Source organism: Schistocerca gregaria, chromosome X (assembly GCF_023897955.1).
Source record: "Schistocerca gregaria isolate iqSchGreg1 chromosome X, iqSchGreg1.2, whole genome shotgun sequence".
Classification (NCBI taxonomy): Eukaryota; Metazoa; Arthropoda; class Insecta; order Orthoptera; family Acrididae; genus Schistocerca; species Schistocerca gregaria.
Genome location: NC_064931.1, coordinates 286,913,278 through 287,057,456, shown reverse-complemented (window position 1 = coordinate 287,057,456; position 144,179 = coordinate 286,913,278).

Below are 144,179 nucleotides of genomic sequence, written 5' to 3'. Positions count from 1 at the left end.
GGAGACAACCTCATGAATACATGGACTCTGAATGTCAGCAGGGGACTGCTCAAGCTGGTGGAAGCTCTGTAATGGTGTGGGGCGGGTGCAGTTGAAGTGATGTGGGTCCCTGATACGTCTAGATACAACTCTGACAGTTGACACGTACGTAAGCATCCTGTCTGATCAACCGCATCCATTCGTGTCCATTGTGGATTCCGACGGACTTGGGCAATTACAGCAGGGCAATGCGTCATCCCACACGTCCAGAGTTGCTACAGAGTGCCTGCAGGAACGCTTTTCTGTGTTTAAACACTTCCACTGGCAACTACTCCCCAGACATGAACATTAATGAGCATATGTGGGATGCCTTGCAACGTACCGTTCAGCAGAGATATCCACCCGCTCGTACTCTTATGGATTTATGGACAGCCCTGCATGATTCATGGGGTTAACGTATAACAACAATAACAGTAATAAACAGAAACATTTGGAAACGTTGAAGTCACATTTGAGACATTTTGAAAGGGAAGTACAAGACTGTGAATCATATAGTAACCTTCGTTGAAATTTGAGTGAATCCCTACGAACTACACTATAAGCGGTAGAGCATGGTGCAGAGACATGGATCTTCGCCTGGAGCAAAAACTTTCAAAAGCCAAGACTGTGTAAGAAAATTGATGATTACACTGCTTTGGACTATGAAAGATCCATTGCGGATTCAGTGCACTACTATAGATCAACCACTAAATAGTGGTCGCTAATGTTTGTTACTGCAAAATCTGAAACTTTAAATCAAAACGAGGATAAAATTAAATCTTTATAAAGTTTGATTTTGCTTCAAGAGAATGCCCGCCGTCAGACAGCTGGGGAAACAATACACTGCATTCCAAATTTTGGTTAAAGACTGCTGGTGCATTAATTGCACTTTGCTGACTTAGTTCGAAGTCATTTTCACCACTTTGGTCCGAACACCGGAGTAAATCCAAGTTTTTGTCGTATGACGCTGTTTTAAAGGCGTTGCAAAAGTCATAAAGCTTCTTCCAGAATGGAATTATAAAGCTTTTCAAGGGATAGAACAAGTGCATAGACGCTGAGGTTGATAGTGTGGAGATATGATGTTACTCACACGACTATTTTCCCAACAAAAAGTTCTATCTTAAGAGCTAATTTCGTGTTTTGACTTGCCGCAGTGCTACTTCAAGACTTCTTCGCTCTTTCCACTGCAACAGCTTAAATGAAGTTACTCATATCACTGGATGTGAGGAATGGAGGGAAACGGAGATGAATTTTTATACTGATGGTCATTTCCGATAATTATTTATTGGCCCATAATGGCGAATAGTAATTATTTGTTTATTCATTAAATCCTTTAATCATTCATTCATTCATTCATTCCTTCTAGTATAATTTTTTGCTAACCGCAGAACAACGTTACAGGTCAAATTTACATTTACCAGTGTGTCAGTCATTATGCCAATCAATTTTGGCGTGCTCTTCTACTGAGAATTTTAATTTAAGTTAACTATAGTTTTTTATCTTGCTACTTTTCGTTTATTTCTAGTTCTACAACCTAACACACCTGTTTCGATGCAAATGGCTCTCGAGACGGTTCACATTCCTATCATATAAAACATTGATCCAACCTGTGGTACGACATGGCTCTGAGACGGCGTGTATTCTGAAGCAGGACTTCCATAAACTTGTTGTATTTGAGAGAAAAGTGCCGTGGAAGATTTTTGGTCCGGTGTGAATGGAGGATCAGCACAATCATGAGCAGGATGAACTGTACCAAGAAACCAGTATATCAGGATTCATCAGGAGCAAGCAACCTGAGTGGGCTGGGAATGTGCTTCGACGAAGTCAACAGCTGGCAACTGAAGCTCCTGGATTTCATTCTCACAGGGAGGACACCCCGTGAACGCCAAGGAAGAGATGGAGTGCTGGCCTCCATAAAGACCTGCAACAGTCTGCGTTAAGTATAGTCGGCTGGCGGATGGCAGCGATGGATGGAAGACAATGGAGAAGGAACTTTGGAGCAGCGTGAAGTCCGTTGGTCCTGATCGCGTAAACCTAAAAGTAATTATTACAGCTACCACTTTAAAATTTAGATGGCTGTCTAAGCACATCTCTTCACATTCTCAGCCAAATGTCTCTTCCCTGTCACAGAAAAACATAAATACGTTTTCATTACGTTCAATCGGTTTTAAATAAATTTAGTATTATCTTTATTACTTCTGACAGAGCACCTATGAGTATCACTACATCTGTTACAAAAACAGTGTTAATTACGGCTGGTACTACCTTTAAAAATACATTGACGGAAAAAAATCGCAACAGAAAAAATTAATTAATGTTGAAATTTTGGGAATACATTTATCTAATAACATATTTTGGTAATTAATATTACGAGATCACAGATTAATGTAAACGCAAGGTAAGCCACTGCAAATGTGAAATGTTAATTTATTAATAACCGGTGTAACCACTAGAATGTTGAATACGAGCATGCAAACGCGCATGCATTGTGTTGTAAAGGTGCCGGATGGCAATTTTTGGGACAGAATTCCATGCCTGTTGCAATTGGTCAGTCAATACAGAGAGGGTTAACACTAGTTGTGGATGACGCTAGACTTAACGTCCGATGATGTCGTGTATGAGTTCGACTGCAGACAGATCTGGTGACTGAGCAGGCCAAGGGACATGTCGACACTATGTACAGCACGTTGCGTTACAGCAGCGATACGTGGACGAGCGTTATCCTGTGGGAAAACACCCCCTGAAATGCTGTCCATGCATAAAAGCACAATAGGTCGAATCACCAGACTGACGTACAAATTTGCAGTCAGGGTGGTTGGTTGGTATAACTACAAGAGTGCTCCTGCTGTCATACGAAATCGCACGCTGACCATAGCTCCAAGTATACGTTCAGTGTGTTTAGCACGCAGACCCTTAACTGGCCTCCTCCTAACGAGCACACGGCCATCACTGGCACAGAGGCTGAAACAGCTTTCATCAGAAAACACAACAGGCCTCCATCTTTCAATTCAATGAGCCCTCTCTTGCACCAATGAAATCACAGATGGCTATGGTTTGGGGTCAGTGAAATGCACTCTACAGGGTGCCCTGGTTCGGAGCTGTCCTTGAAGGAAACGATTTGTAAAAGTCCGTTGTGTCAGTGTCGTACTAAGTGCTGGTCAGATTGCTGCAGCAGGTGCAGTTACGATGTGCCAGGACCATACGCCGAACACGATGGTCTACGTAGTGCCACGTGGCCTTCCGGAGCCCGGTCATCTTGCGAGCGCACATTCTCGTGACCACCGCAGAGAGCAGCCATGTACGGCGGCTACATTCCTCCCAAGTGTTTCTGAATATCGAGGAAGGAACACCTATTTTCTCCTAACCCTATTAAACTACCTCTTTCAAATTCAGTGAGGTGTTAATAATGGCGTTTTTGCTTACCCTCAACTCACCACATCCTGTCTCAAAGGTAACTAATGCTCACGACCTTTATAACGTGTATTTAAAAGCAAGCCTGATTGCCATCCGCTTAATGGCGTTAATAGCCTCACTCTCATGCGATTGGCGAAAAATTTGATAAAATCTGAATCGGATGAGATGTAGAAACACGCGTAACAATTTTCGTTTGCCGCACAACTCCATCTTGGTGTTGGGATTGTTGTTCCAGTTAGCATATTAATAGGCTCTAGTACTACTAACACAACCTTGATTTATACTAAAGCAATGACAATAATTACTACTACTACTAGTAGTAGTAGTAGTACTTGTGGTATTATTACTGAGAGAGAAACTCTCTTCACTCTCATAATTCCCAATGGGTGGCAGTTTTTTAATTAATTATTTTTTTATTAATTTGTTCAACATCGTAGTTATTAACTCTGGCGTCTGTAGTCAGGACGTCTGTACGTATGGTGCTAAGAATTCCGCAACAGCGTAGCAGTGCATCTCACTATATTATCATCACAAGCCGTTAGTTTTGCGACCAAACAATGGCTCTAGAGTCTACATCTCCAATTAATATGGTCTGATTTTACAGCCTGACATCATTTGGGGGAAAACAAAACCTCCATTATCCAATGTCAATAATCTTACTTGTGAATCAGCTACCATTCCTTGCTACATAATTTGTGTGTCCTTGGTTTTGTCCAAGTTTTGTTTCCTGCTTTATGGAAGTATCTCATTTCGCAGCCCCATTTAAGTGCCACGTTGTTGGTATATTTATGTTCACAACTGTCCGGTATCTCTCTGTTGTTGAGTAATTTCCATCTCATTGTATTACAGGAGAAAGCACCTGCTGTAACGACCCTTTCAGCAGTTTATTCTTCCATCTTCTCATCAGTACTGATGACAGAGCACAAGTACATAAATGTTTTTTTTCGGCATTTACTTCCTTCTTCAACTATTTCACCCAGACATTAATATTGTAATGTAAGTGTTGTGCACTAGATGCCACTATAACTAGGTCGGCTGCAAATTTCAAGCTGGTAAACTGACCAGATTTTATCTAATACTCGTAATTTCCGATGGTCAAGTTTTTAAGGTTGTTGCTACACTACTTCATTATACAGTCAAAATATTTTACAATTAGCAGAGGACTGAGGCTACAGCCTTTCTGGACTCCTTGCCTTGTACTGGATTAAGCAGATATATGAATACTTGTTCCCATTTAGTTCCTGCATTGCTGCATTGTGCGTGACGACTCTTGATGGAGTGTGAATGAATAACACGCGACACTGGGGTAATATTCTTAAAATATTATTATTTTAAAACAGGTCTTCGGTTGTTACGTCATCGTCAGTAACAGTGATAAATATGTTTGGTCTTGGAAATTTTGTCAGATCAGTTTTTTTCAAAACAGTGCAGCTACCGAGTATTTCAGCTGTTTCCGAAAAGGCCAACTGCTAATGTTAATTTAGGACTAAAAATAGAGGAATTATTTCAGTAAAGTTGCGGTTTAAAAATATTAATAAATAATGAACTACTTGACAAATTCCGCCAGTTGTTATGAGATCTGAAATAAGTTGAACATTACAGTAAAATATGGTGATATGTTCGAAGTGGGTGACTGAACAAGATAACTTTGTCCAAGGCCCAACAACATAACAAGTGAGATTAAACAGGTAAATCAAACAACTGTAATTATACTAATATAGCTTAAATAAAGGAAAAAAGTGAACATGTGAGTTGGAATGGTAATTTACAATCAGGTCTGGTGCGGCGTATCAGCAGTATCTGAAGTTAGAAATGATGAAAAACGAAACAGTATCTGACCATTCAGAACGAAGCTTCGGCGAGTGGACATGTGTTTATTAATTTCAATTATATGAATATAGTTCAGCTGCCTTCATTTGTGGATGTTGAGTAAAGTTTCATGTCGCACCGTGTAACTGTCGTCTTCTTTGATCAGGTGGACTGCAAGACCTGTGAGTCTTCTTTTCTAAGTCTCCAACTTCAATGGTGTTCATTCAAGCGGGTGGATATAGGCCTGTCAGACTGCCCTATATAGAATGTGCCACAATAACAAGTGATTTTCTATATTCCACACTTTTTACAAAGCTGAAGTGTTGTCTTTACCATTGTATAAGAAGTGTCTAATAGTTTTATGCACATATAATTATTTTTTGAAGTTCCTGGATTACGCTTTCTTGCCACAGTCAGAGACCTCTGCTGACATTCATTACATGAATGTGATCACTGATATACATGGTTAGATCAAATTAATTGATAGAATTGGGCCCAAACATCATGGTGAATTGGATGCCGTTGTGCTTGTAATCTAGTTACTTGAGGAATGTTTGAAGCTGTCTCATGATACCTGTCCGTGAGGATAACACAACATCAGCATACCTAACTAGTATCTAACTTAGGAAGAGAGCGGCTTACTTTCCAATAAACATTTTTAAAATTGTCCTTGAAGATTTCTGCCGAGACTGGACTCAAGGGGTATCCCATAGCTAGACCATCTAACTATTTTTATATCTTGTTACTGAAACGAAAATAACTCATGGACTTATATAAACCTTGACTAACTCCACTTTCCTCTAAGGAACTCCAGAGCTGAGTTCTTGGGACCCTGTCCAGAAATGTAGCAGAGAAAATCTTGTCTTTTCTGTAATAAAACATAATATCTCCTTGAACATTACAATCATTACCCAAGGAACCACCACACTTACACAATAGATATACAGATTCAGAACTTTCAAGTTTACGACACACACGACTTCTTAAAACTAGTGGCTGATCAGTAGACAGATAACTTCCTCCATATGCTTTATTAGACTGATGTACAATATTAAAATTCTGCCAAGCAATTACATCACGAGTTGGAAAGGAATCCAAAGAACTCTTCTTAGCATCACTAGATCGAACAAAGGCAATAGTAATACAACCATTACCCGTTCCTTGCACTGAGATAGCCAAACTAAATCTTGCAACAAAACCCATCCACCTGTGGGCACCAGAAAGTATAGAAGCCTCGTCGGTAGCTTTTGGAGAAAGATTGACACTCTTACAAGCTTTAAAAACAGACGGCCTAAAGCGCCTTCTATCATAACGACGACGAGGCATCGTGCGGCTGCTCGTGCGGCTGCAGGCTGACTGACGTCATCTTCCAGGAGGATTTTGACTAGCCATCCACTTTTGAAGATCCGATGTTGGGTGCCTCTGTTTTGGTGACGGCCGCACCTGCACTACTTCCAATACGTCTCCTTTTTCCTTCCTCGAACTAACTTCTAAGATCCTGGAACTGATCCTCCTAGGCACCGAGAGAAACTACTATACTCATGACTATCCCCCTTCTTAAAATATGGGATAATTGCAGCAACTTTCCAATCTCGGGCGATTTTCTTTGTCTTCGACACATCTACAATAATTTTAAACAGCAGGTGTTCTGTTTTATTTTCTAAGATTTTTTATCATTTGTGTTGAGATGACACAATTTGCTGAAACTTGCTCATTTTATAGCGTTTCAGCTTTTTCGACATCCTATAGACTAATGCTTGATTACCTTTATGGCTCTTTTCAAAATGTTCACCGAATTTTTTCCACGCTTTGGACTCTGTCCCTTTTATCCGGTTTCTCCCTTTTAGTGTTTTTTACTTTTATCTCCCATAATCACCAGTATCTTTCTTACATTTACCTTCGTTCTCCCTCACATCTTTCTGGACAACATGGCACTGCCGGTCCATTCTCTTCTAATTCAGTCCGACATTTTCCTGTCCCACATACTCTTTTCTTATTTGCAGAAGTATCATTTTAAATGTGTTCCACCTTTCTTCCAAACCCATTTCACCGATATTCTCTAGCAGTGTTTGTGCAAACTCTTCTTGCATATTCTATTCCTCCCTGAGTTTGTATGTTTTAATCTTCTCTTGCTTTCTCTTACTTGTCTGTTAGCCATCTGGAAATCTACACGTACCAGTGCTATCCACTGTGAGTTCTCCATATCTCCAGTTTTTACGCTACCACTGCCATTATCTTTCGACTTCTTTGAAGCAGACAAATCTTCCCACCTTGCACCGAAATTTACTCATTCATGTTCTTAAGGTACTGATTCCAAATGTCAATGTTTTAAGTTTCTTAGGAAATACAGAAAGGTTTATTCGTTTTTTTTGCCCGTATCTAGAAAACAATGAACATTTCGAGTAATATAAGTCTCTGTTGTACTAGGTAACATTAAATTCTCCACAATTTTGTTGACTATTATTTTTTTATTCTTTCCACCGTAATGTAACAAACACTATGGAATTGCTGTTGCTCAGTAGCTTCTAATTTTTTTCTCTTCTTTTGTTTCTGATCCAGGAAAGGATACTTCGTTTCTTCTTAATGGACTATTTCATTAACTTGTTTACTGGATTTCCTATGGACTACATAAAACTTAAAAACACGTTGCAGAAAGATAATGAGAAAATGAAAGAAGCTGCAAGGATAAAGCATGAAATGGGACGTGTATATACACCACATAACATATTGAAACACAAGGCTCTATTGATTAGGTACATGTGATGGCTAACATTACAGGAGTCAAACGTTTAAGATCGCCGTTTGGTGCCATACGACCTGAAAACCATATTCTTTTATTATTAACGCTTCTATAAAGTGAGGCATATCTGTGAAGGTCACGTGACTATCGATGAACAATTGGTAGGATTTGTATCTTCAGACAGCGTATTCCGAATAAACCAAGAAGATAAGTGGTAATAATAAGCACACTTTGCGACAGTGAGGCATATACTCTAGCGCAAAATTATACATTCAGAACAAGTTTAGAACAAAAAAAAATCAAATATGTGGGTTATGCTTGATCTCACCAACTAACTAATAGGTCAGACTGTAACTTGACAACTTCTTTACTTCCTAAGAGTTGCAAACAAGGAAAGTGAATCTATAAGGAACTGTATAGGGAAATTAGTCAGACATTGCACATGGAAACAAGAAGGAAGGTCACAGTTCATCCATTACTTCACGAATGACACTGCTCTAGTCCAGTGCATAAAAAATTCCTGCTGGTGAGTACATGCATCTCGATTCCCAAAGCAGAAACAGAACTTGTGGTGGTGCGGTTTGGCTTTCATCACTGTTTCCATTGCGAGAGAGAGAGAACTTCCTCGATCCTCCTTGGATCTATTTTAATGCCAGAGAGAGGGGGATCATTAGATTAATCATACTGGTTAATGTGGAAAATGATACAGTGACAAATACAGTCTTTACATCCGTGCTCTTGACTTCTTACTTCCGCAAAATCGACATTACGTATAGATAAAATAGATAAAGGAGGATACAGCATCTCAATAAACAAATAATCACCATTTATGCTTTGAATGTAATTGTCCTACTTTTGCCTGTCTTACAAAATGTTGAAAGAACACACATTACCCATTACCTCCAACTTTACCACTACAGATTATTTTATAATCAAGATGAATATTTAACAGTTATACACATTAAAGTAGAACATCAATGGTGACCAGTGATTACGTATGGAAGAATAAGTATGTACAATGAACAAGTGAATGAAGCATCGACTAGCCACAAGAGTAGGGGAATTACTTTTGCCTAATGCTTACTCAGACATAGTTATGAGGGAGAGGGAACTGTTAACAGACGATCAGATTACGTCAAATAGATACTAACGTGCTGGCCAATACTGTGCAGCAAAGCTGTGTGTTTGCTTACGTCTCTCCTGGTGAAGGGGGGATCGAGCCACTAGCGGCCACCCCCACGTCACTCCACTCGGTCACGTACTCGCTCCGTGCCTGTTGTTCGCATTCCGATTATGTGAACAATCGAGCATGACTGGTCTTCACTGACGTCTCACCTCGCTTGGCCTCGCCTCGTCACACTGCACAAATCCAGAGCCTCTCTCTCTCGCTCTCTCTTCCTCTCCCCCTCCCTTCCTCTCTGTTGCTGTTTCTTTCGTGGTTTCTTTATTCCTTTCTTTCTTTATCTCTCACTCGTTTGTAACACAAAAGTTACGTTTCCAAGGACGCTTACGTGACACTTCATACACATAGAAATTAATGTGATATTTCAGTGCAATCACACAACTAATATAAGACTCATTTCTACACAGAATTTTATTCTGCCTGTTATTCATTTGAAATTACACACACATTAAATAAATACTTTTCCTGTCTAAGAGACGAATATCTGTATAAAGAAAATATATGAAGGACTTTATATATTTCAAGGTTCTTCATATTTTTCACTTGTTTAGAATACAAGAAAATTTATAGTTACTGTTCAACAGCAGTAAATCACTGACGCGTTCCGGATATAACAGGTTGTGGCGATTTGTTAATAACGTGCCATCCTTACTAAGCACCGTTCACTAGGTGAACCTGTTTCTGGCATACATGAAATTGTCTTGCAAATGCCGCCAGGCATGATAGATCCTTTTCATGGATGCTCCACCAATTTAAGATACCATCATCATTGACGGACTCTATTAAATTGCAGAGATCTACCTCGTCCGCTTTGGAGGATCTGTTACTCTTCCAGTCACCGAAACGATCTCTCCTTCTGGATAACGATGGCACTACACTTGAACGCTCTATTTTAGTAGCCAAAAGAGACAGATGTAACAGAGGACTGATATGGAAATCATGAAGGCGTACCCAGAAAATATGAAATATTATACGAATTCTAATCCTTCCATTTGGCTGTAAGGTACTATGCACTAACTAGTCAAAAACGTTTATGTTAGTGATTGCGTGTTGTACGTGCATAGCTTGCACAAATATATCGCAGACTGCTAAGCTTTTCCGGCTTTTCATTTATGTTAAGCATTTTCATATCACGGAGAGAGGTCCAAAGGAACGTAGCAGTTTTATGTTCGAAGCAGTGACAAATTCCTCACGTAGAAATGGCTCAATTTTTAATCCCTAGTACCCCTTATTACCAATACATATGTTAATAAACATCAGTTATGTTAGTTATTACACATCTATCATTTCCTCTTATCCGAATGAAACAATACTTGTAACTGCAGTAGTTAAACTCTCCTCGCTGTCATTGTCTTTTATGTATTTATTTGTTTATTTATATAACCAGCTCTTACATCGGATCAGGTTTTCACACATACACTAATTTTTTACATGATAGTTACCTAAGAATTAGTGTTAACTATAATATGGAATGTAGCAATAACGTACCATTAGTACTCTTAAAAATGATGTGAACGTTTGCAGAGAAAATGAGACTAAATAACACTGACTAAGAATAAATAAAGTTAGTACTAGCAGTACTATCACTACTGCTTCTGCTGCTGCTGCTGTGATACTAGTCACAATAATAGCGATACTGACATACAAAATGTACCTACAGGTCTACAAAGACTATTTATCACACGGAGAATTCTGAGAGGAAAAAACTTGGGCAGACTGCACCGGCTAAGAGCATTGGGAATGAGGACGATCTGAGAAGTAGTTGCATGTAACGAGGCAATGAGTGCTTACGGGGACAAAGATAGACATTATTGTTGGTGAATTACACATGTCATTAAATGTCTTTTGAAATTGGAGGTGTTCTTCAGTTCCTAATATAATGAGGATAGCCATTCCCGTATCTGGTTTCTGTTACTGAAAATGACTTCGAGACAACGGCTGAGTGATGTGTGGGAACGAGTATTCCTGCTGTGTTTCTCAGACAAGAGAGCTAAGGTTGAAGAGAGATATCAGAGACAGTGTACATTCACATGGCAGCAGAGGAGACGACTGTATGGAAATATCTGCGCTTCTCTGCGCGTACACAGGATATCCGTGTAGATGAGCTGAAACATTAAAAAGTCGAACGTCACAGATATGTCGAACAAGGGCCCTCATTAGCAGTTCCAGGCGCAGTGAGCTTACCTCAGAAAGACCTTGCAAGGTTACATGGCTGATCAAGAGTATAAACGTTATAGGCATGTCTTTTCAGGTCGAAAGGGAAGAGCTTTTTATATTTCTGTATCGCATGGAAACATGCTGATGCCTTATTGCACATTGACTCTGTGCACTCAGCCCAGTTGAGCTCTTTATCTATTATTACTCCTAGACTCATTGCTGAGGGAGTTGATATTTGTACCATTTAACTTTAAATATGGTAGGGATTCGATCTATTTCGAGCTAGTGAGCCTGATTTGACTTACCGGGAACAATTGGCTTTGGGCTGGATTGAGTTTTAACCCATTTCGACAGTGTACACAGGTCAGTATTGAAATCCTCAATAGCTGTCTTTAAGTTTCTTGATCTTGTTCTTAAATGTAACTGGAGGTAATCGGCATAGATGTATTTTCCGTAGGACGAAACTAATGATACATCATTGCCGTACAACGAACAGAATCTAGGACCTAATACCGAGTCCTGGGCTACTTTTGGTACTACCTGTCTCCATTGTGACTTTATGGTGACAGACACGACGCATTGCTAGCGAGCGAAAGCATAGCACTGCAGTTGGCGAGAAATTAAGGCTGCTAAGTTCAGCAAGTAAGAGGTCAGGTCGACACTATCAAATGGCTTGCTTAAGTCTAAGAAGCACATTACAGTCGCCTCTTGTCTACCCATGGGTAGCTTACGGTCATCTGTTATTTTTATTAAAGCATATTTATTCTGTGATTTTTACGGAAACCTGATTGGTGTTTGCCTAGAAAGTTGTTTGTAGTTAAGTGTTTGGTTAGGTGGTCGTGGACTATATATTTTGAGACTGAACAGTAGCAGAAGGACGCGTACAGGTGGGTAATCAGAGGATGCTGTGGCAACGTCCTTTAGAGGTGGTGGCTTAACTAGACGCTGTTCCCAGACCTCGTCGAAATCTCGTGGTTAAGGAGTGAATGAAGATACCTGTTACGGTGGGCAGTAGTGTGTCAGTAATAAAGTTAACCATTAGGATTGTGATGCCCTCATCTCCCATAGATACTGATCTAATACGTATAATGGTTTTTTCCAATACTGCCATTACCATACTTAAGACAGAATTTTTCGTAGCTACCGTCGTCTATCCCCATGAACGTATTAACGAATGTCTGTTTCGTTTGTGGTTTAACTGTGGTTGTCAGTAATATGAAGTACTAGTTCAGTTCCTCCACTGAGACAATGGGATCAGATGCAGGTTTTGCTCTGCCTGTACCAAGACCACGCAGGCTTTCCTATAGGACGGCTGGTCTGTGGTTGTTGTCGGTTGATGAATAGGCTTGCCTGACCTTGACTGACTCTGTTCCGCTTCTGCTTCTATGCTCTATGATTTACGGGTGTAGGGCGTAGGTTGCATGCCCGACATACGGCGTTTCCGCAGTTCATGAGCTGTTTTATTTCATCAGTCTGCTTTCCTTTTCACTTTTCTGGTCTTTCGGGGAGCATATTTGTCATGTATTTAAGTAAGTTTGTTAGCAAATTCAGGGAGATTTTCTTTTACGTCCGGAAAAGGATGGGAAGTCGTCTTCCAAACCATTTCTTGCGCCTCAGCTATAAGCTCAGATACATTAATGCGTATAAAGTGTCTGTGCGTAGTGACTTGTACAACACTGCAGAATTGTTGAAACCTGTGAGAACAAAGGCGAACTAAGTGGATTATAGGCTATTTTTTTGACTTCTAATTTATCTGAGTCCACTTTAAAAAGTTTCAGGAAATCCACAGTTCTTCTTGAAAGCTTATCATCATATCCCTATATACTGAGGTGACAAAAGTCATGGGACAGCGATGTGCACATGTACAAATGGCTATAGTATCACGTACAAAAGGTAAAAAAGGACAGCGCATTGACGGAGCCTATCATATGTACTTAAGTGATTCATGTGAAAAGGTTTCCGATGCGATTATGGGTGCATGACGGGAATTAACAGACTTTGAACACGGAATGGTAGTCAGAGTTAGACGCATGGGACGTTCCATTTCGGTAATCGTTAGGGAATACAGTATTCCGATATCCAAAGTCTCAAAAGTGTGCCGAGAATACCATATTTTAGTACCACTGACAACGGGCAATGCAGTGGCCGACGGCCTTCACTTAGCCACCGAGAGCACCAACGCTTCACTGAGTAAAATACAATCAACACTGAGTGAAATAACCGCAGAAATCAATGTGGGACGTGGACCAACGTAACCTTTCGGACAGTGCGACGAATTTTGGCGTTAATGGGCTACGCCTTTGGTAACAAAACGACATCCCCTGCAGCGGCACTCCTGGGATCGTGACCAATTCGGTTGGACCCCAGACGAGTGGAAAACCATGGCATTGTCAGATGAGTCCCGATTTCGGTTGGTAAGAGCTGATGGTAGGGCACAGAAAGCGCGAAGCCATTGACCCAGGTTGCCAACAAGGCAGTGTGCAAGTTGTTGGTGTTTACATAACTATGTGAGCTGACCTCTGGTCCAACTGAATCGACCATTGAGTGTAAATAGCTGTGTTCGGCTATTTGGAGACCATTTGCAGCCATTGATGGACTTATTGTTCCCAAACAACGATGGTATTTTTATGGACTACTGTGCGTCATGTCACTGGGCAACAATTGATAGCTGTTTGCTTGAAGAATATTCTGGACAGTTCGAGCTAATGGTTTGGCCCCCTAGGTCGCCCGACATGAATCCCATCCTACATTTATGGGACGTAACTGGGAGGTCAGTTCGTGCGCAACAGTCTGCACCGACAACACTTTCGCAATTAGGGACAGCTATAGAGACAGCACGGCTAAATATTTCTGCAGAGGACTTCCAGCGAACTGTTGCGTCCATGTTACGCCGAGTTGCTGTACCACGCCGGGCAAAGGGGATTGGACACGATATTGTGAGGTATACCACGACGTTTTTCACCTCAGTGTGATCTATAAATGGAACTACTTTTCCTCAGTAATGCAGCAACTTCGTGATAGTGAGTGTGTAAGGGTTCTAACATACTGTAGAAGCTGTTCCAACGTGTGTTGTCCTCTTCTTTGAGAATGATTTCAGAATGAGCATACGTCATTTTTCTGCATGTGCTATACAATGCATTTTACGGTATTTATGGTTGTTGCGATTTTTGGAGCATGATTTAAGAAGAAGCTATCTTAATTGAAAGTGTGGCTTAATGCTGTGTTTATACGATGAGTAGCTTTTTTTGATTGTCCAAACGGTTCATTATACTGGCACACTGGTCAGAGACAGGAACAACATTATTTAACATGACTTGCAAAATGTTTCAATCAGCCTTCCTCTCTCCTATTTCTTTCATAACATTTATTCCCACATTCGTAACTTCTCGGAATTTAGTTGAAAATGAAACGTTATGCGCAAGAGGCGAGTCTGTGTTTATGTAATGTGCTGTAAGCGTTAAATAATGCACGAGATTGTGTGATCAGTCCACATATCTACTGCCACTGCGCATGTTTCATTAACAGCTCCAGTTATAACAGAAGGCTCTGTGGTGTTTTGAATTGCATCAGCCTGTTCTTTGATGTATCTAGTTATAGTAGAAGGATGAGACAAGACATCAAAGACGTTGACTTCTCTGAAATGTGGACCTATATAATATATTAACTCTTGATACAGTTACTTGAAACCTTCACCAGAGACAGAATTTTAATGTCTCATATCTTTAGCACCACTGCGACACACTTTCTTATTGTACTATTTGTTATTGTTTCCGGTCGTCCTGGAGGATCCGTGTCAGTGTGGGATTTTTTACAACTGTGGTTCTTTCATTGAATCAGCCATGCTTAATATTTACGTAGCAGACTTGTTGTTTTCGTCTACAATCCGCATAAATTTATTCTATACGTACTTCACATTTTAGCCCATCACGTTGTTTCAATGTGTTCACATTGGTTTCAGTCTCAGTTATTCCTGCACTGGCTTCCTCACGCTGCATGGTTACAGACACACCACGAATGAGAAGTATCTGCTGTATGTAGTCGAATAGGTATAAACACGGTTTTAGGGTCAAACATGATCTAGAAGCGCATTCTGTCTTCCGTGCTCGGTCAAGTTAACTATGCGGGCTGCCTATCCATGTAGGCTGTACTCGCTCCCTCTCGCATTTTATGCTCGCCTGCAGAGCTCCAGTCACCGAAACGTGGTGTGCACTTCCCGGACCTGCATGCAGCAGAGTATGAGCGTGGTCTTTCGGAAACCGTTCCGATTTAATGCTTGCGATCGAATCTAGATACTTCTGGCGTTTCGCAACATCACTGGCTAGTGTATTACACAGCGTTAATATGAAATCACGTCCACAGGATGTACGTAATCGGCACCGCTAGAGGCTTGCCGGAAATGTAAACTAAACGAAAGTCAGTCAAATCTCATTCACCCTTCTTTTATCTCGGTCTTGAAGCAGTCACATAAGTCGTCCTCCACTCAATCTTCTTTTAATGGTTGAATTTTCCAACCTATGCCATATTTATCAGACTGAGTGTTATTGTTATGAAGAGTGTATCTTCGAGGTAAATTCCGGGTAAACAACAGAGCTACAACAATGCAGTTGATGTTTTATGTTGTGTCAGCTGCTGTGGAAGTCAGCACCGACACAAATAAGGAACGAGATAAGTTGCTATGGCCTTTGGCAGGAATCCAAAATTATCTGTACATAACACTTTCAGATTAATAGAACCTTTATTTCTAAAACAAACATAACTTAAATTCTCTGTATGAGTGGATTGATGTGCATCCTGTGCCTCCTACATGCAGTTACTTTTACACACTAGTGCAACTCGCAGAATACAAGCTAACTATCATCTTCCTATTACTCAGCACTTATGCTCTCCATCTCTGGACTATACCACGGGATATAACATACCTTCTGCAGTACATTTCACTGAATCTTGATCAAATGCATACTATACCATATCATATCATAGAATGATACTTCATGGACATCAAACAATTGTACATCAGTGACAAAGCGTAAAATAAATATTACATAGAACAAAGCACATACACCCCTGGAAATTGAAATAAAAACACCGTGAATTCATTGTCCCAGGAAGGTGAAACTTTATTGACACATTCCCGGGGTCAGATACATCACATGATCACACTGACAGAACCACAGGCACATAGACACAGGCAACAGAGCATGCACAGTGTCGGCACTAGTACAGTGTATATCGACCTTTCGCAGCAATGCAGGCTGCTATTCTCCCATGGAGACGATCGTAGAGATGCTGGATGTAGTCCTGTGGAACGGCTTGCCATGCCATTTCCACCTGGCGCCTCAGTTGGACCAGCGTTCGTGCTGGACGTGCAGACCGCGTGAGACGACGCTTCATCCAGTCCCAAACATGCTCAATGGGGGACAGATCCGGAGATCTTGCTGGCCAGGGTAGTTGACTTACACCTTCTAGAGCATGTTGGGTGGCACGGGATACATGCGGACGTGCATTGTCCTGTTGAAACAGCAAGTTCCCTTGCCGGTCTAGGAATGGTAGAACGATGGGTTCGATGACGGTTTCGATGTACCGTGCACTATTCAGTGTCCCCTCGACGATCACCAGAGATGTGCGGCCAGTGTAGGAGATCGCTCCCCACACCATGATGCCGGGTGTTGGCCCTGTGTGCCTCGGTCGTATGCAGTCCTGATTGTGGCGCTCACGTGCACGGCGCCAAACACGCATACGACCATCATTGGCACCAAGGCAGAAGCGACTCTCATCGCTGAAGACGAAACGTCTCCATTCGTCCCTCCATTCACGCCTGTCGCGACACCACTGGAGGCGGGCTGCACGATGTTGGAGCGTGAGCGGAAGACGGCCTAACGGTGTGCGGGACCGTAGCCCAGCTTCATGGAGACGGTTGCGAATGGTCCTCGCCGATACCCCAGGAGCAACAGTGTCCCTAATTTGCTGGGAAGTGGCACTGCGTAGGATCCTACGGTCTTGGCGTGCATCCGTGCGTCGCTGCGGTCCGGTCCCAGGTCGACGGGCACGTGCACCTTCCGCCGACCACTGGCTACAACATCGATGTACTGTGGAGACCTCACGCCTCACGTGTTGAGCAATTCGGCGGTACGTCCACCCGGCCTCCCGCATGCCCACTATACGTCCTCGCTCAAAGTCCGTCAACTGCACATACGGTTCACGTCCACGCTGTCGCGGCATGCTACCAGTGTTGAAGACTGCTATGGAGCTCCGTATGCCACGGCAAACTGGCTGACACTGACGGCGGCGGTGCACAAATGCTGCGCAGCTAGCGCCATTCGACGGCCAACACCGCGGTTCCTGGTGTGTCCGCTGTGCCGTGCGTGTGATCATTGCTTGTACAGCCCTCTCCCAGTGTCCGGAGCAAGTATGGTGGGTCTGACACACCGGTGTCAATGTGTTCTTTTTTCCATTTCCAGGAGTGTATTTCACTGATTATACAAACTCACGTTCATACATTTGTAAGTAGGCTGTTTAGGATTTATATTGGTAACGCCAAGTAGCGCTCTGTATGAAACGCACTGGCTGTGCTGTGTGCAGTCTGTGTCTAGTTTGTATTGTTGAAAAATTCTCTATTGTAGTGGGCAGTTAGATGTGAACAGCTCGTAGCGTTGTGCAGTTGGAGGTGAGCCGCCAGCAGTGGTGGATGTGGGGAGAGAGATGACGGCGTTTTGAGAGCGGATGATCTGGACGTGTGTCCATCAGAGACAGTAAATTTGTAAGAGTGGATGTCATGAATTGATATATATATCTTATGACTTTTGAACACTATTAAGGTAAATACATTGTTTCTTCTTTATAAAAATCTTTCATTTGCTAACTATGCCTATCAGTAGTTAGTGATTTCAGTAGTTAGAATATTTTATTTAGCTGGCAGTATTGGCGCTCACTGTATTGCAGTAGTTTGAGTAACGAAGATTTTTGTGAGGTAAGTGATTCATGAAAGGTATAGGTTATTGTTAGTCAGGGCCATTCTTTTGTAGGGATTCTTGAAAGTCAGATTGTGTTGCACTAAAAAATATTGTGTGTCAGTTTAAGCACAGTCATTCATAAATTTTCTAAGGTGACGTTTCATACGTTATCAGAATGAAGACTGAAGTTTTCAAGTACACATAATAGGCGTTATAATCAGCCACCAGCTGGCATTGTGGCAGTAGTTACAAATAAAAATACGTCATTTCACAGAAAGTATAAAGTTAAACCAACGACCCAAGAATGTGACACTGCACACATACAATAAATAAACTAAATCAAAGTACATTGCACTTATTTTGTTATAGTAATTTTAAACTAATTTATGTAAATGCTTAAGACACCTTAAGAAACATAACAGGAAACACTGTACCATCAAGATGCAGTTTAATACACAAGTATGGTATTTCGATGTAGTTAAGCGAACGTGAAGGAACTACAAAGGGAAAGTCAAGTGTTCCACTCATAACTATCACAAACACGTCATTACAGGCATAGCAACCACTCAATGAAATCATTTAACTGACTTTATACAAATGACAATATTAACGCTATCAACATGTAGCTCTACGTTTAGATACTAGCACGGTGCTCGAGGTCTTGGTATGAAAGACACGGATGGCAAGATCGCAGCAATCAATAGCGTAAGCCTGAAACTTGCTATATAATACAATAAAAGAAACTTGCAATCTAATATAACCAATTATTCTACTCATAAAAGCTATGAGCAAGTCATTAGAGTCATGACAACTACCTAAATAATACCATGTAGATAGTTACGCACAATTCACATTGTATTAAAATATCAACGTGTAGCTCAAGGTTTAGGTACTAGCACAGTGCTCGAGGTCTAAGTGTGAAATAGAACCTGACAGGGACAGATGGAACGAATAGCATAGCCCCAAAAATTGTCATGTCCAAATGTTTAATATTTCTATACATTCTGAAAGTAAATAAATACCACAAATAAAATGTGGACATAAATTTCACAACCTCATAGTGTGTCGCACAATGTCTAAGTATATGTGACGAAAGTGCATAAAACAATGTTCGATACCAAACTGGTACGATGATGTCGTCAGACCAAGAGGGAAAACAATGTCTTTCTAGTGTGGCCTTTCAAGGAAAACAATGTCTTTCTAGGGTGGCCTTTCAAAAATTCCAATGTGTAAGCGAAAGGGAGTCAATCGAAGAAATAGGGGACCTCAAATTTCGTGAAATTATAGAATCGCATCATCTTGACAGGGGAAATTTCGTAAAAGCAAATCACAAAAGGTTATAAATAACAGTCAAAAATTCTCATTATACTCTAATTGGTCATTCAATAAATTATTCGGAGATATTTTCGTATAACTGTAATTTTTTAGGTTTTCTAAGGTAATCGTTTCCGGGAACATTTTGTAAGATTCCAGAATGAGATTTTCACTCTGCAGCGGAGTGTGCGCTGATATGAAACTTCCTGGCAGATTAAAACTGTGTGCCGGACCGAGACTCGAACTCGGAACCTTTGACTTTCGCGGGCCAGTGCTCTACCAACTGCCAGAAAATTTCATATCAGCGCACACTCCGCTGCGGAGTGAAAATCTCATTCTGAAAACATCCCCCAGGCTGTGGCTAAGCCATGTCTCCGCAATATCCTTTCTTTCAGGAGTGCTAGTTCTGCAAGGTTCGCAGGAGAGCTTCTGTGAAGTTTGGAAGGTAGGAGTAAAGCTGTGAGGACAGGGTGTGAGTCTTGCTTGGGTAGCTCAGCTTGTAGAGCATTTCCCCGCGAAAGGCAAAGGTCCCGAGTTCGAGTCTCAGTCCGGTACACAGTTTCAATCTGCCAGGAAGTTTCATTGTGTAACATTGTCATGTTACGACGAATATCAGTCACACTATGCTCCCTGTCTCTAAGATGTTCTCGGAAACTGGTTTTATTGTGAGTGCTATTGTCTTTCTAAATCTTGTAAAAATGACCTAACTGTCTGTCCCACATGGAAACCACTACACTTGCCACAAGTTAATTTCTTAACACTCGTTCGATTATATTTGTCACCGCTCATCTTAGTTTTGTGCCTTAACATAGACTTCAGCAAACTGGAGGTTTCAAATGCAGGAACTACATTTCAATTCCGGATATTTGGAAATTTCTGGTAAGGTCTTGTGGGACCAAACTGCTGAGGTCATCGGTCCCTAATCTTAAACACTACTTAATCTACCTTAAACTAACTTAACGTTAAGGACAACACAAACAAAGCCATGCCCAAGGGAGGACTCGAACCTCCGACGGGGAGAGTCGCGTGGACCGTGACTAGACGCCTCTGAGCGCGCTGCTACCCCTCGCGGCCGTGACTTAAGGAAGTGCCATTCATTTGTGTCTAATGATGTCGTGGGAATGTATTTTGATTTAGGTTTTAGCTTTTTGCGTTGATCCGAGGTAACACTGTCCTTGCTTTCTTCCCTTGATTCCTTTTTTTCTTAGTTTTCCATAAATATTCTCGACTGAGCCCTGCAAATAGCCATTAGCAACAGTGATATGTTTTAATGTTGATAATTCCTGTTCTACACCAATGGCACCCAATGGTAACCTTAACATTCTTATAACATTGTATTAAAATAAGACGTCTTATAACACAATGGATGACACGAAGAAGCGTTAATAATCATATCAGTATTCGTAAGTTTCCGAAATGTGCTTATGCCATGCATACCATTCCGTTTCTTAATTATGATGTCCAAATAATTTATATCGTTATCTTTTTCCACTTCCAATGTAAATCGTATTTTCTTATGCATTCTGTTTAAAGTTGCTATATGTCTTCACTAAACTTTATCAGGCCGCTAATGTCATCTAAGTAACCTTAAAGTATAGGGTCCTTTCTTTGAGATCACTATTCAGATGAGGAATGTTATTTTCTCTAAGTTGTTGATAAAGATGTCTGCCATGGTTCCAGCCAGACTGTTACCTATGGCTCATCCCTCATATTGGTGGTAAATTTCACATTACATTGGAAATAATTGTAAGACAGTGACAATTCAAGCAGTTCAATCAGATCAACAACTTCTCCACGACTTATGATGAGTTAACAAATTATTATTTAGTATTTCAAGACAATCCCCAGTTGGTATGTTCGTATAGGTGTTCGTTTTATCAAAGAATGCTAACACCGATTCACTGGGTGCCCTTCAAAAAATGGACAGGTTTCTGACTATTTTATACATTTGTGGGATTCTCAAAAACAAACACATCTTTTAATTTCTTATTTAACAACTTATTTAAGTGGTAATTTGAATGTGATCTACCATCATTAATAGACCTTGTAGTTTAACTAGACTTATGTGTCTTAACCTGTGAGTGTAACTTTCGTATACTCGTATTCATCATCTGGACATACGATGTTTCTGTTTTTCAGTTAACGTGAAACTACATTTATCGATTTTACTTCTGAGGGCAAGATTAAATTCCTTAGTGGGACCCTTACCGATCTGTATAACATTATTCTCCTTGAAAAATTGTAGAGCTGTATTAACTTGAACTTGACCGTAAATAATGACCACAGTAGTATTTTATCGGCTTTTGTAGCAATAGCTTACTACTATGTAATGGCGGATTCAATTCACTTTACCGAACAACAGTGTATGGTTTTTTTATGCTGCCTGCTTATTAAGACATGTATACTTTTATTATTTTTGGTTGTATAACACAAACATGCCATATGACTGGCTTCACTGCTTCTGTATTAAACGATATATCGAAGGTACAGTGTTTTCTGTTATTTTTTGAAGGTGGTTTGTAACACATATATGTAAATCAATTAATAATTATTGTAACAAAATAAGTGTAACGTACTCTGTTATGAATTGTTTATTGTATGTCTTTAGTGTAACATTCTTGGATCGTGAATTAGCTTTTACACTTCTCATGACTTATTTTTGTCTGTAACTACTACCACAATGCCACCTGGTGGCTGGCTGTAGCGTCTACGATGTTCCCTTGAGAATCTTAGTCTGCATTCTGCTAATGTACGAACATGAGCTTGTACAATCAGTGCATTTATGTACTCTGTTTTATGTAACAGTTGTTTTCTGCTTTATTTACTAATATGCTTGCGTTCGCATGTTCATGAAGCTATGATCTAATATGTGACACGGTATAGTACGCATTTGATCCAGAATAAGTAAAATGTACTGCAGAAAGCATGCTATATTTCATGGTATATTCCATGTTTACGTAAAATTATATTACGCCCCTTTAAATCTGGTTGTAGTGTGCTTCACTATATATATCTGTCATATAAAGATCTGATGATGGCAACGTAGTTTGCCAAAACCGGTCTTAACAATAAATGATGCACAATAGCATACTTGGCTGTTTGAAGTTGTACTTTTGTGTCTACAACAGTCGATGTCTTTTCTTCTTTTCTTCATACTATATGGTCGGAGAAGCTCGGAGTCCCCTTCCTAATCATTTTATGCTCGCCTGCAAAGTCGTGAACGATGCTGAAGAGTCACTTCAGGCTATTCCTTGCCATTTTAAAACCTACTACACTCACGAAAGAGATTAAGATATGGCATGAATATAGTCTTATGACCACAATTTAAAGTTTAGGAGTTCAGTGTCAACTTCTATGGTATGTGGGGTCTTCGTATACAATGGCTGATCAAATGTTATTACTCAAGGTTTGTTTCAAAAGTTTCCAGTGTTTACCACAACATACAACAAAGCTCTGAAGGAGCTGTACGTGGTAGTTACAAATGGTTCCGTACAAAAGATATTTCATAAGAGGTACCTGGAGCGACTTCCTACAAAACTCCGTTCCACCCACGAATACACCCCCCCCCCCCCCCAGGTGTTTCAGTTTACTATGGTGCCACAGTAAGTCAGACACGGAAGGAATAAGAGTTTCCTTAGCTGGATAAATGTTACGAAAATCCAGAGTCTGTAGCTAATCCTACATCACTATTCCGTAAAAAATATTAGATAAAGAGCTCCGATAATTTTCGTGAATTGTGGTGGTAGTACATCTTCCACATGAAGTATATTTCGGTTTTAGACAATTACACTTTTAGACGCGATACAAACGACGGCTCTCATCGTGTGGGGAGTGCTGTGCGCGTTAGGCAATCAACCATTATAATTCGCATTGCTGTAGACGAAATCAGACTAGTGTCGCCTGTGAACTTTCATAGTTAGAATCACAAAGGCTTCATTGTATGTGGTACAAAACTCCAGTATGTGAAATAACTTCCGGGAAACACACTTTTTAAACATATAACGACAAACGTGCCTGCACTGGCGGAATAAAAGAAATTGTCTTACAACACTCACAATAATACACAGTCCTACAGTAGCTTTCAAATTTTGATCTATTTCGCAATATCCCAACATTTTTCTTCGGCATCACAGTGTCAGCGAAACTAAAAAAAGTGTCAAGAACAAGCTCCGTGCCTTCCAGAAGACAGTCTAGTGGTGAGTATTTACGATTTATTAGTGAAAGCCTGGAACCGTGTGATTGTGACAATGATTGTAACTGATATCCGAACTGTGTGATGAATGTAATTTTTTTCTGAAGAAGATTTCTTTTGAAACCAAGACTGAGATACTATTTTATCTTATGTTCATTTGAAGCCTACAGCTTGCAATTTGTGTGGATACATGGTTATCGTCACTTTGCTTTAGTGCTTCCTAATGGGCTGCGATTTCACAACGAAGGTCACCTCCTATTTAATCCTGTATTTTGTCCAAGAGAAATCTGACAACCATTATTACTTTCGAGGCGACGGAAAAGTAACTCTATGTATGCCTCAGTTTTATTTCTAAAAGGACAACTTCTTTTCTCCCGTCACTCTGTGAAATGATGTCCATCTGATGTCATTAAGTCGCAAATAGCTTGAATACGTTGCATTGTGGCTAGAGCAATCTCATCGACCCGTTGCCTATCCAATTTCAGTACGTTTACCCGCACGTTTGTTTTCCGAAGAGTGTACACGATATTGCATTTAACATTCGGTTAGCTTTGATTATTTAATAGCTGCTGTGTTTTGGCCGTTTCATCCAGGAAACTTCTAGTTCTGATTGCAAACGCAGGTACGGGTGAACTTTACTGCTGGGCTTGACTTCCTTCATGTCGAATCACGTTTGCATGACATGGGATGTGACAAACTTTCCACTGACGAATTGTTTCCTAAATTTTTTGACGAACTGTTACCAACAAAGCTTCCTTTTGAAACTTGCTTTGCAAATTACTTGTGACCGTTTTTTGATTCGCTTCTGTCGCCGCAGCTCCACTCCCCAACGCACGGTGACACGACAGCACACTATCACAAATAAAATTCGTCACATCCAACACTTTTTTTTCAAAATTGTCTTTTAAAACAAACAATGGACGGAGCGTACTGAGAGGAAACAAGGGACGTCAGTGGATGATATTGGCGGGAAAGATCTAAAGAGGGGCTTAGAATACACAGGATGAGAAACCAATAAAAGGTGAATGGAAAGCAGAAAATTAAGCAAAATAGACAGCAGATAATGATTTCTGACTAAGTATTTCGATGCGTGCTCCCACGGGACAAAGGAAATCATGAGGATAAAAACTGTAGAGAGTATAGTACGGCTTAATTTTTTGGTGGCGCAAGTTACTCGAAAATTACGTCATTTTCTAGCTATTATGAGCAAAAATCCAGAAGAAAACTTGTCGTCCATCTTGTTTTAATTATTTTTTTTACATTTCTGAGGCAGTTCGAGGAGGAAAAGCTCAAATTCCTAATCAACGCCTCAAAAACCATTAAGGAGATAACTCTCACAGCTTCATCAAAACATTCAACCGAGACACCTTTCTGGTAGTCTATGTCTGGATTAACGGTGAAGGCGACTTAGATAAGGTACATAAATGATGATGGGCCCCGCTCGCTGACTTGCAAGACAAAGAGACTAGGGAGATCGTGATCGAATACATACGCTCATTGGTCTGGTACAGTATTTCTTAACTGTGTTCCGTGAAACCCTCGGCTTCCACCAAACTTACGTGCCTTTCTCCACAACGTTGAATAAAATACCTTACGAAGATTAATGCATCTAGGGAATAAAAAAAACAATAGAATAACGACTAGCCCTTGCTTCCATTTACTAATTTGATTAATCGGTTGCAGTGCTACATTGTCAGCGAATAAGGCTGTTTATCGACTAGTCACAAAACGACATTTTGACACTTTTACCATTTGCAGCTACATGTATGTGCCGTACAGAAAAAGTAAATACTGCAACAGGTGTAATGCCAAAAATTTCGTTCATAATTCCTAATATTAAATATAACGTTTCATTAAAATTTAAAGATAAAATCCCTGGTTGATTATGTTATTTTAAATTTATTTTACTTCAAGAACGTTTCGGTTAATTTTGAAGTTACTTTTTAGAGTTAACAAAGACTATTTGATATAGTAGTCATTTTTGTGGGAAACTGCACTGCCTAGCGGTAAATAGAAACAATCCGGGGGTTCCTGATAAAAGTGGATTACACTTATCTAAGAAATTAAGAAATGTTGGTATTCTCCGACAGGCAGCTCTAATTTGGTTTCTAGGCGGTTTGTTCACTCTGCTAGGCATATGCCGCGCTGGTACATTAACTTTTCCTCAGAAACATAATGTTCATTGAGGTAATACATGAAAAAATACCGAAAAAGTATGTATAATTCCCAAACAATAAGAAGTATTCTTCAGGTTAGATAAATAGCCATTTTGCGGATAGGAATCGAAATGCAGCCACAGAATTAAAATTAATTAATTGCCAAATCATGAAAAAGTAACTGGCCACAAGTAGCGGATGCTGGCCAGGACCTACAAACTTTATACAAAAGAAAGAAAATTACTCTGCAGGAGTATCTCATAACTTACAAATTCCACTCTTGCGCGAATAAGGAATAAAACTGTAGCAAGTTAAATCTTATCATCTGTAAAAGATTTGTAAAAGTTCTGGCCTTAAAAGTAGCAAATTGTAGAAAAATGTTTGTATGCAATTGATGTATTTAGGATCTGGGAAGGCTTCAAAAACAATAAGATATCTGCACTCAATAATCTGAGAGGGACTTCTGACGTAACAGCAATGAAACAGATACTGCAGTGGACAACTGCTAGGCTGTTAAGAAACTGACAGGCTCCCCATGGAGCGAATCTCGTGCCTCCTTCGTTGCGTAACGTGATAGGCTATATAACGCTTGTCACAACGATTGTTTCCACTTACGACACGATGGTCCCACGTCAGTTTGCCATCTGTAACACAGTCTCAGGGTACGTATAGATTTGGAGACCATGATACTGAACTGAAAACATTAAAATGCTTGTCATTTCTTTATTCTCGCCGTTCTGGAATAATTACACATACTTAGTAAATGTCAACATTTTTGTTCCAGGGCCGAAAACGGCTTCTGCTATGAGACATAATCTATTTGTCGAGTTTGACACATACAATCTCCTTACAGCTGTAAGCGACAAAAGAGCACGAGAGGTGTGAAGAATCTTCCGTAGATGAAGCCACATATCTTAGCTCCATATTAAGACCATGAGATGATATAAACGGGGTGATCAAATTTGGAGACATACTTTCAGCTGTGTTATATATATATATATATATATATATATATATATATATATATATATGCGAACGTTGCCAGATTCACTGGCTTTGTACCAGTTGTCATTTTTGACGTATGAGACATAAGCAGGAGTTAGCATAAATTAAATGTCACTGCCCAAGAACAAACAGGCAAGTTGTAAGCGTGATATCTAGACAAGCTCATAACTCGGTAGAGCTCCATATCAGAATTGTAGATGGTTGTCACTAAACGCCTGCTCCGCAAGTGCCTTACACGCAATCGTTTTAGCCCGTTCCATACGACGGAGCTCTGACAGTAGAATCGCCGTGGCCTGTATTTTCGTCCGCTGAAGTCGGCCATCGTAATTTAGACTCCATTGACTAAGAACGTAGACACCCATCATGGCCACCTTTTTATACAACGAAGTCTGTCATACTCTTGATAGGTTCCGTAACTAACATCTTTCGGTCGTGATTAATGAAACAGATTTTGTGCGTTTCCTCTTAAACAATTCCGCTATATTAGGAAGTTAAATAAAAAGAAAATAAATGTCGCGTGACTGGGGCCTCCTGTCGAGTAGACCGTTCGCCGGGTGAAAGTCTTTCGATTTGACGCCACCTCGGCGACTTGTGCGTCGATGGGGATGAAATGATGACATCACAACAAATTTTCGACCCAGCCGGGAATCGAACCCAGGCTCTGAGGATTGACTGTCGCGCTGACCACTTTTCTTTCTTTCTTTTTTTAATCTCATTTTGTTCCATATAGTTCGTTGAATTTGTTCGTGGCGGACGTCCGATGACACCCGTTCAGGTTCTTTGTTGATCCGTTCACTCAGTTTTTTTTATTGCAGAGGGTAGCTAACCCTCTGACCGAGCACGCTGAGCTACCGTACCGGCGACCACTCAGCTGCCGGGGGCGGACTGGGAAGTTAAGTGAAGTAGTGTTACAAGTTGTCGTCGCTCGTTGCATAATGTTTAAAGCAAGTTACGTATTTCATTATCACTTGCACGTTAACACAACACAGTGTTAAATCATATTAATCTCCTACTTCGTCTTCAGGCTACGAGTGGACTACCAGGACCATCCGACCGCCGTGTCATCCTCATGGAGGATGCGGTTAGGAGGGACGTGGGGTCAGCTCACCGCCCTCCCGATCGTTATGATTTTATTCTTGAGCGAAGCCGCTACTATTCGGTCGAGTAGCTCCTCAATTGGCATCACGAGGCTGATTGCACCCCGAAAAATGGCAACAGTGCATGGCGGCCTGGATGGTCACCCATCCAAGTGCCGTCCACGCCCGACAGCGCTTAACTTCGGTTTTTTCACAGGAACCGGTGTATCCACTGCGGCAAGGCCCTTGCATTAATCTCCTACGATTCTCAATTTAACAACCGACGCCGTGTGTAATTGTCAATATATTTAGGGCGAACATTGGCAAAGTCCCTTACTTTATACCAGTAGTCATTTTTGACGTATGACACACAAACAGGAGTTGTACCACAAAGCGAGGATTACAATGGAACAGGTGATCCACAAGAGCTTCTACGTATCTTGTGGCAGCTACCGGTGATTGTATAAGAGACAGTAAACGATACAGGAATGACTTAGCAGTAATTGCAGCTGGTGGTACGACGGAAGGAGGATGTTTAACAATACACTGTGCAGTCACAGTAATGGGACCACCTGTCAGAAGCCTCTATAACCAAGCTCTGCAGCGCTGACCGCAGCGAGACGTGCAGGAAGACAGTCAGTGAGGTTGTGGAGCGTAACGACAGGAATGTGGAGCCATGCCGACGCCAGTGTCGTGGCCAGCTAATCTAGGTTTCCCAGTTGAGGATCCAAGGGGCGAACAGCCCGAATGAGGTGGTCTCGCAGATTCTCAGTAGAATGTAAATCCAGGGAGAGTGCGTGTGGGGTTTTGTGCGTTAGGGGCAACAACGACGACGTTACCAGCAACCGTGTTTGGTTGAAACGGACAGGGTGTGAGAAAAAATCAATCTGATATGAAATCCCACTCAATCTCACCAAGTTTCACGCATAATCACCCTCACGATCATACCAGCTCGTATAATGGAAAATAGAGTCAAAATCCTTAAGATGTTTCAAAAGTGTTTTAAAATATCTAAGTAAGACAAGAGGAAAACTAAAATAGATCCACAGGAATATGTGGCTCGCTGATCACTTAAAGAAAAACATGGATGATCCAGCCACCGTGATAACACATTAAAAACGTCACGCCAAAATTTTAAGGAACACGTCGGACAAAAATCCGTAGAGGTTGGTGGCCAGGGGAGTGTGGTGAACTGACACTGGTGCTCTTCGAAACGCCCATGTACCCTACGAGCTCTGTGACACCCTACATTGTCCAGCTGGTAGATGCCATTGCGACGAGGAAAAATGATAGATGCATGCTTACGTTGATTCACTGTGGCTCCCAGAATGACGAGATCACTCAGGGAATACCACGAAAACATTCTCGTGAACGTTATGTTCCCTCATCTGACCTAGACCCTTCCGACCATTATTACAGCGTGTTTGCTTTCAGATGTTTCGCGCCGATGGAACATAAAAAGTGACTGGTCGGAAAAGGCTACCTCTTCCACCTCATTGTACTTCCAGTTGCGGTACTGGCATGGATATTCCAGCCTTCGTAGCCCATGAACAGCAATCACCAAGGATACATGAACCAGGAGTCTGCTGCAGATGCCCACACGCAGCAACGTTCGCTGACCGCTCGTTGTGAAGACACTGTTGATAGCCCATTGATTCATCTAGACCGTCAGTTACTCAACAGTTGCACGTCTATTCACCCACACACATCTTCGCAGCCGCCGCTCACCCTTGTCATCAACAGCCCGTAGTGCATCACAGTTTTCCTGGCGCCGGTCTTGAATTCCGCCATTTAGCCATAACGGTGTTCTTGAACCACGGCGCCAGACGAACGGTTTGCAAATATAGCCATTTCGGGTTCTACATCTACATCTACATCCATACTCCGCAAGCCACCTGACGGTGTGTGGCGGAGGGTAACCTGAGTACCTCTATCGGTTCTCCCTTCTGTTCCAGTGTCGTATTGTTCGTGGAAAGAAGGATTGTCGGTATGCTTCTGTGTGGGCTCCAATCTCTCTGATTTTATCCTCATGGTCTCTTCTCGAGATATACGTAGGAGGGAGCAATATACTGCTTGACTCTTCGGTGAAGGTATGTTCTCGAAACTTTAACAAAAGCCCATACTTAGCTACTGAGCGTCTCTCCTGCAGAGTCTTCCACTGGAGTTTATCTATCATCTCCGTAAAGCTTTCGCGATTACTAAATGGTCCTGTAACGAAGCGCGCTGCTCTCCGTTGGATCTTCTCTCTCTCTTCTATGAACCCTATCTGGTACGGATCCCACACTGCTGAGCAGTATTCAAGCAGTGGGCGAACAAGCGTACTGTAACCTGCTTCCTTTGTTTTCGGATTGCATTTCCTTAGGATTCTTCCAATGAATCTCAGTCTGGCATCTGCTTTACTGACGATCAACTTTATATGATCATTCCATTTTGAATCACTCCTAATGAGTACTCCCAGATAATTTATGGAATTAACTGCTTCCAGTTGCTGACCTGCTATTTTGTAGCTAAATGACAAGGGACCTATCTTTCTATGTATTCGCATCACATTACACTTGTCTACATTGAGATTCAATTGCCATTCCGTGCACCATGCGTCAATTCGCTGCAGATCCTCCTGCATTTCAGTACAATTTTCCATTGTTAAAACCTCTCGATATACCACAGCATCATCAGCAAAAAGCCTCAGTGAACTTCCGATGTCATCCACCAGGTCATTTATGTATATTGTGAATAGCAACGGTCCTATGACACTCCCCTGCGGCACACCTGAAATCACTCTTACTTCGGAAGACTTCTCTCCATTGAGAATGACATGCTGCATTCTGTTATCTAGGAACTCTTCAATCCAATCACACAAATGGTCTGATAGTCCATATGCTCTTACTTTGTTCATTAAACGACTGTGGGGAACTGTACGTTGGCATCGAACATAGGCGGTGGCCACATAAATGTGACTGGACCGTGTGGTTCATTATAACATTAATAACAATTATTATTATCTACCGAATGTAATTCAAGCAAACGAAAATAGTAATACTGACAGTGTTCTTTAGCTTTTAGCCACAATATAGTCTCGCAGATCCCTATCACTGCAGAGTTTTATTGGAATACTGCGGGACGCCGTGGATATACTGGTCTATTTCTGCATGTATGACACAATCAGTGTGTTAGCTGCTCGCTGAGCGGTACTGGACAATCGGAACAGCATAACATTAGAATATTAACATTTCACACCACCGCCTACATCTAACACTACCTATAAAGAAGAAAAACAATTTAGCAAACGTCACTGTCAAGATCAGGAAAGGAAAAACAATTAACACACCGTCTCACCGACATGAAAATTAACAACAAGATCCTTAGATGACACATCTCCTTACGTTTCATATCAGCTTGCGTCAAACATAGTTCTACCACAATACCTCAACTATTAAAGAAGAGAGCACTGTGAATCACTGGCGCTATAACAACATATGTGTGCTGGAGTGTGTCTAGGATACTGGAATTTTTCTAGTTTATACCGAGGGCACCCAAGAGCAGATTTAGACTCAGATCACTATTTAGTACTGGGGAGGGTAGATGGAAATCTTAGAGAGCCTTCGGGAAGAATCAGTATGAAATGAAGACAGATACTGCAGTACTGAGGAATGATGACATGGGCTTGAAGCTTTATAAGGCTGTAGATACTATGTTAAGCAATGCAGTTAAAGATTAACGGACACCTCTAAAAATGGCTATCACCAAGATTGGGCAGACAAATGTAGGTAAATGGAAGGTAACTGCGAAGAAACCTTGGGTAACAGAAGAAATACTTCAATGAATCGACGAAAGAAGCAACTACAAGAACATTCAGGAAAACACAGGAACACATCAAAAAAGTCATTTAGGAATAAAATAAATGATAAATGAGAAGTACGTCTGAGCTAATAGGAAATGGCTTCTGGAAAGAAGAAGAAATCGATAAAGAGATTTTCGTCAGAAGGTTTTGATTCTGCATAGAGAGAAGTCAAGGCAATCCTCTGTGAAATTCAAACTAAGGGCGTCAATGTTAAGAGCGTACGTCGAATTCCACTAGTATACAAAATGGAGAGAGTAGATAGGAGGAAAGAGTATAATGGAGGCTTTTACGAGAGGGAGGAACTGTCTGATGTGCAGTAAAAGTCAGTGGGAATCGGTATAGAGGACTTAGAGGATCCAATATTATAGTCAGGGTTTAACAGATATTTGGAAGACCTGTGATCAAATAAGGTAGAATTCATACACAGCATTTCTTCGCAATTTTTAAAATCAGTGGGGGAAAATAATCAAATGACTACTCAAGTTGGGTTTTAGTGTTCTATTGATCTGGAAAAATATCATGAAATTTTCGGAAAAAATATAAGAAATATAATTCGCACAATCCAGAAGATTGTAAGGTCATAACTGTGAGAGAACTATCACTTAACAAAGTAGACTAATTTAAAGAACTAAATTCTCACACCCTAACGCGTCTGAACCCCAGCGCAGCAGAACAACTTACCCACGCGGTCTTCCTCTTCCCAGCACCAACCCAACCGAGTGTTTCTCGCGGCAGCTTCTCCCCCCCCCCCCCCCCCTGTGCGCACAGTCCAACTTGACACATGACCCCATGTAAAATTTTGCAGCTGAGGTAGCCTGACCTCTCTGACCAACGATTTCCCTGTCCACCCACATAGCAAAACAGCTAACGACTAATGTCATTTGCAAATCGAAGGCATTTCGAAAGCTGCTACCGGGTTGCTGTACCTACTGTTACCTATTTATGGCAGAAAGGAGCGAGATAAACCTGGTATATATGTACAGGGGTCAAACATGTAAACAAAGGTTTAATAAGTCTTGTGAAGCGAGTCAGCCGATTTTCGAGCCCTGCTTTTCAAGTTTAATAGCCCATACATCCAAGCTGTTGGCAAGAATAATAAACAGAAAAAAGGAAAATAAAAACGATGTTGTGTTAGATATGATTAGTTTAGCTTTAGGAAAGATAAAGGCACCAGGAAGGTAATAGAAGCAAAATATAAGACAACCCAAGCGCACTCGTAGGATTTGAAGACCTAGAAAAAGTATTCGACAGTCTAATATGGCGCAAGATGTTCGAAATTCTCGGTGAAATGGATGTAAGCTGTTGGGAAAGACGATGAATAATGTGTAACGTGTACAGGAAACAAGAACGAACAATATGAACAGAATACCAAGAATGAAATGCTCAGATTAGAAAAGGTGTGAGACAGAGATGCAGCCTTTCGCACTTGCTATTCAATCTATAGACTGAATAAGCAATGACGAAAATAAAAGAATGGTTCAGGAGTTAGATTATAATTTAGGGTGAAAGGATATCTCCGATAAGATTCCCCGATGTAATTGCTATCCTGAGTCAAAGTGACGAAGAAATACAGCGTCACTTGAATGGAATGAACAGCCTAATGAGCACACATTGTGCATTGAGAGTAAACCGGAAAAAGACGAAAGTTATCTGCAATTCAACATTATATTTGGAAACCACAGTGATGACAAAGCGAAGGAATTCTGTTATCTTGGAACACCATAACACACGACAGACAAAGGAAAGAGGACATAAAAAGCAGACCTGAACAGACAAAGATGACATTACTAGTTAAAAGAACTCCAATGGTATAAAACATAGGCTTCAATTTTGAGAAAAATATACTGTAAGTTTGTGGTACAGGATTGTATGAAAGTAAATTATGAAATTGGGAAAGCCGAAATAGAAGAGAATCGAAGCATTTGAGATGTAGTGCAATGAAAAGTTGTTGAAAATTAGGTGGAGTGATAAGATTAAAAATGAGGAGCTTTTCCACAAAATCGACGAGGAGAGTGACATGAGAAAAACTTTCACATATTAAGGAGACAGGATAATAAGGCATGTGTTAAGATTATAGAATATGGGTTCCGACTTTTTGCAAACACACTGTGTTTTTCTTTTTACCCGCACATGTTTCAGCACCTCTGTGCCATCATCAGTGGGTTTTTGTTTATCGAAAACTATAAAAAAAGAAAATGTTCTGTGTTATAACTGATTTAACAAAGTGAGGCCTAAAGAAAGTTTTTGTTCTTTTTTTCTTCTTACCGTGATTTCTCATTATATGGTTTTGGAAGGCCAACTGTATGGTGAGCTGCACTGATAGCTTGTCATCTGCAAACCAGACGATGTAAATGTAATTTTTATCAGCGAGTTAACACATCCCTTGATTTTTAAAAATCGTAATTATGGCGTATCAAAATGTTTCCTGTATGTATTTGTTACTGCTCACGCTTTTTGTGACTTATCCTATTTCTTTCGGGTTCCGAGGACTCTGCACACATATACTACATCTACATCCATACTCCGCAAGCCACCTGGCTGCGTGTGGCGGATTTCTCATTATATGGTACTTTGTGTAATTTCTTTCTTTATAAACGCCTTTTTACTTCTCAAAACTCAGTGAGCGTTATGTTGTTGTGTTTCCTGCCTTCTGCTATTGCCTTCTGTATGTGGAAGTTCTCTTCCATTGTCAGTTTGTGGTATATGCTGTGGCTCGATTACAGTATTTTTAAATGTGTTGCTATTGTAGTTGGGTGGTTGTTAGGCGCATTAATCATTGTGGCACATTGTTTTGTGTATAGGTGCTTTCCGTTAAAGCAGATTTTACCTTAGATAAACCAAGAGACGCACTATCATAGCCTATGAGAGGAGCACTTTCGACTTGTTCATTGTTGGATGTGGCAGTGTTAATGGTAGAGAGTTGCCGGATGGCCTTATCTTCTTTATCCATTTTCCTCCAATTACGAAATTGGTGTACCCAGATGTCTGCGTTTAGTGGTATCCCATGTGAAAGTGTGCGAACGTTATCCAAATGTCTGCGAGTCGTGTAACTGAGGCAGGACATGGGCACTAGCACGTTATTACCTAGTCAAATGTGTAGAACAAGAGAGCACTCGAAAGTTGTTGTTGTTGTGGTCTTCATTCCAGAAACTAGAATGATGCAGCTCTCCATGCCACTCAAGCCTGAAAGAGGCTCTTCATCTTCGAATAACTACTGGAACCTAGATCCGTCTGAATCTACTTACTACACTCCTGGAAATTGAAATACGAACACCGTGAATTCATTGTCCCAGGAAGGGGAAACTTTATTGACACATGCCTGGGGTCAGATACATCGCATGATCACACTGTCAGAACCACAGGCACATAGACACAGGCAACAGAGCATGCACAATGTCGGCACTAGTACAGTGTGTATCCACCTTTCGCAGTAATGCAGGCTGCTATTCTCCCATGGACACGATCGTAGAGATGCTGGATGTAGTCCTGTGGAACGGCTTGCCATGCCATTTCCACCTGGCGCCTCAGTTGGACCAGCGTTCGTGCTGGACGTGCAGACCGCGTGAGACGACACTTCATCTAGTCCCAAACATGCTCAGTGGGGGACAGATCCGGACATCTTGCTGGCCAGAGTAGTTGCCTTACACCTTCTAGTGCACGTTGGGTGGCACGGGATGCATGCGGACGTGCATTGTCCTGTTGGAACAGCAAGTTCCCTTGCCGGTCTAGGAATGGTAGAACGATGGGTTCGATGACGGTTTGGATGTACCGTGCACTATTCAGTGTCTCCTCGACGATCACCAGGGGTGTACGGCCAGTGTAGGAGATCGCTCCCCACACCATGATGCCGGGTGTTGGCCCTGTGTGCCTCGGTCTTATGCAGTCCTGATTGTGGCGCTCACCTGCACGGCGCCAAACACGCATACGACCATCATTGGCACCAAGGCAGAAGCGACTCTCATCGCTGAAGACGACACGTCTCCATTCGTCCCTCCATTCACGCCTGTCGCGACACTACTGGAGGCGGGCTGCACGATGTTGGGGCGTGAGCGGAAGACGGCCTAACGGTGTGCGGGACCGTAGCCCAGCTTAATGGAGACGGTTGCGAATGATCCTCGCCGATACCCCAGGAGCAACAGTGTCCCTAATTTGCTGGGAAGTGGCGGTGCGGCCCCTACGGCACTGCGTAGGATCCTACGGTCTTGGCGTGCATCCGTGCGTCGCTGCGGTCCGGTCCCAGGTCGACGGGCACGTGCACCTTCCGCCGACCACTGGCGACAACATCGATGTACTGTGGAGACCTCACGCCCCACGTGTTGAGCAATTCGGCGGTACGTCCACCCGGCCTCCTGCATGCCCACTATACGCCCTCGCTCAAAGTCCGTCAACTGCACATACGGTTCACGTCCACGCTCTCGCGGCATGCTACCAGTGTTGAAGACTGCGATGGAGCTCCGTATGCCACGGCAAACTGGCTGACACTGACGGCGGCGGTGCACAAATGCTGCGCAGCTAGCGCCATTCGACGGCCAACACCGCGGTTCCTGGTGTGTCCGCTGTGCCGTGCGTGTGATCATTGCTTGTACATCCCTCTCGCAGTGTCCGGAGCAAGTATGGTGGATCTGACACACCGGTGTCAATGTGTTCTTTTTTCCATTTCCAGGAGTGTATATTCACCTCTTGATCTCCAACGAGTTTTACCCCCCATACTTCCCTGCAATACTAAACTGACAATCCCTTGATGTCTCAGAATGCGTCCCACCAACTGATCCCTTCTTTTGGTCAAGTTATGCGGCTAATTCCTTGTCTACACGAATTCTCTTCAGAACCTCCTCATTAGTTACGTGATATACCCATCTAATCTTCAGCATTCTTATGTAGTACCACAATTCGAACTCTTCGTTTTGTCTAAACGGTTTATCGTCGATGTTTCGCTTCCATAGATGGCTACACTTCAGACAAATACCTTCAAAAAAGACTTATTAAGAATTAAATCTATATTCGACGTTAACTAATTTCTCACTATCAGAAATTCCTTTATTGCCATTGCCAGTCTGCATGTTGTATCCTCTCTACTTCGGCCATTATCACTTACGTTGCTACCCAAATAGCAAAGTTCAACTAATACTTTAAGTGTCTCGTTTCCTATTCTAATTCCAGTAGCATCGCCTGATTCATTTCGACTTCATTTCGTCTTGCTTGTGTTAATGTTCATCTTATATCCTCCTTTCAAGGTAATATCCATCACGGTCAGCTGCTCTCCCAAGTGGTTTGATGGCTCTGACAGAATTACCATGTCATCGGCAAACCTCAAAGTTTTATTACTTTTCCCTTAACTATAATTCCCACTCAATATTTATCTTTGGTTTCCTTTATTGCTTGCTCAATGCACATATTGAATATCATCGGGGATAGGCTACAACCCTCCCCACACCCTTCTCAACCACTGCTTCCCTTTCTTGATAGTCGACTCTTATTAATGGCGTCTGGTTTCTGTACAAGTTGTAAAAAGCTTTTCACTCCATGCATTTTACCCCTTTAACCTACAGAATTCCAAAGAGAGTATTTCAGTCAACACTGTCGAAAGCTTTCTCTAAGTCTACAAATGCTATAAACGTAGGTTTGCCTTTCCTTAAGCTATCTTCTAAGATAAGTCGAGTGCCTAAATTTCTCCAGAATCAAAACAGTTCTTTCCCGAGTTAGGCTTCTAGAAATTTTTAAATTCTTGTGTAAAGAATTCGTGTTAGTATATTGCAATCATGACTCATTAAACTGATATTTCGGTAATTTTCACACCGTTCAGTAACTAATTTCTTTGAAATTAGGACTATTAAATTCTTCTTGAAGTCCGAAGGTGTTTCGTCTGTCTCAAACATGTGGCACACCTGATGTGAAGAGTTTTGTCTTGGCTGGCTCTCCCAAGGCTATCAGCAATTCTGACAGTTTACAGTGCATTCAAAAGGCATTTTTCATCTTATATCTTCCAGGGCTCTGTCACATTCCTCTCACCATATCATCTCTCGGGGTGCACTCAGCCTCGTGATGTGAATTGAGGAGCTACTCGACCGAATAGCAGCGGCTCCGGTCAAAGAAAACCATCATAACGACTGGGAGAGCGGTGTGCTGACCACACGCCCCTTCTATCCGCATCCACAGCTGAGGATGACACGGCGGTCGGATGGTCCCGATGGGCCACTTGTGGCCTGAAGACGGAGTGCACATATCATCTCTCCCAGCTCATCTTCATCTACGTCCACTTTCCTTTCTGTAATATTGCCTTCCCTTGTACTCGTATAAGATCCTCTATACACTCTCTCCACTTTCCAGCATTCTCTTTTTTGCTTAAAACTGCTTTTCCATCTCAGCTCTTGATATTCATACAGCTGCTTCTCTTTTCCCCAAACGCCTCTTTAATTTTCCTGTAGGCAGTATCTATTTTTCCGTTAATGAAATATGCTTCTAAATCCTTACGTTTGTCCTCCAGCCTTTCCTGCTTAGTCATTTTGCACTTCCTGTCAATCTGATTAGCTTAAACGTTTGTATTCCCCTTCTCCTGGGTCATTTACTGCATTTTTATGTTTTCTTCTTTCATGAATTAAATTCCATATCTCTTGTGTTAGCCAAGAATTTATACTAGACCTTGTCTTTTTACTTATTTGATCCTCTGCTGCCTTCACAATTTCATCTCTTAAAGATGCCCATTCATTTTCTGTTGTATTCCTTTCCCCGGTTCTACTCAATTGTTGCCTAATGCTGCCTCTGAAACTCTTACCAACCCCTCGTTCCTTCAATTTATCCAGATTCCATCTCCTTAATTTCCTACCTTTTTCCAGTTTCTTTAGTTTTAATCTGCAGTTCATAACAATAAATTGCCGAGTGAGTCCACATCTGCCTATGGAAATGCATTAGAATTTAAAACCTATTTCCCAAAGCTCTGCCTTACCCTTACACTACAAGTCTGAAACATTTCGCAGACTCCAAATCTCTTCCACGTATAGGACCTTCTTTTATGATTCTTAAACGAATTGTTGGTGATCATTAAATTGTGCTGTGTGCAAAACTCTACCAGGTAGCTTCCTCTTTCATTCCTTCCCCCCAGTCGATATTCACTTAAAATTTTTCCTTCTTTTCCTTTTCCATACTATCAAATTCCAGTCTCCCATCACTATCTAGTTTTCGTCTTTCTTAACTATCTGAATGATTTCTTTTTATCTCGACATGCATTACTTGTAAAACTGCGCTGGGTGTGGACTTCGTGTTTCTCTCGGATACAATAATACGTTCACTATACTGTTCATAGCAGCTTCCTGCATTCTATTTTCTTATTCATTATGAAACCTACTTCTGTATTATCCCTACTTTATTCTGTATTTATAACCCTGTAATCACCTGAAGTCCTGTTCCTCCATGTCGAAAACAACTAGCTAATATAGGACAATTTCTTTAAAATTTACTTAAGCTACTATTTTGGTGTCAAAATTAATCTTAAATATGTATTAGTGGTTTATCGATACAATTGTTTGATGTTTCTTTTCTTCATACAACTTTTAAATAAAAGTTTTCTATTTTCCCATCATACCGGTGACAGCCAACACCATTGCCTGTGTCTGGACAGGTTGTCACAACAATTTACCTTGACAAAACGTTTTTTTCTGAAAATGTTACTACCGTCACAAATTTATGGGAGAATGTACCCAAGGATACATACTGCGAGGTAATACAAAGGGAGACAGTAAATATTGCCTCTTCAAAAATTAGAAATCGTGAAGTCTGAAATCTGCCTAGGTACCCCCAACATCTCGACTCCTTTGACACGGGAACAGGGGAAAATTTAAATAGCATCAGCTGTTCTATCGAACAGTTACTAAATACATGAAATGTTCTGCGGCCATCTCATTGTTGATGAAAGTGAAAGTCGATTCCTTTTTGCCCCAATTGCAAGGCAGGACGAACGGGTAAATCCTCTAAGTACGTCGTCAGATTTCCTCCTGGTATTGTAAAAGACTTCATTAGGGTGTCACAAGTACACTGAACAGTCTGCAGTGAGACCAAACATTCGTAAAATCAAGGAGAAACGAAGTCTAATAGTAATACCGCATGGATTTGCCGGGATGGTTGCGTTTTGGCACATGACAGCATTACTTTTCACTCGACTACTGAACTACTTCTCATTGTGTTTCTAAATAGCTTCCTGTTAGAAAAATTTGTTTTCTCGTATGTACACACATCACAAAAACTTTTGTATCACCTCGGTTCCGATAGTTCCGGAACCTGTACAGGAAATTGGAATAGAGATCAACATAAACATCATTTCCACCGTTTTTATTGTTCATGAAAACCACACATTGCATGTTGTACCACCATACAGCGAGACCTTCAGAGGTGTTGATTCTGATTGCTGTACACACCGGTACCTCTAATACCCAGTAACACGTCCTCTTGCATTGATGCATACCTGTATTCATCGTGGCTTACTATCCACAAGTTCATCAAGGCACTGTCAGACCAGATTGGCCCACTCCTCAACGGCGATTCGGCGTATATAATTCAAAGTGGTTGGTGGGTCACGTCGTTCATAAACATGCCCATCTCAGGCATGTTCGATAGAGTTCATGTCTGGAGAACATCCTGGCCACTCTAGTCGTTATCCTGAAGGATGTCATTGACAAGATGTGCACGATGGGGGGCGGAATTGACATCCACGAAGACGAATGCCTCCCTAATATGTTGCCGATATGGTTGCGCTATAGGTCGGAGGATGGCATTAACGTATCGTACAGCCGTTACAGCGCCTTGCATGACCACCAGCGGCTTACGTCGGCCACACATAATGCCACTCCAAAACTTCAGGAAACCTCCATCTTGCTGCACTCGCTGGACGGTGTGTCTAAGGCGTTCGGCCTGACCGGGTTGCCTCCAAACACGTCTCCGACGATTGTCTGGTTGAAGGCATATGCGACACTCATCGGTAAAGAGAAAGTGATTTAAATCCTGAGCAGTCCATTGGGCATGTTGTTGCGCCCATCTGTACCACGCTGCATGGTGTCGTGCTTGCAAAAAACGACCTCGCCATGGACGTCGAGAGTGAAGTTGCGCATCATGCAGCCTATTGCGCAGAGTTTGAGTCGTAACTGCACGAAAGGCATAATTCAACATGGTGGCGTTCCTGTCAGGGATCCTCCAAGCCATAATCCGTAGGTAGCGGCCATCCACTGCAGTAGTAGACCTTGGGCGGTCTGAGCGAGGCATATCATCTACAGTTCCTGTCTCTCTGTATCCCCTCCATGTCCGAACAACATCGCTTTGGTTCACTCCAAGACGCCTGGACACTTTCCTTGCTAAGAGCGCTTCCTGGAACAAAGTAGCAATGCGGACGCGATCGAACAGCAGTATTGACCATCTAGGCATGGTTGAACTACAGACATCACGAGTCGTGTACCTACTTCTTGGTGGAATGTTTGGAAGTGATCGGCTGCCGGACCCCCTCTATCTAATAGGCGCTGCTCATTCAGGCTTGTTTACATCTTTGGGCGGGTATAGTGACATCTCTGAACAGTCCAAGGGACTGTGTCTGTAATACAATATCCTCAGTCAGCGTCCATCGTCAGGAATTCTGGGAACCTGGGTGATGCAGAACTTCTTTTGATTTGTGTATGACAGTGACGATGACTTTTAAACGCATAGTCTGATTGCTTACATTACCGTAATACTTATACTGCTGGCCAGAACTGAAGCAAAAAACCGCTATTAGCTCTTCCTGTATATAATTCACGATATATTCATACAAACTGCCAACAGATGTGCTTACTATGTTCTGCATGGAAGACGAAATTCTGGTCAACGGACAGCCACGATAATGATGGCGTCAGGGCGCCTCTCAAAAGGGGTAGCGTTTGCCGGACGGTCCTCATCCACAGTCGCCGTGTACACATTGACAGACGGTGCAGTGTGGCACCGAGAAGACGCCTGCCAGACTCTCTGCGGTTGAGGGCCACAGGAAGAATGGTAGTAGGACAGCCGCAAAGTGATGTGGCCCGATGGCTTAATGTGAGTGTTCCTGTTGTTTCTCGGATGTGGCGACAATTTAGAGGGACTGGAACTGTATCCCGAAGACCAGGGCAGTGCCATCCACGCGTGACATCAGAAACAGAGGACTGCTATTTGGCTGTAAGGGTGCGACGGTTCCGCCGTAGTACTGCACGGCGACTGGTATCTGACGTCGCAGCTACCACTGGACGTGTTGTATCGAGGCAAACTGTGTACAAAAGGCTTCGGAAGAGTGTTCTTTATTGTCAGAGAGCTGTTATATGTGTACCTCTGATGTGCCTTCACTAGAGATGGGCAAAACTGTTCTTTTCAGAGATCGGATAAGAACTGGTCACTCACTGGAATGAACTTGATCTTCTTCAGGACTCACCACTCGTTCTTAAAAATAAGAAAATGGAAGGAATATTGTCTTTTTAATTCAGGTCACTAAACCTGTAATTTTATCTAATTTCATCCTATTCTGAAAGAACATATAAAGAGGGGTAATAATTTTGTATTATGTCCCTAGTAATTTTGAGATATAAAAGTTTTAAATATCGTCTGCTGTAATAATTATAAATATTACAACAAGATCCTAAGTAATTTTTATCAAGTGGAAACATTTTAAGAATGAAGACTTACTCTTGTTATATTTTGATACTTTTATTGGAAAAAATACAATACAAGAATTACAATGTAACAATGTATCTGCAGTCATCATTTACAGTCATTGTTACTCTATATGCACCCAGAAAGGAAAAATTAATCAACATTGTCATTTGTAGATAAATATATGACCAATTTTAGCCGATGTGAGACTGTTTCTCTTGTCACTGTATATTTGTCCTGCTTTTGAAAGTATCCATTCACAGGGCTCTGCTGTGGCTGTGATACATAAAACTTTTAGAGCCAATGTTATACAGCGTTGGTCACAGCAATTTTCTTGTTTCTCATCAGTTTTGGGGGTCGCTGTTTCTAGGCAAATATCCCTCCGCCAAATATTTGTCCAAGTTGACAACTGCCGCACTTTCCAAGTCGTGACTTGCTTGAAGCTGACTAACAGATTCATTAAACTCCTTCCAGGTTGAAGAAGCCTCGTGCATTACGGTGATAACTGATTGAGAAATGAGCTATGTTTTTTCTTGTTGAGGAACCAACGCTTTAATTTCTGAAATAGCCTTCATACAGCTATCCTGAAATGTTTCATCTGCTGAAAATCCTTTCCTTCTGAGTCCCGTAACGTTGCCTGACCATTCAATTCGCTCATGGAGATAGCCCTAAACCGCTCTGACAACTGTTTCTCGAGGACATTCTTTATTTTTATCTTTAAAAGTTTCAGTTGCCGTTCCATAAAAATTGGTAAGATTTCCATTTTTGAAAGTGAGAGTGTTAATCTGAGGACACCTCTTCGGTTGCCTTAACGAAAACTTTCAAAATCTGTGAAGCCTGTTGCATTATCTGCCAGTCTGTATCTTTTAAGCTTAAGGTAATCGAATTCCACCTAAAATAGAGAGACAAGAAATTATTACATTTTTATTTAAAGTAAATCTTTGTAACATTTTGTAAGTAGAACTCCATTTCGTTGAGACATCTTGTTTCAGTTTCAGTGGTTTTCTTTTAATTAATTTTCTTGCATTTCCGCATGTCTATTTAAACCAAACTCTTTGACCTTGTCAACGGTTTTGTGTATGGACTTCTGAACTGCTTGTTTCAGAGTGAGGTTTAAAGAAAGTGCAAATCATGGGTATGTGGAAATGTGAGAAGCATGGCTGTTAATTTCATATTTGACTCATTATCTGTTATTGTGTAGGTGATTTTGAAAGCGATGTCGTAATTGACAGTGACAGACTTTACCCAATTTGAGATATTTTCTGCAGTGTGTCTATCTTAGAATTGTGAGCACTCTAAAAGGTATAACTTTAGTTCTTTCTTCTCACCTGTGAAACGTGCAGTGGAAACGTAGAAACTAATGATATTTACAATTGTCCACTCATTAGACGTAAGGCGGAATGCCTTTGCGGTGGCCAAATCATTTTTAATTTTATCCAATAAATCATGACACAAACCACGACAACTTTTTTCGACTTGGTAAAATAAGATTAAATCAGAACTTGGTCCAGAACCTGACGACTCTGATGGCCTGGATACAGCTGGAGACTCAGTTTGACTTTCTGAGAGAACACGTTCATCCTAGGTGGTAACAGATATCATTGACGATGGTTCAAGAGAAATGATTTCTCGAATTTCTGCATCGATTGATGGCGATCTTGACTGGCTTCCTGTCCACATCGTTCCAGAGGTAGTGTATTATGTTTCGACTTTTGATGCCCCATGAGGTTTGATGATGAGCCAGAAGCCATGGAAATTATCTGCTGACAGTAGCGGTATTTCCGCTTTTCTCCCATTTTGATGAAGTGGAACCGTACATCGCTCGTAATTCTTGTAGTTGAGGGTAATGTGGTTGACATATTGCTGTGCAGCACTGAAACATACATTAGAAAAATTAAAATAATTGCTATTAACATAGACAATTTAAACTGTAAAAGCTTAAAGTGAAAACAAACATACATGCAGCACAGTTTATAATGAGAAGGCTTATGATCTGCGAAACCTAGATCCACAATAGTTAAGTTTGTACTAATTTGATATAGCACACGTGGGCTACCAAGTCAGTAAACTACCGCAAATGATCGTTCCTGTCATATCCCTGAATATTGATCATTCCTTCTGTGACAACCTGTATACATGGGCTATCATATATGTTAAAATACACTCCTGGAAATGGAAAAAAGAACACATTGACACCGGTGTGTCAGACCCACCATACTTGCTCCGGACACTTCGAGAGGGCTGTACAAGCAATGATCACACGCACGGCACAGCGGACACACCAGGAACCGCGGTGTTGGCCGTCGAATGGCGCTAGCTGCGCAGCATTTGTGCACCGCCGCCGTCAGTGTCAGCCAGTTTGCCGTGGCATACGGAACTCCATCGCAGTCTTTAACACTGGTAGCATGCCGCGACAGCGTGGACGTGAACCGTATGTGCAGTTGACGGACTTTGAGCGAGGGCGTATAGTGGGCATGCGGGAGGCCGGGTGGACGTACCGCCGAATTGCTCAACACGTGGGGCGTGAGGTCTCCACAGTACATCGATGTTGTCGCCAGTGGTCGGCGGAAGGTGCACGTGCCCGTCGACCTGGGACCGGACCGCAGGGACGCACGGATGCACGCCAAGACCGTAGGATCCTACGCATACGTAGTGCCGTAGGGTACCGCACCGCCACTTCCCAGCAAATTAGGGACACTGTTGCTCCTGGGGTATCGGCGAGGACCATTCGCAACCGTCTCCATGAAGCTGGGATACGGTCCCGCACACCGTTAGGCCGTCTTCCGCTCACGCCCCAACATCGTGCAGCCCGCCTCCAGTGGTGTCGCGACAGGCGTGAATGGATGGACGAATGGAGACGTGTCGTCTTCAGCGATGAGAGTCGCTTCTGCCTTGGTGCCAATGATGGTAGTATGCGTGTTTGGCTCCGTGCAGGTGAGCGCCACAATCAGGACTGCATACGACCGAGGCACACAGGGCCAACACCCGGCATCATGGCGTGGGGAGCGATCTCCTACACTGGCCGTACACCTCTGGTGATCGTCGAGGGGACACTGAATAGTGCACGGTACATTCAAACCGTCATCGAACCCATCGTTCTACCATTCCTAGACCGGCAAGGGAACTTGTTGTTCCAACAGGACAATGCACGTCCGCATGTATCCCGTGCCACCCAACGTGCTCTAGAAGGTGTAAGTCAACTACCCTGGCCAGCAAGATCTGTCCCCCATTGAGCATGTTTGGGACTGGATGAAGCGTCGTCTCACGCGGTCTGCACGTCCAGCACGAACGCTGGTCCAACTGAGGCGCCAGGTGGAAATGGCATGGCAAGCCGTTCCACAGGACTACATCCAGCATCTCTACGATCGTCTCCATGGGAGAATAGCAGCCTGCATTGCTGCGAAAGGTGGATATACACTGTACTAGTGCCGACATTGTGCATGCTCTGTTGCCTGTGTCTATGTGCCTGTGGTTCTGTCAGTGTGATCATGTGATGTATCTTACCCCAGGAATGTGTCAATAAGGTTTCCCCTTCCTGGGACAATGAATTCACGGTGTCTTATTTCAATTTCCAGGAGTGTATATTGTATAATTACCACTATTTATGTATTGGACTTTTTGGTTTCAACGTAACATTTTACGTACATAAAGAACTTTGTGTCTCTGACTTCCTACTGCAAATGACGGTTACTGTGCTATGACAAATTCTGGTATATTTGATGTCATGTTATTTGTGTATTTTTCTTTCTCCAAAATGTTAAAATGTGTGTGATACCCTATGGGACTTAACTGCTAAGGTCATCAGTCCCTAAGCTTACACACTACTTAACCTAAATTATCCTAAGGACAAACACACACACCCATGCCCGAGGGAGGACTCGAACCTCCGCCGGCACCAGCCGCACAGTCCATGACTACAGCGCCCTAAACCGCTCGGCTAATCCCGCGCGGCTTTTTCTTCTTTACTAGTACTATAATCTGACACCATATAATTTTACCTGTTGATTTTTATTCCTACATGTTTTTAAGTTGTTTGAAAATAACACGCCAGTGTACGTTGGCAAGACGTGCGTTTCCCCCTTTCTTTTTATGTTATGCGTTTGTTAATGTACAATTTTAAATTTGAAATATTCAGTTAATGATTTGCAAGTGCACTTTGGTATTTTCTGGTAATCTCTAGCCAAATAAAGTATTGTTAAGTCTTCACGCGACACACGTCACATAGAGGGCGTTCCAAGACCCTGTCACACCGAGGTCTGCTGTATAGGTGAATGTAAACAGCGGCTTCAGTTATTGTGATCATTTCATAGCTTTGGTTACTGATAATAAGTTGACACCAGTGCCTATGAGTTTAATTTGTACACCACAAGTATGTTCTTTCCTACAGCTGGTTTATACTCAGGTGTATTTGTGGTCTTTTGTTTGAAATTTTTAACTTCCAGCACTGAAGATGATCACTATGTGATCTAAAATCGATTTTGCTATCAATAAACCATCAATATTACAGCCAACGCTGACCTTCCTTCTACACTCATGTGCTATGACAATGGACGCTTTAAATACTGTGAACAGAGTCGACTATATTCCAGTACAAGACGAAGATAGTGAGGTGACAAGCCGTGAGAAAAACTCATAGAAGCCGTCGATGAACGACAGCGAGAGCGAGCAGCAAAGGTTCAAATGGCTCTGAGCACTATGCGACTTAACTTCTGAGGTCATCAGTCGCTTAGACCATTAAAACTAATTAAAACTAACTAACCTAAGGACATCACACAAATCCATGCCCGAAGCAGGATTCGAACGTGCGACCGACCGTAGCTGTCGCTCGGCTCCAGACTGTAGCGCCGAGTGCCGCACGGCCACTCTGGCCGGCTGAGCAACAAAGGAGCAGATCTGATAAAATGCAGTGCGTAGATACTGAGAAACAGAACGGATGTCGTTCTGATGATTGTGCCAGGCATCTCATGGAAGCAGCAGCAGCACGTCCAGTCACTTTAAGTGAAAGCGCTCAAAATGTGTAACAAGTAAATGTGTAGACTGAACTGGAAATTGATTCTTTGCCAATTTATGTCGAAAGCAAGGATAAGAATCTGGGTCGTTTAAATCCAGTGTCCTTGTGTAAACAACTACATCGCTAATACAAAGCAATAAATAATAACAAACATAATTACGTCAGGCCACAATTGTGTAAATGTTGAAACTGAAGATGCTGCAAACACCTTCAGGTCAGTGACATGGAGGTTCATGGGACAAGGTATCATGCACGGGGACAAGGTATCATCCAAGATGTGTAAATTACTTTCTCCGAAGAAGACATTTTGGAAGTTATCCTCTGCAACGGACCTGTAGTAAAAGAAGTCCCGAAAAAGACCGGACTACGTTTTTCTTCTTGGAAGCTGATGCTAAGTGAAGCCCTCGGGGACTGGGCTTTGTCTTATCCTTACTTTCGTATCGTCGTAATCGACATTACTGTTGAGATGCCTTAATGGGCACGGCACAAAAGACAATAAATTGAAAAGAAAAAAATACCATCCGAACTATATTTCTTGCGCCAGCAAACGCGCCTGCCCGAGCGTCGGCTGCGTCATGTGCAGAACAGCTAGCAACCGTGCCGCCGGGGCCTGTCGCATGCAGAAGCAGACGCGCACGTTTTACACAGCAGGGGGCGGGCCACGAGAGACAAGCGAAACGTGCCTACATGGCAGAGCGATTCCCAATGATGACAGCCAATTCATCCATAAATCACAATTCGTATCTGCCTCAGCACCATCACGTTTCCCACCACAGTAACACCAATGAGTATGTAGTGAATAGCACATTGCGTATTACCATAATTGTTCTGCGGGTATGTTAAGCACAGCACAAATCAAAGATTGGATGCAAAGTAATAACTTCAAAGCTCTTGAATCAGAAAAAGAAATGTCGGGTACGGACTTTCTGCCATACATTTCCAGAGTGACGGACAGAATCGCCAGTATATTGCGCAAACATGGCGTAAAGACGATTTTCAGACCAACAAGGAAGATCAAAGAGTGTCTTAGATCGGCAAAGGAGAAAAGGGACCCACTTGCAATGTCGGGAATATACCGTATACTATGCACATGCGGAAAAGTGTATGTTGGAATAACTGGACGATCAATCAACACCAGGATCAAAGAACATAAGTGACATTGCAGGTTGGGGCAGGTGGAGAAATCGGTCGTAGCAGAGCACGCACCGAGGAAGGCCGACCACGAAATAAAATTCGCCGACACGGAAGTTCTGGCTGTAGGGAAGCACTATCACACGCGCTTGTTCAGAGAAGCTGTAGAAATACAAAACCACGCGAACAGCTTCAACATGCAGGAGAAAAACTTTAAGGTAAACGGATCCTGGCTTCCCGTACTGCAGCGAACGACCGTCGCAGGTAGTAAGAGGAGAACAGCAGTTGACGGACTTTGAGCGAGGGCGTATAGTGGGCATGCGGGAGGCCGGGTGGACGTACCGCCGAGTTGCTCAACACGTGGGGCGTGAGGTCTCCACAGTACATCGATGTTGTCGCCAGTGGTCGGCGGAAAGTGCACGTGCCCGTCGACCTGGGACCGCATCGCAGCGACGCACGGATGCACGCCAAGACCGTAGGATCCTACGCAGTGCTGTAGGGGACCGCACCGCCACTTCCCAGCAAATTACGGGCACTGTTGCTCCTGGGGTATCGGCGAGGACCATTCGCAAATGTCTCCATGAAGCTGGGCTACGGTCCCGCACACCGTTAGGCCGTCTTCCGCTCACACTCCAACATCGTGCAGCCCGTCTGCAGTGGTGTCGCGACAGGCGTGAATGGAGGGACGAATGGAGACGTGTCGTCTTCAGCGATGAGAGTCGCTTCTGCCTTGGTGCCAATGATGGTCGTATGCGTGTTTGGCGCCGTGGAGGTGAGCGCCACAATCAGGACTGCATACGACCGAGGCACACAGGGCCAACACCCGGCATCATGGTGTGGGGAGCGATCTCCTACACTGGCCGTATACTCTGGTGATCGTCGAGGGGACACTGAATAGTGCACGGTACATTCAAACCGTCATCGAACCCATCGTTCTACCATTCCTAGACCGGCAAGGGAACTTGCTGTTCCAACAGGACAATGCACGTCAGCATGTATCCCGTGCCACCCAACGTGCTCTAGAAGGTGTAAGTCAACTACCCTGGCCAGCAAGATCTCCGGATCTGTCCCCCATTGAGCATGTTTGGGACTGGATGAAGCGTCGTCTCACGCGGTCTGCACGTCCAGCACGAACGCTGGTCCAACTGAGGCGCCAGGTGGAAATGGCATGGCAAGCCGTTCCACAGGAATACATCCAGCATCTCTACGAACGTCTCCATGGGAGAATAGCAGCCTGCATTGCTGCGAAAGGTGGATATACACTGTACTAGTGCCGACATTGTGCATGCTCTATCGCCTGTGTCTATGTGCCTGTGGTTCTGTCAGTGTGATCATGTGATGTATCTGACCCCAGGAATGTGTCAAAAAAGTTTCACCTTCCTGGGACAATGAATTCACGGTGTTCTTATTTCAATTTCCAGGAGTGTAATAATGTGTTACACATACCATTAGTTTTAGAAAAAAACTGAACTCGGATGGAGTTGCACACTGTAGCAATGTGCCAAGTGGACAGAGAACAAAGTGACTTCTCAAATCGCTTTGTGATCTGATCCATGCCATGTCATCCATAACAATGGTGATGAGCAGCGAGCTACCCTGCAGTCCAATCCGTAGGAGTGGTGGGGCGAAGTGAACTATAGAGAAACTTTGAGATCCGATCCCTGAGAATGGTGGGGAGCAGTGAGCTAGTGAGCTACCTTGTGATCCAGTCGAAGAGAGTGGCGGGGAGTAGTGAGCTAGTGGATCGCTTATGGTCCAGTTGGTGAGAATGGTGGGAGTGCCGAGCTATAGGGAGAGAGTGTTGTCTGTGTTGCCTTGCGATACGCTCCTACTGAAGACTGCAGCTTATATGATCGCTGACAACACATTCCGTGTGTGATGCTAATCCCAAAGATAAGCTGTATTAACTCACTCAGTAATACTGGTATGTAAACACTTATTGAGCTTCCGAAATTTAAAGTTTTCTTTTCAAATGAATTGTAGAAACATGATGATGGAAATGTTTTCTACGTTAATGTACCGTTCTAAAGCGGTAATTTCTCGTTTTCCCGATAGCTGCTACGTTAACGAGGCGGAATGCTGTCTGAAGGGATTTGCTTTCGATCCTCAGCCAGGTCAAAGATTGTAGCATCATAAGTGGGATTACTATAGAGTTATCTGAATGGGTACAGCCTGACAACCAATAAATTGAAAAAAAGGAGCTTTCTTTATTTTCTTTTGTTTTCATGGATGAGATAAGCATCACTTACTAACAAGGTATGCAAATCCACATGTGCATATGCCCTGTAACACATTTATTGTAGCTTAGGAAACGTTTTCTTAAGGATAAGGCGTGTGGCGCCATTGCAGCAGCCTACCGCAGAATATTCATTCCGCTCATTAAAGCCACCAGAGACAAATTCAACTCAGGAATGGACTGCCCATCTCTAGTCTTCACAGAAGGAAACATCTAGAGTGGCGTCGTCAACATGTCACCTGCATAGTCGAACAATGGGCCAATGTTCAGATGAGTCACGATATGGTCTGGAGAGTGTGATTCGCATCTGGGGTGAACGTGGAACAGGATTTTGGGTTCTAAACATTGTGGGAACAGACCGATATCGAGGAGGATCCCTAATGGTGTGGGCAGGGATTATGTTGACCAGTCGACCACCTCATCATGAAATTGTATGGATGAATCAGCAAGGTTTAACTGCTGTCAGATATCGTGATGAGATTTAGGACCTCATGTGCAGTTATTGCAAGGAGCTGTGGGCACATACTTTGCACTAACGGACAATTATGCTCGACCTCATAGAGCACAGTTGGTTGATGTTTCCTTGTAAACAGAAGATATTACATGCATGGCGTGGCCGGCTCAATCTCTCGATTTGAATCACATAGAGCATGACTGGGATGCAGGAGGGAGATGCGTTGCATCAAGTCATCATCCACCAACCATTCTCCAAGACCTGCGAGCAGCTCTGCGGAACGAACGGGCGTTATTGTCTCAACATGAGACTGATGACATAATTTACAGCATACTCTGTCGTTGTCAGTCTGTAGTGCTGTCACAGGTGGTCACACCCCATACTGAGCATATAAACCAGTTGCTAGAATATGTGAGCAAATCCGACAAGATGGAAGAAATGAAGAACATGATTGTCTACCTTTATGCATGTTGCAGTTGTTTACATTTTGTATTCTTTACATTATTTCTACTTTACTCTCGCCTGTTTCCACTGTTTTGCGGCCAAGTAAATGTAGGCTTGCAAAATTTGCGTTTGTTGATTTAATTCTTGACACCAGTGTATTTTCCCGAAGTAAGTATGTAGCTAATTTTTTCAGCAGTAGCTGTAGAGTTTCCTTAAAAGTCACAGGTTTTCTCTTTGTTGTATGCGGGTTTAGATTCTGGTCATGTTGTATGATCTGTTGCTCCTAACTGTTCTATGACGGCCTGTCCGATAACGGTAGGATCCCAGTGTGTTAAAGCTTCACTACGAACTTCTCGTTGGTCTGCTCATACTTTTTTCGCCTTATATCCTTCCTCCTCCTTATTATTTCTATGAAATAATGCAACACTACATAATCTGTTAGCCATTCCCCGCTATTTGTTTCACTGTCGGTAATTACAGATATTTATGGTAGAGATTTCTGCTGTCATTACGGCACTAACAAGTTAAACCCCATTCTGATCTCTCGATTTTCCTACATCGTTCTCCATTTCGGATGAATGCAGTCCACTTCAGTGTGACCTAATTCTAGCCATCTGCACCGAGTGAGGTGGCGCAGTGGTTAGCACACTGGACTCGCATTCAGAAAGACGACGGTTCAATCCCACGTACGGCCAACGTGATTTAGGTTTTCCGTGATTTCTCTCAATCACTTCAGGCAGATGCCAGGATGGTTCCTCTGAAAGGGCAAGGCCGACTTTCTTCCAAATCCTTCCCTAATCCGATGAAACCGATGACCTCGCTGTTTGGTTTCCTCCCGCAAATCAACCCAACCCTCTAACCATCTCTAAGGATATCTCCTAATGAAAGTGAATTCATATTGCGCCAGTTGTTCTATGTACCCAACAATACACCACCTCAAATCTGCGCAATGAATGACAAAATACCCACAAAGAAAGTTACAATTTCAAAAAATTGGACGAATTAGCCAAGAGAAAGAGCTCCACAGATGAGCAAGTAAATAACGAGTTGGTGCACCTTTGGCCCTTATGAAAGCAGTTATTCGGTCGGCTTGGCGTTGAATAATAGATTTGTTACATGTCCTCCAGAGCGATATCGTGCCAAGTTGTATGCAGTTGGAGCGTGAGATCGTTGAACTCCCGAGCTGGTTGGAGGGCCCTGCCCATAGTGCTCCAAACATTCTCAGTAGGGGAGAGATCCGGAGATCCTGCTGGTCAAAGTCAGCTTTGGCAAAGTATGAAGACAGTCGCTACTCTCGCCGTGTGCGGGCGGGCATTATATAGCTGAAATGTAAGCCTTTGATGCCTTGCCATGAAGGGAATAAACACGAGGTGTAGAATATCATCGACGTGCCGCTGCGCAGTGCTGTAAGGGTGCCGCGGACGACCACCAAAGGGGTCATGCTATGAAAAGTAAAGGCACCCCAGACCATCGCTCCTGGTTGTGGAGCCGTAAGGCGGGCACATTCATATTAGTATACCAGCGATATCTGGAGCGTCTCCAGACAAGTATTCAACCTGGAATCTTGTTGACGGGGGTTTAACTGTCTTCGGTATTGAGTCCTACTTGGAACTAAGTCCCGATGACCTGCGAAAAAAAAAAATGGTTCAAATGGCTCTGAGCACTATGGGACTTAACATCTGAGGTCATCAGTCCCCTAAGCCTTAGAACTACTTAAACCTAACTAAGCTAGGAAATCACACACATCCATGCCCGAGGCAGGATTCGAACCTGCGACCGTAGCGGTAGCGCGGTTCCAGACGGAAGAGCCTAGAACTTCTCGGTCACTCCGGCCGGCTGACCAGCGAAGCCGTGCATGGAGACATATAAGACAGCAGTGGGATACCGCCATGACTGTGGTCTGCGGTACGGCCCGACAACCAGGAGTGATGGTCTGCTGTGACAGTTCCTTTCATAGCAGGATCCCTTTGATTGTCAGTCGCGGCACCCTTACAGGACGTCGACGATATTCTACAGCACCTTCTGTTGCCCTTCATGGCAAGCCATTCTAATATTTCAGCTAGATACTGCCCAGCTGCCAAGGTGAATTTCTACAGTTTGCTTTCGTACTTGTCAAACACCACCGCGGCCAGCAAAGCAGCCGGATCTGTCCCCAATTTAGAACGTTTGGAGCAGTATGAGCAGGGCACTCTGAACAGTTGGGAATTTTGACGATGTAACTCGTTAGTTGGACAGAATCTGGCACGATATGACTCAGGAGGACATCCAGCAATTGTATCAATCAACGCCAATATGAATAACTGCTTGCATAGTGGCCAAAGGTGGACCAACGCGTTGTTAACTTGTTTGATTTGTGAAGCTCTTTATCTTGAACAGATAATCCGTTTTTTTAAACTGTAATCAATTATTTCCTGTACATTTACATCACATCTACTGATTTCTATTATATTCGGATAAATCCTTCTCGGCGAGTCGTCTTGTTCTTTTGTCTCAGAATAAATATTAACGACGGATGATTCATTTATTATCATTGTATTACCGTTAATTGATATTAAAATCGAATTTGAGTCATTGTCCTTCCCCACGGTCTGACTGATGAACTAAAACACCTCATGAATCTCAGAGACGCAGCACATCGATCATGCAAGATACACCCTATTCCTGAAAATCATACAGTATGCAAGCAGAAACGAAACATAGTCAGTCAAGAGGTGAGAAACGCTAAGCTCAGGCATGCCCGTACATTAGCTGACAATTGATGTAGACCAGCTATCATGTGGAAAGATCTCCTTAGTCTTGGTTTAGGCAAAATAAAAGTTGCAAAATCTCCCGTGGTCCCAGCTGAAGAACTATACCGATTCTTCACATTACCTACAACCATAACTGAACCGCAAAAAAAAACAACCATAGAATCATTGATTACTTCATGGGGACGAACGACAGTTGTTGTTGTGGTCTTCAGTCCTGAGACTGGTTTGATGCAGCTCTCCATGCTACCCTATCCTGTGCACGTTTCTTCATCTCCCAGTACCTATTGCAACCTAAATCCTTCTGAATCTGCTTAGTGTATTCATCTCTTGGTCTCCCTCTACGATTTTTACCCTCCACCCTGCCCTCCAATGCTAAATTTATGATCCCTTGATGCCTCAAAACATGTCCTACCAACCGGTCCCTTCTACTCGTCAAGTTGTGCCACAAACTCCTCTTCTCCCCAATTCTATTCAATACCTCCTCATTAGTTATGTGATCTACCCATCTAATCTTCAGCAGTCTTCTGTAGCACCACATTTCGAAAGCTTCTATTCTCTTCCTGTCCAAACTATTTATCGTCCATGTTTCACTTCCATATATGGCTACACTCCATACAAATACTTTCAGAAACGACTTCCTAACACTTAAATCTATACTCGATGTTAACAAATTTCTCTTCTTCAAAAACGCTTTCCTTGCCATTGCCAGTCTACATTTTATATCTTCTCTACTTCGACCATCATCAGTTATTTTGCTCCCCAAATAGCAAAACTCCTTTACTACTTTAAGTGTCTCATTTCCTAATCTAATTCCCTCAGCATCACCCGACTTAATTCGACTACATTCCATTTTCCTAGTTTTGCTTTTGTTGATGTTCATCTTATATCCTCCTTTCAAGACACTGTCCATTCCGTTCAACTGCTCTTTCAAGTCCTTTGCTGTCTCTGACAGAATTACAATGTCATCGGCGAACCTCAAAGTTTTTATTTCTTCTCCATAGATTTTAATACCTACTCCGAACTTTTCTTTTGTTTCCTTTACTGCTTGCTCAATATACAGATTGAATAACATCGGGGAGAGGCTACAACCCTGTCTCACTCCCTTCCCAACCACTGATTCCCTTTCATGCCACTCGTCTCATATAACTGATATCTGGTTTTTGTACAAATTGTAAATAGCCCTTCGCTCCCTCTATTTTACCCCTGCCACCTTCATAATTTGAAAGAGAGTATTCCAGTCAACATTGTCAAAAGCTTTCTCTAAATCTACAAATGCTAGAAACGTAGGTTTGCCTTTCCTTAATCTTTCTTCTAAGATAAGCCGTAAGGTCAGTATTGCCTCACGTGTTCCAACATTTCTACGGAATCCAAACTGATCTTCCCTGAGGTCGGTTTCCACCAGTTTTTCCATTCGTCTGTAAAGAATTCGCATTAGTATTTTGAAGCTGTGACTTATTAAACTGATAGTTCGGTAAATTTCACATCTGACAACACCTGCTTTCTTTGGGATTGGAATTATTATATTCTTCTTGAAGTCTGAGGGTACTTCGCCTGTCTCATACATCTTGCTCACCAGATGGTAGAGTTTTGTCAGGACTGGCTCTCCCAAGGCCGTTAGTAGTTCTAATGGAATGTTGTCTACTCCCGGGGCCTTGTTTCGGCTCAGGTCTTTCAGTGCTCTGTCAAACTCTTCACGCAGTATCTTATCTCCCATTTCATCTTCATCTACATTCTCTTCCATTTCCATGGTATTGTCCTCAAGTACATCGCCCTTGTATAGACCCTCTATATACTCCTTCCACCTTTCTGCTTTCCCTTCTTTGGTTAAGACTGGGTTTCCATCTGAGCTCTTGATGTTCATACAAGTGGTTCTCTTTTCTCCAAAGGTCTCTTTAATTTTCCTGTACGCAGTATCTATCTTACCCCTAGGGAAGATAAGCTTCTACATCCTTACATTTGTCCTCTAGCCATGCCTGCTTAGCGATTTTGCACTTCCTGTCAATATCGTTTTTGAGACGTTTGTATTCCTTTTTGCCTGCTTCATTTACTGCATTTTTATATTTCCTCCTTTCATCAATTAAATTCAATATTTCTTCTGTTACCCAAGGATTTCTACTAGTCCTTATCTTTTTACCTACTTGATCCTCTGCTGCCTTCACTACTTCATGTCCTCAGGAATAATTACGGCTGTAGTTTCCCCTTGCTTTCAGCCGTTCGCAGTACCAGCACAGCAAGGCCGTTTTGGTTATTGTTACAATGCCAGATCAGTCAATCATCCAGACTGTTGCCCCTGCAACTACTGAAAAGGCTGCTGCCCCTCTTCAGGAACCACACGATTGTCTGGCCTCCCAACAGATACCCCTCCGTTGTGATTGCACCTACGGTACAGCCATCTGTATCGCTGAGGCACGCAAGCCTCCCCACCAGCGGTAAGGTCCATGGTTCATGGGGGGAGGAGTAGCAAAGAAAAATTCTATCTACAGCTCGTCACTTGCAATACTATCAAGAAAGCCACAATGCGGAGTAGATCAGCATCTACTGGACATGATGGCATCACTATCCAGATGGTAAAACTTATTATTGATCAACCACTGCCCTCTATAACAGACATTTTCAACGATTCATTAATCACAAATGCTTTCCCTGAGGCCTGGAAACTGGGACAAATTAAGCCACTGCCTAAAAAGGACATCGCCACAGCAGCCTCTGACTACCACCCCATCTGCCTTCTTGCTGCACTAGCAAAGGCCTTCAAATATATAGATCATGACCAGCTCACCAACTACCTAACTACTAACAACCAACCTACTAGACGAATACCAATCAGGTTTCCGTAAACATCGGAGCATAACATCGCCAGTGATAAAGGTGACAGATGACCTGAAACTTGCCATGGACAAACAAGAAGCGACTATCATTTGCTTCTTAGATTTCAGCAAAGCATTTGATACTGTCGACTTCGACATCTTACTAGCCAAGCTTAGCGGTCTAAAGTTCTCACCAAGTGCAGTGCAATGGTTCCGCTCATACATGACGTCTCGTCAGCAACACGTCCTGTCCGGGAATATAAAGTCACAATGGCGGCAGGTAATGTCAGGTGTTCCTCAAGGCTCAGTATTAGGTCCTATGCTCTTCTCTCTGTATGTCAATGATGTGTCATCGGTTCTGACCTATTGTAAATATCATACGTATGCTGACGACCTTCAGTTGTATCTAAGTGCGAAACCAAGTAATCTTAAGAAAGCTATTGAAAATATCAGTACTGACCTGGATGCACTATCAAAATGGGCACAGGACATAATACTGAAACTAAACCCATCTAAAACCCAAGCGGTACTTGTTTGTCACTGTAAGCTCATTAGCCCAAAACATCGGGAATCCGTACCATCTCTTATCCTAAATGGGACAAATATTAACTTTTTTCCCTCAGCAAAGAGTTTGGGAGTAATAATAGATGAAAACCTAAATTGGACAGAGCACGTAACTGCAGTGTGCAAAAAAGCATCAGCATCCCTTCATGTCCTACAAAAATATAAAATACTCTTCCCTTTCTATCTGAAAAAGAAATTAGTACAAACGCTTATACTCCCAATCATTGACTACAGCGATATTATCCTGCAAGGCCCCTCTCAGGAAAATTCGCGACGTCTGGAACTGGTCATGAATGCCTGCTTCCGATATATCTGTGACGTTCGACTTTTTGATCACAATTCACCAGCATATGCTAAATTGTCCTGGCTGCGTGCAGACAAACGCAGAGATTTCCATACTCTCTGTCTCATCTACTGCCTCATAAATGTATACTGTCCCTCATATCTCTCGTCGTCCTTAACGCTTATGTCGCAACGACATGACAGAAACACACATTCCCATCATAATAAATTCCTGTCTGTTTCACTGCATCGCTCAGTCACCTTCTCCAAGTCCTTTACATTAGCGGCAACCCGACTCTGGAATAACCTCCCTCGTTATGTTAGAGAAATTAAAAACATGTCCGGCTTCAAAAAACAGTTAATGACGTATCTACTTAAGCAACAGTAATGCCTTCCTCTGTACATGAATGCACTTCACCTCATTACTTCCCTCTTTCCCCCTCCTTAAATCTCCCTTCCCCAAAACTAGCTATACTAGTAAACCTCTACTTTACACACCAAGATGTTAATGTACATCTGCACAAATCTTCATTACTATTGCCAATTTTTCTCATGTTTATCATTGTTATTTGAATTTGTTTTTTTACTGTTATTATTATTGCTTTTATCATAATTTGTATGTATAGCAGCTGTCGTAAAAATACTGCCAGCATTTACTTTATTAGGTCTTAGTCATTACTCTTTATTCATATTGTCACTAGAATAATCTAATTTTCTTATTTAAACTATCGTCATGATGTAACTCTGATGTGTGATATTCTGCATGTGTGGAACACTGGTCCGATGTAAGAGAGGGCCTGATGGCCCTAATCTGATCAGGTTAAATACATAAATAGAAAAGTTAAGTGTAATCGGAAAAATAGGTAGCTGGAAAGAGAAAGGGATTTATAACTGAAAAGTTCCATTTTCTGCAAATTGCTGTTTCCGTCGTCGGTAGTGATCCCGAAAGAAATGCAACATTCGCCATACGCCACACAAGGTCAATAAAGACTAGTAACCGCACAGCAGGACTGGTATCTAGGTTCAACGGCGTAACAAAATCAGACGGGCGCTAACATCTTGGCCGTTTAGTACTCTAATATAAAAATCATCATGAGCAACGATAAAAACCGAAGATGAGTACAAAACTATTGTCATAACAGCAGATACCTCCTGCAGCATCTGCAGTTTTGTGACATACTGTGCATTGTAGCACCATTAGATTTGGTCTGCATGCTAAACGTTAGTGATCATTGCAACGCATAGATGTCGTCTGTTATTGTGAAATTGGCACCATCTAAAGCTTGGTCCATGAATTAATGGAGGAATGTGCTCCTCACGTTCAGCATGAGATTGCAGGATAGTTCTCACCGCACTTCATATAGAGGGAAAGTGGCTGCCGGTATAGCTTCAGGAACAGTGTGGCTGAAGGCCAGTGTGATGAGTGCTGGATCCTGGTGAGATGAGGCATGAGTGGTAGATGGACGTGTGGGGTTTCTGAGTGGCGAGAGTAATGAAGTTAACAAAGCGAGTAGTATTGTTAGCCACATGTGACGGATCTTCCTGATCCTGGCCAACCACACGACATCACTTAGTGGGATACCTTTTGCAAGTGGTGGTCATGGGCAGTCTTCTGTCGGATCATAGCGATGTTTGTCCATTGCGTGGGAAATTTATGCACCCTACCACTGGAAAGTTTAGGGTAAACGAGAAACCGGTGGCAGTCTGCTAAGGTTATGTTAGTTACTGGTTGTTTGATTTTAAAAAGAAAAAGATGATAATTGTGCTTATTAATCAGAGCGATCGCGGAATGGAAAATTCGTTGGATCTACTCATGACAGATTATTTCCGTGCTGTTAAGTAGACTGTACCCTCTTCTTGTCCTGCAAACGTTCGCTTCTGCATCACAGAGACTTCCTCCAAGAAAGCTTCTAGTAAGAGAGTCTCCTCCCGTCTGACGTGTGTACACTCCACGATATTCCTCCGTCAGAACTGCCTCTCGAAAAGTTGGCCTCGGGCTTTTATGCGTACAAGTTTTGGGAGTAGCCTCGGCCGTAAAATTGTATAGTGTCCTTCAGAGACAAGGCGTCATTCAGCAGCATTCCAAAACCCAGCGCCTTCAGTGAGTCAGTAGGTCAAGTGAACCTCATTTCTGTTGCAGTCAGACTTAAGCTGACAGGACGTACAACAGCGCTATTTCCACAAAGAGGGGACACAATCAGCCCTATGTAAAATATATCAGCCAACTAAAGTCATGATTTACTATGCTTTGGTCAAACCTGCAGAGTCCTTTTCGTTACTGTTGTACATGGTGGAAAATGTAATTTGTTAAGTACAATAATATGACATCTGATCCCACGACAACTGACATACATGTGTCACTAGGCTGGCTCTTATTTAACTCTTGTTACAAATTTTAAATTTTTCCTCGGATTCCCCCCCCACCCAGTTTGGTTCAGTTACATGTAAATAAGAATTTTGTGAAATATGTGTTTAGTACGACACTAGGAATGATTGCCTGGGGTTTCAGAATGACAAATCAATAAAAATAAAACCAATAAATTTTCAATTTTTAATTTTTTCTTTACCTCAGTCACCTTAACTGAATGCGTTCTCGTGTCACAGGTCGCATTCGTTCAACGATCTGACCAGGTGACCAGATACGCAAAGGGCAGATTGGGCAGAGCCGTTCCTTCTATGCCTCAACAGGGATGGTGGCAGTCATAGCAAGCACAATGTCTTCGTCTTCAGTTCGTTCACGGAAGGAAATTTATTTACTGGAATATTAGCCCCATGAAATAAATGGAAGTAAACTGCTATCTGTCAAACAAATTTTAAACGTTTTCTTTTCGATTTTACGGGTATGGTACATCAAAGCGCCACAAATAATGCACGAGAAATAGTGATTTATTGGGAAGAAGCACGAATTCCGGCACTAGAGTTGAGAAAATGCATACCAGGACAAAAATACTTGTATTAACGATGAAAGAAAAGAAATATTTTTTATTCGAAAACTCGATTTTTTTAACATAGCTCTCGCTAATGCTTTAAATATCATTACTACTGAAGAAGGTAAACAGTTTTTAATCAGCTATCGGCCAGGGCTTATTTATGTAATTGAATATCAGATACCTGAGAAATAGAGGAGAAGAAGGGTCAACCGGATAGAGGCGAGAGGGAAGAGAATATCACACTGAACAGTTCTGGTCAATGGTGGACGAGCAACTGGCTCGTCACAATAAGCCAGTCACTACTCTTGATGAACTGTGGTATCGTGTTGAAGCTGCCTGGGCAGCTGTACCTGTACGCGCCATCCAAGCTCTGTTTGACTCCATGCCCAGGAGTATCAAGGCCGTTATTACGGCCAGAGGTGGTTGTTCTGGGTACTGATTTCTCAGGGTCTATGCACCCAAGTTGCGTGAAAATGTAATCACATGTCAGTTCTAGCATAATATATGTGTCCAATGAATAACCGTTTATCGTCTGCATTTCTTCTTGGTGTAGCAGTTTTAATGGCCAGTAGTGTAGTTGGTCGAGAGTTATGAATGTATTACGTGCAGTACCTCACATGTTTACTGAACATGTTCTTGGTATATTTCCATCTAGTATGTGTTCTTGTCCATTTTGTTGAAAGCTGATGTTGGAAGTATCTAGTAACATGATGTGCAAGGCTAGCTAAGTCTCCATCTTGCTCGTAACTTACTCTGGCGCATAACAGGGAATCACCATCTTCCCTGTTTTTTGTGCGATGAACTTTAATATACTTGCAGTTAAACGATCGACTGCGTGAAACACAATTCTCCTGCATCTCGCAGCTGCTTAAGCATTGCTCATACTTTCTTGGGAACGTTTGTATTTTGATACAGATCGTTGAAAAGATTTTAGTAGTGTGTAGATTAATCCAGTCTCTTATATTCTGTGGGAGTTAAGCTGCGACGTTTTACAAAGAACTCTTTGAAGTACACTAATACCTGTTATAATATTCTTATAGGACTTATGCGGCAACTTTAAAATACAGCTGATGTTTTCGAGACATAAATTACGTAGTCCTCTTACGCTGATAAAAAGATCTTATCTAATTGTTGTAGTTTTCAAACAAGGTGTGGATCTAAGTATGTTTAAGTCATTCTCTGCCGAGTCATTTCTCTCAGGGACTCTAGTCTAGCGAGGTATACGGAACAGTTTTGGAATGTAGGAGAGAGGTATCTGGGGAATGTCGATTTGCTGTGTGCAATGAGTCGTGTTCAAATAGCCCAAATTCTGGATCATTGCTCGTAGCAGCCGTAAGACCGCATTCAGTACATCTTTTGTTGAAAATAAATATCAAAGACTTGGCAATGCTGCTGTTATGGAGAGAAGGAAATCTTAGTTCACATATAATAGGCTGACTCTTCATTGCACAAAACACAGGGCATGAAGGTTTTTACTTTTTATTGGTATTTGAGTATTCTGCATACAGTCATCTATGCAAGTAAATCTTAATGTCATACAAATGGCACAGATACGAAAGGAAATTGATAAAAAGAAACACTAATGATGAAGACATAAAAGAATGACATAAGGAACTTGAAATAACGTACTAAAGTTACACCAAGTTATTTAGTTTACGTCAGTTTCTTCATATCTCTCTTTTCGCTTCGTTTAGAAAAGAGTAAAGTTCTTTCTATTATGCAATGTCTGTGGTTGCCAACAACGTTGGCACAGATGTTAGCAACTGGTATTATTTTATCACTACCTTTTTAGCAAATCTAATGTGGGGTCCCACCGTTTGATGCATCAAAAAAATGTTTGAACTCTGTCTTCCACTTCGACAACCATAGAATAGACGTACTACTATGCGTACTCGGTATAGGTGCCATGCATACCGAACATCGTTGAACTGCAGCCGTACATTACCATGACCCCGTAAGTGAATGATACCAAGGTCGGCTTGGTAGCACTGGAACCATTTTTCGAACAGTATTTCACTCTAGTTATTTGGGGAGCTTGTCATTCTTTGTCTCACTCGGTCCACATCCTCTTACCGTAAATCGGTAGGAGATTCTCCGGTGGAATGTGTGGACAGTATTTTCTGTACCTGAGGTCACCACTTCCTTAGTAATTGTGTCAGCGATCTCGTTGGCCAGGACATTGTTGTGCTCTTTAATCCAGTGAACGGAGACTCTGCGACCAATCCTTTGCAGTTGCTTCACGTATGCTATTGTCTCGTGGGCTGTCGGATGGTTTGCGTTGTATCCGGGAAGTATGGAACAACAGAGACCGGAGACGTGAGTGGAAAAACAAGTTTAATCTCTCAATTAAAGTTCACACATAATCTGAATACAAACACTTGCAGGCGGAACTGAACACTGGGTCTCTATCACAATGATAGAACACTGTCACTTCAAGTCTGCGTGTGTCCGCAGTTACAAGCGGTGAGATCAAACACTTCACGAGACTGCAGCCTGTCAGTGGCGGGGCGTGCGCCTTTAACTCGTCCGGTTGCGTAGGAGTAAACAGGTCACCGGTGAGCCGGCGGTGGCGTGGCATGGCGTGATTGGTCCATAGTCAGTAGATTGCTAATTTCCGTATGTACGCCGGCTGGCGTTGCTGGGTTTACCGCGGAAGCGGCTTAGGGGTGGTTGCGCCTGCGCTGTTCAGTGGCGGTGGCGCCGCGTCTGATTCCTAGCCGCGAAATGCTGTGCGCCACGGTGCGGTCATTGATGATACTGCAGTTTGTACGCCCTCACTGAAAATGTTTAAGCAGAGTGAACGCAGACTGGAGCCCGAAAGGATGACAATATTTTCCTCCGGCGACGAATAGCAGTACTTAACGACTTTCAACATCGCCGTAAGCTCTGTTGTCATTGTCATTTCCTTTGGCAGCTTGTGCTTAAATCCTACTTGCACATAAGTACCCCAAGAGGCACATACTGTTTCCTCCTGGTTCCATGATCTTTCTGTGTAGAGTATCTTCACGCTGTGAATATTTGATTCGGAGATCGAGCACGATATGATTTGAAATACGTAGTTGAAGAAACAGGCAGATCAAATTGCACGTCAGGTTCAACAACAGAACACACATAACTTCACTGAAAAATGAGCACTCGCAGAGCGGAGATGACTAATAGATTGTCCGGGGCTGCTTCTATTTATTCCCTTTCTTGTGGAGGTAGATCCTTATACAACAAAGAATTATACGTGTAACGCATTGCGGGAGGTTTCTGGATGCAAGATAACAAGGTGTCCTCTAAATATTGAGCCCTCTTCACCTGAGTTTTGATGCTTGAATATTTGCACTGCAGGTTTAAGGGTGATTCGTTACTTTCCACAAGCAGGGCATTTGTCAGGATTGACTTAATGACATCAAGGCATATTCTAAGCGCCTTGTATTGGAACGTGTTAAGTTTTTGTAAAGACGTCTCCGCCGCCGATCCGTAGCATATGCTTCCATAGTCCGCCGGCCGGAGTGGCCGAGAGCTTCTAGGCGCTACAGTCTGGAACCACGCGACTGTGACGGTTGCAGGTTTGAATCCTGCCTCGGGCATGGATGTGTGTGATGTCCTTCGGTTAGTTAGGTTTAAGTAGTTCTAAGTTCTAGGGGACTGATGACCTCAATAGTTAAGTCCCATAGTGCTCAGAGCCATTTGAACCATCACTTCCATAATCCAGATGCGACTGCAGTAGGACACGATACACTTTCATGCATGTGTAGTAGTATGCACTCCATTGACGCCTGACACTGCTCTTAATGGGCTAATGTTTTACTCACACTTTGCTACTGCTTGATATTTATGTTCTGTCCATTACAGTTTACAGTGAATGTACACCACTGGATTCCAGGAAGAACATATGTTCCTACAGTCGTAGACGGAATCTTTTGCATCCGACGTCTGGTGTATATGCATGCAACAGATTTATTCTGTGAAAAAGCCAGTCTGTTTTCCTCTAGCCAGTAGCCGTGGGCTGTCATCGCTTCGTCCATTTTACGCCGTCCTTCTAATTTGTCGCTTGTTGTTTATGTCCACAAATTTTCAGCGTATTGCAGTTGCAGATATAAAAAAAATAACTTTAATACGAAGTTCTCTGTCTTTAGTGCACAAATGAGTTTGCCAACGAAGTTACGAGGGACATTATGTCGCTAAAGCTTCTTAGAGAGTAACCAAAGGCCAACTGCATTATACGCATCATGAATACCTTTGTAAACAGCTATTAGAAACTTGTTGGTGTCACAAAACTGGATACCTGTAATAAGTTGTACTAGTGTTTCATGGGTTTCGCTGCCTCTGCAGAAGTCTATCTTACCAGTGTTTAACAGGTAACAGTGTTCATAACACCATTCTGCTTCAAGTTTTATTTTCCTTTCTAACACTTTCAATGAACATGATTGTAGTGCGATAGGTCTATATGACGGCAATTCATCGGGAGGTTTTCCATGCTTCAAAAGTAGAACAATTCGCGCTGTCTTCAGTTCAGGAACCTAAGTACAGCTGGACCAGGAATAGCTTAAAATATTGCTCAGGTAAGTTTTTCCTCGTCCCGTCAACTTGTAGAGCATGGGGTAAACGATGTTTTCAGGACCAGTTGCTGTACTTTAGCGAACAGACAGTGTTCGATTTAGTTCGCTTACTGTTACGAGTTCGTTCAGGAAATGGTGTACACCTGTAGTGGTTAAATTAATAGCAAGCTCCACAGAGACACCTGTTAAACGTTGTAGAATCAATTCCATCTGACTAACAAGGAATGTTCCGCTCGGAACTCTTCTGAAAAGTTTAATCTTTTCCCCACACAGACGAAATGGGTGTTCTTGCATTTAAGCTGCTGCAAAGCTCCTTTCAATAATTTCTTTTCTTTACTTTATGAATCTTTTCACTTTCCTTGCCCTTTGTTGAAATCAACGTAATCTTTTTATGTCGCTAAACGTCTGCATAATTTAACTGCGATCATACGTTCTTTCACCGAGTTTTGATATTCTTCGTCTCACCAATCTGACGGTTTCTTTTCTGTAGAAAGAAACAGTTTATTGCGTGTAATTGACATCTTCTTTGTTTCCTGAATACTTTTTCTAAGATTTATGTAATCCGCTACTGGGTTTCCTTGATTTGCGAATCTGTTTTTTAGAGGGGCAAGTACCGTTTAATATTTTCAGTAGCTTGCGATAGTTTTTATGTATAAATCATCTATTATAACTTTTTGGGGCGAATCGGAGAATGATTGGTAAATGGTCCCCACCTAGTGTATCTCCTCCAGCTCTCATGTAAAGGGTGTAGCCATGACTGGAAAGGCAAAATACAAATCGGCTTAACTGTTCCTTTGGTGTGAATGACTGATTCTTGTCGGTCTCCTATGGCTGAGTATTATTAAGTAACTTTAATCGTGATCTCTGCGATTAATGGCCCAAATCTATCTTCTTGACGTGGGTCTCAGGCTGAATGCCGTCCATTGATGCCGTCCGTTATCAATTTTGGTTTACTACTGGAACTCACAAGATTACGCAGATAGTTTTCAGTTATATCATTAGGTGGCACCCAGTATACAGAAATTAAATCATAGGTTCCAGTATCTGAGGGAATGGAGACACCTATTACTGAAATTCTGCATGGGTAAGGTCTAAATTTAACATTTTGAATGGGATACGATTTTTAATTTAAAAATGGGTCAAACGGCTCTGAGCACTATGGGACTCAACTGCTGTGGTCATCAGTCCCCTAGAACTTAGAACTACTTAAACCTAACTAACCTGAGGACATCACACACATCCATACCCGAGGCAGGATTCGAACCTGCGACCGTAGCAGTCGCACGGTACGGACTGCGCGCCTAGAACCGCGTGACCAGCGCGGCCGGCTTTTAATTAAAAGCGCTGTTCCTCTATACCCGTCTACTCTATCACCACGCACACAGGTAAAACCAGAAAGGGATATGTCACCCAGTGAAGGTAGCCACGTCTCACTGAATTAAAAAACTGCTGTATACAACACACAGGAATTATAGCCATTGGGTGCGAATGGGCATTGACTGAAATCAATGAAGAAAGCTGAACATTTGTACTAGACCTGGACTCCAACCTGAGTTTCCTCCTTATTGGGCAGATGCTCTAATCACTCAGCCATCCGGACACTAGAAGCTGAAAATGCACAAACTATTCTAGCACGCCACTGTGTCGGATTGCTAAGCGGTGAGTCGGCCTTTGGCTGTGGTGAGGCGCGCACGCCTTGTTTGCGTTGCGCCTGTGGTGCTGCTTGCGAACGAACGCGCGTTTGTTTACTTCTGTGTAGCGGCTTGTCTCAGAGTCCGACTACATCGACCATCATGGCGTTTTCTTTTCGTATGGATCACGAACGACCGAAGGCATATGGAGTAGAACGGATTTTACGGGATGAAATTCGTATCCCGCCAAAAGATGTTCTCGGCATTCATTTTTCGATCCTCAGTACTGCAGTGTAGATAAAGTTGGCGACTGACGAGCTGTGCGCTGACGTTATGTACGATGGCCAGTCGCCCACCTGTTTAGGTTGTGGCCAGGAAGGCCATGCCCATTCTGGGACGTCTGGAGACGTCGATATTCCTGCAGCGCCCACTATGTTACCTGTATCTTACGCATCTGACGCTGTACTGCCTGCTGCGCCTTCTCTGAAACAGTTGGTACCGACGTCGACTCCTCTCAAAAACGCGATGGAAATTTTGCCTGTCTCTCCTACGCTCCTGCCATGGCAAATACATATGAAAGATGACCGTCAGCAGGCACAAGCTGCTTATCCCAATCTCATGGTTGTTGATCATGGAACTGTACCCACCTCCGCTTTTCTGCTATCTGGCAACATGTCGAACGATCGGCGCTCACCAGACCACACGTAACAGCATGTTAGGAAGAGACAATACCGCACCCCTTCTGATGACTGCTACCCGGATATCTACAGAAGATGACGACCTTGCTTCTGATGGTGTGCTGTCCTTTGATGACCTGACGCCTGATGATACGACGTCCTTCCCACTCTGCATCTCCAGTCAGCGTTCACTTCCGGACACCAACCTTACCCCGCCTGCATCTCATACGGTTGCCTCCATTTCTGTGGCCGGCCGTGGTGGCCGAGCAGTTCTAGGCACCTCAGTCCGGAACCGCGCGACTGTGACGGTTGCAGGTTTGAATCCTGCCTCGGGCATGGATGTGTGTGATGTCCTTAGGTTAGTTAGGTTTAAGTAGTTCTAAGTTCTAGGGGACTGATGACCTCAGCTGTCAAGTCTCATAGTGCTCAGAGCCATTTCAACCATTTTGAACCATTTCTGTGTCTGACGCTACCTGAAGGAACACCTTCGATAGTGTCCCACTGAACCGACCTGGTGAGACATCTGTCTCCTGAGCAGAGGACGTTGATGATGAAGATGGACGTTGTGGAAACGTACAGAGCGCTGGACCCCCTTTGGTGCGATCGGCTCCCTCCCTGTCACAGTGATGTGCCCTTCCACAGAGACCTAACAGGGAGTTCCCCCTATGCTTCCCCGTGTTTGAATCGCCATGCCTCCTGGCGACGTCAGATTTCCAGACTTATCGCATAGCCACGGTCAATGTCAACACAATTTGCATACACCACAAAATGTCTTTACTCCGTGATACGCTGTTTGCACGGACCTTGACGTTGCTATCCATAAGGGTGTGCACGTTGATAATTTCTGTGCATTCCATGGTTTTATACTGCATTATTCTCATGCCTCCCCTGTGGGTAGTGGGGTGGCGATCCTCTTACTTGACGGTATCCTCGCTGAAGCAGTTGCCTATCTTCCTGATGCCAGAGGTATGGATGGCTCTCACGTTTAGTGGCATCATGATCGTCAGTGTCTATGCGCTATCTGGTTCGGGTCACCGCCGTGGATGTTCCACCTTCTTCACAGAGACGGTAATGCCTCTCTTCCTGGGTATGCAGGATGCATTGATCATGGGAGGCGATTTCAACTGCACCCAGGTACCCAAAGGCCAACTATCAAGTCACTCTCCATGCGCGGTGCTAGCGACAATTCTCTAGCACGTCAGCCTACTGCATTCTTGGGAGCATGTGCGTGGTGATCGTCTGGGGTCTATGCATTTCACTAGCCATTCTTCCTACCGATTCAATCGTGTTTCCATCTCCTGTGGTATTGTCAGTGGGGTGCAGGCTGCTGAAGTCTGGCCCATTGTGTTCTCTGACCATGACGCATGTATCTGCGCTATCAATCTCTGCCGTCACAGGGTATGGAGCGACCCTGAACCATGGAAATTTGACACGATCCACCTTACTTTGCCCGAATGCCGGCAGCCCATCGAGACCACGTATACAGTTTGTCGTCGACGCCCTGATGCCTATGAGTCTGCCCTGTCTTGAAGGGTGCTCTGAGCAAAGCCTGACCACCGCAAGGCCTTCATTTGTTGCAGAAGGGAGGTTGTGGCGTGGCAGAAACGGACTCAGGAGTTCTAATTCACCATTCTCAGGAAATGTACTACGATGCCGCATTTTCCAGAGTGCAAGGCAATAGGGAATCGTGCCAAGGCACAGCTCACGTGAGATCACCTTGAAAGAGCTATAGTCATGGCGCGAACACATGATGGGTTAGTGCAAGAGCGACTATCTATGGATCGTGTCATAGAGGAACGACGTCACCGTCTGAGGACTTTAATGTTCTTACGTCCGATGATGGGCAGCGTTTTGATACCCAGTCGGATATCGGGTTTTCCCTTCATGCACCTTACGCAGTAGTCTGAATAACGTTCTCACCCTGCCAACATTATGGCGGTCTCCTGGTCTCCAGACTCTCCTTTGGCTTGGTTCCCGTGGATGCGACGATTAATCTGCTCACTTACGTCACAGAAGACGAAGTCCATTTTGCTGTCCGGACAGGTTCTACGAACAGGTCGCTTGGCCCTGACGGTTTCCCACTGGCGTTTCATCAGACATTTCGTCTCCTTCTGGCGCCAGTGTGGACGGAAATTTGTCAGGATCTTATATCACCTTTCATGCCGATTCCAGATGGCCTCCTTGATGGTTTCCTCATTCCCATACACAAGCGCCGGGTCACCTCATGGATATGCGTTTACCGCCCTTGAAATTACTCGACAGCGACTTATAGATCTTAAACCAGGTGTTGGCTGCACAGCTTAAAAGGACGGCTCAGTACGTGGTTTCCCCTGATAAAACTTCTTTGGGAGGGGCCAACAACATCCGCACTGCCCTCTGTCACTATCGGGACATAATCGCTTTTACTCATACTCATCGTATGCCTGGACTTTCGGCAGCTCTTGACTCTTGACTTCAGCCAGGCGTTCGATCGGATCGATCACGACAACCTGGAAGGTTTGCTCCGCAAAATGGGCTATCCTGATACTACCGTCTCCTTGGTGGAGATACATCTCGTATACTCTTCAATGTCCACCTCACTCCTCCCATATAGATTCGTCAATCAATGCAACAAGGCTGCCCGCTCTCTGCACTGTTGTATGCTTCAGTCATGGAACTATTTCCCTGTGGCATCCGTCAACGGCTCTCTGCGATATCTCTCAGTGACCATGTATTCAACTGCACTGCTTATCGTAGACGATCTCGTCACGAAGTCACTATCATGGGCTACCACCTGAAAAATGGCTCTGAGCGCTATGGGACTTACTATTGAGGTCATCAATCCCCTAGAACTTAGAACTACTTAAACCTAACTAACCTAAGCACATCACACACATCCATGCCCGAGGCAGGATTCGAACCTGCTTCCGTAGCGGTCGCGCGGTTCCAAACGGAAGTGCCTACAACCGCTTGGACTACCACCTGAGGTGAAGCTTCTGGTAGCTGCCTTAACGTCCGCAAATAGTACGCCATAGCTATACGTGCATGGCTTCCTACAGACAGCGCTGCTCCTTTGCTTGTAGCCGATACTATCAGATGCTTAGGACTCGATTTCGCATGTGATCTGTGGCGCCACTTCCTATCAACTTAGGCACCTACTTTCCCGACTACGAGCTGGGCTCTTGAGTCACCGTTTACGAGCACTCGATCTTCTGCAACGAACACAGTATGTAAATGTATATTTGGCGTCACTTAACCCCCATCGAGCACAGTCACTTCCAGTTCCGATAAACAATGGCTCACTGCATGCTGGCGGCATTGGGTCAAAGTTGCAATGGCAGTTTACGTCTGTATCATGTGACTGACAGAGCGGTAGCCACTTTCACAGGCTCTTACACGGCGTTGTGGCACCGTTGTCTTGCATGCCTTACCAGCCTGTTGTTGGGGGATCTTTCATCACACTCTCTCTCAGCACCGATCCAGCTTTCGGAAGTCCCGCCGCTCTTGCTTTACTCCAACCACTTTATCCTCGAACTGAGCTACGTCTGTACCTTGATGCTGCCAGTGCAACTGACTTCTATGAAGGCGATATATGGTTTCCTTCTGCAACACAGGTCACCGAATGAGGTTGAGGGGAAGCATCCCCACGTCGACTGGCATGCCGTTTGGCCATCGGTGAGTGCTCCTTGTCTTGACACTGACGTCCATTCTGCATGATACCTTACTGTCGATGGGAAGCAAGTGTGCCAGTCCAGCGTTCAAAGGATTCACCTCGCTTACACATTGTTGTGTGTCGCCAGTGATGTTTAGGACATAGAGAGCACCGCCTGGTGTGCACATCGGCATGAGGCGTCTGGTTCTTGGTGCGACAGATGTCCCTTGTTACACATACGACTCCGCTTCAGATACCATCTCAACTACTACTCTTTCCGGACGTGGGATACTTCCCGCAAGCGAAGACAAACTCTTGAAGTGTATTTGTGGACACGCAGCTCACTACTTGTTTCCTGATGGCGAGAAAAAAATCCTTGATTTTTTACCGTTCGTTAATAAACACCATTTAGCAGTTGTCTGCAATCGAAAATACATAAATTTTTCTTCAACTTCCTTTGTATTGTCTTCCTTAACCCAACCCCCAGGTCTGGGGTATTCCTGTCATGAAGGGTTAATTCTCGCTTCTTCTACACTTAGAACCGATATATTTCCGTATCATCAAAATGTGCTTCCCAGACAAACTATAATTCGATAGTCTCAATGAGTCTATTGTTTTGCTCCGCCCTCCTCCTAACGACGCTGGTTCAGATGGCTCTGAGCACTATGGGAGTCAACTGCTGTGGTCATTAGTCCCCTAGAACTTAGAACTACTTAAACCTAACTAACCTAAGCACATCACACACATCCATGCCCGAGGCAGAATTCGTACCTGCGACCGTAGCAGTCGCACGGTTCCGGACTGTGCGCCTAGAACCGCGAGACCACCGCGGCCGGCTTACGACGCTGGTTTCCTGCTATTCTCAGTGGTATTAATGTTGAAAAAACAAAAACCAAATAAATAATATTAGTGAATAAATAAATAAAAAATGTTCATTGTACCTCTACTTCATGTTGCCTTCTCTTTCCTTAGTTCCTGGAGGATGGGTACAGGACATGGTAGCCGGCCTCAAGTTGGGACCTGTCTCCACTTTGGCCCCACCCCTAACTTCGGGCTCCAGGAAGGCTCATATAAAAAAAGAGCCTCTGCCCAGTAAGCAGGTGATCTAGGTTAGAATCCCGGTCTAATATAAATTTCAGCTTTCCCCACTGATTTCAATCAATGTCCATTCGCATCCAATGTCAATAATTCCTTTGTGTCTTAATTCCTAATGGCTTCTGGATCAAAATGGTGTTAATTTTTGGGGGCATGTTCGAAAGAACAAATTCCACATAGATACATAATTAAGTGGAGACGGAGAATGATCTCTTCAGTGCAGATACGGAAAAGGCTCTAATGCTTACAGGAAACGTTGAAGTGCTGCGAGTAATGGGAATAATGGGCAAGGGACACTACATTTTTAGTGTGTGGAAAAGTTGACAATTTTCGTCTGATGGGAGGCGTACTAGGGTAGCCCGTGCAGTTGCAACAACCACCGTATCCGAACGGCTCATTGGTCAGTCTGCCTTCCGCAGTGATTAGGGAGCACGTCCTGTTTTCGTCTCGTTTGTTGTCCTGCTTGCGAGCACGAATGCGTTTGTTTCCTTCCACTTAGCGGCTTGTCTCAGTGTCCGATCTCATCGACCGTAATGGTGTTTCCTTACCGCCAAACCACAATTAAATTAACTTTTCCTTTGGATCACGAACGACCGAAGGCGTCTGAAGTAGATCGTTTTGTACAGGAATGAATGCGTCTCCCGCCAAAAGATGTTCTCGGAATTAATTTTTCTATCCTAAGTACATAAAGCTGGCGAATGACGAGTTGTACGCCGTTGTTGTGCGGTGACGTTCTAGCGCTCTCAAGTTTCGAATCTCTGACCCACATACAGGAACTGTCGTGCTTGATCACGCTGGTTTTGGCCTGCGAACATTGAGGGTTTTAGAACTCTAGTTTTAAGGTACCATCAGACATTGTAGTGGCAGCCTTTAAACCTTATGGCAAAGTCGTCTGTCTCGTTGCTGAAACGTGGAAGACTTTCGAAACCTGCCGCGTCCTTAACGGTGTCCGTCACATAAAAGTTGAAGTACGGAAACTTGGTTATTACCGGCTGCAGGGCTGTCGTCATGTACGATGGCCAGCCATGCACTTGTTTAGGTTGTGCCCAGGATGGCCATGTCCATTTGAATGTCTCCGACGGAGACGTCGCTCTTCCTGTAACGCCCACTGTGTTACATGTGTCCGCAGCGGTGCTACCTGCTGCGCCCATCTGAATCAGTCCTCTCGACTACGCTATGGACGTTTTGCCTGTCTTTCCTACACTGCTGACGAAGACTGTTCAAATTGAACGATGGCCGTCAGCAGACACAATCTGTTTGTCCCGATCCGATGGTTATTGATTATGGAGCTGAACCCACCTCCTTTTTTCTCTCATCTGGCAATATGTCAGACTTAGCCGTCCCCATCCGACACGGAACGGCATGATAGGAAGCCACGATCGCCCAGGAAACGGAAGAGACGATACCGTACCCCTTCTGATGACTGCCCCCATCGGATGTGTGCAAAGAGTGACGACCCTGCTACTTATGATTCGCTGTCCTCTGACGTCCTGACACCTGACGATGTGACATCGTTTCCCACCTCCAGTCAGAGTCCACCTCTGGACAATGACCTTCTCCACCTGCTTCTGATGGAGTTGCCTCCCTTTTTGCGTCTGACGCTACCTGCCGTCGCACCACTGATAACATTCCACTGAACCGACCTAGTGAAACGTCTGTCTCCTTGGCAGATGACGCCGATGCTGAGGATGGACATTGTGGAGGTGTACAGAGCGATGGACCACTCTTGGTGGGGTCGGCTCTCTCCCCATCATAGTCGTGTGCCCTCCCACGAGGGCGGAACAAGGAGGTCCCTGAGCTTACCCAGTGTATGAATCGACCTTCCACCTGGCGATGGCAGCTTTCGAGACTTATCGCATAACCATAGTCAGTGTCAATACCATTTTCGTACACGTTGCCGTTAACCTCCTTCAGGACGTGCACGTTACAAATTTCTGTGTTCCCCATGGTTTTATATCATGACTCCCTTGCTTCCCCGGCTAGTAACGGGGTGGCGATCCTCCTACGTGACGGTATCCTAACTGATTCAGTTACCTATCTCCCTGATGTCAGATGTATGGCTGTAACGTTTAGTGGCATCAGGATCGTCAGTGTCTATGCGCCATCTGGTTCGGAGCCCCACCTTGAATGTTCTGCCTTCCTCTCAGAGTCAGTAACGCCTGTTTTGAGACGATTTCAACTGCACCCAGGCACCCAAAGACAAATTACCAAGTCACTTTCCATGTGTGGCTCTAGCGACAGTTCCCCAACACTGCAGACTTGTGGATACTTGGGAGCATGTTCACGGAGATCGTCCAGGGTTTACGCATTTTACTATCTATTCTTCCAGCCGCCTCGAAAGTGTTTACATCTCCTGCGATATTGGCAGCAGGGTTCAGGCTGCTGAATCCTGACCCATTGCGTTCTCTGGCCATGAGGTATATATCTGTGCCATCAATCTCTGTCGCCACAGGGTGTGGAGCAGCCGTGGACCATGGAAACTGAATACGATCCACCTTACTTCACCCGACTGCCGGCAGCGCATCCAGACTACTCCATGTACAGCTTGTCATTGACGAATTGATGCCTATAAGTCTGATCTGTTATGGTGGATTCCCTGCACAAAGCGTGTCCTCCGCAAGGCTTTGATTGGTTGCGGAATGGGCGTTGCGGCGTGGCGCCGACGAACCCAAGAACTGTATTTCACCATTCTCCCGGAATGGACTATCATGTCGTATTGGTCAGAGCGCCAGGCGATGGTGAATCGTGCAAAGTCACAGCTCACATCCCTCTCTTGCCGTCAACTTGAATGAGCTATGGTCAGGCAGTGCACACACGACAGATTAGTGCAGGAGTGTCTATCCATGTATCATGTGATAGTTGAATCGCGCCACTGTAGGAGGACTTTGATTAATGTCCTTAAGACCGGTGATGGGTGGCGTTTCGTTCCCCAACGGGATATTGGGTTTGCCCTCTGTACACACTATGTTATGTTGTACTATCAACAACGTCACTTGTTTGCAAACATTATAGTGCTCTGCAGACTCTGTTTTGGCTCGGTTCCTGGGGATGCAACGATTCATCTGCCTGCTAACGTCATAGAGGACGATGACCATGGTGCTAGCAAGGCGAGTTTCATGTACAGGTCGCCTGGCCTTGACGCCCTCCCACTGGAGTTTTATCGGACATTTCGGCCCCTACTGTTGCCAGTGTGGACGGAAATTTGTCAGGACCTTAAGTCATCTCTCGCAGGGATCGCAGACGGTTTCCTCGATGGTTTCGTCATACACAACTATAAGCCTCGTGATACCTCACGGATATGCGATTATCGCCGCTTGACGTTGCTCTTGGCTGCACGGCTTCAACGGACGGCAGAAAATTGTTTCCCCTGATGAAACTTCTTTTGGAAGTGCCGATGACACCCTCACTGCCCTCTGTCGCTATGGGGACATAATCGCACTTGCTCACTCTCGTCGTATGACTGGACTTTTATACAGCTCTTGACTTCAGCCAGGCGTTCGATCAGGTCGATCACGACTATCTGGAAAGGGTACTCCGCAATATAGGATAACCGGATACTACCTTCGAAATCGTAATGCGCCTCATTCGTGGGGATACGTCCCATGTACTCTAAAACTGCCGTCTCCCTATTTCCATCTCGATTCATAAATCGGTGCGTACAGGCTACCCACTCTCTGGAGTGTTGTATGTTTTCACTATGGAAATATTGCTCTGTGGCTTCCGTCAACGCCTCTCTGGGTAGTCTCCCTCTGACTATGTATTCATCTCCAATGCTTTTGCAGACATTTCGTCACTGTTCTTGGTAGCGGTGCTCAGGTCAGTAGGACCACTTACGGCAAAGCTTCTGGTAGCTGCCTAAATGTCCGCATATCGAGTACCATGTCTATAGGTGCGAGACTTCCTACGAACAGCACTGCTCCTGGTCGTGTAGCTGATAATATCCTATGCTTAGGCTCGATATCGCAAGTGATCTGCAGCGCACGATTACCGTCAGCTGACGGAACCTACATTCCCAACTAAGAGCTGGGATTCTAGCTCACCGTTTACGAGCAATCGATCTTCTGCAACGGACACAATGTATAAATGTATATTTGGCGTCACTTGTCCCTATGTGGCACAATCACTTCCTGTTCCGATAAATCGTACGCCACAGCATGCTAGCGACACTAGGTTCCTTTGTTAGCCACGGCTTGCTATTCAAGATAAGATACAAGACCCTCACCCTCACACGGTGCAGGGCGGTTTAGGTCTGTACCATGTGACTGACACAGAGACTGCTCTTTTCGTCTGCTCTCACATGCGGTTGTGGTGTCGTGGTCCTACGTGCCGTACCAGCGTAATGTTGGAAAACCTTGCACCACAGTCTCTATGTGCACCTATCCCACTTTCGGAAGTCCCACCGCCAGTCATTTACTCCCCTCATCTTTTTCCTCGATCTGAGCTACATCCGGACTACGATAATGACAGCGCACTTGACATCCACGAAGTTCATCTGTGGCTTTCTTGAGCAGTACAGGTGACCGAATTTGGTTGAGGGGAAGCATCCCCATGTCGGCTGGCGTGCCGCTTGCCGATCGGTGTGCGCTTCTTATCTTGATACTGACGTCCAGTCTGCATGGTATATTACTGCCTGTGGGAAGCAAGTATGCCGGTCACACCTTCACGGAATTCACCTCTCAGACACACTGTTATCTGTCGCCTGTAATGTTTTGGACGCGGACGAGCACCGCCTGGTGTGCGGATTGGCAAGAGGTGTCTGGTTGTTGGTGCGACGGATGTTGGCCCTAATTACCCTTACATTTCCTCATCAGATACCTACTCAACTGCTCGTCTTTCCGATCGTGTGCTACTTCCCGCAAGCGAAGGCGAACTCTGTGAAGTGGATTTGTGGACACGGTGACCAGTACTCGTTTGCTGATAGCGAGAAAAATATCCTTATTTTTGGCTCTTCCTAAATGAACGCCATTGTGGAGCTGTGCGCAATCCCAAATACAGACAATTTTCCTCCAGTTTTCTTTGTAGTATCTTCCTTAACACACCCAGAAGCTGTGGTGTTACTGCCGTTAGGTGTTGATCCCCGCTTGCCGGCCGAGGTGGCCGTGCGGTTCTAGGCGCTTCAGTCTGGAACCACGCGACCGCTACGGTCGCAGGTTCGAATCCTGCCTCGGGCCTGGATGTGTTTGATATGCTTAGGTTAGTTAGGTTTAAATAGTTCTAAGTTCTAGGGGACTGATGACCTAAGATGTTAAGTCCCATAGTGCTCAGAGCCATTTGAACCATTTTTTTTATGCTTGCTTATTCCCCTCTAAGAACCGACATATTCTCTGGTTTTTTTTCGGTACGTTCTTCTTGGAAAAACTATGCGCCGATGGTCTCAATGACCCTGACGTCTTCATGCGCCATCCTCTTTGTGGCGTCGGTTTCCTGCTATTCTCGGTGGTATTAATGGTAATTAAACAAGAAAAGTGGTAAGAGCGCCTTTTTAATAAGCAGAGAACCGAGTTCGGTTCCCTCCAGAAATTTGCACCTTTCCCTACTGATTTCAATCAACGCCCATTCGCAGCCAATGTCTACAGTTACTTTTTGTCTTTATTGGTAATGGGTCCTGGATCAAATGCTGTCAGTTCATTGAGACACGTCCGGAAGAACAGACACCACATATATAAATCACTATTACTGTTCGTTCACAAATTAAAAGAACGTATTTTTATTACCCCTAATAGAGGACGCAATCTATAGGAATATATTGTAAGGTGGAACAGTCATATAGTTTGTTTGCCAGTAGCCGTTAAGTCTAGGGCAAGTACGTTATACTTTCACGTAGAAGAAGGTGTAATTTGATGAATGACGAACACTAACTTCACTTAACGAAGGTTTATTTAGCTCTTGCACGTACAGGAGCGCCAAGCGAACTGCCTCCGGCCAGAAAACATGCGTTGTATATACAGTTACAGTACATTCCAGTAAAATGATTCTTGACGTTTGTGGATACTTCTAGAATGTACTCGTACCGAAAATAGAAATTAAAATTATACAGTTTAGGTAAGTTTTGAACTCACAACCCCTCATCCAACAGTCTAATATTATAACCACTATTTTTTATTTGTTTTATTCATTTTCTTCAATTTTTTTATTTTTTAAAATTTTTTTCTCGACCAACTTTCAGGTTCGAAAAACAAAATTAGAATACACATCCGTAGCAACAAACAGAACAAGAGTTCCTTCTAAACTATGAAATAGAGTTTGAAACTAATAGTATGATGATAGATAATAAAGAAAGAAAAATGTAACCAAATCCTGCACGCCATTCCATGTGCATGGCCCATCTGCGTACATATTCCATGTTCCAAATTGATAAAACATTTCGCAGCGTGTGGTGCTCCATTACGGCGGTCATCCTCTGCCCGGTACTCCCCAACTGTGAGGGGGGGTTATCGAAGACACCCCGCAATAGTTCGCAAATAGTTGTCGGTATCGGGGTGTACACTCAAGTGTGCTGTAGTTGGAGAAATTGCCAGTAATCAAGTACCATCTTCTCATCATCTCGAAAGAGGTAGTATATGGACGTGCCTTTAAACCATGTGAGAGCGTGAGTCTTCGCAGGTGGGAAATAAGTATCATCTGGACAAAGGAGGAGTAGTGGCTCAATTGTGCAAGGTGCGATATAGGTAGCGGGTGAGAATCTTCTGCACTAGCAGCCGTACCTCTAACGCCGATCCACATGTTAAACGGTGTTCGTCAGTATCCACGAGGTGGCAACTTGGGCAAAGGGGGGAATCCGTCATCCCAATAGCGTGCAGCCTGTGTCGTGTTACAACCTTCCCGTTCACCACCTGGTACCACGCGGCTCGTACCCGCGTGGGGAGGAGCGGCTTCTGGACCGCTCTGCACACTGTAGGCCATCGGAACGGTAAGGTAATATCCAAACGCTGCTTGCAGTCTGTGTGCCATCACTGTCGACATCGGTAGGACCTGAGCCATGTGGATCATCTTAGTCGGCACATGAAGGTTGAGGTATTCCTCTCAAGTACATTGCGAGGGATGTACCTTAGCAGCAGCCTGTAAACGTCTCTCGCCTTGGGAGTGAGAGTGTTGGGGAGGTCTGGGTACACGTAACTATACTCAAGAATAAATGCCGAGAGGTGCGCGAGTGAGGGTGTAATGTGCACAATCGTGACAGGTGGCAGAAGAGAGGCCGGCAGCAATTCCTCTAACAGACGTCCAGTAAGGGAAGCATCTTTGTGGGTCCACAATTTCATCATTGTGCACAAGTATAACGCTGCAGCTCTCGCTCGTACATTTATTAGTCCCAGTCCGCCATCACGCGGAGGGAGGGTGAGTGTTTCGTAGCGGACGTTGAATAGGCGTCCGGCGGTAAGGTAATATCCAAACGCTGCTTGCAGTCTGTGTGCCATCACTGTCGACATCGGTAGGACCTGAGCCATGTGGATCATCTTAGTCGCCACATGAAGGTTGAGGTATTCCACACGCTGTAGGAGGTCCATCCGTCGAAGTAGGTTCCGGCGAACTTCTGTGCGTATTGCCTGTAGTAATCGTGCATAGTTCTTGGCAGCCGTGTGGCGAACATCCTGTGTAAATGTTATGCCCAAGAACAGGATCTTGTTGATTAGTGGAAGTGAGGCTAAAGCGTCCTCCTGTAGACCTCTCCCAATGGGCATCACTGCCGACTTGGTCACATTCATGAGGCTGCCCGCTGCCAATCAATAGCGATTGATCCATTGTGTCACGGAGCGTACCTCGTCACCAGATCAGACAAGTAATAGAAGGTCATCAGCATATATCCTGCAGTGAAAGGTGTGATCCCTCAATGACATGCCTGACAGCCTGTTTTCCAACTCCCCGACAAGTGGTTCGAGTGTGATCACGTAAAGGATCATGGGGAGTGGGCATCCTTGGCGAACTGACCGTCGGATCGGAAAGGGACATAATCCGTCCATTCACCAGTACACGGGATTCAGCTCCACGGAAAAAGAGCTGAAAGATGTCGAGAAAGTCAGGCGGGCCATAACGGACAGAAGGAACTTGTGGTGAACTCTGTCGAAGGCGTGGTCGAAATCAATGGAGATCAGAGCAGCTCGAAGGCGACAGGATGTGGTGATGGCTACCTGCATTCGCTGGTTGCCGTTTGCATGTTGGTCACTCCACCCTGTGTTGTTTGCTCCATGGAGAGGAGTAAGGACAAAACCTTCTTTATGTCGAGGGCGAGTAGTCGGGAGAAGATTTTATAGTCCGAGTTGAGCATTGTAATTGGCCTTTAGTCCTCGACCTTCCGACCTCTGGAAGGCTTATGTATCGGTATGAGGAGACCTTCCACGAATCCAGGTGACTTGTGGGAACCGGGGTTCATCAGTTCTTGGTACACGATGATCCATCGGGGCATCATTAGATCGCGGAAAGTCCGATAAATCTCGAGCGGCAGTCCGTCTGGCCCGGGAGATTTGTTGAGTGCTCCCTGGTTAAACGCGTCCTCGAAGTCGTTCAGTGTAAGTCCAGCTAACAGCGTCGCCGCTGCTGCATTTTCGAAGGTGTGCGACACGTGCTGCAGTATGTCGTGATCGTCCCCTTCCTCTGTATTTACCTAGTTGTAAAACCGGCGATAGTGATCTGCAAAGGCTTCTGTAACCGCCGCCTGAGTCATTAAGACCCTACCACCTGGCAATATGAGGTCTGTGATCAGCTGCTGTCAGCGTCGGCGGCTGTCGAACACGATGTGATGCATAGACGGGTTTTCTCCTTCCACTCGGTCTTGACGTCGCGATTGCACGATGACCCCCTCCAAACGTTTCCTCGGAAGAGACAATATTTTACCTTTAATTCGGGGACTTTGCATTTGTCGGTTTGGAGACGGTGGTTGGCTGGCGAGTTCGCGGAGTATCGTGTAATAAAAGTCCAATGTGTGACGATGCCACGCTGCGATATCTTTTCCGAATTGTGTTAGCTTACGCCGAAACGCTGGTTTTGCTCATTCCACCCACCATGCTACAGTCGAAGGGTATCGGGGAAGACGACGTTCGCAATCCATCCATGTGTTGGCGATAATCTGACGGCATTCCGGGGCTTGAAGATGTGCCACATTCAGCTTCCAGGGTCCTCGGCTGCGCCATATTCGCTGCTGCTGCAGAGTGAGTGTGCATAAGAAAGCGCTATGATCGGAGAAGGCCAGCGGCCAACGTTCGACGTCCAGTACTCCCGGTGCTAGAGCTCGTGAGACATAAATGCAGTCTAGGCGACTGGCTGAGTGACTAGTAAGGTATGACGGCCCGGGACAGTCACCATGCATTGTCTCCCACGTGTCGGTGAGAAGCAGATCTCGAACCAGGAGCCGAAGTTCTTGACAAGTCGAGAAATGTGGGACTTTAACTCACAGTTAAAGTCGCCGCCGAAGATAAATTGATCGAAGCGACTGATAAAGAGGTGGGCGATATCCTCCGGGTAGAACAGCGATCGTTCGTGGCGTTGGTCAACTACAACACAGTGACTGTGCTTCTAAGCTTCTTCTTCGACATTGCTCCCTCCTTAAGAGAACAGCGTCTCGGTGTTACGTCCTCCTAGTCTGGGAACAAGACATCGGTCCTGCATAATCCCACTCCCGATGACTGATGTTCGCCCTGGCAGTGATCGTCTTAGAATTTCCTTTGCCGCTACGCTCTTCGTCACCTCTCCGCTTTTTGCCTGTCGCTGGAGCTTAGAATTTACCCAGGGTTGCAGGATCCTTATAGAGCTTCAGTCGAAGGACGCGGCCCGTAGCTCTGATCTTTCGTCGTCTTGTGTCGGGGTAGAAATCTTCAACCTCATAAGTAACAACAGGCAATAGTTTTACAACCTTATAAGGTTCAAAGTAGCGCCTGAGGAGCTTATCAGAGAGACAAGCCTTCCGAACATGAGTGAAGATCCAGGCGAGGTCACCAGGCTGGTAGACAACAGGGCGGTGCCTCGCGTCATACCTTCGGCGATTGTTTTCTTGAGCCTGCAGCGTGCGGAGCCGAGCTAACTGCCGAGCTTCCTCAGCTCTGATTAACACATGGCCGATGTAGTCGTCGTCCACGTCATTAGGATGTAATGGAAACTTAGTGTCCATTGTCGCAGTCGCCTCACGCCCATGCACCAGGAAAAATAGCGTTATTCCTGTGGTGTCTTGTTTGGCTGTGTTACAGGGAAACGTCACGAAAGGTAGCACTTCATCCCTGTTGCTCTGCTCAACATTGACGAACACTAATAGCTCAAATGGCTCTAAGCACTATTGGATTTAACAGCTGAGGTCATCAGTCCCCTAAACTTAGAACTACTTTAACCTAACGACACGCACACATCCATGCCCGAGCGCCTGGAACCGCTCGACCACCGCAGCCGGCACGAACATTGATAACATGTCGGCCAAGGTCTTATTAAGGCGTTCAGTAAGTCCGTTAGTTTGCGGATGGCGGACAATCGTCATGTGATGAGTAATGATGCAAAGATTCGATTGGGGCACCGTGTTTTAATACAATGTCTTCCACGATGAATTTGGCTACCTCAAATGCTTCGGCTGTTCAAGGCTTTTTTGATGGCATAGCGTGTCAGATAATCAGTGCAAACAATAATCCATCTATTGCCACTAGCAGACATTGGAAATCGTTCGAGGAGGTCAATCCCAACACGTTGGAACGGCGTTTTGGCTAGAGTAATTGGTACGAATCGGCCAGGTGGTTTCTGAGGAAAAACCTTTCTCCTTTGGCACTCTCGACAGTGCAACACATAGTGACGGACACTCCTAAATAAAACTTGCCAGAAAAATCTCTTGCGGATTCTATCGTATGTCTTATTAAATACTAAATGTTCAGCCTGAAGTGTGTCATGGAATTCCTGTAGAATATCTAAGCACATGTGTTTAGGAATCACTGGTAGCCACCTCTTTCCAAACTGATAACAGTTTTTGTTGCAAAGTAATCCATTACCTAATCCTTTCACATCCTCTGACCGATTTGAGGCAAGCAGGTTTCAGATAGATTATATAATGGTAAGACAGCGATTTAAGAACCAGGTTTTGAATTATAAGACATTTCCAGGGCAGATGTGGATGCAAAAAGGTGGGAATTTAAAGAGATGGGACCTGGATAAACTGAAGGAACCAGAGGTTGTAGATAGTTTCAGGGAGAGCATTAGGGAACGACAGACAAGAATGGGGGAAAGAAATACAGTAGAAGAAGAATGGGTAGCTTGAGAAACGAAATAGTGAAGGTAGCAGAGGATCAAGTAGGTAAAAAGACGAGAGCTAATAGAAATCCTTGGATAACAGAAGATATACTGAATTTAATTGGTGAAAGGAGAATATACAAAAATGCAGTAAAAGAAGCAGGCAAAAAGGAATACAAACGTCTCAAAAATGAGTTGATAGGAAGTGCAAAATGGCTAAGCAGGGATGGCTAGACGACAAATATAAGGATGTAGAGGCGTGTATCCCTAGGGGTAAGATAGGCTTTTGACAACTCTTGGAGTGCTCCAAAGAGACCTTTCCTTCGATTAAGTTTCATTCCCCCTTGTTGGAGACACTTAAGAACGGCTCTCAGTCTGTTTACGTGCTCATCAAACGCGTCTCAGAACACTATAATGTCATCTGCATCGCGACAATAGCGCACCACATGTCCCGGTCGTCCGCAGGGGAAACATACTGGTTAGTTGTCCTGGGTCCTCCAGGCGTCATTCTTCCTTGGTGCCCAAACAGGTTCCTCATGCGGCATTGTAGGAACGTAACTTCGCCTGGGTCTTGACCTTTTCACCGTTTTAAAGGGAAATGAAGGACGAGAGATTGGGTTCAAGGTCTGTTCTACTTCCTCCCTTATGACTTCTTGAAGCGTCTCGGTTTTTTTCTCGCCGTGTAATCCAAGTGCCTTCTGAACGACCTCTATCACTAGCTGACGAAGAACGCTTGTGAAATCAGTTCCTTCCTCCATCACAGACATCGATACGACACTTGGAAGCCGGTCAAACTTCTTGGTTGTAATTCTTTTTTGATTCATTGTCTCGACATACTGGCACCATTTAATAAGTCGTCTGCTGTTGAAACCTCCTTCAGGAGTAGGGCTTGATAACTGTCCTGAGCAACACCCTTCATGAGATGTGCAACCTTATCTTCCTCCTTCATTCTACGATCCACTATTTTACACATCTCCAAGACGTCTTGAATGTAGGATGCTGTAGTTTCTCCTGAACGCTGTGCCCTAGACTTTAATTTATAAAAAAATTTTAAGGCTTTTGTGGCCACTTGCTGACAACCTGCCTATTAGCTTCTGTCTCGGGTTCTTCGGCCGACGTTCATCTAACGATTTTACTGACGTTTCGCCAGCACGACTGACTGGCATTGTCAAAGAATCACCCTTAATTGCCGGTGGTGAACTGGATCCGAGATGACTGTATGTACCTGGCGCGCCAACGTCCGAGGGCTTCTCCACGGCTATTTCCGGTGCTGTTCTCCTCTTACTACCTGCGACGGTCGTTCGCTGCAGTACGGGAAGCCAGGATCCGTTTACCTTAAAGTTTTTCTCCTGCATGTTGAAGCTGTTCGCGTGGTTTTGTATTTCTACAGCTTCTCTGAACAAGCGCGTGTGATAGTGCTTCCCTACAGCCAGAACTTCCGTGTCGGCGAATTTTATTTCGTGGTCGGCCTTCCTCGGTGCGTGCTCTGCTACGACCGATTTCTCCACCTGCCCCAACCTGCAATGTCACTTATGTTCTTTGATCCTGGTGTTGATTGATCGTCCAGTTATTCCAACATACACTTTTCCGCATGTGCATAGTATACGGTATATTCCCGACATTGCAAGTGGGTCCCTTTTCTCCTTTGCCGATCTAAGACACTCTTTGATCTTCCTTGTTGGTCTGAAAATCGTCTTTACGCCATGTTTGCGCAATATACTGGCGATTCTGTCCGTCACTCTGGAAATGTATGGCAGAAAGTCCGTACCCGACATTTCTTTTTCTGATTCAAGAGCTTTGAAGTTATTACTTTGCATCCAATCTTTGATTTGTGCTGTGCTTAACATACCCGCAGAACAATTATGGTAATACGCAATGTGCTATTCACTACATACTCATTGGTGTTACTGTGGTGGGAAACGTGATGGTGCTGAGGCAGATACGAATTGTCATTTATGGATGAATTGGCTGTCATCATTGGGAATCGCTCTGCCATGTAGGCACGTTTCGCTTGTCTCTCGTGGCCCGCCCCCTGCTGTGTAAAACGTGCGCGTCTGCTTCTGCATGCGACAGGCCCCGGCGGCACGGTTGCTAGCTGTTCTGCACATGACGCAGCCGACGCTCGGGCAGGCGCGTTTGCTGGCGCAAGAAATATAGTTCGGATGGTATTTTTTTCTTTTCAATTTATTGTCTTTTGTGCCGTGCCCATTAAGGCATCTCAACAGTAATGTCGATTACGACGATACGAAAGTAAGGATAAGACAAAGCCCAGTCCCCGAGGGCTTCACTTAGCATCAGCTTCCAAGAAGAAAAACGTAGTCCGGTCTTTTTCGGGACTTCTTTTACTACAGGTCCGTTGCAGAGGATAACTTCCAAAATGTCTTCTTCGGAGAAAGTAATTTACACATCTTGGATGATACCTTGTCCCCGTGCATGATACCTTGTCCCATGAACCTCCATGTCACTGACCTGAAGGTGTTTGCAGCATCTTCAGTTTCAACATTTACACAATTGTGGCCTGACGTAATTATGTTTGTTATTATTTATTGCTTTGTATTAGCGATGTAGTTGTTTACACAAGGACACTGGATTTAAACGACCCAGATTCTTATCCTTGCTTTCGACATAAATTGGCAAAGAATCAATTTCCAGTTCAGTCTACACATTTACTTGTTACACATTTTGAGCGCTTTCACTTAAAGTGACTGGACGTGCTGCTGCTGCTTCCATGAGATGCCTGGCACAATCATCAGAACGACATCCGTTCTGTTTCTCAGTATCTACGCACTGCATTTTATCAGATCTGCTCCTTTGTTGCTCAGCCGGCCAGAGTGGCCGTGCGGCACTCGGCGCTACAGTCTGGAGCCGAGCGACAGCTACGGTCGGTCGCACGTTCGAATCCTGCTTCGGGCATGGATTTGTGTGATGTCCTTAGGTTAGTTAGTTTTAATTAGTTTTAATGGTCTAAGCGACTGATGACCTCAGAAGTTAAGTCGCATAGTGCTCAGAGCCATTTGAACCTTTGCTGCTCGCTCTCGCTGTCGTTCATCGACGGCTTCTATGAGTTTTTCTCACGGCTTGTCACCTCACTATCTTCGTCTTGTACTGGAATATAGTCGACTCTGTTCACAGTATTTAAAGCGTCCATTGTCATAGCACATGAGTGTAGAAGGAAGGTCAGCGTTGGCTGTAATATTGATGGTTTATTGATAGCAAAATCGATTTTAGATCACATAGTGATCATCTTCAGTGCTGGAAGTTAAAAATTTCAAACAAAAGACCACAAATACACCTGAGTATAAACCAGCTGTAGGAAAGAACATACTTGTGGTGTACAAATTAAACTCATAGGCACTGGTGTCAACTTATTATCAGTAACCAAAGCTATGAAATGATCACAATAACTGAAGCCGCTGTTTACATTCACCTATACAGCAGACCTCGGTGTGACAGGGTCTTGGAACGCCCTCTATGTGACGTGTGTCGCGTGAAGACTTAACAATACTTTATTTGGCTAGAGATTACCAGAAAATACCAAAGTGCACTTGCAAATCATTAACTGAATATTTCAAATTTAAAATTGTACATTAACAAACGCATAACATAAAAAGAAAGGGGGAAACGCACGTCTTGCCAACGTACACTGGCGTGTTATTTTCAAACAACTTAAAAACATGTAGGAATAAAAATCAACAGGTAAAATTATATGGTGTCAGATTATAGTACTAGTAAAGAAGAAAAAGCCGCGCGGGATTAGCCGAGCGGTTTAGGGCGCTGTAGTCATGGACTGTGCGGCTGGTGCCGGCGGAGGTTCGAGTCCTCCCTCGGGCATGGGTGTGTGTGTTTGTCCTTAGGATAATTTAGGTTAAGTAGTGTGTAAGCTTAGGGACTGATGACCTTAGCAGTTAAGTCCCATAGGGTATCACACACATTTTAACATTTTGGAGAAAGAAAAATACACAAATAACATGACATCAAATATACCAGAATTTGTCATAGCACAGTAACCGTCATTTGCAGTAGGAAGTCAGAGACACAAAGTTCTTTATGTACGTAAAATGTTACGTTGAAACCAAAAAGTCCAATACATAAATAGTGGTAATTATACAATATACACTCCTGGAAATTGAAATAAGACACCGTGAATTCATTGTCCCAGGAAGGGGAAACCTTATTGACACATTCCTGGGGTAAGATACATCACATGATCACACTGACAGAACCACAGGCACATAGACACAGGCAACAGAGCATGCACAATGTCGGCACTAGTACAGTGTATATCCACCTTTCGCAGCAATGCAGGCTGCTATTCTCCCATGGAGACGATCGTAGAGATGCTGGATGTAGTCCTGTGGAACGGCTTGCCATGCCATTTCCACCTGGCGCCTCAGTTGGACCAGCGTTCGTGCTGGACGTGCAGACCGCGTGAGACGACGCTTCATCCAGTCCCAAACATGCTCAATGGGGGACAGATCTTGCTGGCCAGGGTAGTTGACTTACACCTTCTAGAGCACGTTGGGTGGCACGGGATACATGCGGACGTGCATTGTCCTGTTGGAACAACAAGTTCCCTTGCCGGTCTAGGAATGGTAGAACGATGGGTTCGATGACGGTTTGAATGTACCGTGCACTATTCAGTGTCCCCTCGACGATCACCAGAGGTGTACGGCCAGTGTAGGAGATCGCTCCCCACGCCATGATGCCGGGTGTTGGCCCTGTGTGCCTCGGTCGTATGCAGTCCTGATTGTGGCGCTCACCTGCACGGAGCCAAACACGCATACTACCATCATTGGCACCAAGGCAGAAGCGACTCTCATCGCTGAAGACGACACGTCTCCATTCGTCCATCCATTCACGCCTGTCGCGACACCACTGGAGGCGGGCTGCACGATGTTGGGGCGTGAGCGGAAGACGGCCTAACGGTGTGCGGGACCGTATCCCAGCTTCATGGAGACGGTTGCGAATGGTCCTCGCCGATACCCCAGGAGCAACAGTGTCCCTAATTTGCTGAGAAGTGGCGGTGCGGTACCCTACGGCACTACGTATGCGTAGGATCCTACGGTCTTGGCGTGCATCCGTGCGTCCCTGCGGTCCGGTCCCAGGTCGACGGGCACGTGCACCTTCCGCCGACCACTGGCGACAACATCGATGTACTGTGGAGACCTCACGCCCCACGTGTTGAGCAATTCGGCGGTACGTCCACCCGGCCTCCCGCATGCCCACTATACGCCCTCGCTCAAAGTCCGTCAACTGCACATACGGTTCACGTCCACGCTGTCGCGGCATGCTACCAGTGTTAAAGACTGCGATGGAGTTCCGTATGCCACGGCAAACTGGCTGACACTGACGGCGGCGGTGCACAAATGCTGCGCAGCTAGCGCCATTCGACGGCCAACACCGCGGTTCCTGGTGTGTCCGCTGTGCCGTGCGTGTGATCATTGCTTGTACAGCCCTCTCGCAGTGTCCGGAGCAAGTATGGTGGGTCTGACACACCGGTGTCAATGTGTTCTTTTTTCCATTTCCAGGAGTGTGTATCACGATATAACTGGTCAAAATGTCATGAAATACATTAAGTGTTATAACAAATTTGTAGGGTGCAGACGAACAATTTTTATCGTATTTAACAACGTGATGATGCATCTCATTAATCCCGTTGTGACATGTGAGCACTTTATAAATGTTTCTGAGGCTTAATTACAAAGATGATCGTATTTATGAAAGCAGAATATTTTAAAAAGCACATTATGGATGCAGAGTTCCTGTAGCGCTTTCGTGAGTAAAAACTACTGTTACAAATTGCAAAGAATTAATTATACGTTGTTTAGAGACAAGTGTACGAAATACGCTAGATTAGTAGATACCTACACTATCACACCTATTATTTATAGAAAAATATCTCATATGACACAAACAGAACTTAGGTGTAAGGGAACACTGTTCTCCTTAAAGTATAAAAGCTTTGTCCCAAAAAAATACATCGCCTCTAGTTATACACTTTTGCACAATCACTGGGTCAGTGCTTGATTTTGTCATTGGTAATTGACTATTATCATCGTTCAGTTCACTACCATTCGTTTTCTCATCATCGCCATCGTTCATGGTTCTTGTCGTTAAATTTGCAGAGGACGTTACATTTTACAGCTTTTCCACAAACAAAGTGTACAGATAAGCTGAGCTGTTGACGCTGGCGCAGCACTGCAAAAAAATGTTCAAATGTGTGTGAAATCTTACGGGACTTAACTGCTAAGGTCATCAGTCCCTAAACTTATACACTACTTAACCTAAATTATCCTAAGGACGAATACACACACCCATGCCCGAGGGAGGACTTGAACCTCCGCCAGTACCAGCAGCACAGTCCATGACTGCAGCACTGTTCTTCCACGTCCGTAGTCTCCGAAGGCGCACAGCAAACTGTACATGAAGTTTCTGAAACAAAATTTAGTTCACGCTGTCATTCAGCTCTTATGCAACAATGCTACGATATGTGCGCTATACATCTGTTTCCTTGTATGGTTTATATCTTGGCTCTCAGCACTATGGGACTTAACATCTGAGGTCATCAGTCCCCTAGAACTTAGAACTACTTAAACGTAACTAACCTAAGGACATCACACACATCCATGCCTGAGGCAGGATTCGAACCTGCGGCCGTAGTGGTCGCGCGGTTCCAGACTGAAGCGCGTAGAACCACTCGGCCACAGCGGCCGGCGATTTGTATCTGTTTGCATGGACATGTTAGAATGAACAATAAAATGCTCATCGAACGTAGGACACAGGAACAATATTTACGTAGGTATTGTTCAAAAATATGTCCGGTGCTCTCCAATATACATTTATAGTAGGACTCAACTAGATACGAAGTTTATGAGCAACAAATCTCACAGCTGAAGGGTTTCATCCTGCGAAACTCATCCCATCCTCCACAGGCATAGGCCGATACAGGGGGGGGCGAAAGGTTTTTCCACCTCCTCCGGCTATCCGACTCCCCCAGCAGCACAGGGAGCAGTGCGGCAAAAGCCCGGGTCCTCTCAACTCAGTCTAAAAATTAGGTTCTTTTTTTGATTTTCCAGTCAGCACTAAATCTGCTAAATTGGCCACTGGTAATGGTAAGCAAGATTAACAGTTTAATAAAGTGGTAATATACGAGTACAAAACTTATGAGACTGTAAGTGACTGAAATTGGTGGATTGGCAGACGTAAATGTTAAATGACTTGACAGTCTAGTTGCACTAGATAGTGTTATACTAAATGTGAATCACAAAAATGGTTTGCAAATTAGGGAACCTGTACACGTACAGAGGATTTACGCTTGATTGCCGGATTTATACATGGTTCTCCCAAACAAATTCAAACAATTGTTGCAAATACATATCAGCAATCCAATAACATACATATTGTTAAGTGGAGTGGCAACGCTTGGTTCACAGCTGATGGGCTGACTCCTAATTGCAACATAACACAGTACATTATATTTCTTACGCACAATTCGATTCACACAGACATTCCAGTATCCTACAACGGAGGTGAGATTAGGGGAGTAGAAGACAGCAGAGTTCTGTGACTGAGGCAAGAGAGTAGATCTCGTGGAACGGACACAGTCACGACTTCCTGCTGAATACCGCTGTATTCAGGAATAGACTGCTCCTCACACTCAGGAGAAGTAATTCTCTGTAGAAATTATGTACTTTCCTTTTGGTTCGTGAAGTTATATGGTATCCTGGTAATATCATATAACAGGAAGTTTGCCCGTTCCTTACTCACTATTAACCTTCCAAAAGTGAAGTAAATTATCATGCTGTGGATTTGTGATTATCAATATTACTCTTTCTTCGCTAGTCTCACTTAGCCCTTTCAGACCCTCTGGCAACAACAGTGTACATTAACTTTTACTGTGTCTTAGGTGCAATATGTTTCCTCAATGGAAATCTGAGGTAAACATTTGTGAATGTTCCACTCTTTCATCATATGCAAATGCTGACAACTGTGGTGCATCACTATGAAAATATCATCCGATCAATGTAGCAGTGCGCAGCAGCTTGTGACCATCGGAACACATGGTTGTGGTTGGTTCGGTATATTCAACTGTGTAACTGAATGTTGTTATTGCTATTTTGCATAGTTATTACTGAATGATCGTTTTATTTATTACAATAGCAAGTATTTCATAATTAGTTACTTGAATCCATAAAAATGAAGCCAAGTTTACAAATTATATTTTGAAAACGGCTACAAATTTTTATATAAATATTATATCTAAAATCATTGAAAAATTGTCCAAGAGTAATACCACACAAAGAAAAATTTCTCTTCCTCCAGAAAAAATCCTGTTCTGAAAGGGTTAAAAGAGCGTTTAAACTGCGTAGTTGGCTTAAGGTTCTTTTTCTTCCTTCTTGCCCTCCAAAAATCTCCTAACGTATCTTTCTAGTCTAACTTCTCGTGAATATGTGATTCGTTGCTAGTGTTTCAACTGCTAGACGATTAATCATAGTTTCTTCTGTGACAGCCACTTAATATAAATCTTTTCTAGTTTATTTTCTAGCCAGCTTATTTAGATTCTTTTTTGAATTAATAGTGATGAATAGTATTTCAGTGAATCTCTTTTAACATATTGTATAAGTATGGTGATAGAATTTCAAGAGTCTCTTGCTGGCGGTGTTAGCGACCTTATCTTTTGCCCTTTTCATCCAAAATTCCTTTTCTTTCGCTTAAGAATTATCTCCTATTCGTCTTTGTTTTTCAATTTCTCTAACTTTACACCATTCACTAACATATTTAGCGTCCTGATATATATGGTGTTTTCGGTAAACGAATGTACGGTAAAATGTCACGACTTCACGATAATACTTTTTTATCATGGTCGGTCCACGTGATTGTGAATACCCTTTGAAGTTTGACGGCTCTTTATTAGCTTGGGTACGGCATAACCTTGATAAAAGTGTGGATTTTTCAAGGTATTTGAAGGATGAAAACTGTAAATTGTTCGATATTCCATCTTTACTGCACTTTGGTATTGTTTATATGCAGGTTTTCAATGTAACAGTATTTCGAGCAAGATATCGGGAGGGTTTCCCTGTAGCCACCTTGTGTAGTTTTATATGCATACATTTAATTCCACAGTCACCCGAGATAACAGATAGATTATTAGCGGATCCTGAGCGCTTGTACTCGACATGATCCATTGATGTTGCGGAGGGGTGGTTGCTTGTGTGCCTCAACGCTATAGACAGAACACGTGCAACCACAACAGGAGTTACCTATGGAGAGACCGGAGTAAGCTGTGGTTCTTGAAGAGGGACAGCAGGCTATTCAGTGGTTGCTCGGGCAGAAGTTTGAGTAACTGACCGATAAGGATCTGTAACATTGGCCAACATGGTTTTGTTGTGCTGGTACTGAGAACGACTGAAAACAAAGATAGACTATGACCGTGATTTTCTTTCCCCGAAGGTATGCAGCTCTACTGCATGGTTTACTTATGAAGGTATCCTCTTATGTAAACATTCCGGAGGTAAAACCGTTCCCCATTCGAATCTCTGGTCGGGGAATACTCAAGAGAATGTAGACATCAAGAAAATCAAACTAGCATTCTGCGACTCCGACCGTGCAATATCAGGCCTATAAATTATGGAAGAATTTTAGAAATTAAAAAGGAAAATGGGTACCTTGCAACTAGATACAGTGGCAGTTACTGGAGTGTGGTGAAAGAAAGAAGATAACTTCTGGTCTTGTCAGTACAGGGTTATCAACACAAAATCATATAGGGGAAACGCAAGAACAGACCATATAATGAATAAGAAGATGGGGAGACAAGTAAGCCTCTATTTACAGTACAGCGAACGCGTTATCGTAGCCAAGACAGGCATGAAGCCAACACCGATCACAGGCAGTACATATTCATATCCTGACTTCTTAGGCAGATGTTGAAAAGGTAGAAAGAATGTGTGATGAGGTAAAGAAAATTATTCAGACAGTTACGAGAGACGAAAATTTGTTCGTGTTGAATGTTGGAATTCTACAACAGGAAAAGGATTGGGGGAAAGAAATAAAAGAGGGAGCCGCCTAGTGTAACTTTGCACAGAGTACAATTTAATCACCTGTGACTCTTCGTTTAGGAATCATCAAATAAGGATGTACAAGAGGATTTCAGATCTATTATGTAACGCTAAGACAGAGATTTCGAAACCAAAGTTTAAGCCGTAAGACTTTCCCAGGGGCCAATGTGGCCTCTGATCATAATATGTTGGTTACGAATTGAACATGGAAACTGAGAAGACTTCAAAAAAGATAGAAATTTGAATAGATGGGACCGAAATAAATGGAATGAAACAGAGATTGCTGTGAGTTCCAGGGGGAGCGTTGGGCAACGGTAGACTAAATCGGGGGAAGGGAATGCGATAGAAAATGAATGGAGACTTTGAGAGAAGAAATAGTGAAGACAACAGAGGATAACATATGCAAAAAAGATAAGGCGAAATAGAAATTCTTGGATAACACTAGAGAAAATACAGTATAACAATGCGCAAATGAAGCTGGTGAAAAGGGATACTGATATCTAAAAATGAGACTAATAAAAATGCAAAATGGCTGAACATAAATTGCTAGAGAGATAACGTAAGACGATAGAAACTTGCATGACAAGGGGAAAGATAGATGCAGCCTCCAGGAGAGCTGAAGAGACTTTTGGAGATAAGAGAAACAGCTCTATGAACATCAAGAGCTCAGATGACACCTTGTACTAAACAAAGAAGGGAAAACTAATAGGTAGAGGGAATACATAGAGGGTCTCTGTAAAGAAAACAAAATTAAGTACAATAGTACAGAAAAAGGAGAGGAAGTAGATGAAGATGAGGTGGGAGATCTGATATTTCGAGAAGAGTTCGACAGATCCCTAACCGACCTAAGCGAAAACAAGGCACCTGGAGTAGACGAAATTCTCTCAGAATGATTGAGATTCCTGCAAGAGCCAGCCGCGGCAAACTTATTTGACCTGGTACGCAGGATACACTATGTGAGACAGAGGAAGCATGTAATGACTAGAATTCGAGAGGGTTGAATATTATCTACCGAACCGTCAGTCTAAGAAGTCATGACTGCAAAATAAACTGACACGAATTATTTACAGAAAAATGGAAAAATTGGTAGAAGGCGATCTCAGGGAATAATAGTTTGGGCTCTGGAACCATCCCTTTATGTTATGAGATGGGTTAAAGGAAGGTCAACCGACATTTACAAAACATTAGTAGAAATAGTGAAAGCATTTTAGAATTTTGATTGAACTATACTCTTTAAAGGGAGCAGGGATAAAATAAAGGGAGCGAATGGTTATCTATAACTTGTAAAACTGCAGTTATAAGAGTCGGGAGATTTGAGAGGCAAACAGTGATTATGAAGAGAGCGAGACAGGGTTTTGCCCTTTCCCCCATGTTATTCAATCTCCGCATTGATAAAGCAGCAAAAGAAGCAAGAGCAAATCTGGAAAGGGAATTAAAGTTCTGGGAGAAGAAATAAAAACTTTAACGGTTACCGTTGACATTTTAATTCTGTCAGAGACAGCAAAGAATTTGGAAGATCAGTTGCATGGAAATGATAGCATCTTGAAAAGAGATTATAAGATGAACATCAATAAAAGTAAAACCAGGGTAATGGAACCTACTCGGATTAAATTAGGTAGTTGTGAGGGAATGACGGTAAGAAATGAGGTACTAAAAGTAGTAGATTAATTTTGCTATTCGGGCCATATTATGCGACCATCATTGTCAAAACTGCTACGCACCTGTCAGACTTCATTAAATTAATAAACTCGGCCCACTGGCGCCAACGAAATGCATCGTGAGCTAACAATGATGAGGAGCGCAGTATTGAAATACCCTGCGCCCTGCAGGAAACCCGTATCTTGGGAAACGGTAGGCCCAGCTCGGTGCAAAGATAAGATCTCTGAAGTGCAGTGAGAGAAGATGCCATCCAGCTCTTTTGTGCTTAAAAACGCGGCGCCTGCAGCTGTCAGGCTGATACCGAGTTAACTGAAATGCTGTTGATTCTTCTAAGGAACAGCAAGATCAGCTGCCATGTGGTAATACGCATAAATTCTGGCTTGGGAGAATCTAACTAGCTTCTGTGTCCGTGGAGAAAGCCTGGTTGGCTGTAAAGCGAAATAGGACTGATGGTGGGAGTCAGCAGTTGCCTGTTTCTGATCTTCTGCAGTAAAAGCCGCCACGATTGGTTAATTAAACTAAAACTGAGCACCAAAGGGAGATTGTTGCATTGTTAGAACGAATCTGATTGGTCGGCATACGGAAGAATCACTGTAATTGGTGATCCGATTCATGCAGAAGACTCATCTCAAAAAATTCCGCCTCTTACTGGGAACAATCTGTGGCATTTACTTCCATCTGAGACTCAGCAGGGTTCGCTGCAGCTGAGAGAGGGATTTCGATTCCGCGCTCCAAGTATGGTGAGCAATTGGGGCGTTCGCAAAACGAGGGATAGTATATCAGATTGACATTAGGGGCTCCACATTCTTAATACAAGTACGTTTATTACCAATGCCGAGCTCAACATGATATCAATCTAGATAGTGGACGCCTGCATAATTTCATAGATAGTTCTTTCTTTTCTCTCTGACTAACACTCGGCAATCACTGTGGTATTTCAACGAACTTAGTTGTTTCTCCAAACTTTGGGTTGAGTTTAACGTTTTTCACCTCAACCTCATCACCCGACCTTTGCCAGGATTCTGCTATCTTAATTTTATTATAACCCATGTTAATACCTGATAATCGTAACAGTTCCATTTTTTCTGCAGTTGTATTGAATTTGAAATCCACAGCGAATTGAAACAGACAGGGTCTTACAGTAACCATTGTTTCATTCATCAGTTTGATGAACTCCATATTTTTACAAGTTTGTGGGTTACACTACCCATATTTCACGTATGCTAGAGCCTTCCCTGTTCAGAAAATTAAATTCACCAAGTTATCCTTTGCACGATACCTGTAATTAAATTAACGTGATCCTGTGGAGAGCCATGTTCTTATAGATAGGGTCATCCAGAACAGATCTTCCTGACATCCACAGGGGTATATCGATTGCTCAGCTTTAACCTCACAGCAGTGTAAAGCACTATCTGATCAAAGGAATTAGCACACTGCTATGTCATGCGGAACCCACTACTGGATGTCACGAGAGGCGGGCCCATCAGTATAAATGCAGGCGGAGAGTCGTGTGTTGTCAGTAAGAAAGCAGTAATGGCAGAACGTGTCGAGCAGGTGACCTCTGTGACATCTGAAGTAAAGCAGACATTGGATGCCACATAAATAATAAATCCATCAGGGACATCCTCCCCCCCCCTCTTTCTAGACCTGCCCAAGTCGACTGTCTGTTATTTTATTGTGAAGTGAAAACGCTAAGAAACAACCACCGATAAATCATGACCAAGCAGGCATCATGTGCAGACGGTCAGAGTCCGCCGAGCATTACGGAGTTTGGTTATAAAAAATCACTGGAAATCTGCGGAAGGAATCGCCCGTGAGTTCCGAAGTGCTACCAGCATTTTAGCTGACACAGTGAGTGTGTATCGGGAGTTACAAAGAAGGGGTACAATGGTCAAGTAGCTCCCAACACCCACATTTCTGTAATCAGTGCTAACCGACACATGAGACGCTGTAAAGGACGATGTCACCGGACAGTGGGTGACTAGAAAAGTGTGATTTGGTGTGACAAATCAAGCTATTACCTGTGGCAATGAGATGGGAATGTTTGTGTCTGGCGAGTGCCTGGGGATATTATTTGACATCATTTGTGGTGCCAACAGTCAAGAATGGTAGAGGTGATGCTAGAGTATGGGGATGTTTTTCGTGGTTACATTGTGGTCCCCGTATTGTGTAAGAACGCACTAAATAAAGAGTGAACGCACAGTACAGGAACAATTTGGAGCCGATTATTATCTGTATCAGCATGACAATGCAGCCTGTCATAAAGCAGAATGTATGAGGCAACGGTTTGTAGACGATAACAGTCCTGAAATGGACTGGCCTCAGCGTCCAATATCACTACCCTCTGTGGTTAAGGATGTTGAGGAACAATGGGCTGAATATCCTCCACTGACCCTCAGACGCCTGAATGAAAGTGTCCGCAGCAAATTTCATGTCGTTACAAAGCGGAGGCTGGAGAAATCCCAAATTAATCTCCACTACTAGGAGTCCGGATACTTTTGATCAGATAATGCAAATGGTGATGACCGAAGTAGATAATACATAAAAAGCAGACTAATAATTACAAGAAAATGATTTCCGAAAGAGATAAATTTTTTAACGTCTAATACAAATTGGAGTGTTAGGAAGTCTGTTCTGAAGTTATTTGTCTCGGGTAGGACGCGGATGTTAAGCAGCTCACACAAGAAGATAAGAGAAACTTTTCAAATATGGTGCTACAGAAGAATCATGAAGATTAGATGGGTAGACGGAATAATCAATTCAGACGTACTGAAACGAGGTTGGTGAAAAAATAAATTAATGGTACAGAAAGGATCGGTTCATAGGACACATCTTGAGACATGAAGATGAGTTTGGTAATAAAAGGAAGTATGTATGTGTGCGTGGGGGGAGAGGGATTGTAGATGAAGATCTATGTTCGTATAAAGTAGGAGGGTTCAAATGGACGTAGGTTGCAGTAGTTATTCGGAGATGGAAGATGACCGCACGAGGTAGACTAGAGTGGAGAGGTGCATCAAAACTGTCTTTGTGTTGGAGACAACAACAGCCACACAAGCATGTATAATTGATTTGAGTCCAGAATTTCCGATTTATATACCTTTGATAACTTTTTCCCATTGTCTTAAAACTTTGCCGAGAAGTAACTTCAACAGCACAGAAAGAGAGAGCGTCGCGTTGTCTTATAGCTGTACGTACAGGGGATAGGCAAAATAATGTGAAAACCTGCACTTACTTGGGAATAGTTTATTAATAAGGCGTTGGACCCCCATTTGCCCGCAATACAGCGGCGAATCTTCTTGGAATACTGGCATATTATGATTGTATAGTCTTCAGTGGAATGTTACGCCACTCTCCGATCAGAAACGCTTCTAACTCCTGTAGTGACGAGGGAGGCGAAAATCTGCTACAGGATCTGAGCTCCAATGCCACCCGCAAGGTTTCGATAATGTTCAAGTCTGGGTGGGGACTGTGATGCAGGTCACTTGCATGCTCCTCATGCCACGATTGTACTGTTCTTGCTGTGTAAATGGGTGCATTATCGTCATGAAATATTGCATCATTGTTGAGGAACAACATTTGAATTACAGGGTGCACCTGATCACCTAAACTGTTCACGTAATAGTTGGCTGTAGAACGGACTTTGAAAGTAATGATGGGACCAGGAGAATACCATGATATGGCTGCTCACACCATCACACTTCCACCTCCATGCTTAACCGCTGGAATCAAGCAAGCAGATTGTAGGCTTCTTTTGGCGTTCTCCAGGCGTAAACAAGGTCCGATGTTGAAAATAATGAAAACGTTGACTTGTCGGACCATATGATGTGTTTCCACTGATCAGCCGTCCATGATTTATGCTCCTGACACCATGTTTTACGCTTCTTTGTCTTGGTTGCTGTCACTGATGGTTTCGCTACAGCTGTTCGTCCATGAATATTCACTTCATGGAGTTCTCCGTGGAAAGTGTCGATAAATACGGGGTCTCGAAGATAGCTGTTGAGCTCTGCAGCCACTTTAGCCACTGTAGCTTTGTGTTGTTTTGACACAATTCATGTTAGCGTGCGACGATCTCTGACATTTAGCTTTGATTGGCGCCCACCATTACGTTTACACGATGATTTCTTTCCTTGTTTTGTGTAGAATTTCATGATTGTTGAAACATTTGCTCTTGAAAAATTCAGTAAGGTGGCTGTCTTGGTTACTGATGCTCCAGCTAATCGGGCCCCCACAATGTGCCCTCTTTGGAACTCTGTTAGGTCTTTCATTGCACGTCGACCTCGGCCTCTGAATGCAAATACGAAGTGTGCACTACTCGTAAACAACTTGCAGTGATGCCTAATCCGTATTGAACACGCACAGTCCAGCGCGACACGTACCTTACCTGCGTTGTTGACCGTCAAACACAACCGCCCCATTACTACCAATGGTCACATTATTTTGCCTGTCCCATGTATAAGCTCAGAAATTTCACCAAGACCACGGAGGTTACAATTGTGTTGGCACATCGGTGAATTCTGAATATTCTCTTCGGGTTTCGCAATTGATCTGCTCACGATCGACTATTTCTGAAGCCTCTTTAGTGGTCACCAATCATTTAGTCAGTCTTAATTCACATCTGTTAACGAGATCGTTATAAAAATATTATAACACCGTCATAAGAGGTGAGTCCGAAATTTTTTGGGTTTGCCTTATTGCCTCTTTTGTGTAGTTGGTATACCAATTCATATTTCCAGGCCTGTAGAATTGTGTCAGCTGCCCATATCTCCGGTAAACATGTGAGTAGTCTCCTTAGTTCATCTACGCATAACTTCCACGTCGTAGTAGTACTTCCGTCCTCACCAGGGGCTTTGTGGTTTTCAAGCGATCTGATCATATCCGTTGTTTCTTGTTTTGCTTGGAGTCCACGAATCAAGATTTTGTACGGGTTTCTTGTGGATGATCACAGCTGTGTAGGTCTTTGAAGTAGTCTGTCAGTATAATGGAATTCACTTTAATATTCATCGGTGTTGGTGGCTCTTAACTAATTATGTTTTCCTGGAAGGTCTTATAAAATTCCTGTTGTTATTCTTGAATAAGTACTGCTCTATTTCCACAAACCGGTTTCCATCATCAGCTTTGTTTTGCTTGTGGATTATTTTTGAAGTAACTTCCTGTGTCTTTAGGACATATGGGTATTTCTAGGTCCATTTCATTAATTCCACACTTCGATTTTGTCATCTATCGCTTTATACAGGTTGTGCTGCACCACGTATGTTTGCGTGTTCTCGGAGGTTGCCCTAGCTTCAGAGTTGGTGTCTGCAGGGTGGATCTTTCTCACATATGTCATGTACGAGAATGTCTGCTTCAGACATTTAATGTTTCTACTTAGAAAACGTTTGCTAAGGACCTATATCTATTGCGCTGGAACATTTATTTGACTCGTATTAAGTAAAGCACTGCGTCAAAAACGTCGTTCCACACTATGACATATTTTTCGTGGAGACTGTAAAATGAGCAAGTTAGAATGCTCCTATTAAAGGGCTTGCTGATTTATAAGTTTCTTTTTATGCAGAGGTCTTACAAACATTATGGATATGAGCTTCAGTTCAAAGAATTTACACTTATATTCGTCCTCCTTCGTGGCAGATGGAAGCCTACCGTTCATTTGATTTTTATGTCTTGCCGGGTGCACGTTACTATCGCCCCATAAGATAACGACTAAATGTTTTGGGACCTAGATTTTGGTTACCTCTAAGACTTCCCAAAAGTCTTCGACTCCCTGGGGATTTCATTGCTATTAATATTATTATTGTCCCAATTCTTGTTATTCAAATGCTTGTTATCCTATTTCTAGTATATCGCAGTTTAGCAACTTATTATTATTATATTTGCTTTCAAAATATTCTGGATTATCACTAAATGTTGTAGGCGCCTGTTATTGACGGTGCTCCAACCGAATAAAAATAAAATTAAGTGAAAAATAAACAAACACATATCAAGTAACCTCAGCTTGGACGATGTATTCACAAACTGTTCTCCGCACCACTGCAGATAGCCACGTGATTCTGCTTGCAGTTCAGCTCTTCTAGCGTAGATAACGAACATCCGCTCAACTTTTGTTTACCTCTAAGTGCTTGTCTCGGAACTTGGTGCTCCTCACTAACAATTTAAACTCTCCTTGAAATGCTTCCCGAAGTCTGTCAGCACGACTTCAACAGCTTAGCTTTGAAATGAGCCAGCAAGTCAACTTTGCAAGAAACATTGCATTCTAGTTCCTTTGACATACAGACTTAAATCAGCCACCTCTGGACTAAATAGCTCTACGACAACCTTGTCAGGATGCCGAAGAAAGGTTATAACAATTTCCACCCATTTCCGATTTCAAGAAGGATGATTAGAACAACTGTTGTGTGTTTTCCACTTGTGCCATAGGTGGGTGTCGCACATCCGTTGATTTGAGGAATACATGCTTCAGCTACAGATATAATAACAAACATAGAACATATGAACTTACATCAGCCTACCAGTATTGTTATTACACACAGAGTAGACCATGTGTACTATACAAGAGTTGCGTACGAGCGACGAGCTGCAAAAAGTTCAACGCCGATCTCTTACTCGTCCTTATCCACTATGTTCTTGTATTAAATTTATAATAATTTTATCCTTTTTCGGAGATTAAATCTTAATCTTCCGTTTCACAAAGCATTGTGAGGAAATAAACTGTTCTATTGAGTTTCAAATTGATTATGTTATCAACACCTGATTCTGTAAGAAGATGGAGAATGAGACCAGATTTTATCTTGTTCCTTATTGAAATAAACTGCTTAAAAAGAGTTTTCCACCTCCTGCAAATCTGCAAACGTGTCAGACTTAGACTCAAGGAGAGAATAAAATGGAAGACTAAGCTGTTTTGAAACTAAAATAGTACTTCAGTGTGAAATAAGAACGAAAATTACCAAAATAAAGGAAGTCTGTTTGAAAGTGCTCGTTTTTGCACATTTATGAAGTAAAAATCTGGTGCTAGGCAATTTTTAGTAGGATATTGGTCCACGCCATGACCTGCAACATGCTTCTCGTTGGCAGGCTGACCGGAAGGTGGTCGAGACGTTGTCGCTCACTCTGCAAAGACGGTCTCCCAGAGTTTTTGGAGGGTTACCGTCACAACGCGCTGCAAGTTTCAGCGGGTTGCAAACATACTCAGTCAGGTTAATGTCAGTAGATAGTGCAGGTGATTGCATTCGGTGGTTCATTCCTTACTCACATACAAAGCTGTTTACGTGGGCTCAGTGCGCTCGAGCATTAACATCTAGAATGACCAAACGACACTGAAATGTTGCCTGTAGAACAGGATAATATTGTCTAGGATCCTGTCTGGGCAATGCAAAGCCCTGACATTACCCTCTATACCTGTGGGTGACGTCCAATATCCGTACTTCATACCGGACCACTGCATGACATATCCACCTCTCCACGTCAGAAGTGCTTTGGTATATTATGGCCACCTTGGCTCTCTCCTACGAGAAACTTCAGGCGTCGAACTAATCCTGCAGCTGTAGGCAGAAAGAAACCGAAGTAACAGACGCCTAGAGGCGAAATTCATTTTACGAAGGCCGTTGCCAACCTCCAGTTGCCTCCAAGGAGGCAGTGTGCTTTTCTGTTGCAAACTTCCTGGTGTACGTACGGAGCAATAATAAGACGTTAGCGGTCATTAACTGGTGTCGATCGCTGCCGAATGCTATGAGATCTAACCTTGAAATGGTCCTTCGAGAAATACTGATAGGCTGAGGAATGTACTGAAACCGTATCTTCTCACTCACGGTCAGGAATCCGAAGGTTGATTTGAACACGACATTGCTTTACTACGCATTGTCGTGTTTGAAATACACTCCTCGAAATTGAAATAAGAACACCGTGAATTCATTGTTCCAGGAAGGGGAAACCTTATTGACACATTCCTGGGGTCAGATACATCACATGATCACACTGACAGAACCACAGGCACATAGACACAGGCAACAGAGCATGCACAATGTCGGCACTAGTACAGTGTATATCCACCTTTCGCAGCAATGCAGGCTGCTATTCTCCCATGGAGACGATCGTAGAGATGCTGGATGTAGTCCTGTGGAACGGCTTGCCATGCCATTTCCACCTGGCGCCTCAGTTGGACCAGCGTTCGTGCTGGACGTGCAGACCGCGTGAGACGACGATTCATCCAGTCCCAAACATGCTCAATGGAGGACAGATCCGGAGATCTTGCTGGCCAGGGTAGTTGACTTACACCTTCTAGAGCACGTTGGGTGGCACGGGATATATGCGGACGTGCATTGTCCTGTTGGAACAGCAAGTTTCCTTGCCGGTCTAGGAATGGTAGAACGATGGGTTCGATGACGGTTTGGATGTACCGTGCACTATTCAGTATCCCCTCGACGATCACCAGAGGTGTACGGCCAGTGTAGGAGATCGCTCCCCACACCATGATGCCGGGTGTTGGCCCTGTGTGCCTCGGTCGTATGCAGTCCTGATTGTGGCGCTCACCTGCACGGCGCCAAACACGCATACCACCATCATTGGCACCAAGGCAGAAGCGACTCTCATCGCTGAAGACGACACGTCTCCATTCGTCCCTCCATTCACGCCTGTCGCGACACCACTGGAGGCGGGCTGCACGATGTTAGGGCGTGAGCGGAAGACGGCCTAACGGTGTGCGGGACCGTAGCCCAGCTTCATGGAGACGGTTGCGAATGGTCCTCGCCGATACCCCAGGAGCAACAGTGTCCCTAATTTGCTGGGAAGTGGCGGTGCGGTCCCCTACGGCACTGCGTAGGATCCTACGGTCTTGGCGTGCATCCGTGCGTCGCTGCGGTCCGGTCCCAGGTCGACGGGCACGTGCACCTTCCGCCGACCACTGGCGCTAACATGGATGTACTGTGGAGACCTCACGCCCCACGTGTTGAGCAATTCGGCGGTACGTCCACCCGGCCTCCCACATGCCCACTATACGCCCTCGCTCAAAGTCCGTCAACTGCACATACGGTTCACGTCCACGCTGTCCCGGCATGCTACCAGTGTTAAAGACTGCGATGGAGCTCCGTATGCCACGGCAAACTGGCTGACACTGACGGCGGCGGTGCACAAATGCTGCGCAGCTAGCGCCATTCGACGGCCAACACCGCGGTTGCTGGTGTGTCCGCTGTGCCGTGCGTGTGATCATTGCTTGTACAGCCCTCTCGCAGTGTCCGGAGCAAGTATGGTGGGTCTCACACACCGGTGTCAATGTGTTCTTTTTTCCGTTTCCAGGAGTGTACTTACCCAGTTTGTTACAGTGGGACGTACAGTTTGACGTGGACTCCGAGCCAAGGTGCAACCCTCCATTTTACCATAACAAACATTGTCAGAAGTGAGATAAGTGGTAAATGACAGATAACAAAACTAGAATTGGCCGAGAATCGAACGGAGACATTTAGTTCCACAGCCTGGCGCTTTATCACTGAGCCAATGTTAAAATAAATTTATAATATTTTCCAAATGTTTCGTTCATTTGTACTTTTTTCCCTTCTGTATCTACTTTCACAGTCTCATAGGGGCATATTTAATCAATTACCTTCCTGCTATTTGAGCATGAAAGTTGTCGAAAACACACGAAAATAAGAAAAACCTGGTTAGATTCATATGACTGGCTAATTTCTTAGGTTGCCGTTGTACAAAGGAACCAGGCTGACAGAGCATAAAAGGTTTCTCCCTAGCAGAGACAAGTTCCGATGACATACAAATATTTATATTGACAGCATACAAGTAAGCTTTAGACTTAGTCATTTCCTAGACAGTCCAAAAGCTAACCTCGAATGAAGATGCTTTCTGTTGAAATAATGAGTAATGTTTTCAAAAGCTTCGCCTATTGCTTCAACGTCTCGTTAGAGTTGAAACCATTTCTGAATAGACAGCGTATTATTCTGCACAAATAATAACTGTTTCGTCTCACAGAACTGGTGGAAAAACATGTATTACTTGGTAGTAACCAGTAGTATTCATGTCTCAGTTCGCGAACTAACCATGCGGCATGAAACATTTGAGAGAGAGAGAGAGAGAGAGAGAGAGAGAGAGAGAGAGGGAGGGACACAGAGTGTGAGAGACAGAATGGAATGGAGACGGAGAATAATTGGTATCAGAGGAAAAGCTGATGCTGATGCTGAGTAAGTGTGTAAGGAGACCGAACAGTGAAGCTTCTATTCTCTTCTCGTCCAAACTGTATATCATCCATGTTTCACTTTCATACATAGCTACACTCCAGACAACTACCTTCAGAAAAGGCTTCCTAACACTTAAATCTATATTCGATGTTAACAAAAGTCTCTACTTCAGAAACCGTTTCCTTGCTATTACCCTTCTACATTTTATATCCTGTCTACTTCGGCCATTATCAGTAATTTTGCAGCCCAAATAGCAAAATTCATCTAGTATTTTAAATGTCTCTTTTCCTAATCTACAGGGTGACAATTACTGACCTATATGAAAAAACATTAATTAGTTATAAAATACAGAGTGCACAAACTTTATTCAACATGTAAACGCCACTACAAATATTCAGATTTACGTTATGAGATGTTCAATATGCCTCCCATCATTGGCGATGATATAGCGCAGACGAACAGCGAAATGACCAGCAGAAGTGTCGGAACATCGATGCAGTCGATGGCCTCTTGAATTGCTGTTTTTAGTTCAGCAATGGTATTGGGGCTATTGCTGTACACCTTGTCTTTAACATAGCCCCACAAAAAGGAGTTGCACGTGTTCAGATCCGGAGAATAAGCGCCAATCGAGGCCCATGCTAGTGGTCTTTGGGTACAACAGAGCCAGAAAGCGGTCCATTAAGTACTTGTCCAGGACATCAAACACTCTACTGCTTCGATGGGGTCGAGCTCCGTTTTGCATGAAAAACATCTTGTCGAAATAAGGGTCGCTTTGGATAATGGGGATGAAATCATCTTTCTAAACGTTCACGTACCTTTCGGTAGGCACCGTGTCATCAAGGAACATCGCACCGATTATTTCGTGACTGAACATTGCACACCACACAGTCACCCTTTAAGGGTGAAGAGGTTTCTCGATCGCGAAATGCAACTTCTCAGTCCCCCAAATCCGTCCAATGTGACATTTTCACTTGCAAATGGCTGACAAGAACATACTAATTCCCATCATGCCCGGCGACCAACCGCGTAGTTTGAACGTCCTCGCAAACCTTTCAGAAGTTACGACACTTTCAATTCATATAGTTCAATAATTGTCACTCTGTAATTCTCTATACATCACCTGATTTAATTCTACTGCATTCCATTATCTTTTGTGGCTCTAGTTGATGTTCATATTGTATCTTCCTTTCAAGACGCTGTCCATCCAGCTCAATTACTCTTCCAGGTCCTTTGCTGTCTCTGACAGAATTACAGTGACATCGGCAAACCTCAAAGTTTTTAATTCTTTTCCCTGAAAATTAATTCCCTCGACTCTTAGTAATGCCGTCTAGTTTCCGTACAAGTTGCAAATATCCTTTCGCTCCAAGCATTTTGTCGCTGTTACCTTCAGAATTCCAAAAGAGAATATTCCAGTCAACATTGTTAAAAGCTTTCTGGAAGTCTACAAATGCTACATGCGTAGGTTTGCCTTTTCTTAATCTATCTTCTTACATAAGTCGTAAGGTCAGTATTGCCTCGCGTGTTCCTACATTTCTCCAGAATCCAAACTGACCTTCCCGTAGATCGGCACATACCGGTTCTCCTTTCTTCTATAAAGAATTCGTGTTAGTGTTTTGCAACCATGATTTATTAAACTGATAATTCGGTAATTTTCTCAACTGTTAGCAACTGCTTTGTTTGGAATTGGAATTAATACATTCGTCTTAAAGTATGGCGGTATTTCGCATGTCTCATACATCTTGCACACCAGATGGAAATTTTTATCATGGCTCGCTCTTCCAAGGCTATCAGTAGTTCTGACGGAACATCGTCTTCCCCTGGGACCTTGTTTCGACTTGGATCTTTCAGAGCTCTGCCAAATTAATTTCGCAGTATCACCTCTCCCATCTCATCTTCTTCTGCGTCCACTTTCCCTTCTAAACTACTGCCTTCAAGTCTGTCTCCGTTGTATAGATCCTTTATATATTCCTTTCGTCTTTCAGCTTTTCCTTCTTTGCTTAGGACTGTTTTTCAGTTTGACTTCTTGATATTCATACAGCTGCTCCTCTTTCCCAAAGACCTCTTTAATTTTCCTGTAGTCAGCCAGTGCAAGATAGTTGATGGACTCGCCCATTTAATTTATACTCGATGGACTATCTATTCTTGACAATGAAAATCACAATGGCCAACATAAAATCCAGTTCGTTTGTTTTACCCTTCAATAAGCATTTCACTGGAATGAAATGTTGTTTCCCAAGATGCTATTTTACTTTATTTTAAATCACGTCATATACTTGTAACGGGACACATTTGCGTTTTACTCATTTTTTATTATTATGTATTGAAAACCAATGAATAAAACGGTGTAGTACGAAAGAACACAGAGTGTTTTTTCATGTGCCATGCACTAGCTACCGGTAAGACAGAAATTCTGTCTGCGGTTAATGAATGCGACCGTTTCCTCCTCGGCTCAGTATAAACTGGTATCAGAGCTTCCGTTGTTGTTATTGTGGTCGTCAGTCCTGAGACTGGTTTGATGCAGCTCTCCATGCTACCCTACCCTGTGCAAGCTTCTACTTCTCGCAGTACTTACTGCAACCCACATCCTTCTGAATCTGCGAAGTATATTCATTTCCTGGTCTCCCCCTACGATTTTTACCCTCCACGCTGCACTCCAATACTAAATTGGTGATCCCTTGGTGCCTCAGAACATGTCCTACCAACCTATCCCTTCTTCTAGTCAAGTTGTGCCACAAGCTCCTCTTCTCCCCAATTCTATTCAATACCTCCTCATTAGTTATATGAATCACCCATCTAATCTTCAGCATTCTTCTGTAGCACCACATTTCGAAAGCTTCTATTCTCTTCTTGTCCAAACTATTTATCGTCCATGTTTCACTTCCATACATGGCTAAACGCCATACAAATACTTTCAGAAACGACTTCCTGACACTTAAATCTATACTTGATGTTAATAAATTTCTCTTCTTCAGAAACGCTTTCCTTGCCATTGCCAATCTACATTTTATATCCTCTCTACTTCGACCATCATCAGTTATTTTGCTCCCCGAATAGCAAAAGTCCTTTACTACTTTAAGTGTCTCATCGCCTAATCTAATTCCCTCAGCCTCACCCGACTTAATTCGACTACATTCCATTATCCTCGTTTTGCTTTTGTTGATGTTAATCTTATATCCTCCTTTCAAGACACTGTCCATTCCGTTCAACTGCTCTTCCAAGTCCTTTGCTGTCTCTGAAAGAATTACAATGTCATCGGCGAACCTCAAGGTTTTCATTTCTTCTCCATGGATTTTAATACCTACTCCGAATTTTTCTTTTGTTTCCTTTAGTGCTTGCTCAATATACAGATTGAATGACATCGGGGAGAGGCTACAACCCTGTCTTACTCCCTTCCCAAATACTGCTTCCCTTTCATATCCCTCGACTCTTATAACTGCCATCTGGTTTCTGTACAAATTCTAAATAGAATTTCGCTCCCTGTATTTTACCCCGTCACCTTTAGAATTTGAAAAAGAGTATTCCAGTCAACATTATCAAAAGCTTTCTCTAAGCCTTCAAATGCTAGAAACGTAGGTTTGCCTTTCCTTATTCTTTCTTCTAAGATAAGTCGTAAGGTCAGTATTGCCACACGCGTTCCAGTATTTCTACGGAATCCAAACTGACCTCCTCCGAGGTCAGATTCTACTAGTTTTTCCATTCGTCTCTAAAGAATTCGTGTTAGTATTTTGCAGCTGTGGCTTATTAAACTGATTTTTCGGTAATTTTCACATCTGTCAACACCGACTTTCTTTGGGATTGGAATTATTATATTTTCGTCTTGAAGTCTGAGGGTATTTCGCCTGTTTCATACATCTTGCTCACCAGAGGGTAGAGTTTTGTCAGGACTGGCTCTCCCTAGGCCGTCAGTAGTTCCAATGGAATGTTGTCTACTCCGGGGGCCTTGTTTCGACTCAGGTCTTTCAGTGCTCTGTCAAATTCTTCACGCAGTATCGTATCTCCCATTTAATTTTCAAATACATTCTCTTCCATTTCCATAATATTGTCCTCAAGTACATCGTCCTTGTATAGACCCTCTATATACTTCTTCCACCTTTCTGCTTTCCCTTCTTTGCTTAGAACTGGGTTTCCATCTGAGATCTTGATGTTCATACAAGTGGTTCTCTTTTCTCCAAAGATCTCTTTAATTTTCCTGTAGGCAGTATCTGTCTTACCACTCGTGAGATAAGCCTCTACATCCTTACATTTGTCCTCTAGCCATCCCTGATTAGCCATTTTGCACTTCCTGTCGATCTCATTTTTGAGACGTTTGTATTTTTTTTTTTTTTTGCCTGCTTCATTTACTGCATTTTTATATTTTCTCCTTTCATCAATTAAATTCAATATAGAGCTTCGGTATGTACCAGGAAATCGTCAGAGGCTGGGGGCTCGTGATTGTGATACCATTTGAAGTGTCATGTGTTCGGCTAACAGTAGCGATGAACACAGTCTCCAACCATCTATAATGATGATGATGACGAAGACCCATACTCCTTGACAGAGCGTAGGGGAACGATGTGGTAGACCCGCACCGCCGTACTAGGCAAGGTCCTGGTATAAGTGGTTTGCCATTGCCTTCCTCCGACCGCAATGGGGATGGATGATGATGAAGACGACACAACTTCCAGTCATCTCGAGGCAGCTGAAAATCCCTTACCCCGCTCGGAATCGAAACCGGGACCTGTGCTCGGGAGGCGAGAACACTACCGTGAGACCACGAGCTGCGGACACTATCTGTAAAGAAAATAAATAAAAAATTTAAAAAAAAGTGTTTATCCCCACACACACTGAAAATGAAAGAGAATTAGGATTTATCGTACAGTCGAGGTCGAATTCCACCTACCGCGCATTTCAGAGTTACACCGGAAAGATCACATAGACAAAGCTACAGGGAGGTCGGGGCGGAGACTGAGGAACAGAGGGACTGTCTAAAACCATGCTGGAGATTTGCTGTATAGGGTTCTTAGCAGATAGGTTCTAAAAAGGTGACTGTTTAGAGATATAAGAGTGGCACGAATATGTTTCACCAGTGGCTATAATCATTAAAAGACATCTCCATGTGCTACAACGCAAGTACACTCCTGGAAATGGAAAAAAGAACACATTGACACCGGTGTCTCAGACCCACCATACTTGCTCCGGACACTGCGAGAGGGCTGTACAAGCAATGATCACACGCACGGCACAGCGGACACACCAGGAACCACGGTGTTGGCCGTCGAATGGCGCTAGCTGCGCAGCATTTGTGCACCGCCGCCGTCAGTGTCAGCCAGTTTGCCGTGGCATACGGAGCTCCATTGCAGTCTTTAACACTGGTAGCATGCCGGGACAGCGTGGACGTGAACCGTATGTGCAGTTGACGGACTTTGAGCGAGGGCGTATAGTGGGCATGTGGGAGGCCGGGTGGACGTACCGCCGAATTGCTCAACACGTGGGGCGTGAGGTCTCCACAGTACATCGATGTTAGCGCCAGTGGTCGGCGGAAGGTGCACGTGCCCGTCGACCTGGGACCGGACCGCAGCGACACACGGATGCACGCCAAGACCGTAGGATCCTACGCAGTGCCGTAGGGGACCGCACCGCCACTTCCCAGCAAATTAGGGACACTGTTGCTCCTGGGGTATCGGCGAGGACCATTCGCAACCGTCTCCATGAAGCTGGGCTACGGTCCCGCACACCGTTAGGCCGTCTTCCGCTTACGCCCCAACATCGTGCAGCCCGCCTCCAGTGGTGTCGCGACAGGCGTGAATGGAGGGACGAATGGAGACGTGTCGTCTTCAGCGATGAGAGTCGCTTCTGCCTTGTTGCCAATGATGGTCGTATGCGTGTTTGGCGCCGTGCAGGTGAGCGCCACAATCAGGACAGCATACGACCGAGGCACACAGGGCCCACACCCGGCATCATGGTGTTGGGAGCGATCTCCTACACTGGCCGTACACCTCTGTTGATCGTCGAGGGAACACTGAATAGTGCACGGTACATCCAAACCGTCATCGAACCCATCGTTCTACCATTCCTAGACCGGCAAGGGAACTTGCTGTTCCAACAGGACAATGCACGTCCGCATGTATCCCGTGCCACCCAACGTGCTCTAGAAGGTGTAAGTCAACTACCCTGGCCAGCAAGATCTGTCCCCCATTGAGCATGTTTGGGACTGGATGAAGCGTCGTCTCACGCGGTCTGCACGTCCAGCACGGACGCTGGTCCAACTGAGGCGCCAGGTGGAAATGGCATGGCAAGCCGTTCCACAGGACTACATCCAGCATCTCTACGATCGTCTCCGTGGGAGAATAGCAGCCTGCATTGCTGCGAAAGGTGGATATACACTGTACTAGTGCCGACATTGTGCATGCTCTGTTGCCTGTGTCTATGTGCCTGTGGTTCTGTCAGTGTGATCATGTGATGTATCTGACCCCAGGAATGTGTCAATAAGGTTTCCCCTTCCTGGGACAATGAATTCACGGTGTTCTTATTTCAATTTCCAGGAGTGTATGTTGTTGAATGGAGATACTTGATTCCTTATCACAGACAGCATTTCTATAAGAAAGTGTAACTCTATAGATCCGAAAAGCTAGTGTTTTGATCATAGAATTTTGTATATTTCTTACGACCTCAATCTAGCGTTGCATTTTTTAAGTGACTGCTCACATAGCACACCATCTATTGTATGTTATCATTCTCAACTAACCATCACTCTCTCTCGCCTATAGCCCCGTGGATAAATCGCAAAACCTCTGCTACACTGTTACATGGTATCGATATAGAATGCGTTACAATACTGTTTGTTGGCGTGGGAAATATTTAGCAGCAGCAAGAGGGAGTTGCAAATATCGATTCAATCCCATGTTCCTTAGCCGAGTCACTTTCCGAATTCGGTGATAAGGGTAATTTTATAACGAGCTTACAACGTTAGCGACGTGCACCTGCACGTTCGGTCTGTTAATATACAGTTTGCAATCATCGTCTGTATTCAATGTCGCGGTATTTGTGTGGAATACCACTCTATTCGGAAGGAATACCAGACCTCGATTCATAAAGGATGTATATTTTTTAACATGGATATCGTTAGCGATAATTGTGTGTGCCTGTAGAACCAAGACTGCTTTTTATGCAGAGTGACAGTAACTTGGTCGTTGCTTTCGTGTTTTTAACATCTGACCGCTTATAAGACGATTACGTCTCTCTTCCTAAGAGACACTGATATCACTAGCAAGAAAAACAAATGAGGGATGAATATCCATAGCGGATTTTCACTCAGTATTGTTTCGTGCCAGCAGTATCCAGCTATTGCCAAAGAATTATACTTAGTAGGGAATGTGTGATAGATTCGCTGTGATCGACAGACTTATAAAGTTTGTGTTAGGGTGTAGAGTTACTGTGATTATTGCTCCGACATGTACAAAGAAAATGACTATGTCCAGTCGTAAGGGAGGTACGGATTTGACATTTGACATGAGAGACTACGATTTCAGTGCACCGATAGCTGTATGGGGGGGGGGGGGGGGGGTGATTGATTTTGAAAGCCACAGCTATCAGGAGAAGGAATTTTTTTATTCTTCCGTTGAGGAATGTCATGAGATTGGGGCTGCAATCGTAATATTTAATTATAATTACAGTGATAAATATGTGGCTGGTTTCCTAGAACGACACATTTTGGCATGCAGGAGCGTGTGGCGGAGGTAGTCTGTAGCCGGAACTCAAGGGCATTTCGGGCTTAAGGCTCTCGCGAGCGGCAGGTACAAAGCAAAGTTCTGGCCGGCTGGCTAATTGGTTCTTGCCCCCAGCTCAAGCAGCAGGTCCCTTAGGCGCCGCCCTCTGGATAGCTGAATAGTGAACTAATGCTCAGTAGGTGGTGGGCCGTCTCCGCATTATCGTGTGTTGATGTATTTTCCGTGGAAAATTGAGCGATTCAATATTGATCACTGCCAAGTGTAGGCCCTGGACGTATCGATAACATCCGAATTCCTACCACTCCAGTCATTTCTGGATGCCATCCATGGCCGCGGGGTGGTGCACTGTCGCATACACCCACGTCCATGACTGAGGCTGCGGTCGCGGTCACGGCAGTAGTATTCACAGACCTCTGAGCGTTGGTGCTGGGGGCGTATGAAGGGGATTTGCCCACTGCATGTGGACATCGGGACATGTGTGCACGGGCTGTGCGAATGTTTCAGCTATCTCTGACATCTAGTCATGACAACTACAGCTAAGGTCGGGATCATGGTTTAAGTGCTTCTCAATACATTGCAGTGGACACTGTCTTGCCGAGATATTTGTTGCTGTTGTCTCTATCCTATCACGAGTAGGGATCCTCTGACATAGGTACAGCATGCTCTTAGGACTCCCTCATGAGCCAAAAACAAGTTCAATATTCTAGTCCTGTGATGCTGGACATGGCATATGAGAAAAGATAGTTTTCTACCTGCTGAGAAAATACTTAGAGGAAATGTAGCCTATACCATAGTGCTGTACATGATTTCCTCAAGTAACGATACTTTAGCGATGTGAAGACGAGTGTATGGCCCGATTATTTCTGTCTTCGAATATAACTCAAATAAACGGTAGGAATCTATATTACGCTTGAGAAATTCGAGGTTTACTGACTTTCCGATTTTTTAAGCTGAGGAGTCTATGTCAGGGGTGGAGCTGCAGTCAGTCCGAGTCGCACTGCATTGTGCCATGGTTAGCGGCAGTAGCCGCCAGAAGGAGAGCGTTAAGAAGGCTGCTGTGAACTGCGGTTTTCTGGCTGGCCAGCTTTGACACAACGTACACGGTAGATGGCGCTGGGCTAGACTGGAGGTGACTGCTCATTTTTCTTTTCCGTCTTGAGACACCGCGTTCAGATAAGATAATGAGCACTACATACATAAAAAAATATTGTACAGTGTATTTCCCATGTGTATGTTAGCTAGGATGCGACTTGTGACTTGCTAATAGTTATAAGTGTCTTTCATTCACAAATGATGTTGCTACAGGAGTCCTGTACATAGGGGGCAGGACGTTACAGGGGCAGCTGGATTGTTGGTCACTGTTCTAATAGTATTATTATCGTCAATCCTTATGCTCCTCTTAGCAGCAGGTATTCATTTGTAGATCGACGCGGGGTTATTCCCCTTGTATGTCTGTGATAGCTTGCTGTCCCATCATTATTACCCATCCTTCCTATTCAAGACCATTGAATAGATGGCTGGAGCAATTCTCTAGTGCTAGACTAACAGCGAAAATATCCTATACACATCCAGCAGGAATTCACTTGTAGATCGGCAGGAGGCTATTTCAATGTGCTTCACTGATAGCTTGCTGCTCTATTATTACAACCACCCATCCTTTCTATATAGGTCTATTGGCTAGATAGGCTGGAGAACTTCTCCAGTGCTAGACTAATAGCGAAAATATCCACTTCACATCTAGCTGTCACTGACGAAACTGGATGGATCTACTTTTTAGTGCTTGATCAATGAGAATACATATTGTTTAAGTAAACAATATTCCACACTGCGTACAAGACAATGAAGACTTACTGTCTGATGGCTCAGCACAGACTCTAGCTCCTTTACACGAGTAGGAGGGAAGGGGATTTGGGGTAGTGGCAGAGGTATGTTGGTGCTAGTGAGAGTGGTATACAGCAGTCTCTCGTGGTGAGATTGTGAACTAGGTCAGTTATTCTCCGAACGTCAAGGCGAACACACAAATTCGATATTCCGCCAATAAGCTTTAATTTCCTGCCATTTTTTGCATTTCCCGCCAAAAATTTCAGTTTCTGGCCATTCCCAGGGGTGGAGGGGGATGGGGAGGGGCAGGGGAAGGGACGGGGAAGGGACCCACGTGCTGGCTGGGTAAATGCATGACGGAATCTGGGGGCGGAGGTACTTAATTGATCAACTTAATTAATTTGCATAATTAATTTGATATCAGTTTGATATCAAAATTGCCCCTGAATGTGTGCTGGCCCCTGATATAGGCAACCTACACTAACAAACACTCTCAGAATATCGTGTATCCCTCTACTAGGGGGACCTGCTATGAAATGGAATGGCACTCCAGACCATCACTCCTAGTTGTCAGCGCTTATAGCAGGCGGCAGTCAAGCTGGTAAGCCAACACTGTCTGGGGTGTCTCCAGACACGCCTTCGCTTGTCATCGGAGCTCGTTCGAAGCAGGGCTCATTACTGAAGACGATTCTACTCCAGTCAATGAGATTCGGGGCCGAAGATGTGTCTGCAGACGCCCTGGACAGCAGTGGGGTACCAACCTGACTGTTGCCCGCAATACGGGCCGACAACCAGGAGGAATGGTCTGGGGTGTTATTTCCTTTCATAGCAGGACCAATTTGGTTGTCATCCGCGGCACGTTTACAGCAGAGCGGCACGTCGACGGTATTCTATGCCACATTTTGCTGCCCATCATGGCGAGCCATCTTCAGCATACATTTCAGCTAGATAATCTCCGTTCTCACACTGCGAGGGTTTCTACTGCTTGTTTTCATGCTTGCCAAATCCTAGGTAGTCGGATCTCTCCCCAGTCGGGAACGTTTGGAGCATCATGGACATAGTACTCAACCGCCTCAGGATTTTGACCATCTAATGCGCCAGTTGGACAAAATTTGGCATGATATTCTTCAGGAAGACTACCAACAACTCTATCAATCAGTGCTAAGCCGAATAATTACTTGCATCAGGGCAGAGGTGGACCAATGCGTTACTGACTTTTCTCTCTTGTGAAGCTCTTGCTCTTGGATAAATCATACAATTCTTCTGAAACGGTTTTCATTGGTTTGTCTGTACATGTTCATCATATCCACCAATTTCCGCCCCATTCGAACAATTCCTTCGTGGTGCGTTTGTGTGTGTTTGTGTGTGTGTGTGTGTGTGTGTTAGACTGTATTTCATCGATATAACAACATAGTAACGTATTGAGAAACATCAAAAACCGTCAGCTACAGATGACTTCGTCTGTCGGTTGCCGTCTCATTCGGATAATTCGTTAGTAGTGAATAATTTTTTTTTCTCTTAGAATGTATTTCATCCATATTAAAATGATACATTTTTTGTAAAAAAATTAAGTAGCGTATTCGGGAACATGCAAAAACGCTTGGTGTAAATGACAAGTATTCCACTTCGTCAGCGTCGGACACAGATGCGTGTTACGAAACGAAGTGCAATAGGAAAAAGAGGCGGCAGCACGAGGTCGTTCCCCTTCTCCCGCAGCCGGTTGAGTAACCCGCGGTGACGCAACGGTCGCGGTGACGCAGCTAACAAAGGAGCCCCAAGGTCGCCGGCCGCAGGCGGCAGCACCTGCGCGCCGCGCGCACTGCCAAGGACACGCGGCCACTGCCTCGCATACCACACACACACACACACACACACACCGGCCTCTCACATACTCCTGCTACTCCTTCGTCTTCTCTAACTGCGCTTCGAACACGTCACTGTCTCTTTCTCTACTTCACGCTGTCCTTCCTGCTTACATTTCTGGTTCTTCCTGGTTATAAGTGGAAAGCAAGAAATTAAGAGAGATCTACTTATGTCTCAATTATATTCTGCGGATCACTATAAAGTTCGTGCCAGAATGTTCTTTCTTTGTAGTACCACATATTACCGTTTCTTCGTCTTACGCTGAGGGATACGGCAGAAGTCGTGAGAAACGTAGTTTGTATATGGCTCAGGGTGTTCCGTTATTAGTCTAATTTTGTATTCGTAAATTCTCTGGCGTAATAAATAAACAACTTAAGGTATTACTATTTTACACTCTGAAATCCTGCATTGGGAGCTGCTAACTACCTTTGCTAGAGCTTGAAGAGATATTCCGCCTACTCAGCAAGCAGGGAAAGAAATGGTGATTAATTTCGCGAGATAAAAGATTGGTTTAATAAACCCGGTTAATTTCGATAAGGGATTGGAACATTTTTGTTTCGTCTTCATCGTAAATAAGCATCGTTACTCCAAGGATCGCAAAAGAATTTCAACAATATACAGCATACAGTTCCTTGTTGACAGCCATCTGGTCAGTGTGTCGACAGTGATTGAAGATGGAGAAAACGGAATTTTGTGTTGTTATTAACCCTTAACTCGCGAGGTCACTTTTCTGCTACGTATACCACGATGTGGGGCCTCTGGGAGCCCTATGTTTAAATCGAGATTTAAGGCAATAATCATTCGAAATTTTTAATTTATGCTATATAACGTTTATTTTTACAATTATTTATATGTTATTTAAATGCTTCAAGTTTATTTTATTGTACTAAACAAAGTCTGCAGCATTTTACTATTTATCACACAAAACCACATAATTTTGTGTGGTTCTTTTAAATAGTACACATAAATGGACTGTTAGAGTATTGAATTTTACATTCTGAAAAATTATACAATCTCTGTAGCAAATAAATTTCCAAATAAAACTAAATTCCACCGTTTAAATTTGTGCTTAAAAATTCCACCCGATAGGTACAAAAGGAAAGTCTGTCAGATTGACATTCATTGCTGGGAACTACACTTTTCTTATCACGACGCAGATCACATTCGACTTTAACAGACACTTTCAGTATTTCATTAAAGAAACAGACAGATCCCCATCATAGCTTTCCTGAAGTTCTTCCTCTGAATGATACTCTTGTTCGATAGCAGAACTATGACCACTGGCTAATGTAAACTTGTCGTCTTTTCCGTTTATTATTGATATATATCGCTGACACCTCCCTCCATAGACTGACTAACAATTTCATCAAATTCGGGAAAGTTAAAACTGACACATTCGTGCGAACACATTTTGAGCTATACGGTACCGTACTGAAGAAAACAGATGCGGTCTAGGAAACTCCAACACCCATCAACAACGCGTGTCAACGATAAACACAGACGGCGATAAAGCAACAGGCAGCAAAACATCGTAGGTTAGGCAATTTAAGGAGAGTAGTGGGAGTATAGAAGCATTCCACCACAACTGGCGTTGGAGAACAAGTTCAAAAATTTTCGCGCAGTCTGAGAGACCACACGTCGTGAGTTCTGGTTTCTAAGGGTTAACATTTTCAATTTAGAGGATGGATTGCCACAAAAATCAAAACAGAAGTGGATTAGTCTGTAGGTTCATCTTCATAAAAGATGGTTGCAGGACAGCGGCTGTTCAGTATAAAAAGTCAAATCAAGACACATTTCTAGTTTTATTTTATTTGTGCTACCAGTTTCAGCGTTACATTGCTGAAGTGATGATCGAAGGAGCACCTACTTAAAAAAGGAGTCTACATGCTGGCCGCTTTTACTATTGTACAAGAGGTAGAATTCTTCCTACAAGTCGGTCTGGGGGTTGGAATGGGAAAACCCGCCAGTTAAAACCGATGCGGTATTTTAGTTCTGAATAGCCGATATTTTTCGGTAGTTGTTTGGTTTCGGTTGTAACATGGATTTTTTCTTTAATTTTTGCTAATAACCGAGTTAAAAAGCCAAATATCAATTACCCATAGCGACAGTGTTAAATTTTTTGTTTTTAGGTACACCTTTTTTGAAAAGGAGAAATTTTTACTCGTGATATTTGCATTGGTTTAAAATATTCAGTTATTAAAGAAAACAGGAAAAACGATCAGTGCTATTTGAATATCAATGCCGACAGAAACGAGCAACATACACCTAGAATGAGGACTGGTACAGCAGTGTTGAGACAAAAATGTCTCTGTGGCCGTGAGTCTTGGCTTAACGTACATATGTGCATGGAGTCTGCAAGACTTGCCTCCGTCTGGTCTACACGGTAGTGGGTCGTTGTCGTCGCCGGCCATCCGTTGCATTCCAGAATGGTGACAAATTTGGTCTGAAGTATTTTTACAGAGTGACGTAGCCGTGAAGTACAATGCTTCACTTGCTTTAAGAGATTAAAGATCTGTCTGTCATTTCTATCTAATAATAAAAGAGGAAGGAAATTACGAAAACAGTAATAAATTAAAATCTTAACAATTCATTCTTAGTATAGAAGAAGAACATTAAGCAGGTTATCTGCTGTCTGTGTTTATATAATATGGCTTTATCTGCTTGCTGCCCATGAAAACGGACAAATTAACACGAAGAACGTAGTTCTTGAACCTCAGTTTTCACGTTTAGCACTGACTATTCGTAATGACCAAATCGACGTATAATGCCCAATTACAACATGATTTTCGAGCCGAGTTTCGAAAAATTAGAAACTGTAGGAGAACACTAGTGATTTTTTTTTGTTGTATTCACCAACTTACCAATTTTCAAGGAAAGCGGCACAAAGTGGATGGACTAAGTTTTCCTTTATTGATTATTTAATTTAATATTTTGATTCTGTGTTTCTTGAAACTGAGAGAGTCAAAATATTTCAGTCTTTGTTCGACTTCTACGGTTATTACTGGAAATAATAGGAATAAAAAACCGAAAATGGAGTATTTCTGAAAAATATTATTCTGAACGGATTCATCAGTCAAGTTAAATTGGCGTGGAGAAACGCGATATAATCGAGAACCGGTTGTTTCAACGATAACCACCATCCCTATGAGGGAGCCTGAAGATGGTGTAACGTAACACTGAAACTGGTAGCAAAAATAAAATAAAACTGGAAATTTAGATGCCTGAAGGTGATTTGATTTGACGTTTCTAGAGCTGGATAAAGTTCACGCGGACTCTGCACCATCATTGAAGATCATTAACGTTTAGATCAATGAATTTGAACGTGGTTGGACAAGCACTGCACTCCGGCCGTCCAGTTGAGGTCACCATAAAGGAAAGCTGTAGGGTGAATTCGAACCGATGTATCTCGGAAATGGGTGAAGATATCAAGAAATTATTCAGATTTTTTTGAGATGAGCATCTTAGGAATATATTGTAAAAATTACATCCATCTGATGAGCATGGCAGGCCTGGAATCTGCTGCACGGTTCTGTTAGCCAAAAATAATGTTTTTTTGGTGTTTGTCTGTAATGGATAATGATTTTTGAAAACAGGTAGATGGTACTTCTAGAGAAATGCCTAGAGAATATAACGTTAGAATTATAACAATTTGCTGACGTTACTTATTACATATAAACCGGATTTTACTTTAACATGTAAGGTAACTCTGAACCTCTGCATCTCGGAAATGGATAAAGATGTCGATAAAATTTTCCAGCCTGTGTGAGATCAAGATCTTAGGACTATAGAGTAAAAATTCATCCATTAGGTTATCATAGCCATTTTGGAATCCGCGGCTCTGTTTTGGTACCAAAAAATGGTACAAAACCTTTTTTTTTACATTTGCTAAAGAATTGTCCATGAACTAATGATGCCTCCCCATGCCCCTTAAGGCCCAACGTAGACCACTCAAATGGGAAAAACAACCGACTTGCTCCAGTAACCTAAATCGGAGGAAGTCTTTTGACCGGAGTAAGTGTTTGGCTTATACAGTAAGATAGAGAGACTAAGATCCTGTTGTTGGGTATAAAAATGAGCCCTTGTCCCAGGGCTATCCAAGACACTTAACCGTGCCTTTCTATCATAACTAGAAACCAAGTTATAAGCCTAAGAAGAATCCTTTTTTTTTAGCGGCATTTTGTAGCATGTGTGTCGATAGTGTTCTCAGGTAAGGCGTCTTTAACAAAGAAAGACTTCGTTGCTCAAAAAAGTGCTGTAAGAATGATCTGTGGTGTTCACCCACGACGATCTTTCAGACACCTGTTTAAGGGGTTGAGTATGCTGACAAGTAATTCATAGTATATTTATTCCCTCGTGAAGTGCGTTGTGAATAAACCACTGGAGTTCAAAAGGATCCACGATGTATATAATTACAATACCAGAGGAAAAAATTACATTAATTACCTTACATTAAGGCTGTCCTTAGCACAAGGAGGGGTACACAACGCTGCAACTAAAAGTTTTGATCACTTACGCAGTGACATAAAATGTCTGACAGACAGCAACGTAAAATTTAAATACAAACTGTAGAAGTTTCTCCTTGGAGTCTCCTATTCTATAGAAGAATTTCTGTTTTTGCACTGAGCAAAAGGTGGTGGGTAAGAATTACTAACTCATAGCTGCACATATAAAAGAGCATAAATGTTCAGCATGTAGCCATATTTACAAATTAATTTGCGACGTAAATGTAAAATAACTCGTTCCACATCATTACGATTTATTGTACGAATGATTCATGGAACATGAAAATATTAGTACGAATTCACACTCAGAAGTAACTAAGCCGTGTTCTAAACCACTCCGATCAGCCTACATGAGGTTCCAGGCGAATTATCGTAAAAAGAAGGAATGGGGTGAGTCGGTTGCATGCCCATACATTGTTTAAATATTCAATTAATCACTATTATTTTAACAATCACCTGCGCTCCACTACATTAAGAGTCTTAACTAAGTCTATCTGACGCCGAAATTATAAGCTTTTCTAAGTGCAATAGCAATTCATACACATCATAAACGAATAAAATTGGTGTATTTGCTTATTAGTGGCACTTACATAACAGTTTCTCTGAACTTTACACGAACTGATTGTCTGTGTACCTATCACATAAAAGAGGTTTTGATTGTGGTGTATATTCATGTAATATTTGTTTTAATTTTCAATTCAGAGTTATCCACATAGTCAGATTTCAATACGTGATATTTAGATTTGGCGTATTTTACAAACTAGAGCACGTTTTTTCTACAGGACCGGAATGATCATGTAGATACGGAGCGGACTCGAAAAGTTACCACAGCATTGGCAGACTGTTGTAAACAACGAAGGTTTGGTTCAAATGGCTCTGAGCACTATGCGACTCAACTTCTGAGATCATTAGTCCCCTAGAACTTAGAACTAGTTAAACGTAACTAACCTGAGGACATCACACACATTCATGCCCGAAGCAGGATTCGAACCTGCGACCGTAGCGGTCTGGCGGTTCCAGACTGCAGCGCCTAGAACCGCACGGCCACTTCGGCCGGCAAACAATGAAGGACAACATATTACTAATGACTAACGTCTCTGATATGTGTATATATTGTGTTTATTAAAGTTATGGAAAATGCTATGAACTTAGGCATCAACCTAATATTGTTGTTGTTGTTGTGGTCTTCAGTCCTGAGACTGGTTTGATGCAGCTCTCCATGCTACTCTATCCGGTGCAAGCTTCTTCATCTCCCAGTACCTACTGCAACCTACATCCTTCTGAATCTGCTTAGTGTACTCATCTCTCGGTCTCCCTCTACGATTTTTACCCTCCACACTGCCCTCCAATGCTAAATTTGTGATCCCTTGATGCCTCAAAACATGTCATACCAACCGATCCCTTCTTCTAGTCAAGTTGTGCCACAAACTTCTCTTCTCCCCAATCCTATTCAATACCTCCTCATTAGTTACGTGATCTATCCACCTTATCTTCAGTATTCTTTTGTAGCACCACATTTCGAAAGCTTCTATTCTCTTCTTGTCCAAACTAGTTATCGTCCATGTTTCACTTCCATACATGGCTACACTCCAAACAAATATTTTCAGAAATGACTTCCTGACACTTAAATCTATATTCGATGTTAACGAATTTCTCTTCTTCAGAAACGCTTTCCTTGCCATTGCCAGTCTACATTTTATATCCTCTCTACTTCGACCATCATCAGTTATTTTACTTCCTAAATAGCAAAACTCGTTTACTACTTTAAGTGTCTCATTTCCTAATCTAATTCCCTCAGCATCACCCGATTTAATTGGACTACATTCCATTATCCTCGTTTTGCTTTTGTTGATGTTCATCTTATATCATCCTTTCAAGACACTGTCCATTCCGTTCAACTGCTCTTCCAAGTCCTTTGCCGTCTCTGACAGAATTACAATGTCATCGGCGAACCTCAAAGTTTTTACTTCGTCTCCATGAATTTTAATACCTACTCCAAATTTTTCTTTTGTTTCCTTTACTGCTTGCTCAATATACAGATTGAATAACATCGGGGAGAGGCTACAACCCTGTCTCACTCCTTTCCCAACCACTGCTTCCCTTTCATGCCCCTCGACTCCTATAACTGCCATCTGGTTTCTGTACAAATTGTAAATAGCCTTTCGCTCCCTGTATTTTACCCCTGCCACCTTTAGAATTTGAAAAAGAGTATTCCAGTCAACATTGTCAAAAGCTTTCTCTAAGTCTACAAATGCTAGAAACGTAGGTTTGCCTTTTCTTAATCTTTCTTCTAAGATAAGTAGTAAGGTCAGTATTGCCTCACGTGTTCCAACATTTCGACGGAATCCAAACTGATCCTCCCCGAGGTCCGCATCTACCAGTTTTTCCATTCGTCTGTAAAGAATTCGCGTTAGTATTTTGCAGCTGTGACTTATTAAACTGATAGTTCGGTAATTTTCACATCTGTCAGCACCTGCTTTCTTTGGGATTGGAATTATTATATTTTTCTTGAAGTCTGAGGGTATTTCGCCTGTCTCATACATCTTGCTCACCAGCTGGTAGAGTTTTGTCAGGACTGGCTCTCCCAAGGCCGTCAGTAGTTCTAATGGAATGTTGTCTACTCCGGGGGCCTTGTTTCGACTCAGGTCTTTCAGTGCTCTGTCATACTCTTCACGCAGTATCGTATCACCCATTTCGTCTTATCTACATCCTCTTCCATTTCCATAATATTGTCCTCAAGTACATCACCCTTGTATAAACCTTCTATATACTCCTTCCACCTTTCTGCCTTCCCTTCTTTGCTTAGAACTAGGTTGCCATCTGAGCTCTTGATATTCATACACGTGGTTCTCTTCTCTCCAAAGGTCTCTTTAATTTTCCTGTAGGCAGTATCTATCTTACCCCTAGTGAGATAAGCTTCTACATCCTTACATTTGTCCTCTAGCCATCCCTGTTTAGCCATTTTGCACTTCCTGTCGATCTCATTTTTGAGACGTTTGTATTCCTTTTTGCCTGCTTCATTTACTGCATTTTTATATTTTCTCCTTTCATCAATTAAATTCAATATGTCTTCTGTTACCCAAGGATTTCTAGCAGCCCTCGTCTTTTTACCTACTTTATCCTCTGCTGCCTCCACTACTTCATCCCTCAGAGCTACCCATTCTTCTTCTACTGTATTTCTTTCCCCTATTCCTGTCAATTGTTCCCTTATGCTCTCCCTGAAACTCTGTAGAACCTCTGGTTCTTTCAGTTTATCCAGGTCCCATCTCCTTAATTTCCCACATTTTTGCAGTTTCTTCAGTTTTATTCTACAGGTCATAACCAATAGATTGTGGTCAGAGTCCACATCTGCCCCTGGAAACGTCTTACAACTTAAAACCTGGTTCCTAAATCCCTGTCTTACCATTATATAATCTATCTGATACCTTTTAGTATCTCCAGGGTTCTTCCACGTATACAACCTTCTTTCATGATTCTTAAACCAAGTGTTACCTATGACTAAGTTGTGCTCTGTACAAAATTCTACTAGGCGGCTTCCTCTTTCATTTCTTAGCCCCAATCCATATTCACCTACTATGTTTCCTTCTCTCCCTTTTCCTACACTCGAATTCCAGTCACCCATTACTCCCTTCACTATCTGAATAATTTCTTTTATTTCATCGTACATTTCTTCAATTTCTTCGTCATCTGCAGAGCTAGTTGACATATAAACTTGTACTACTGTAGTAGGTGTGGGCTTCGTATCTATCTTGGCCACAATAATGCGTTCACTATGCTGTTTGTAGTAGTTTACCCGCATTCCTATTTTCCTATTCATTATTAAACCTACTCCTGCATTACCCCTATTTGATTTTGTGTTTATAACCCTGTAATCACCTGACCAGAAGTCTTGTTCCTCCTGCCACCGAACTTCACTAATTCCCACTATATCTAACTTTAACCTATCCATTTCCCTTTTTAAATTTTCTAACCTACCTGCCCGATTAAGGGATCTGACATTCCACGCTCCGATCCGTAGAACGCCAGTTTTCTTTCTCCTGATAACGACATCCTCCTGAGTAGTCCCCGCCCGGAGATCCGAATGGGGGACTATTTTACCTCCGGAATATTTTACCCAAGAGGATGCCATCATCATTTAATCATACAGTAAAGCTGCATGTCCTCGGGAAAAATTACGGCTGTAGTTTCCCCTTGCTTTCAGCCGTTCGCAGTACCAGCACAGCAATGCCGTTTTGGTTAATGTTGCAAGGCCAGATCAGTCAATCATCCAGACTGTTGCCCCTGTAACTACTGAAAAGGCTGCTGCTCCTCGTCAGGAACCACACGTTTGTCTGGCCTCTCAACAGATACCCCTCCGTTGTGGTTGCACCTACGGTACGGCCATCTGTATCGCTGAGGCACGCAAGCCTCCCCACCAACGGCAAGGTCCATGGTTCATGGGGGGGGGGACCTAATATTATTTATATTTATTTATATAATATTATATTATATAATATTATAATTTATATAATATTATTTATATTTATTCATGTACTGTGTGATTTAATTCTGAATTTTAAACAGGTACACTTAGTAACGATAATTTGTTTGTTTTGAGACACATTACTACACTGATGTTGATTTGAGAAACTGAATTACTGATTCAGATGCTTGGCATTTAGTAGTTATGGTTATCATAATGAAATGATCTTGTAGATACGAATTTTTTAGAACGTATGTCTTACGATTTGGATAAACATAATATGAAACTATGTTTGGAGTAAACAGAAATTTGATTTCTGAATTGGTTTCTAATGTTAGATTTTGATGAATGTGTGCTTTCTTTTATTCTGCATAGTGTATCTTTTAGAAAAATATCGAGTCTCACTGAGCATTCAAGTAATTCTAAAAGAATTAATTAATTTTAATTAGTGGTGAGGTTGGATGGGACCAAATTGCTGAGGTCATCGGTCCCTAGACGTACACAATACTTAATCTAACTTTAAGTTACCCTAATGACAACACAGACACCCATGCCCGAGAGAAGACTCGCGCCTCTGACGGGAGCGAGCCGCGCGAACCGTGACAAGGCGCACAAGACCACGTGGCAACCCCGCGCGGCTCTAAAAGAATGAATAAGATCTTATCCCAATAATCTGACGAGAGCTGTGAAGTTAGAAAATGATTAGAACAGCCCAAAACACCACTATTTGCATAAAGATGGAGTATCGCTCGTTTTTTGGTATGATGTGTCATAATAACGAATACCTTGGATGGAAACGATGGTATTCGCTGCGATGACACGAAATAAATTTCATATGGTGCCTTACGGGTAATTCTGCTCGGTGTAGATTTAAATTACCATCAAAAAACTTAACTAAAACAGTACAGTTTGCGGAATACACAATACAAATCCTGATTTCCACGCCTCATAATCTTAAGCGGAAAGTGAACTACATAACACCTTGAGACGTGACGAACATATCGGCGAAAAATTGCGCCAGACGCTGCGAAAAGTAATTGATTCAATGGGAACTATGAGCTTTGGAAGTTAAAATTTTTGCATGATCTCAGAAGTAAGCGTTTTACAGTAGGCCTAAACTGGCGGGAAGAGAGAGTGCGTAAAAGGGTGCATAAAATACTAGTTTGTTTCAAGAGTAAACACTAAATGCGCAAAGTTTTGTACGTTGTAAAATCCTTATCAGCGGGCGACTCTAGCAAGAAGTAATTATTATTGTAAAAACAAGTCTTAGATTTGTTACATTGGTTACTAAAAACTGGCGAGGGCAGTTAACAAGGACACTGATGAAGATGGAGGTCTAATTCGCTCAAAGAGGCCTTTCTTTGTTTGATGTTTCATTGGTTACTCATGAGATTAGTGCGGTCTCTTGTAGAACTTAATTCTTCGCAGCCCAATTCCAACCAGGCTTACTGAGGCCAAATGTTTCGCAAATGGGAATCTCTGGGAGGGAGTTCCCACTTATGTCATCCAACTGATAACGAGGGAAATCTCCCGAAAACCTAGATCAGAGCCGAGGGAGTGGATCTGTTTTTAATTTAGTTCTGGGATAACGTTGACCGTATTTCTCGACGGAAATTAAAAAGTGTTTGTGTGTGTGCGTATGTGTGCACGTGTGAGTTTGCGAGGGGAGAGAGAGAGAGAGAGAGAGAGGGAGAGAGAGAGAGAGAGAGAGAAAGAAAGAGAATGTGTGATTAGTGATTTATCCTGTGTAAATTCACCTGGCACAGGTAACAATTCACGACAACAATTCACAAGTAGAACGGATATATTAACACCACAGAAAGACCAAGATAAAGCTGTCCACAACCATGGTGCAATATCAGTTGTACCCCAATTAATAGCATCGTGGAGGCTCACAAAGTTTGTCCTGCATTCTTTCGTCTCTGCCACATGAAATGGACTTATAAGTGATTGCCAATTGTCTTGCAGCAAAATTTGCATTCACTACTGTTGTTTAAAGGTAGGCTACACATGGCTACGGCCAGGAATCTCTGTATTCTCGGAACAGAATTGTTGTTTGTAATGTGCATTTGGTCGAAGGGAGCTCCTTTCATTATCAATAAAAATATCCTGAATGAGGAATTCGATCCCAACTACGTGAATCTTGAATACAACTTAATCATGTAAAGCTTTTGAAGTCATTAAAATTACGAAATAAAATTTAAGAAAGGTGCAGAGAAATGACCATATTCTACAAGTCGGAGAATAGAATGTTAGAATGTTCGAAGGTATGCGAATTTGTAAGAGACTAAACTGAGGAGGTCATCGGTCCCTAGACTTACACACTACTTATCCTAACTTATACTAAGGACAACACACACACACACACCCATGCCCGAGGGAGGACTTGAAAATCCGGCGGGAGGGGCCGTGCAATCCATGACATGGCGCCTGAAACCACGCGGCCACTCCGCGCGCCAGAAATGTTAGAAGTCGGAACGTGGTAGAGGAGTTGTAATTTGAAAAGAGAAATGAAAAAGCTAAAACTAGATACGGTACGAGTCGGTGAAGTGAAATGGATAGAGGATAAACATTTCTAGCCACAAAATGGGCAATATCAACAGCATCATAAAATGGTGTAAGTGAAGTTGGTCAGATCAATGTTATGAATAGGAAGGTAGGTCAAGGAGTGTGTTCTACATGTACAACACAAGCCACAAGCCACCATACAGTGTTTGGCGGAGGACACACCGCGTCACTGCTAGTCATTTCCGATCGTGCTCCACTGGAAAATAGAGCGCGGGAAAGACTACTGTCCAGATTTTGGCGTAAGAGCTTTAATTTCTGTATCTTATCTTCGCGGTCCTTGCGCGAAATATGCGTTGGTGGCAGTGGAATTGTTCTGCGATCATCTTCAGATGCAGATTTTCTAAATTCTCTCAGAAGTGTTACTCGGAAACAACGTCGCCTACTCTCCATGGATTCCCATTTCAGTTCCCGAAGCATCTTCGTAATACCTACGTATTGTTCAAACCCACCGGCAACAAATCTAGCAGCCCATCTCTGAACTACCCTTTCTTCCATTAATACGTCCTGGAGTGGATCCCAGACACCCGAGCAGCACTCAAAAAGAGGTCCCAATAACACCCCATATGCGGTCTGCGATACAGATAGAATTCTCCCAATAAACATAAGTCGAAAATACGCCTTCCCTACTACAATCCTTACACGTCCGTTCCATTTCATATCGCTTTGCAACGTTACGATTACGTACTTAATCGATGTTGCTTTGTTAAGCTGCACACCACTAATGTAATGCTATATTCGAAAATTAGTGGTTTGTTTTTCCTACTCATCTGCATTAAGTTATATTTTTCTGAATTTGGAGCTAGTTGCCATTCATTACACCAACCAAAAATTTCGTCTAAGACGTATTGTACCGTCCTCCAGCCACTCGATGACGCCATCTTCCCGTACACAATAGCAGCATCAGCAGACAGCTGCAAATTGTTGCTCACACCCTCTGCCAGATCATTTACGTGTATAGAAAATAATAGTGGCCATATCACACTTTTCCTGGGCACGCCTGCGATATCCTGGTCTCTTCAGAGTCGAAACCAAACCAACAACAATAATTATAACTAAGGTACAAATGGAGTAGTCACAAGCAGGAGATGATGAAGTAGAATATGTGAGGGAATTGAGGAGATAATTTGGTATATAAAGGAGATGCAGCACTAAAATTACTACGAGTAATAATAATAGGAGACAGGAATTCTACAGTAGGGGAAGAAATAGAAGACAGAACTATGTGAGAATACTGACTCGAAAACAGGAATGAGGAAGGAGAGAAACTCAGTTTTACAAAAGCCTAGTAACAGCAGATCCACTGTTCAAAAGTCTGAACAGCCGATGTACTTCGGAAGAGTCATGAGACGTAGGAGCATAGTAACTAAATTACATCATAGTGAGACGGAGATTCGGAAATCGAATATTGGATTTTAAAGAATACCTAGGGGCAGATACAGAATCAGGTCATAACTTTTTAATTAGGAAGAGTTGGTTGAAATTAGGTGGGAAACGTCAAGACCAATCAACGTACAGGAAGTGGAATACTAAAATATTGTGGAATTATCAGCAGTGTTCGAAATTCTCTAAGACTGTAAATACTGCAAATATGAACATCACAGAAGGTAGTTCAGTTAAAGAGGAAAGAACATATCTGAAAATGGTAATATCTGATGTCAGGAAGGCAGATATGGGAGGAAGTAAGCGAATTACGAAAAAATAATTTTCTCAGTAGATCAACCGGAGAAGGAAACACAAAACTGATTAGACAAGGAAATGATTGCAGAAGTGTAAATCACCGGGAAATGAAATCAGTGCGAAGTACAAGGAAGATAACGCGACATGGTTGCTGGGAAAATGTGAGAAAATTTAAAAATGAAATGTATATCAGTTTATCAGAACAGATTCATTATATAGAAAAGTCATAATACCTTTCAGAAGATTTAAAAGAAAAATGTCAACGTTAAGAGTGCAAAAGGTTCTACAATCTTAAATACAGCGAAGATAGGGGATAGGCAGAACGAGAATGTAGAGGGGGTATACCAAGAGGAGGAATTGTCTGACAGCTTGATAGAAAAAGATGTATGAGTCGATTTGGAAGATACTGCAGATCCAGTAATAACCTCAGAGTTTTATAGAATTTCTGAAAACCTAGGATGAAAGAGACACAAGGGCTGGATAACATTTGTGCTGAATTTCTAAAATTGTTTGAGGAAAGTGGCACTCAAACGATTATTCACTGTGGTGTATAGAATCTATGAGAATGAAGATTTCCAAAAGAATATCATTTACACATTTTCGAAGACAGTAATAGAAGATAAATGTGAGGGGTATTATTCATTCAGCTTGACAACTCATACATCCAAGGTGCTCATCAGTATATAACACAGAGAACAGAAAAGAAAAATGATGATCTGCTAAGTGAAGATCATTTTGGCTTTAGGAAAGATAAGAACACCAGAAAGACATGTCTGATGTAGGACTGATAATGGTAGTACAGTTTAAGAAAAATCGAGACACTTTCATAGGACTTTTTCACCTAGAAAAATCACTCCGGAATCTAAAGTAGAGTAAAATATGTATACGGTATAGGCAAGGATAGATAATACACACTATTTACGAGAACCGAAGGGTAACAATAACAATGGAATACCAAGAACGTTAGGATTGAAAAGAGCGTAAGTCTATGATGCACAGAAGAAATGTCAATAAAATTCACTGAATTGATTGCTAGCGTCTGTGAAACTAAGGAAGAAACATAGAACTGAAAGGTCTAAGTGGGCACTGAGGATGGATTAAGAGAAAGCAATAGAAAGACGAAAGTACTGAGGAGTAACAAAAGTGAGGCTAGCGACAATGGAGGGTTGAGGATTAGGTACCACATAAAGTTAAGCTATTCTGTTACTTATGAAGTACAATATCGTATGACGGGTGAAACAACAAGAAACTAGAAAATACAAAGAGAGCATTCCTCACAAAAATAAGCCTACTAGTGTCAAACACTGGCCTTAATATCAAATGGCTCTGAGCACTATGGGACTTAACATCTGAGGTCATCAGTCCCCTAGAACTTAGAACTACTTAAACCTAACTATCCTAAAGACACCACACACATCCATGCCCGAGGCAGGATTCGAACCTGCGACCGTAGCGGTCGCGCAGTTCCAGACTGAAGCGCCTTAATATCAGAAAGAAATTTCTAATGATATACGTCTGGAGCACAAGACTGTGCGGAAGTGAAACGCGAACCGTGTGAAAACCGGAAAAGAAGAGAATCCAAGTGTTTAGGATAAAGTCTTCCACAAGGTTGCTGAAAGTTAAGTGGAATAGTAAGACATGAAATGAACCTCTCTAAAGAATCGGCGAGGAGAGGAATATTTGGCAAAAAGTAACCAGATGACGGGACAATACATGTGCTTAGATACTGTGGAATAACTTTCACGGAGACAATCTGAGCAGCCGTCTCAGGCTGTTGGCAGCTAAAGCTGTCGCTTCTCGTCTAGTAAAGTCATCAGAAGATCAAAAGAAGCTGGAAAACGATTTAGAAAAGATATCTGTAAGTGTGAAAATTTGCAATGGGCCCTAGGTATTGAAAAGTGTGAGATAATCTACACGAGTGCTTAAAGGAGTCCATTAACCTTCGGTTGCACAATCAATCAGTCTAATCTAAAGGCCGTAGATTCAACTAAATACCCTAGGAATTACAAATACGAACAACATAAATTGGAAAGAACATACAGAAAATATTATGGGCAAGGAAAACCAAAGACTGAGTTTTAGTGGCAGAATGCTTCGAAAACTTAACAGATCTACTAAAGAGATTGCCAACACTACCCTTGTTCGTCGTCTTTTGGAGTACCGATGCTCGATCTGGAATCCTTAACAGGTAGGATTAATGGAGTGCATCCAGAAAGTTCAAAGAAGAGCAGCACGTTTTGTATTATCGTAAAATAGCGGAGAGAGTGTCACTGATATGATACATGATTTGGGGTGGACATCATTAAAACAGAGACTTTTTGGGTGCGGCGGAATCCTCTCACCAAATTTTAAACACCAATTTACCCCTACGAATGTGAAAATATTTTGTTGACGCCGACCTACATAGGGAGAAACGATCATCATAATAAAATAAAAGAAACCAGAGCTAGTACATAAGTATATAGGTGTTCGTTTTTACCGCAGGCTGTTCCAGATTGGGATAACACAGAATTATTGTGAAGGTGGTTCGATGATCACTCTGCCAGGAACTTAAGTGTGATTATCAGAGTATCCATGTAGATGTAGTTGTTCTAAAGCAGGGGATCCTAAGCTATTCCTCTGACGGAAAACTTTGAGAATCCTTGTACTTTGTGGAACACCTCGTTTATTTTGAGGGTTAATAAAATTTTAAGAAATGAGAAAACCTTGTTTTATTCAGTTATTACTTCTAAACCATAAATAATGGCACACAAGGTATAATAATTTTAAAAAAGTAAGGAAGAAAGTCGAAGAAAACGCAGTGTTATTAATAGTTTTTCGAGAAGCAGCTACTCAACAGTTACTCAATTTTCAGGGAACATCATTGTTCTGTGGTACACAGTTTGTAAAACCCTGTGCTAAACGTATTAATGGATGGCAAAAGTTATAGGGGAAGGCAAAGCGAATAATTCAGAGTATAGGGCTAAGTCCTATTCTGAGATGAATTCTTATTCTGAGATTAAGACATGGGCACTTAACATAATGTACTAGTGGGACGCAGAAAAATCCAAATTAATATCCTGCAATTGTAATGCGACGATAGTACAGCCACTTCACATTTCATTCCAAATACATAACGTTTGTAGTAAGATCTTGATTTGCCATGGCAAATCAATACAGTCAGAATAAAACGCTTCGTGTAGCCCATTCTCCTTGTACAGTGAACTCTACTGTATGGATATCCCCTGCATGTCATTAACGCGAGCTTTTTATTTATCAATTCCCCAGGTGACACAATCACAAATATACTTTATAAAGCTGGTTTTTAGTAACTTTCTTTACCGCTGGCACAGTCCCAACAAGCATTCCTAGGTTACACATACATCCGACGCCATAATCCATACAAGTGACATCACGGACACAGAAAGAGGGAAGGAGATAATTATAGAGGAATGTAATTGTGAGTAAATTATGGTGACAACTGAATTCCATCTAAAAATATTCATATGCTTAATAGTGCAGTTTTTATCCACGAAGTACGTTATTTACATCCCTCGACACTCATACTTTCCGAGTTATATTTAAGAAATGATAAATTGTTACTATTCTGCTCATGAGACGATCAGTCTCCCTCGCTACGTTCTGTTGATGAATAAACATGTACTTTACTTCTACTTGTGAGTTGTGTAGTAACGTTTTATATACATTCGCGTTTCTGTTGGCACAGTGCTGATGTTTCATTTGTAAGCGGTTGAGGTCTCATTTGACACCATTTCATTTCTCTTCATGTTTTGGCGAAACGTCATCTGGTGCTTCTCTGAAATTTTTCGTCGCTGATATAAATAACGGGGACAGTTTATATAGAGAATTACATTATGTTTTAGTGTCTACCATACGAATGCGCTGGAGCACTATCAACTAGACGCTAATCAGTTACATTATAATTCCTACGATATCTTCCGTTCGTTAGTTTTTCCTCTATCGTACAGTTCACACAGGGTAGAGACGCAGCCGTAGAGTCGAACGCACGCGCCAGTGGTACCAGAAGTTTCTGTTTCTAGTTAGGACTTAGTTTACTCTTTTTCCTTGTGTGGTTCTGTGGAGATGTAAATGATATTTGTGTATTTAACTACGCTGAATAATGTCAATATACTTATTGTAATTGTTCGCATATTTTTCGAATTGTAGTGTGGTGTGTGCTGACTTGTAGTGTAGTGATTACCAGAAGCAGAGTAACAGTATTTGTTTCATAGCAGAACATACATTAAAGGTAGATAGCGACTGTGCATGTCGTGTACCGATGTAACGGGAATTGGCCATTGTCCGGAAACTGTTGGAAACCGTATTGGCTACGGTCGGCAGGCCACAGGTTGCTGCCCTGGGCTGTGGTGGCACTGAGGCACCTGAGACGAATGCTTTGGCACCTCTGGAGCCTATAGCGTTGCGTAGAATCCCTGATGTCACATCGCCTTACGATTCACTCGTTCTAAGCGGTCCACACTCACCTGACGATGAATAATGAACAGTGGTGGGATCGTGTATCTCTAACGGGAGGCGAAAGTGGGTACTGGCCACACGACTGTCCCCATATGCCTAAACAGCAGGGTTGAGGTATTGTTAAACGGGCGAAGGAGACACATGGGAAGGGTATTGCGGGCTGATGTCGTCCAAGATGTTGAGGAAGCTCTGTGTGCAAATCGCGGCTCATGTCGGTACGAATGACGCCTGCCACCTGGTTTCAGAGGCCATCCTGGGTTCCTACACGCACTAGATGCGGAGAAAAACCATGCAGAACTACAAACTACTAAACGCAAAAATTGTAACGGGAATCACATAGCTTTCTCAGCAAAATGCAAAAAAAAAATTATAATAAATAAATAAAAAGCCGGAAAGAAGCAGGACAGAACGACCTGTATAGCAGCAGTAAAAGCACTCGACAGTCCCTCCTCAGTCTTATTGCATGAAAAAGAAATGGCAGAGAAAATGACCCTTAAAATTGACGTCATCATGTTCCCTACGACGATACTACTGAACCTCGTGAAAGATAAGAAGAAAGAAATTGCCAACACAGTAGGAGAAATATCCAGAAAGTTGTATGGAAAGATAGTAAGGTGACTCAAACGGGGAATGACATCCACATAACAATAAGGTCACATGAACAGAAAAGACACCCACAACAAGACAGGAGATACGAGGAAGAATCACCATCGCAAAAAGTCCTTGACATTGAAACGTCCCCTTTGTAAAATTTATACACGACTGTGCTTAAACTGACACACAATAGTTTTTAGCGCAACACAATCTGACTTTCAATAATCCCTACAAGAGAATGGCCCTGACTAACATTAACCCATATGTTTCACAAATCACTTACCTCACAAAAATCTTCGTTACTCTAACTACTGCAATACAGCGAGCGCCACTACTGCCAGCTAACTAAAAGATTCAAACTACGGAAGTCACTAACTACTGATAGGCACAGTTAGCAAATGAAAGATTTTAATAGAGAACAAACAATGTATTTGCCTTTATAGTCATAATATATATATCAGTTCATGACACCAATTCTTACAAATTTCAAAACTCCGCCATCTCTCTCCCCACGTCCACCACTGCTGGCGGCTCACCTCCAACTGTGCAACGCTACGCGCTGTTAATGTCCAGCTGCCCAACACTACAATGGCAGACAACAATGCAGACCAGCCACAGACTGCACACAGCACAGCCAGTGATTTTCCTACAGAGCGCTACGTGGCGTTACCAATAAAAAAAACCTAAACAGCCTACTTACAACATACTAACCATGGTGGACGAAACGAAAGCAAAAAATCACTTAAATTTGCTATACGTCAACGCCAACAGAGTAAAAACCAAAAAGACAATACGTACCTACATCTCAAATCAGCAACAAATCAATGTCATGGGAGTAACGGAAACATGGACAAGAGAAAATGGTAACAACGATATTCCAGGATACAACAGCAACGCAACACAGAACAAACGGATAGTGCAGGGGAGGTGTGGCTATATAGACATACAAAAAATCTCTGTCATGACCCAGGAACTCCCATAACAGTTCCAAAATTTAGAAGCCGTAATCATTCATATACCGATAAGAGATAGAGAGAAACTAACAACAGCATCTCTATACACACCCCCACGACAGCCTCAGGCAACAGCCTTACTAGAATATGCGCTCACCTTTCAAAACGTAATTCTGGTGACTGATGCAAATGCCAGACACAACTATCTCGGAGATACAGTGTAAAATAAAAAAGGAAGGGCACTGTCTGATTTCCTGACAGTTGAGCCCATGGATAAATTGCCAATAAACCAATCAACTTTCACTGGACACAAAGGCGAATCTGCACATGATCATGTACTTTTCAGCACCAACATACAACAAAATGGCTCTGAGCACTATGGGACTTAACTGCTGAGGTCATCAGTCCCCTAGAACTTAAACTACTTAAACCTAACTATCCTAAAGACATCACACACACCCATGCCCGAGGTAGGATTCGAACCTGCGACCGTAGCGGTCGCGCGGTTCCAGACTGTAGCGCCTAGAACCGCTCGGCCACAAGGACCGACACATACAAGAAACCATAACACACTATAAAGTAAGTGAGTCTACAGCCAGTGATAACCTGTCAGCGATCTTTAAATCAACAGTAGCTCACCGCCTCCATCCCGGCCAGAAAAACGAAGAACAGGCAATAATGAACTACAGAACAGCAGATTGGGACAAATACCAACACATAATCCGCATATCACTAAAAAAGGCAATCGCAGGCACAGACGATGAAGACCTGAAAAACACAAGCAACAAATTAGAAACGAAAATACGAAAAACAATAGACGAAAGTATATCAAAGAGCGATATAATCACCTGAACACGGACAATCGCACAAGCTGCACTAAGATTAATAAGAGAGAAGGGAGAAATATACCGAGAAATAACGAGAACAAATGACCCACTCTTAAACCAATACGGAATAGATTAAACACAAGAATCAAAAGAACTATATCCGATATAGGCAGAATAAATGAAAGGAAACTTGCAACGAACTAGACTATAGGGAAGAGGCGAAGTTCTGGCATCGTTTCACGACACTTAATAGGCCATAAAGGAAGAACGGAACCCTGCCTGACAATTTACAACGAAGCAACAACCGAGTAACGAGACGAGAAATAGCTGAAAAAATTTAAAAAGAAACATTGGAGGCACTCCACTCCTACCTGCTAGACCCTAGAACTGTTGAAAAACATGGCACACAAGTAGAACAGAACTTAAATGGCTCCAAATGGCTCTGAGCACTATGGGACTTAACATCTATGGTCATCAGTCCCCTAGAATTTGTGAACTACTTAAACCTAACTAACCTAAGGACATCACACAACACAATCATCACGAGGCAAACAGAACTTACATAGAGATGTCAGGGTCCTAGTTGTAGCAAACGAAGAAGAGTCATAGTACTGAAGAAGAAATAACCGATGTAATAATGAGTGGGAAAAACACAGCACCTGGGAAATGGTCTAAGAAGACTGCACTTACGAAAAGCCCCATAAAAAAACAGTATTCCCCCTCCTTCTAACGATATAAAACTATTGTATGAACAATGAGACCACACCCTAAACACGGAGAAAAGATGAAGTTATAATAACAGCCAAGCCAAATAAGCCAAAAATGTACCCAACAACATAAAGAAAAATTACACTACAAGTTATCGGAGAAGCTTATGAACGTATATTAACAGATCGATTACGAAAATATATCGAGCAATGTCAACTGATCCCTTCGATTCAAGTGGGATTCAGAAAATATTACCCCCAACCGATATAGTATCGAAACTATATTGTGACATAAGAAACACAATCAACGCCTGACAGTGCACACTCGCTAGACAGGGTGTTCGGAAATTCCCGTTACAAACCTCTAGGCCTTGTAGAGAGGAATGAGTACATAACATTATGCATAGAAACCCATGTCCGGAAACGTACCGATTCCGTTCTGCAACGGTTTCAGTTCAGATGTGTATCGCGTCCACGTTTGCTGAGGGAAAGGGAAAATTCTCGGAGTTGCTTGTCCGGGTATGCAGTATGCTAGACAGGATAACGTGTACTGCGTCAGTCACATGATTTCACTTAACGTCTGCCATGCAATGTTTAATTTACGACACTCCCGTATAAACAGAGGAAGATCTGCTGGCACGAGTTCTGGCCACTGCACTAGAAATTGAATAGACACCAGGTGGCATAGAGAGAGTGTACCAGAACATGCTTCGTAGGTACAATGTCTGTAATACTGTAATAACGTTAGTGGTCGCTACATCGAGCCGCTGTTTTAATGCATCAGTACGGTTCTGTGCGTGCGGTGCGCTGGTTTCAGTTTTCGTTTTGAAATAACGTAAACACGAAATATTCAAGTGTTAAATCAAACAAATCTTCTTAAGTGATAAATGGGTATTTCGTTATGTTTGCTTTAAAATTGTTATCTAATAATTCTATTGCGTCACTCCTATTCCAGTTCTTCAAGTAAAAGAGTATGAGTTGCACATCTGAATTGAAACGGTATGTTTCCAGACATGAGTTCCTATTCAAAATATTCTGTACTCACTCCACTCTAAAATTCCTAGAAGCTTGTGACGGGTATTTCCAAACACAGTATATTCCTTGACATCGAGCGTACCTTCGATAAGATCTGACATGAAGTTGTTAAAAATGAGAATACCTAGAAAAACGACGAGGAAAATATAGGGGCTAATCGCATGCAGGCAATGCAAAATACATGATGGCAGTGAAACCACCGACTACTTCTCCCCACCTCAAGATGGTATTCTGTACCCTGCACACGACGAGTATCCCTGTCGCAAATAGCAACAAAGAAGCAGTAGCACTGTACTCAGACGATACAGTTTACTGAGCTACTAATTTGTAAACAGAAAGAATACAGAAACTCAAACACTTACCTAACCCAAGTAGAGACATGGACGCCAACAAGCAGAATTAATTCAAACCTAAACAAAACACAAATCGTATTACATAGGAACCACACGAAGAAGAGGAACTAGAAAGAATGAAGTATTCGTCCAACACTCTCAGACTAAGTAACAGTGCGAAGTACTTAAGTGTTCACTACGATAAATATCGAAAGAGGAAAACACACCTGACAGAAACACTAAACAAGTTAGCGAAAAGACAAGGATTAGGTCTTGTAGTCCAAGATACACTTAAAGGGTGTAACAACAGAATAGGAATCCACACAAAAAAAACTTTATTCGATAAATCCTAGAGTACGGCGAATGAGCCCTAACGGGTATGACACACACATAGTCATCAAAATGGACTATACCGAGGTAAGACTGCTGAGAAGCTTCATGAGATTGAAGAACACTACAACGAGGCAGAAGTGAACTAAGCTGCAAGAGTGACACCAGTACTAATACGGTTAGCCAACCTAAGAGCAAAATATGACAAGCGCACCTACACGGTAGGACATATTTAGAATACTTATTAACGATCAAAGACGAGGAAATCCAATTATGTGTATACGCATCCAAACGGAACTATAGCCCTAAACGTTATAAACATCTTGCCATAATTAACACTAACAATGTTGACCCTAGCACAAAATGAAGAAACACCACCTTACCAGGATGAAATACCTTAAAACATCGAGATCAACAAAACAGCGGGAAGAACAACAACAAGACACCATCCACAAAAGGACAACAAAAAGACAAAATCCACAACAAAGAAGAAATGAAATTCCAAACTAAGGAAACAAACCACGTATTAACCGGCCACTGAATACATATGTGAGATATGTAAGAAATAGATGTAAGTTCACAGAATATAAGAACAAAATTTTTGCAAGTATTCTATAAATTTCAAAAAAATAAAATGTTCATCTAAACCATTAAAAAATAAAATCTATAAATAAATATACGTAAAACCTCATGGCTGAATAGAGAGTAAAATAGCTCTGAAACAGCTCTTCCTCTTCCCCTCAGGGATGGAAATGAGAGGTTGTTTTATATGTATAAAACAGGCGGCTCGTCGCTTTGGTGAAGACAACAGCTAGCTCAACGCGTTTTGTGGCATCGTTCCCAGATCGGATCGCGGTCCTCTGGTTTGGAGCTGAGCAGAAGGCTTGAACCACAGACGCAGAAAATTCTGTGACGATTTCCGATGCCAATTTCTCGACCTCCCGCTATAGCACGCAGACACAGAGGTCTTCTTTTAATGGGTGAGGCACGCAGTACAAGCAGGAAATGGCTACTAGGATAGCAGAGTCCTCGTGGTGTTCATATGTGAGAGCCTTAGAATAGGGAAATCTCTCTACATGTCCGATAAGGTACGTTATTATTTCAATCAAGAAAGAATATCAGTTCCATTAATTAAACAGACAAGCATTCGTCATGACTATCAGAGAAAGAAACGGTTAATAGCATAGCACCAGTTCATGGCAGAAGCGTCAATGGGAAGGTCCCCAAACTAGTCTCGGGTATAAATGGTAATAATGTTCACACAGTACTTGGGACAGAAAGCTGATAGCGACAGGATGTTAATATCACTAAAATTCAAAATTTAGACAGGAATTCATTTTGCATGATAGGCTGTACATTTGTGGTGTACATACATTTATAGCAGTAAATAATAACGACAACATCTAGTACAGTTAATTCCAGTTGCCAATATGAAATAACCCACGTGAAGGTAAGTGGTGAAGTTGGTTCAAACATGGCAGTCAGGTGCTTGTATAGACACTTTGCCTCAGGAATATTACTGGATGAGGGAAATTTTGGCAAACGTTGTTTGTAAATTCCTGTTCATGTTACAGTATTACTAGGATATTTTAACATACCAGGAGACTCCAGTGATTAGGGTTTGTAGTAGGGACAGAGAATTACCTTGAGCAATTAATAAGCTATCTGTCTCTTGAAGACATGGACTTAGTTCTTTTGTTTAGAAACAGGCCCAAAAATTTCAACTTAGTTCACGCAGAAGAAGGAATCAGTGATAATAAGGACGTTACAGCATCCCTGAATACAGCTGCAAATAGAAATGTAAAGAAAAGTAGGAAAACATTGATTTACTGTCCGAGACCGTACTTTCATTGACCATAAAGGTAAAATTAGCGAGATAGGAGCGCACCTGGTGGCTTACCAACGATCGTTCTTTCCATGGACCTGGAAAGGGGAGAACTGACAGTAGTATACAAGTATTGTCCGCCACACACCATAAAGTGGCTTGCAGAGTGTGAATGATTGTTCGACTAGAGCAAAACTTATAAAAAATTCCCTATCTACAACTAAATCTATGTGGATACTTTGCAAATCTCATTTAAGTGCCTGGCAGAGGGTTCATCGAACCACCTTCAGAATAGTGCCCTATTATTCCAATCTCGTGCAGCAAGCGTACCGACAATCCTTCTTTCCTTCTTACAATACGAGACTGGAATAGAAGGGAGAACCGATAGAGGTACTCAGGGTACCCTCCGCCACACACCGTCAGGTGGCTTGCGGAGTATGGATGTAGATGTAGATGTAGATGTAGAAGCCGAAAAAACGAACACCTATATATATCCGTGCGAGCTCTGATGTCCCTTATTTTATTATGATGATAGTTTCTCCCTATGTAGGTCGGCGTCAACAAAATATTTTCACATTCGGAGGAGAAAATTGGTGGTTGAAATATCGCGAGAAGATTCTGCCGCAAGGAAAAACGACTTTGTTTCAACGATGTCCAACCTAAATCGTGTAGCATTTCAATGACACTCTCTCCCCTATTTCGCGATAATAAAAAACGTGCTGCTTTTCTTTGAACTTTTTCGATGTAATCCGTCAATCCTATCTGGTAAGTATCCCACACCGCGCAGCAGTACTCTAAAAGAGAACGGACAAGCGTAGTGCTGGCAGTCTCTTTAGTAGGTCTGTTACATTTTCTAAGTGTGCGATCAGCAACAGGACGACATTCTTGAGAACCAATGACACTGCTGACACCCTCTTGAGAATTCATCAATTCTACAAGGTCATCGCGGGCCTGTAACCCCACTGAAAGTTGTCTCGTCCACTTTGAATATAGCGTGGCTGCAAGTTTCGCTTCGGTATATTGAGTGAAGTCATTAGCATCCGTTCAAAACCATTGGACGAAATTTGAACGTGATCTGAATCATCAAAAGTTGTTTATGCTTTTTCATCCCTCCTTTTTCGCTCTCTCGTGAGGCGTGTGGAGGGGGAAAGGAGGGGGGGGGGGTGGGGAGGGGAGGGGAGGGGAGGAGAAGGTGAGACATTGAAACACTCGCGAATAAAATGACAAGGGTTTCCGCTAAGACTTCCCCCACCCGCAGTTTGGCAACACCCTCTGTGCCACCTGTCCACCTTTACTGAACATTTTAAGGGGAAGTTTACTATCGTTGGCTCGAAAAAAGCATGTTCTTTGAGATTTTTTTCCTCAGGATGTGTTATAGATATCAATGTCAAATTTGTTCAAAATGTTTACTGATATTTCGTATACAAACTGCAATTTTTTCGACCGGAAATGTCGAAGAACAAAGGCGAAAGTGCCGTTGGAACGAAACAAAATTTCGATGTAAATCTCTGCGCGCGGTATGTCACAGGTCAGCCGGCTCGTCTGAAATCAAAATTGAGTTGACGTTAGCGAAGTATATAAGATTCTTTAGGAGTTGTACCTCGCTTAAGTTATTTCGACCATAGGAAACCAAATGGCGGACATTTGAAAAAAAAAAGGCTTTTTCATCGATTTTTCGACTTCGTCGGCCAAGTAAAAATTTAGTTGATGGATCGGAATAAAAGTGATACCACGCCTAGAAAATTTAGTTAGCTTCGTCGGAAAGAAAGAATCATGCCAATCGGTTCAGTAGGTTTGAAGCTACCATACCGCGCGATAAAAAATGTCATGTCGAGAAAAACGCGATTGAAGTTTTGACTGCATATAAAAGCAATATTATGCAACGTACGTTCAATCTGCTATTCCGGGTCCATAAACTAGTCTTTCCTCTTCCTCATAGAGGGCGTTGTGCTCGATCTGGGCCATCCTGCGCTGCTCCAGAGCCGCTCGTACGGCCGCTTGAATCCGGTGGTCGTCCGAATGCTTGGTGAACTGCGTCGAATAGAGTCCCAGGGTGACGTACATCGTTGTCATGGTCTTCAGAATTACTGAATACCCTTCGTTGAAGCTGCTCACTGCAGCCGGCCGGTGTGGCCGTGCGGTTCTAGGCGCGTCAGTCTGGAACCGCGTGACCGCTACGGTCGCAGGTTCGAATCCTGCCTCAGGCATGGATGTGTGTGATGTCCTTAGGTTAGTTAGGTTTAAGTAGTTCTAAGTTCCAGGGGACTGATGACCACAGATGTTGAGTCCCATAGTGCTCAGAGCCATTTGAACCAGTTTGCTCACTGCAAGGAAAGTCGCAATCTCCACAGTCTTCGCACCAGAATGCAAATGCTTGGAGGCTAACTTCCAAACACACGGGTTCAAACTTTAATTTGACTTTTGTGTGTTTCCTCCCAAGCACCAGTACAATAACTCGTCCTCAGGAAGGGCCTCGTTTATCGGTTGAATCACTTTTTGCTCTTCTTTGGAGAGCTGCTGGTCGTGTTGATATTCGCCCAGATGTCCGGTAGCCTCTGCAATGCGCCACTTGCTCCAACTAGTTTTCCCAGCCGGACAATTTTGGTGTTGTGAGTGGTCATCCGTCGAACACTTGTGGAAAAACGTTGCTCAAATTGCCATCTTCATCTGTTCCACCGAATTGGAATGCCGTCGGATTGCCAAGCCGTAGTACGTCATAGGCTCCTTGATCACTTTATCAGT